We start from the raw sequence: 138200 nt of genomic DNA, 5'->3' as shown, positions 1-138200 counted from the left end.
GAAAAAAAACAGGCACATTCACACTCTAATTGAAAAGCAGCAGAATACCAGAGGTCAGTCACTTAGTCTTCAAGACAGGATTCCAAGGGTACACACACACCCACATAGACCGTAGATAAAGCACATACGTGCGTACAAACACGTATGCACATGTACAAACAGTTACACACGGGAGCACAAACGCACACACATTCACACCATACAAGGAGCACATGCACGCACACACACATGCACACACACACACAAACTATTCAGCTAGACTTTGTTTGCTGACAGTCTGACAATGTGTATGTGTGCGACCCTCAGTGACCCCTGGTTGTCTGTCCTTGGGGAGAGCTAACTTTATTTGGCTGTAATCAAATTACAGCCAAGATTTAGCCCTGCATATTCAGCAGACCCTCTTCCCACCTCCTCCTCTGCACCCGCTTCCCTTTCACCCCCCTCCCACCTCTTCCGTACCCCCCTGTCTCCCACCCCCCCTCTACACTCCCCTCCCTCTGATCTCCTCTCCCTTACCTCCCTCCCTCCCACTTCCTCCTCCACAACCTCCTCCTCCACACCATTACAAACTGGACCCAGGCGCAAAGGAAGGTTTTTACGAAAGTAAATGTATTTACAAAACATAAGAACTAAATGAACATAGCCCAAAGGATTAGCCGATGTCACTGAGTCTCAGCGTCTGTGCAGTGCATGGATGGATGTGCATGTGCAGCATGAGTGTTGCCAGGTGACAAACCAAAATGAAGGTTTCCCCCCCCCCCAAAGGACGGTCAGCTCAGGTGGCAAGAGACAGAGAGACTGCCTGAGCAGGTAACTTGAAGGCCTGGGACACACCGGGCCCAGGTGTGTCCATTCAGCCCTGACAAGCTCCCCAAGCCACGCCCACCAGTCCTGAAAGCAACCACAAGCCCAAACAGAGGGGAGGGCCGTCACAACACCCTCTTCTCTTCAACCTCCTTTGCTACACCCTCCTGCTTGCCACCTCCTCCTCCAGCCCTCCTCCACAACCTCCTCCCCTGCCACGTCCTCCAAACCCTCCTCCTCCCACGTTCACTGTCTTGAATAAAGACAGACAGGTTAGAAGTGTTTATTTCTCCAAACAGACAAATGAGGGTTCACACACACAAAAATGTGTGAGACAACCAGGTGACGGGGCACAGACAGCCTCCAGCTGTCAGAGAAGCTTCTCCTGTTCCACAGCTTCTCATCTCTTGCAATGTAACACAACCCTGTTAACACCAGGCTGGTCTGAGACAGGGGTGCCATGGAATACTGGGAGGGTGGAGGCTGGGTTAAGGACGCTGGGTTAGGGGCAGGGAGGAGGGTGGAGGCTGGGTTAAGGAGGCTAGGTTAGGGGGCTGGGAGGAAGGTGGAGGCTGGGTTAAGGAGGCTGGATTAGGGGGCTGGGAGGCGGGTGGAGGCTGGGTTAAGGAGGCTAGGTTAGGGGGCTGGGAGGCGGGTGGAGGCTGGGTTAGGGGGCTGGGGGGCCAGGTTAGGGTTTGAGTTTGGGGGCTGGGAGGCTGAATTAGGGTTTGGGTTATCGGGTTGGGAGGCTGGGTTGGATGTCTGTTCAGGATTGAGGGGCTGTGCTGGGTGTACTCTGGTGGGGATGGGCTGTGCTTTACTGAGAGGCAGAGATGTCCTGGGGGGTCTGGGAGTCTATCTGTCTGTTTAAGATGGAGGGCTCCGCTCCTGCTCTGCTGCACTGCTTCTTATGAAGTTTTATTGGATCTCACACACACCCTGAGGGAAAACGCTTTGAATGTCTCCGCAATTATACCTCTAATAACGCCTGTGTGTGTGTCTGTGTGTGTGTGTGTTGCTCCAAGGCCTGCTACTGACAGAGACTACAGGAAGTGAGAGTTACTCTGTCAGTCGTCAAGGCTATTAATCTCTGTCACCTGGGCTGGCAGGACAGAACAGAGAACAATGCAGTGTCCTGACCTCCAAACACACTCACGCACTCACACACACACACACACTCACTCACACACACACACACACACACAGACAAGCACTCACACGCACACACACTCACACACTCATGCTGATACACACCAGCCAGTCAGCAAGGGGACTGTTTTAGTCAACACGTCAGCATGCATCAGTGTAAATTCTGTCACGGTGACTCTGAGGTTTCTGCAACGTGTGTGTGTGTCTGTTTGTGTTTGTGTTTGTGAGTCTGTGTGTGTGTGTGTGTGTGTGTGAGAGAGAGAGAGAGAGAGAGAGAGAGAGAGAGAGAGAGAGAGAGAGAGAGAGAGAGAGAGAGAGAGAGAGAGAGACAGAGACAGAGACAGAGACAGAGACAGAGACAGAGACAGAGACAGAAACAGAGACAGAGACAGAGACAGAGACAGAGACAGAGACAGAGACAGAGACAGCTAGAGAGATCCCAGAGGGACTTTAGACTAATCAAACAATGAAAGTGGAGTTGATCTTCTGCTCTATCCTCCGCTCCTCTTTCTATCTCTCCACCTCTGCGCCCCAGTCCCCCCCTCCCCACCCAGTCCTCCATGTCTCCACCACCAGAAACAGAGGCCAGCCTCATGGCTGAGGGGGCACAATTGTGCCATGACAAGACTGTGGTTCTACCCAACCAACACTACAAAGTCATGAAAATGTCATACACAATGGATGAGATGAATCAACAGGAACAAACATTACCCTTAATCCCCTCTTTTTTCCCTTTCCCTTTCTCTCTCTCTCTCTCTCTCTCTCTGTCTCTCTCTCTCCTCTCTCTCGTTCTAGCCCTTCCCTCCCCCCTCTCTCTTTCTCTCTCTCTTTCCCGCCTCTATTGTTGCTTTAGTAAAAGGCAACTCATCCTCTTTTTTTTCTGGATAAAGTAATCATCGTGCCCTATCCTTCTGTCTCTCTTCCTTCGACCTTCTGCTTCCCCTCCTCCCATTCCCCCTCCATCCCTCTCTATGTTTGATGAAGGGAATAAGGCTGGAGATTGCCCCATGCTGGGATGCTTCTTTCAAATGTCTGGGTCACTCACACACCGGGAACTGGCTCCCGTATAGATGGTTCATGTGTGTCTGTGTGTGTGAGAAACACAGAGCTACAGGGAGCATGCGGCAGTGTGTGGGAGCGTGATGTGTGTGTGTGTGTCTGTGTGTGCGCGCGTGTGAATCGTCGAGCCGCAGGGAGTGGCAGGGATTGTGTCTTTGTTAGTGCATCCTTCCTCCCTGCTCCTCCACACAGCTGTTCAAGTGGTCTCAGCCCCTGCTGGCTCGAGACGCCCTAACCCTCCCTCCACAGCAGAGAAAAAGTCCGCCCACAACGTTCACAGCGCCTCCATGACACAACGGACGCAGGGCTCTGTTGGCGGAATGCCTCCTACAGGATCTGCGCGTCATTTCTTTTCCTTCAACAAGTGATATGAGGTGAAGTCACATTCAGAGTCCTGTGCGGCTCTGTACCTGTCACCCACTCCTCACGCTGAACCCAGGTCCAGTTGTGGATGGATCAGTGTTCACAAGCTCCAGTAGGGGTGAGAGGTTATGAGGTGAGTGAACACCGCTCAGCGCCCTTCTCCGTGACCTTGCTGTTGATAACATCATTTTGTTGTTTTAGCTATTTCATTATGAGACAAGTAAAACGAGAAGCAAGTGAAAAAGAGTACACCTCATACCATATATTTGAGACTTTGTATTGCACTGCATACATTGTTCATTATTTTACATTGCAACAAGGTGTGTGTATGTTTGTGCGTGTGTGTGTTTGTGGGCATTTGTGCATGAGGAAATGTATGTGTGAGCACTTTTGTGTGTGTGTGTGTGGGTGTGTGTGTGTGTGCGTGTGCGTGTGTGTGCGTGTGTGCGTGTGTGTGTGTGTGTGTGTGTGTGTGCGTGTGTGCGTGTGTGAGTGTGCGTGTGTGTGCGTGTGTGTGTGCGTGTGTGAGTGTGCGTGTGTCTGTGTGTGTGTGATGCTCAGCAGAGCTCCCGCAGGATGAGTTCCCCAGCAGTGGAAAGCAGCAGAGGATAGATCACCCAGCTCCACTGCTGATGACAACTTTGTAGCTGTGTCGTCCGCCCTGCTCCCCTCACCATCATCTTAGCAGTAAAACATAAGTATATGTGCGACACGCGTGTGTGTCTGTAAGTGTGTACGTACGTGTGTGCATGTGTGTGTGTGTGTGTAAGTCTTATCTCCAACACTGCTATTTGACTGCTGTGGTATAAACAGCATAAAGAATGTCTCACTAACTCCTCCATTTACTGTCCTATCACTCCCTCCTCTCCTCTTCCTTTTAACCCCCCCCCCCCTCCTCCCTCTCCTCTTATCCACCCCTTCTACCGCCACTCCTTCTCTCTTTTGTGGTTTGTTTTAACAACGCCTTCTCTTTATATCCTGCAAGAATGACTTCTCTTCCTATTCGTCCTCCTCATAAGCACCATTACCATCCTCTCTCTCTTTTTCTATCTCTCTTTTCTCTCTCTCTCTTGCTCTCTCGCTCTCTGCGGCTGTCTGTATCTTCTTTCTTTTCTCCTATCTATTTGTTTAACTGTATTCCCATCGACCATGACCTGTCTCGTCTTAATCTCTACATCCCCTACCTCCTGCCTCTATCTCCCTGTCTCCCTTTTTCAATTTCACTTCTATGTTCTTCCTCTTTCTATCTCCCTCATTTCCCTTCCCTCCTTCTGCACCCTCTGTTCTCTTCTTTTTTCTCTAGATTTTCTGCATCTCCTTTCTCCTATCGCTTTCCTTCTATCTCTGTCCTTTCTATCTTCCCTATATCCTTCCTTCTATTTCTCTCTATCTCTCTCCTTTCTATCTTCCCTATATCCTTCCTTCTATTTCTCTCTATCTCTCTCCTTCTGAGTACCGTCCACTGGGTGTACTTCATCACTCGTGGCAGCACATACTTAAAAAGACGAGAATTTATGCAAATATATGGCTGAAAAATGAGCATTCACCTCCTTGCAAGGTGCAGGGAAAAGTAGCAACTCATTACAATATTCTCCCTTTGTTTTGAATCTGTGGAATAATAATTAAGAATGATTTGTGATCTGAACAAAACGGTGTTTCTTCCACTTCTATTTAGCTCCTTCCCTCTCTCATTTTCACACTCTCTCTCTTTCTCTCTCCATATGTCTCTCTTTCTCTCCCTCCCTCCCTCCCTCCCTCCCTCCCTCCCTCCCTCCCTCTCTCTCTCTCTCTCTCTCTCTCTCTCTCTCTCTCTCTCTCTCTCTCTTTCTCTCCCTCCCTCTCCCTCCCTCCCTCCCTCCCTCTCTCTCTCTCTCTCTCTCTCTCTCTCTCTCTCTCTCTCTCTCTCTCCCTCCCTCCCTCCCTCCCTCCCTCCCTCTCTCTCTCTCTCTCTCTCTCTCTCTCTCTCTCTCTCTCTCTCTCTCTCTCTCTCTCCCTCCCTCCCTCCCTCCCTCTCTCTCTCTCTCTCTCTCTCTCTCCCTCCCTCTCTCTCTCTCTCTCTCTCTCTCTCTCTCTCTGTGTCTCTCGCTCCTTCATTTAGTCCGTAAATACCATAAAAATAACAGACAATGTAGAGGAATGGATGGTTGGATGAATGGATGAATAGACCAATGGATGGATGAATGGACAGATGAATAGATGGATGGATGGATGGATGGATAAATAGATAAATGGATGCATGGATGGAGGGATGAATGGGATGGATGGATGGATATAGATATATAGACGGATGGATTTTGGATGGATTACCCAATCCCTTTTTGTTCTCTTCTCTTCCCTCAGGACCCAGAGTCAAGCAGTCCTGACATCCATGACTGACACAGCATAGCCCTTAGGGGCTCGTAGGGGTCAAAGATCAGGATAGAGAGGTCAGTCAGAGTCTAGTCCCTTGACCAACATGCAGACACACACAGAAACACACATTCACACCCCAACACCCAACACATACGTAACAAAAACAACACATTTGGTTTGTTTGTTGGAGCTCCACCTCAGGCCAGAGAGAAGGTTGGGTGGGAAGAGAGAGACAGAAGGAACACCTAGAGTGAGACTTCAGGTCACATCAGGTGAGTCTCCTGTCAGACCGGCACCTTGAGAACATTGAGACTCTAAAGGCACTAACACCTACTGTTAACGTATCACCGCAGCTAATGAGCACACACACACAGACACACTCTCTGACACACACACACACACTGGCACACACACGCACAACTGTGATCAGCATCTCGGTCGCTCCATACGATCATTAATAGACCGACAGAGGGCGGGTAAGAAACAGGGAGAAAGACAGAACGTGCTGGAGCGGAGGGATAATAGCCAATTTAGTGCATGGTGGAGAGGATAGAGGGATGAGAGAGGAAGGATGGGGTGAGTATTTGGGGGTACCCTCCCTCCTCCACCTGCTGAGTCTGAAGAGGATAATGAGCAAAATGGAGAGAGTGTAACAGTCGCAAAAAGGAGAGAAAGAAGAATAAATAACATGAAATCATGGGGAAGAAGATGACGGGAAGGAAGGACTGCTTGTCCTCTCTTCTGTCTTCCTGTCTCATTCTCTCTTTCCTTTTGCCCTTCCTCTACTGTCAAACTTCATCAAACTCTCAACTTGTAGCTTTCTCCTATTTTACTATGCCTTGAATTAACCAGAACTAACCCCAACCCCCTTACCTGCACACACCAGCTCACTCGCACACACGTACAGACACACAAACACACAAACGCACACTCGCCTCTCTCAATACCACAGACGCAAGTCCACTACACTTATAATGACCAGTTCCATAATGAACGGTGCGTGTTACTGTGCATTCAAAGTATGTCGTTCGCAGTTCAGTGTGTATGTGTGTGGTGTGTGTGTGTGCACGTGATGTGTGCTGTGTATTGTGTGTGTGGGGTGCACGGGTGCATGCTTGCGTAGGTATGCGTTTCTGTGTGCATGTGTGGTGTGGCTCAGGTGACGAAGGGTTAGAGGGGATCACCAGGGTTTATTCTGGGCCTGGTGATTGGGTAGTCTCCTGCAGGAAGGGGAAGAGACGGGGAAAACAGTGTAATTATTCACTGTGTGTTTGGGAGCCACCTGGGGACCTGTATAGAGTGTGTTTGTGTGTGTGTGTGCGCGTGTGTGTTTGTGTGTGTGTGTGTATGTGTGTGTGTGTGCCAGCTGGGGACCTCTTCAGCAGCACCAGCTAATTTATGGCTGCTCGGTGTTTCTTGGGACGCCGTCACCCCCCCCCCCACTCCACCGCCCCTCCCATCCTCCCACCCCCCCTCCCACACACCCCATCCCAGCCATCCTAAGAGACAGTGGCGCAAAAGTAACGCGCTGAGACTCAAGACTCTTCTGAAAATGTGAGTTGACTGCTTAGCATTCATTCGCCTCCACCCCTCATCCTTCCTTTGTGTCCTCCTTGCTCCATCAGTCCCTCCCCGAATTTCCTGTCCTCCTCCCTCCATCTTCACAGCTCACCGCTAAATTGGTTGACATCAGACATTTACACCAAGGGTGGAAATATCACACCCAATAATAGCCTGACCTGTGGAGCCCTGCCTGGCCTCGGGCACCGTCGCTCCTCTGTTCATCTGACACACAGAACAATACGGAGGCAGAGATACAGGGAAGGGGACGATCACACGATGGAAGGAGCAGGTGTGGGATTTCTTTGACTGTTGTTTTCCTTGTCTGTGTCCCTCCCCTTCTCTCATCCTTCTCTCTCGCTCTCTCTCTCTCTCTCTCTCTCTCTCTCTCACTCTTTCCCCCTCTTTATCTGTCTCTCTCCCCTTCTCCCTCTGCTGGATAGCCTACCATTAACAGCTCATTTGTTTGGGTGTTAAATCTCTCCTCCCCCACCAGTCCCACCTACACTCAGGTCATTAACTCTTTAACAGCTCATTGGCAAACACAAACATAATGTCCCATTACACTCTGCTCACCTAGCAACAAAACGCACTGTACACACAAATCACAACACACAAATCACTTCTCTACACATTTCAACTGTACGCACACACCAATGCTTCTCACACAACGGTATGCCACATTCTACACACTACAAATCTACAAACACACACTCTGAGCATGGATCAGAGCTACAAAAACAACTTATTACATATTACAACCCCCACACTTCCTGTATCCTCTATTTCAGCAGTTCTGATACTAGGGCCAATGGGTGCTTGTGTGCTTGTGTGTGTGTGTGTATGGGGGGGGCTGCATGTGGGTGTGTGTGTGACTGTGTGTGTGTGTGTGTTTGCCTGTGTCCCCAGGGAGTGGGAGCTCGTGCACCAGAACCACACACTGGTCGATAACCAACCTGAACAACTCCGAAAAACCTCTTAACCACAACTTAACAACAGCGGTCTCTCCCTCTCTCCTTCTGACTCTCTCTCCCTGGCAGTATTGATCCTTGTCTTATCTATCAGAAGTGATTGGTTCAGCGTGATATGGACAGCCAGACCAACATTTTTTCACCAAGCCTCTGGCCATCTCCAGACTGGGGAGGCATGTCTAAACAAACTCCCTCAACCCAGTTCCTCATCCTTCTCCTCTTCCTTCTTCTGCCTCTCCTCTGCCTAATCTTCAACCTCCTCCATCTTCCCATCCTCATCCCCCTCCACTGTTCTCAAATGTTTGCGGACAAACCTTTGCTGACAGAAAATGTTGACCAGTCTGGTTTGAAGGAAAAGCAAGCCCAGTTGACAGTCTTTTGACCTGTATCTGTACTGTTTTTAAAATAGCGTGATACATAATCCATAAAACAATGGTCTGCCACCCCCTGGCACTGAAAAGCTACTGAACTGTGTGTGTGTGTGTGTGTGTGTGTGTGTGTGTGTGTGTGTGTGTGTGTGTGTGTGTGTGTGTGTGTGTGTGTGTGGTGTGTGTGACCACTCATTATGACCACAGACTAGCAATGATCCCCAAGTCCGTGGAGGGTTGATAAAAGAACACTGTACACATACTCTCACATCCACACAGTCTCACGTCCGCAGACTGTCAGATACACAAACACCCTCTCTCACAGACACAATCTCACATAGCAGAGAACGGCAAGTGCGTCCCATATGGTGACTGCGTTTCTCACACAAATGGTGTCTACCAAAACAAATAGTCCAAACACTCAAAAAGGAACTTTTTCCTGGTCGAGAGATTATTCAGTGATCAAACCAGTCCTCCCGCCAGGCTATATCTGTTGAGAGGTGGCAGAACAAGGTTATGCAAACGACACTTCAATTGTGCGAGAGTCTGCCTCTCCCTCGTCATGCCGTGCGCTCAAACATCGTTGTCTGGAGAGTCCCGCGCCTTTTGTCTCTGAGTGCTGACTGGTGAAAGGGTCAACTCGACGATACACCCCCCCCCACACCTGAAAGCTGGGGGGCACCAAACGCAGTAGGGTACGTAATGCTTGCGATTGGCCTTGACCGACGCCTCCTTGGCAAAAGGCTACAATACAGGGCAGGCTTCACTTTGGTCGCCTTCTTTTTCTCCTTCGGGGAGAGTGTGGGCAATGAGGTCAGAGGCAGCGCCGGCAATCTCAGGTTGGGGTTTTTCTTAGCTGATGAAGGGGACGAGAGGGTCTGGATCGCTCTCGAAGGGCCTCTCGAAAATGGGCACACTTGATGGGGAGAGGGATCAGTACCTCTGGATCCAGGCCTGTTCTCACGGTGAAGTTCCTCTTCAGGGTCTTTCCCTCAACGAGAAAGTTTTGGTGAGTTTTGGCGTTGCCGTGGACACAGGAAATCTAGATGATCTTCCATGGTCCTCCCTCCACAAGCTCGGGTCTGACCAAGGTGATGGTGCTTCCAGAGTCAAGGAATATGCAGGTGTCTTGGCCATCCAGCCACATGGTCAAATTTGGAGATAGATACTCTCACACACATACACACTCCCATGCACAAACACACAGAAAAAAGCCAAATGTAAGCTCAGTACTGTGTCGGAAGGATAACAGACGATGATGATTCACAGGTGAGAATCACACACACAGACACACAAACACACACACAAGCACACCCAGAGAGAGTTCACAGGTGAGAGTGTCCAGGTGTGGCTCTCCAATTATCTCTTCTAGTTTTCTGCGACCACTGGCTGCCGACTGACGCCTTCCTCTCCCCACCCCTTCATCTCTCTGTTTCTCTCAAGTACACAATTATCCTGCCTCTCTATGCCAGCACCTGGGCTCCAAAAGGGTGAGAGTGGGAGAGACAAGGAAAGAGGGAGGTAGCAAGAGAGAGAGAGAGAGAGAGAGAGAGAGAGAGAGAGAGAGAGAGAGAGAGAGAGAGAGAGTCTCTCTGTCTCTCTCTCTCTCTGTGTCTCTCGTTCCCTCTCTCTCTCACACACACACACACACACACACACACTCTCTTCCTATCTCCTCCCCCAGCTGATCTCCCCAGATGTATGTTCTCTAGTTTGTGGTGCTCATGTGTGTCATGACTGTGTAAAGCCACACTATTCAGTTAGGGAGCCTGCTTCAGTGGCCTGTTTAAGGAAGCTCTTGATCCTAACCACACCTCAATCCATGGGGGGTGGGGGGCGTCTACATGTTGCAATGGTTATGGCGTGTGCGTGTGTTTGTGTGTGTGTGCCCCCAGGTAACATGCAGGTAACATCATTAGCAGAGGAGGTGTCGAAGCAGGTAAGTATGGCGGTCCATCTCTGTCACTTTCAAATTTCACCTGCTACCCCCTGCAAGGCACACACATTCACATTCACATGTACACACACATACATACACACACACACACACACACATTGTTGTAGCTAAATGCTAACTTTCCAACATGTGCCACACAAACAGTATGAAGCCAGTCCAAAATACACACACACACATACAAACATGATATAGCCTAAAATTCTGCTACGGAAGAGGTTAGGGGTACGTTTTAATTAGCAATTTTGTCATTTGGCAGACGTTGTCATCCAGAGTGACTTACAATTAAGAAAGGTGAAACAATCACACATCTGAAGTATTTGTGTGTGTGTGTGTCCATCCATTAAGCTTCCAGCAGCTAAATATAATTGAGTGTATCATGACACACGAGAGTGTGTACTGCCTGTGACAATGAGGTGACATGTTTATTGGATCCAGATCTCTAGATTGTTGGCTAGATAGAGCATACATGCATTTGCCTTCATACAAACACACACACCCACAAACATCCATACCGTTCTCTTTGCATTATGCCCAAAGACAGTCATTCGAGACAGCTCTAGTGTTGATCCAGTCGGCACACAAGCAACAGCAGGCAGGCAAAGAAGCAGGCTGGCACTGAGGTAGGCTTGCCGCCAGCAAGCGACTGGGCAATCACGTAGGTAGACAAACAGCCAGAAAAGCAGTCAGCCGGATAGAAATGCAGGCTGGCAGAGTGGAGGAGTTAAATGTCATGAATTCTTAATGCTTAATGAGCCTATCAGCAGCGGAGGAAAGCAGCGCCGTAGCTCTTCAACTAATTAGCTTCTGTGGCTGGTCGCTCTCCCACTGAGGGAAAGGGTGAAAACAATGAGGAAAATAAGGCTATGGAGAATGAGAGAGAGATAGTGGGGGAGAGGAAGACAGGGGGAGAGAAGAGAGAAAGACAGGGACAGGGACAGAGAAGGTGGGGAAGGTGAGAGTGAGTAGAGATAGACATCGAGAGAGAGAGAGAGAGAGAGAGAGAGAGAGAGAGAGAGAGAGAGAGAGAGAGAGAGAGAGAGAGAGAGAGAGAGAGAGAGCTGTGATCCACGACCAGAAGGTAGTGATTCCTGTTATTTGTTCCTTACACACACAGAAATGTTGAAAGAGAAAGGGATAAAGACAGAGGGAGAGAGACTGAGGTAATAGACGTTTTCCAAGTTGTTTCAGAGCATAGAGGAGGGAATCCAATCAATGGAGTGATGTGCAAACAACATCAGCCAATGTATGAACAGTCCTCCCTTTTCTTGACCATCTGTGTTTAATCTGTGAACATTGCCAGTGTGTTGTGCATGCTGAGAGGAGAGGGAGAAAAACAGACCGAGGTCACACAGCATTGGCTTGATTGGCAAAATGGAGAAAACACAAATGACTGGATTTGCAATCCAATGTGACCCAGGTCTGCAGTACATTTTGTGCCTATTGGCAGTCCTTCCACCACCATCCTACCCCCCCACACACACACACACACATACACCACACCACACACACACACACACACATACACACACACACGAGCAAACAAACCACCCCTCATCTTCCACTAAACCCTCCCCTCAACGGGCATCGACTTGGATTGGACAAAATTCCCTGTCCCTTCCCTCGCTGCAATTGGTAAGAGAAGCACAGAGACACACGCCAGAATCCCCACCACTCTCTTGCTCCCTCTCTCTCTCTTGATCTCCTTCTCTCCATCTCTATCTGTTCCTCTCTCTGCACACTCCCGCCTCCCTCCTCCTGTGTTCTGTGTGCTTGTCCCTGCTCCATCACCAATTACCAGAGCAGTGCAGGAGCAGGGCCTAAATGTGAGTCCAGGCAGGAGAGGCATGTTTTCAGCTGTTGTCCTGTGGAGCCTGTCTTACCGCAGACCAAGCGCTCTGCAGGGGGTAAGAGGCAGGGGGCGTGGTCTGGGACAGGACAGAACCCTGGGGAACCTGGACGACACACTACCTTGTAAAGCGAATGTCCCGCCCCTGCCACAAATCTCTCTTCCTCTTTTTCCTCCTCCCTGTACCTGTCTGTATTTCTCTAGTTTTCTTTCTTTCCTCGGCTACCGTAGAGTCACGACACACCAACATAGAAGTGGGGTTGGGGTTGTAAGAGAGGTATATGTCCCACTGCGCACCAGCAGAATATATGCCATATTGGCCAGTTTACACACTTGTTGTAGGGATTGGTTGTTGTGTGTACAGAGAATCGTCAGGATGAGCTGTTTCTGTGTCTCATCCTTCCTTCAAGGCTGCAGCTCTTCTCTGCCTCAGAGCACAATGGCACACCGCTCTATCAGAGTGGCCTACACACAGCCCCAGCTGCCTTCCCACAATGCACCTGTACAAGAGCTGGTTTGGAACCACACTGTTGTGGTAAGATGGATGTAAGCAGGTCAAATCAAAGGCTCCTCCCTATCAAACCAGGAGGATGTCATAAAAACCCAACGTTAACACACACGCACAGGCGTTAACAAGTTTATCTGCAGACACACACACACACACTCAGCCCTTCCTAGCAGATCATGTTGAGTGGGGAATAAATATGAAACCAGATAAAAGAGCCGGATCATGAATAAAACACCAGCCATAACTTTCATAATCCGGTGTGTTGATTTATGAATGTACAGAGTGGGATGGCCCGACCACCAAGTAAATATTCATGTGACGTGCGCTAAGCTGTGTTTAATTGTGATAAATGATGATGGGAAGAGGACGAAGCCCATAACTGCCAGCCTTCATCACACACAACCAGCTGAATTAGGATTCCACTTCCTGTTAGAACACCCAGACAAAGTGGCCGTCTCCTATTGGACCACACATCACCTTAGGAAACATCGGTCTTGATTCTCGCCAGATGCAACATAATGTCACAGACAGAGATGATCCTTCAGCATCCTGACTCACTGATGCTAACAGCATATGAAACATGGACGATGTTAAACGCTAATACAAAACCCTGAACACCACACTGCGCGCGCACACACATACAATCACCTGAGGAAGTGACCCTTACAACTGTTTAGATTTGTATCTATTCACCCATTATTGTATCTTTTATCAGTATCAAAAAATTTTATTAGGATTTTGTCCATCTAAAATCCCTGGTGAACAAGCATACATTCACATACACGGTCTTGAAATAATGGTATTCTTCATAGTCGGTTCTCTTCTGTCTTGTTTAAGACATTTCTTCTTGCTGAGCTTTAATAAAGACTAAATTCCCCTGCTATGCGTGTCTGGACCTCAAATAATGAAAAATATTGATCTGAAACATTATTTAGTCAATAATACTCGTTGTCACAGGGAAATGGAGGAGGATGGATCTGAGGTCTTCCAGCCAGAGAGGGAAGAGTACCACCTAGTGGTACAAAATAAACACACGTGATGGGATGGGATCTCGTGCCAAAACGCACCCTACTGTCCAGGTGCAGCTGGATCAGAGGGAGCTGAGGTGGAAGGAGAGCTGGGAAAGAGGGGGGTGGATATGGATGCTGGGTGGATGGATGGGGGTAGCTGAGTAAAAGAAGGGGAGAGAGAGGGATAGCTGGGGGGGGGGGGGTGGCTGGGTGTGTGTTGAACTGTACTGTATAACAGCAGCCACCCACGTAGCTCCCTTTGGTCCTCTTCTTTCCAAGGCCTCATAACCGTAACAGTCTCTTGTTTTGCGCTCTCTCTCTCTCTTTTTACCCCAACATCCGATGACCACACTCACAATACTGTCCATCTTTCACATAGGCCTACACAACCTGTTGTGATAGATTAATTTCGATCAAGTATTCATTTTTGTTTACTTAGATGAATACATTAGAACAGAAAAAAGCGATACAATTCTATTTCGACCACCCATCTTAAATAATTGTAACCGAAACATCCTTCTCCGCAAACATTTGGGGTTGTAGCCTACTTCACCAGAAGGGGATGCAATTGCATTACTTTTTTTTGCACACTATTTTTATGTCTGGCAAAAATGAACACTTAATCAGCAGGAATTTCAGGCAACTTATACAGCTATGTAAAGGGTTCAGTTTTGCTGAATATATCGTGCTTAGCGACATATCTTGAAAATAAAGCAAATAGCCAAATTAGATCAACCTCATGGATACCAAGATAAATAAACACATTGTCGTATTTTGATGACATCATCACTGGGACTTTCCGGGTAGCGTTAGGTTGTCATAGCTCTTAGCTTGCATGCAAAAGTTATCGTGAAGTACAGTCCCTCATTGGCGTTTTTAACAGCATATGCTCGAGGAACACATGACAAGGGAACCATGAAGGATGGGAAAGATCCAAATGACACCAAATGGTTGATTTATTAAAAAGAGCTGAGACTAAGATATTCAAAAACAGAATGTCAACAACACGGCCCCTCCTCGGTATGAAGCGAATCACCGAGGTAACCTGTTCGGAACCGCGGGGAAATGGGCTGTCATCCTGCGCTAGCCACCAACAGCGAGAGACCGTGGACGAGTTTACGGTCCATGAAGACAAGCAACAAGAGCTTAAATGTGCCAAGGCCAGAGTAGAAAAGGTTTTTAAGGTAGCTTTCACTATTATCGGCCTCTTGGATCACACTGGAGCCCACGGTAGTAAAGCATCACGGCAGATCTGGCTTCAGCTAAAAGGAAAGAGTGACGATGTATCGAAAGCAAAGGTACTGTAACATTGGCTCCCTTTAGCTAAGCTACTCATTCAGAATTCTAACTTAGCTGACTGTCAATTAAGTTTGTGTTGAGGTTCAATAGTTTTTGTGTGTGTTTTTTACTCCATGTAGCCTATTAACTTGTAAAATCCGACCACCACCCAGTACGTGTTAGATAGCAAGTACAACTTTTGTGACAGGTGTGTGCAATTACACAATCACTACTACAGCATTGTAATAGCTATAGCAATTGTTGTTGTCGGGCCCTGGTGGAAAAAGTGTTTAACTTGCTTTTCGCTCAACGACACACATAACCCACGAATAATGAATCAGTTTCTCTTTTCTTGTTCCTGTTAGTTTTGGTCATGGAATTTAAGAGTATAGTTAGCTAGATGGTTTTACTCAGCCTAATTTTCAATGACGTTTTGGTGAAAACTAGCAAGTTGAATGAGAGTGGCAATGTTTTCATAGTTGTACCATGAATCCAAATGTTTATGGGACATAATGGTATCAGAAATCTCATCACCACTTTAAAACCCTGGTACTTTCCCGTTCATTCTAAAAAATGTCACACTTCTGTATGACGAGTTCCCCAATACATCATGGCTTATGATCTGAAATGTATGTCGAGTAAGAACCGGATTTGACAGTGGTATGTCACAAGGCGGAAACTATTAGCCTAGTAGTCGGTTCTAACTAGGTTACGCCTGTAAACCCGGGTATCCCCTCACTACATGGATACTTAATCAAATAACTTATACTCTTTGACTTAATGGATCGAAACACGTCATTGTTGAGCTGGTTACTTGGTATCTCCCCTCATGACGTCCTATAATCATGTGTTGCTGTGGGACAGACTAAAATGTTAGGAATGTGACTGTGCCATCTGGCTAATAGGTTGATATAACATCACACAATCTATCTAAAATATGTCTTATCATACCAACTAGCAGTTTAAGGGATTGTTTCAGTAGCCCATTAGACGTTCATTGAATTATGGGATTTATATCAATATAATATTGATTTATATCAGTTTTGTCAGAAAACTAGCTTACTTTAATGTTGCTGACTTTTGTTGACATGCTTTGTAGTTATTGTTGTTGTTGTTGTTGTTGCAGGAGTACCTGAAGGGACTGTGTGATCCTGAACTGCAGGAAGATGAGCGATACCCTGTAGACATGCATTGCATCTTTGCCGGCGCCCGCGGCCTATTCTTGGACCGCCTATTGAGAGACACCAGCGCAGAGGTTCTGGTTTTGGAGCCGGGCCTGCTGCGGCTGGTAGGCCGGGCCGAGCCTGTTGTCATGGCGCAGAGCCGCGTGCAGCAGTTTGTGGCCCTATTCCAGGAGAAGCGAAGTCTGCCCGGCGACAGGGAGCCTGCGGTGAAGAGAACCTTCAAGGCGTTTGTGGAGGAGAGAGACGACAAGTACACCATGGAGCTCCTGCTGCTGCCCAGTGCTCTGAAGGAGGAGCTGCTGGGACTGGCCAGCAGCCCCACGCAGACCCCTCCCCAGACGCACAGCCCCATCCCTGGGGGGGCCGACCCGGACCAGGACCGTTCGCAGAACAGCACGCCCGTCACGGAACTCTCGAACCGCATCCTGGACACCAGCTTTGACGAGAGCCCCCAGGCGGGGGCAGTGGCCACGGGGAGGGGTGGGACTGAGGCTGAGGGGAGGAGGGGCGCCAGGAGCGGGGCAGGCTCCGGCTCGGGGCTGGACACGGTCTTCTTGAATGGACGGCCCTCCCACAAGCGTCGCTCGTCCGAGAGCGAGCTGAGAGACACTAAGAGGCAGTACTCCCTGGAGAGGAGGGAGGAGTCCCTGGAGAGGGAGAGGCGGGCCGGGGGTCACGGCGGCCAGGACGGCCGGTCTAAGACGCCTGCCGCCCCTTCGTCCACCGGCAGGGCCAGCTGCAGCCCCCTGGGCCCCCCTATCATGCTGGACAGTGACGTGTCGGACGAGGGCGAGGCAGTGAGCCCCGAGACCAACCTGCGTTGTCTGGTCAACTTCTTCCGGACCATGGGCTACCAGCAGGAGGTGGTGGAGCGCGTGGTGCGGAGGACTGGCCAGACGGAGGACACCTTCCTGCTGCTGGAGCGCATCGTGGAGGAGAGCCGGAGGGCGGAGACCCAGGGTGGGGCGAGAGACAGGGCGGCGGACAGGGGAGGCGGGGGGGCCTCGCCGCGCATTACAGAGACATCCTTCGCGCCCTCCTCCACCCCTTTCTCCTCGACGCTCCCGAGCAGCAGGGAGAAGGAGCGGGGCCCATCCAGGAGCCTGGCAGATGCCCGTGCCAAGGAGAACATCAAGCCCCTGGGCGGCAGCTGCAGTAACGGCGTGGCCCAGCAGGGGCAGAGTTGCGCCGTGCGGAGCAGCAGTGCCCAGGGCCGAGCCAACGATGTCATCACCATCGACGACGATGATGCGGGCGACGAGGACATGCCCAAGATGGTGGACCACCTCAACAACCAATCCGGGTCCAGGATGGACTACCCGTCTAGGAGTGGAAGCCAGCTGGACTACCTATCGCGGGGCGGGTCGCAGACACTAGGGGCGGTCCGTGTGGAGAGTGTAACTGCTCTGCGTAGCGCTCCGCAGTGGTTGACCCAGACCACAGAACCCCGGCCAGGCTGCTCCTACCAGACCCTGGCCACCTCCAGACTGGAGCCCCCAGCCTCCCAGCCAGCTCCCCAGCCAGCTCCCCCTGTCACAGGGCTGACTCGCTTCCAGCAGTCCTTGAAGACTCCTTATACCCTGACCCTGGCCAACCAGCCAGGCAGGCCTGACCTCAGGCACATCGTTATAGACGGCAGCAACGTGGCCATGGCGTGAGTTCCCCACACACACACACACACACCATTACTCTCACCATCCCACGCTCATACACACTTACTGTATCCACCCCCTCAACAAAAGCCCAGTTACTGAATCTCCTCAGTAGGAGGATGTGAAATAAAGCAGAGCCCACATTCTCACTAAGAAACTTCTAGAAATGACAGAAGCACCACCTGTGTGTGTGAGTGTCTTACTGGGTTGATGTTTGTGGGAATAAACCATATGCAACTCCCCCAGCCTTGTCATGGGCTGACAGTAAAAGAGTTCCTTTCTGCCAGTAACTCTGTAAGAGTTGCACAATGTCATTCATAGAATAAGTCATTGATAACTTTCCAGTACAGTGCTCTTTCCCAAACTATCAACTTCTATTGTTCCCTCGTTTCTCTTTCTATGTCCCTCTTTTTCTCTATGGGCTTCCTTGTTTCTGTTAAGGCCTTAAAATGATACTGGGGCACTAGAGATAAACAATCACAGGTTTTTCATATTTGGGGGAAAGGAAAAAATCACTGGCATTGAACACACTTGATTTTATCAAATGTTGTATTTTTTTTGTTTTTTTTTTGCATCCGTTTTGTACTACCAGACTGGCACTGGAATTATTTTACTAGCCACATCATTGGTACTGGTTTTTCTTGCTTTTCCTGTATTGAATACTTTCTCTTCTAATGGGAACTTCCCTTTGGTTTTGCATAACACACAGTGGGTGTGTGTGTGTGTGTCACTCGATACGCAGGATTTCCTTTGGACCTTCAGTAGCTTCACCTGTCTGTCTCGTCTGTCTGCATGTCCCTGTCTGTCTCTCGTGGTAGCAATCCCATCACCGGGGTACTCACTTTGTGCATGAAACCCTCGACTGACCAGGGAACTTCCTTCTCTCAGCGATGTCTCGCCTGTTTTTGTTGACATTAGCGCCAGCAGACAGTATAAAAATGTCTGGTCTGGGGCTTTCTGATTGATTCTATCTAGGTCATAACGTAGTTACTGCGTATCTGCAGCCTGCAGTCTAGTCTCACCCTGCGCTGATGTCCTTGGGGAGCAGTCTCTGATACTGCTGCAGCAGCCACCTGCATCAGGCTGGGTGAAGCCGTGAGAAGAGAGACCATGAGAAGAGAGACCATGTGAGGGTTCCCAGTCAGCAGGGAGCAGCAGTTGAGCCAGGCTCCTCTGGTCCGGAGCAGTCCTAGTTTGAGCTCATGTTTATCATCAACAACAAGCCTCCCCTGAGCCACCCTTCCTGTCAGTCTCATGACAAAAGTTTCAATGAGAACGCTGGTCGTTGACTTCCTGCGTTGTCTACTTCCTGTTGTGCAGCCATGGCCTCCACCGGTTTTTCTCCTGCCGAGGCATCGCCATCGCCGTGGAGGCCTTCTGGAGGCGGGGCCACCGAGAGATCACGGTGTTTGTCCCCCAATGGCGGCAGAAGAAGGACCGCTGCACCACAGGTCAGCTGATCGCTCTGTGTGTGTGTGTGTGTGTGTGTGTGTGTGTGTGTGTGTGTGTGTGTGTGAGACGCTATGGTTGCTAACTCTAGTGCTGTCTTTCCTGCAGAGCAACACTTCCTAAACCAGTTGGAGGACCTCAGACTACTGTCATTCACCCCCTCCAGAGAGGTTTGTGGCCAGAGAATCTCCTCCCATGATGACAGGTACACACACACACACACTTTGTCTCTACTCCCTTAAAAGAAGTAGCCCACTCACATTTTATACTGCCACCTCATCCTCACTGACACAGAACTGGCAGATAGTTTCACCTGCTTACAGACTGTATACAGTATATCAACAAGTACATAAATAGACCTTACATGATGTAAATAAAAGCTATGGCTACGTACATAATACCTACGGGGAAAATGCTCTGTACAGGATATGTGTCAACACTTCCTCACTACCAACTAAGTCAGGAACAGTGGAAGTGTCTTGTCTGGTTTTGCTCTTGCGCTATACATATTCTTTCTTTCACTTATTCCTTGTATGTGAACAGCCTACTTGGTAATAAAGCTGATTCTGATTGGTGACCAACTCGTCTTGCTTCTCGGGCCTGCAGGTTCCTTCTGCACCTGGCAGAGAAGACGGGTGGGGTCATCGTAACCAATGACAACCTGCGGGACTTTGTCAACACCTCAGAGGCATGGAGGAGGATCATCCAGGCAAGGTGATTGGGTCAGCTTCCTCCAGGATACACGTCTGATAAACCAGTCCCGCCCACTATAGATAAATACCCTGGCTATTTGCCTTATTAGATGTTTGGGTACTTTAGTCCACTTTGTAGTGTGTTCGTACCAGTAGCTTTAATCATGCTGAAAGATAAGTATAACTCGACGGGTTCTTTAAACAAGCCTTTACCCTTTGAGTCCTGTCCTGGCCCTCGCCTGTGTCTCTAAATGCTGTGTCCCCTTCTCTGTGTCTCTGTCCCCTGTGTCTCTGTTCCTATGTCTTTGTCCCTGTGTCTCTGTTCCTATGTCTTTGTCCCTGTGTCCTCTCTCTCTATGACTTTGTACCTGTGTCTCTGACCCTATGTCTCTGTTCCCTGTGTCCTGTGCCAATACCTCTGTCCCAATATTTCTGTCCCTATGTGTCTGACCTGTGTCTGGTCTGTCTAGGCTGCTGCAGTTCACCTTTGTAGAAGACCTCTTCATGATCCCTGACGACCCCCTGGGCAAGCATGGACCTCACCTGGAGGTCTTCCTACGCAAGGACAACAGGTAGGGCAGGGCTTCCCCAATGGCAGGAAAGATGAACTGTAGATTTCATTTTTTATATATATATCTTGTGAGTAGGATATTCTGTTCACAAATGAGAAAATGCACAAAGCAACTTCGGCCACAATTTGTCTCGATTAGCAGTTAGCCGCTTGTTCTGGCTCTCTCTGAAATTCACTGGTCCTTCAGACAGCTGCCGCTGTTCTGCTGCTGCTTATTCAAGTGAATGCCTGGAAAAACCCGCCTGTATTATTGACACCAGTAATCAACCGTGCCTGCCTGTCTCCCCCCCCCCCCCCCCTCTCTCCTAATCCTTCTCTTCCACATGGTCTCAGGAGGAGTCCTGTGACACCCCCTCCTCATCGACCAGACTTCCGGCCCGTCCCCCCGGTCTACGTCCAAGCCGTCCAGTCGTCCCCTCGTCCCCCAGCGACCCCCCAGCCACAACCTCCCTCCCACCACTCGGTCTCCTATCCCCCGTCCACCCCCCAGCCTCGGGCCCACCCCCACTGGCCCCACTCCGGGCCCCCCGGCTGGCATCCTCCTCGCTCGTCGTCCTCCCCACCGCCCCAGCGGTCGCCGGGGGAGACCATGGAGCTCAAGAGGAAGCTGTACGACATCTTCCCTGACCAGAAGCAACGCATCGACAGGATCCTAACAGACAACCCTTACATGAGGGACTTGAACGCACTGTCGGGCCTGCTGCTGGGATGAAGTGACACACACACACACACGGATGGCTGTTAATCGGCAAAAGAGACAAAGGAGAGGACATTGCTTTAGAGTTTTCAATGTTTTTGATTAAAGACAAGATAAGAGGCATCAGTTCAATGACTTTGTTTAGAAGGAATCATTAACTCTCTCAGATCCTCCTTTATCCTGGTCCCTACAGATCAACACTAGTGTCAATTGAACATTATCAGCCACAAGCACAAACTGCACTTCTCACAGGTCTCACTTTATTTGGCATATTGACAAAAAATATATATTGCTTGACCTCGGAAGACCACAAGCTGTCCACAGGGCACATTTGATATGCACTTGTTTTTTGATGAAGAGAATCCTTTCCCCTCCAATTAGCTGTGCACAAAGTCTCTACATTTTCTGATTGAAATGGCTGTTGCTAATGGAAATTCCCTTGGCTTTTTTGTTGTATTATATTTACAGTTTTTATTCAATGGTTTGGTTTTTTGTAAATACTGTGAACGTTTTTGGCCATTGTTCAAATATGTTATTTTTGGTGAACAATCACATCAGTCTGTTTGTTGTGCATGATGGATATACATGACTTTGTTATTACCTGCCTGCCTTTTTATTCCAGTGTGTGAAATGTACACATTTACCAACAGTTACACAACATCCTCTACTAGCTATAGCACATACACACAGTATGTCAAGTACACTAAGACTTTAAAGTGGGATTATCTATTGATCAAGTTGGATTCCAAATTATTTTGTACACTGATTTGTCCATTTGTACATTACTATGGAGTCGACCTAATGTTCTGTGTCCTCTGCTGTCTGAAAGCCCTTGAGACTCCCCAGTGATTCAGAGTCCAATTTTAAAATGCCAACACCTAACTATCCATTGTTACTCAACTAGCTGCTGGAACAATTTGTACCGTCTCTTGTGCAATGCAATCTCTCTTTTATGCACATACGGCATAAACAGCCAACTCATGGTTGGGTAATCGAACCAGCATGGCCACTAGAGGGCAGTATAAACCAAGCTAACCTAACCCGACACAGCGTGATTGATTGGACCCCCTTTCGGCGTCAGAACTGCCTTCATTTAGGCTGGTTAATACGATTAAACTCCACTGAAAATCGCCGTTTAGGTATTTTTGTAAAAAATCTATATAATAGTTTTGTTGATAGGTTTCATGTATGCAATTTTATCCTTCACGAGGTATTTTGGTCTATTCTGCACCTGTTGATAATGCCCTTTATTTGGAAATGGAGAATTAGGCTAACTCAATGTCACACTCATTGCTTTTGCGAATTGGTCTGACGATCAGGCTTGGTCAAGATGATCTGCTGGAGTTCAAACCAACAATCAGAATCAGGAAGAAAGGTGATATAAATTACTTTGAACGTGGCTATTGGTGTTGGTGTGAAATGTTCTGGCTTGAATGTTTCAGAAACCGCTGATCTACTGTAGCCATCACCACCACCAGACCAATTTGTAAGATGTTTGCGTTAATGCGCAGTTGAACTAGTGTAGCTAAGGAAGTTGCCGGTGAGTGTATATGGGGGAGATTTCTTCATTGTTTTTGCTATGTATCACACAGAGACAAATAAACTGTCCAATTATCGCAGACATACAGATTTGTATATTGTTGTCTGGTGATGAGAAGTCACTGTGCTGTATCCTTGCTGTATAATTCATTCTCTTTTTGGAGATGTGTATCAGTCTGGTAAATGAGTGAGGTCACGTTTAAGTTTTGGGTGCATCTTAATAGTCTACAGTGGTTATCTTACCTCCCATTTCCTGTCGTTCTTTTGCACGTATATGTCTGTTTTCAAAACGTGAAAGTGGATGCCTAGCGGGTGTTCGCTGCACTAAAACCTCGTGTCGTGTGATATTTAATCCGTTTACATTCAGTATAAACAATGGGATGTGTGTGTGGGAACACTTTAAAGTATTTAGATCCTGCCCCTCTTTGTCACAAAAGTGTCTCTTTCCTCTTAATTTTATGATCAAATGGATGTGATGACTGTATGGTTTACATGGCTTTTCTTTCCAGGTTTCTCAGAGGTGGAGATTGAATGGTGTACAGTTGAATTGTGGGTATCTCACAGTGTGCTGACTGACTCACTGTCTGACTGACAGGGTGTAAATATTTCCGCTGGCTGGTTCACGTCAATAAAAACTGTGTTTGTCATAGACAAGACCCTTCCCTTTGTTTTTACTTTACATACAACTGACTTTGCTCCACTGTCACCACACACCAGAGATACAGCCTCAATAATGCCCATGCATTCAGAGGTATCAGTGAATGTTTGTAATGAGGAAGGGACACACTGTGGATGGACAGGAGATGAGGAAGGAAACAGATTGTATCTTCAGAAGTCATGGACAATTCTATTTGGTCAAGATGGTAATGAATGGTACTTCCTGTTTTGAGTGAATGGGGTATGTAGTGTCCTTCCAGACTTTTCCAAGGAAGCCCTGATCCCAAAGCCGCGGTACACCAGCAGACAGGAAGGTTTCAAAATGCACTCACCTCATCTGTTGATTGAAGGATACTCTGATTAACAGTCACTCCAAAGAGTCCATATTCATAAAGTTCCAAGTGTTGTGTTGTAGTGTACTGTACTGTGCTGTGTGTCGAATTGTGCCGTGATGCTGTGGTAGTTCAAAAATGGTCTGCCAATCCTGTTCCACCAAACATTTGCCATGCTCCCACTGTTTCAATGTTCCCTATGTTCTGCCTATCATTCTCCTAAAAGGAGCATATAGGGCATGCTTATTCTAATTCTCCATGAAAATATAAATAAAAGGACCAGGTAAATGGAATACTGTTTTGCAAAAATATCACTACTCGAATACCTCCGGAGAACCAATGAAATGGCTCAAACATACTATGTAATGTAAATTAGTTGCTTACCTGCAACCTGGGTCATTAAGCAAACATGTGTGCAGAGATGTCTCTTACCAACTGACCTGGAGCAACTAGAGACCAAAACAGACCTCTGGAAAAGGTCATATTAATTCTTACAATAGTGACTTGTGGATGGGGTGAACTTTCAGGATGAACACTGCAGGTCAATCCATACATCTACACCTAGTGCTGCAGATCTTTAGTGCCACATTGAAGACAGCATGATAGAACTGTAACCATTGCAGTGTTTCGCGGCTTCTGAAGACATAGTCTAAAGATTCCCTCAAACAACTGGGATCAGAATCTTATATTTAGCGCCCTCAGATTGCTTAACAATGAAAGGTGCACAATAAATAAAATGTATTATCACTTATTATTATTGTCAAACAACATTGTATTGAGAATATCCTTAAGGAGAGAGATCACGTTTCCCACTCTCTCTCCCCATTCTTTGCTTCTCCTTTTTGTTCCCGGCATGTTGTTCTGTACAGGGAGGAATGTTCAAATTCCATCAACATTCCGGAACAGCTCAACATTCTCTGGGGTTCTGCTCTCCCCACAATACCCCCTCCCCTGCCTCTCTTATTCCACAACAGACCCCCTCTCTTCTCTCGTTTTCTCTTTCTGTCTCTTTTTCCTCTTTTGCCTCTCTTTGTCATCCAATCGGCAAACTGTTTTTCACCAGCTTTATCATCTCCATCTCTTTTCTTCTCTTGCACTTATTTCCATTAACTTCCTTAGCCTTCTTGCCCTATCTCTCCCTCTTTCTCACCTTCCACCTTCTCCATTTCTTTGTCTTCCACCCTACTCTATTATTCTCTGTCCCACACTCTCCCTGTTTCTTTCTCTTTCCCTCCCTCTCTCTCGGGGTACTGGTGTACAATGTGCTTACATAACCAGTGCTATAATCCCCTGCTGCTTGGCTAGCCCCTCCCCCACCCTTCAGTGCACTTCTCCGCCAAACTATAATATCCAGCCCTGGGGAAAACCCCTGCTGGAAACCTGAAAAGTGCCACTAGAGAAAACGATACTATATGATAGCTTAATCCTACAATACACATTTGTAACAACATGCCTTTGTTTTATATTTAGTCATTTAGCAGACGCTCTTATCCAGAGCGACTCACAGTAGGTACAGGGACATTCCCCCCAAGGCAAGTGAAGTGCCTTGCCCAATGACACATCCGGGAATCGAACCTGCAACCTTGTGATTACTAGCCTGATTCCCTAACCACTCAGCCACCTGACTTCCCCCGTTTCAGTAGTTTTATGCACATTCAAAAATAAACGACAGTCATAATGTGGGACGAAAAGTTGGTATCTTCAGCTGACAGAATTGTGTCAGTCAATATTCTATTTTAAATAAATGTTCTGATCCTGCTGGTTTCTGAAAAGCCTACCTGTGACTATTCTTAGATCAGAGAATCTGAAAGCTTCTCTAGAAATCGAGTCTATTTTGCATCTACACTCAGCCTTGCAGCAACTTTCACACACACACACACACACACACACACACACACACACACACACACACACACACACACACACACATATACAGACATACAGACACACACGTGACTTTATGCAATGCAGTCTTTCTCATTGATGATCCCGGCTTGTAATAGTATCCAAGCAGAAACACATGGCAAGTAAAGGTATCACTGTTTCGTTAATCCTAGACAGGGTCCCTGAATAATAAATAATTCAATGGCCAAACTCTTAAATTGCAGACAGTGCAAAACTGCAAACGACAGTTAAAGATCTCAGCATCTCAGCACTTTACAACATCTATTACTTTTTCTAGTCCCATTGTTTTATGCGTTTCGGTAATCCCACAATTATTGCATTTGTGCAAAGCGCGCTCTTCCATCAACCTCAACAACTGTGCGCGGCACCGAGACCGGCGAGTGCTTAAAAACAGGCGTCTAGCTTTTGCTGTGCAGTACAGCAGCGCGAATGTGGAAACACCGAGCTAACGAGTGAAGGACGGTGAAGAGGGATCCCTTGTGGATTACTTCGTAAAAGCTACTTAGCTAGCTGCAATTATTTTAAAGGATATTTCCTATAAAGGTAAGGACTGGCTTGTGTGGATTTATTTGTTGTATTTCTTCGAAAAACAACAAGGACTACGGCACAGGCTAGCCTAACCTAGGTAGCTAGCCAGCCACCTACTGAGACTTACTGTGTAGCGCGATCTAGGGAAGGCCCTGTATACAGCCCTGTAGCTAGGCTACACCGGAGTTGCAATGTCGTTAGCTAGCTCTCTAGCTAAGCTAGCTATTCTATCTTTGCAAGCCATCTAGTCTAGCTGTAGGCCTTCTCTTGCCATACAAGGGAGGAAATATCCTAGCAAGCTACATGCATTTGTTCACAATTTCGTTTACGCTAGAGACGATTATCACCTGTATTTGAAGCGTTTTTGATTTCTTCTGTTGCTAGCTACTGTACAGTAGTCGCCGTAGATGCGAGCTTGTTGTATTAGTACAGTAGTATAAGCATAGCTAGCCTACACTACTTGCTAGTTTGCAACAAACGGCTTACAGCTATCTAGCTAAATGTTATCGATTGGACAGCCAGTTTTCCATTATATCTGTCAGCGGTGCCAGCGCTGTGTTGGCTAGCTAACTGATTATGTCAGCCTAACGTTTATTTAGCCTAGGTAGCTAACTACCGATTTGCTAAACGATGAATTGACATTAGTGAGCGGTCGTATCGCTCTCTCTCTCGCTACCGCGCTAGCAAAACCTTTTTTAAACGGGCTGGACCGTTCTACTGTACTCTACCTGCTCATCAGAACAGCTGCCGCAAGTCTAGACAGAGTTAGAGTAGAGGGCTACTGTACTTGTCTAGTCTAGCTAACATTTATAGCTATTTTGGACTTGCAGTTCAGTGTTTAGCGCAAGCAGTCCCCGACGAATAAGGTTACTCTAACCGAATAGGCTTTGAACTTGATATGTAGAGTAATGTTAACGCAACTGTTGTTAACTGCATGGGCGACAGGCAGTTGGCTTATGTTATTTATCTATTCATAAATGTCGAGTATATGGTTATTGGTGATTTTCTGACCCTGTGTAAAAGTACAGTATGTGGACCATCGGGCAGCATCAACACAGCACTTTGTCAAAGATGGTTCGATTGCTAAAAGCCTGTCTATGTAGGACCTATTATCACACTCTGGACCTTACGATGGTTTGTATGTTGGTGATGGATCTATAATAATGTTCTCTTGCAGATTTTATGTTGTTAAGATGGAATGGTGTTCGGAAACGTTGAACTCGGTGCGTCCGCAATCTGTAGTGTAGACAGTCTGGAACGAAACCCCAAGTTGTAATGTTGTCAAGATGGCGGGGAAGGTAAGCGAGATGGCTATCCCAAAACAGGGAAAGATTATCTAAACCCGGAGCTTTTCAGCCCTCCAAGTTCCGTGTAAGGCTGCAATATTTGCTCATTTTTGTGTCTCCATCTATCAACGTGAAAATGAAACGTTGTATGGGCGTTTTGTAAAACGGTCCTCGTTTTATCTGTGCTTTTTTGTTTATTAGCCTATTTCTAGTGTCAACTGTCTACTATCCTGAGACTTATACTACCATGTGTTATTGTTTTTGCATGTTGTATTTACACGATGCAAGATTGCCAGTGTATCATTTCAGCGCCCCGGCCTTGTCTGGTTGTTGCTGTAAACAATGCACCATAGATTACCCACTCCATGGGCTTATTTTGGCTTCGTTTTTATAAGTGAGAACTGTGACTGCTTCACCAGAGTAGCTAGCTGGCAGCTTGTCCTTTTGTCGCTCGCTGGCAGCTGCACATGCCCAATGAATAGAAGCCGGTCACCCCCAGAAAGTGACAGCTGTTTCTCTCTTAGCAGCAGGAGCTCCTGCAGGGTGACTCATTGGCCCTGTGGCAGTGAGGTAATGCTATCCTTCTTACCAGTGCTTGAGGGAGTCCCTGGCCTGCCGTTCACTTGCTCTTCTCTCATTAGGCCTGTTTGCCTTTTAGTCTGACAAGTGCTCCAGTGTATAGAAAAGAGAAATAACGTCAGTCACAATGAGCCACATGATATTACTAGGTGTGGTGTTCCACTCCTGTGTGTTTTTGAAGTGGTTAAGCAATAGGATGCTAATGTGGATATTTGCAAGTTGAGGTTCTAACAAGCTAACAAGCCCTGTTTCACCAGACAAGACATTCAGTAACTTTCTAGAAGGCTCTCCACCCTGTGCCCACGCAGAAAGCCTGCATATTGTGGTATTTTTAATGTTTTTATGGATATTTTAGTTGTTGCCTCCTTGCATGTGTATGTTGCATCATTTTCAGCCGACATGTTGACACCTACGAGCTTTGAGAAAGTCCACCAGCATCTGCTAATTTCACTATTACAGATAAATCTGAAGAGACATTTAGCTTCAAAACAACCCTTTAAACACCAAACTGGTTGTGACCGCTGGCGTCATTTCTTCCCCTTTACTGCTATTCTACTACTACTATTCTACTTCTTACTATCAAGAACTTGATTGTCGTCTCAATTTGCATCACCACAATCTTCGCATTAAGTCATGTTATGTGGTGGTGGGTGTAGAGGGGTAAGGATCTATATGTAATTCTTCCCACTGCATGATTATGATTCATTTTGTGTTTGTCTTTCTTTCCCCCTTCCTCCCATTTCAGAGGTCCCCATATTTCAAGAGAAGAAGAGAGCCTTATTGGGGAATCTTATGGACGAAGGTAAGCTCCGTCCATGTTGTTTGCTGCCTGTTTGAATGTCTGTTTGTCCGTGTAGTTGTCTGTTTCCCCTAACAAAGCAAGCAGGTCAGGAGAAAGGCATCCATAATGCATCCTTAACCATAGTGTTATCACTGAAAAATATACGTGCATAGTGGCTGTAGAATTTGATAGTGGTGGAAATTTCAATAAACAAATGGGCATCAGGACAATTTTTATATTGGTGTTCCCTGCGTTTAACTGGACAGATGTTTTGAAGAGAACATAAAAGATTGATGGGGGGTGGTATAGAGAAAAGGCTTTACACTCAGCGAGCCTAGTAATAACCCCATGTCCATCTGGAGGTCTTATAGCTAAGAGAGCCGAGCCTGCTCAAAACCTTCTGTGAACTCTCCTTGTCCCTGGGATGGGTTCTATACAAATCTGTATGCTGTGTGAGTTGGTAAGTGTTGGCTGCTGGGAGATTTGAGGAGGTTGCTGGACCAGCTCTGCACCCTGTTTCCTGATTGAAGCTGTGTCCAGTGCCAGAGTTTCCACTGACTGAGCCGAGCAGGACTTGCCTGCCTGCCTGTCCAGCCCCCAGAGCCTGTTCTGCTGCAGAGCCATGGTCTGTCTACACATGGGCCTGGCCATGTGTGTGTTCTCTCTGCTGAAACCCTTCCCTCCAACTCTCTCTCTCACACACACACACACACCTTGAAGTAGATAATGTTACTACCACCACTGCAGTATGTTTCTGCTTGCAGACAAAAGCCCAATCCCACTCTACAGCTGGAGTAGATTGCACCTTAGCCATGTCACCGGGCTGCCTTCTAATCTTCACGTTGTCCTGCTCTAGATTTAGCCCTGTTCGCTTTAGCCCTGCGTGCCGTGTGGGTGTTAGCCTTACTACTCATAGCCCCTCACGCCAGTAGCTCAAGCAATGTGTGTGTGTGTATAACAGGCAAGTTGTTTACTTAGCCATACAGCATGCTAGCACAAGCACTGATGCGTCAGGGCTCATTTTGATTGGTCACTGCAAGCCTACTGGTTTACAGTCGGCACACTGCTGGCTGGCTGCGGTGGTTGGATGACGAGAGCAGTTTGGGCAAGCCAGGTTGGCGGGTGGATGGTGTGGACAATCTGTGCTGGTTTGGCTGACTGACTGTGCTGGGCAGGCTGAAAATACTATAAATAGCCAGAGCTTTATCTCAGCAGATGATGGCCAGGGCTTTATCTCAGCACATGTGTTTACAGTCCATCTCCCTGACACCTACAATACAGTCCTGCTACTGCTTCTCTTTCACCTTCACACACACGCGTGCGGTGTGGTGCTTGTATCGAAACAGCATCTGTGCCAGCGGGGGTGGGGTCACAGACTGTAGACGGCACCGACCAGTTCCAGGGAGAGAACATCCATACATCCAGAGCCCTGCGGTCCTCCTCTGCTCCACGAGTGCTCCTGTGCCACCCCTCCCTCCCCTCAGCCCAGTTACCACAGCAACGCAGGGCAGGACGGGAAGCGACACACACACACACACATCTGAGTTTACTTTAGTGTCTGGGCAGTTCTTTCTACTGCCATGAAAATCTCTGCACTTCTGTTCTCCCCTTGGGCCAAAAATAGACTTTCCATCCAAGCTCTGTGTGTGTGTTTTTCTGCGTGTTAAGAATGTGTGTCTGTGCTGGACATCATTCTTCTACCAAACGGCCAGTCCGTATGCAGTAGACAGCCCTCGCTATCTGCCGTCCTGAGTAGGAGAGTCGAGGTCCAGCATTGTCAGTTGTCAACAGCGACACGTGTAACATGCACACGTCCTCCTCCACGAGGCGACATGCACCACTGTGCTGCGTCACATGGTCTGGGGGTCTAGACGGGCGGGGGATGGTGCTTGATGGCCACATCTATCTGGATCTGCCTTCCTCCTACCCACATGGTTGCTATACTGGGTATCCTCTAGCCCCCTGCCAGCTCGCATGCTCCCTAGCTGTAGTCAGCCAGTTATTCAACCATGGGGATGTGTATAGCTCAGTGGTATAGCATTTGCATGCAGATCAAAAGGTCCCAGTTTCCAATCTCAGCTTTGGATCAAAGGGTCTGATAAGTGAATGCATCAAATTCAAATGATGCTTGGACTAGATGCTAAATGCTGTATGTTCTGGTGTGTGTGTGTGGGGGGGGGGGGAGGGGGTGGGAGAAGAGAGAGGTGGTCCTTTTCTGTCCTACACACATCTTCCTACTTCTAAGTTTTCTCTCTCTCTGTCCCTCCATCAGAAATGAGTCGCCAGACCGCTACCGCCCTGCCCACAGGAACCTCCAAGTGCCCCCCCTCCCAGCGCGTGCCCACCCTGTCGGGCACCACGGCCTCCAACAGCGACCTGGCCAGCCTGTTTGAGTGCCCCGTCTGCTTCGACTATGTGCTGCCCCCCATCCTGCAGTGCCAGAGCGGCCACCTGGTCTGCAGCAACTGCCGGCCCAAGCTCACCTGCTGCCCCACCTGCCGAGGGCCGCTGGGCTCCATCCGCAACCTGGCCATGGAGAAGGTGGCCAACTCGGTCCTGTTCCCCTGCAAGTACGCCTCGTCCGGCTGCGAGGTCACACTGCCCCACACGGACAAGGCGGAGCACGAGGAGCTGTGCGAGTTCCGGCCCTACTCCTGCCCCTGCCCGGGCGCCTCCTGCAAGTGGCAGGGCTCCCTGGATGCTGTCATGCCCCACCTGATGCACCAGCACAAGTCCATCACCACCCTGCAGGGCGAGGACATCGTGTTCCTGGCCACGGACATCAACCTGCCGGGCGCCGTGGACTGGGTGATGATGCAGAGCTGCTTCGGCTTCCACTTCATGCTGGTGCTGGAGAAGCAGGAGAAGTACGACGGCCACCAGCAGTTCTTCGCCATCGTGCAGCTCATCGGCACGCGCAAGCAGGCCGAGAACTTCGCCTACCGCCTGGAGCTAAACGGCCACCGCCGCCGGCTCACCTGGGAGGCCACGCCCCGCTCCATTCACGAGGGCATCGCCACGGCGATCATGAACAGCGACTGTCTGGTGTTTGACACGTCCATCGCCCAGCTTTTTGCGGAAAACGGCAATCTGGGTATTAATGTCACCATATCAATGTGCTGAGGCACAGGCTACCAGGACTTGCATATTGACTAGGGGGGTGGGGTGGGGGGGGGGCATATAGCTGGCACACACACACCACACACTCCTTTTTATTTGGACATGTCTTTCGGAAAGACGCACTGTCTTTCTGTGTCCCTCTCTCTGTCTGACACGCACCAATCGAATAAACACCCCTTCATACTGTTCTCTCCCTCCCTCTCGAACGTGTACGTACATACACGCATCCATACTGACGTTTCAGACACTACAGGGGTCCTGGAGTTGTACTTTAGGGCAGGGTGGGTATCCCAGGGTGCTCTACCTCAGTGGGGGGAAGGTTGTGGAACCCTCTGACCAGGCGCAGTGTTCTGCTGTGGGAATCCTCTTGCAAGAATGCTCATTCTTTAGTGGAACTCCCTATCTAGAGAGCCATGTTCTGCAGTGGAACCTTCTGACCAGATATCATCTTCTGCAGTGGGAACCCTCTCTAGTGGAACTTGACCCACTCCTAACCCTGGGTTCTGTCTAAAGCTTTGGTCAACCGCCTGGTGTCTGTGACCTGAAGAGAGGACACTTCTGCAGGTGGGCTCAGCTGGCTACCTCCCCCTGGAGATCCTGCATATGAAGGGTGCCAGGCTTGGGAGGAGCAAGGTGGACCAGAGACCCGGATGAAGACTGGGACTGGCGGGGCGGGCTCAATTAGGGGAGAAGGGGTGATGGCAAACTATTTCTTATTTTAATTTTTTTGAGAGCGAGGGGGGGGGAGGGGAGAACCCGACATTTCAGTTGAGTCAGTGAAACAAACTTTTCTTTGAGTTATGTCATTGTTTTAAGTTGTTTTATTTGGTTTCATTTGATTTAGTTGTCCTTGTTAAGTGTCCTCCCTGGCAGGAAGAGGGGACATGAGAGGAGAACAGCTCCAGGGTGTGTGATTATGGACACATGGGCTGAGGCTGAGCCTGACCGAACGGTTACAGTTCACACCACTGAAATTCACACCTGGACACACCGAGAGGGGGGGGGGGGGGGGGACTATTTCTACGAGCTAAAATATTATTGTTATTATTAAATGGAGATTATCATAATTATACTGTTTTTGTAATTACCGTTAATGAATGAAAAAGGCTGTTGTACCCTTGTGGCTAATCTTCAGTGTTTGTAGATAACGAAAAGAAAAACCAAGAAAAAAAAACACAAAAAAAAAAGTTCTCAGAATTTTACGTTTGTTTCTTTTTGTATGTTTGGTTTTCTTGTTGTTTGTCTGTTCTGTTTGTTGTGAGGGGAGGGCGAAGCAAGGCCAAACACCTGTGTGGATCCATAGTACTGTTGCTGGTCCCCATCTCTTTCGTTTTATTTTGGTTCTGTTCTGTTTTATTTTGTCATTAAATAAAATCTATCTTTTTCATACCTTGTGCAATCTCTTAACCTGTATTTTCTCTGCTTGATGAGTAAATGCAACTGCATAAGATGTGTGTGTGTGTGTGTATGAGCTGTGTATTTGTTAGGTGGCAGGTTCCGAGGGAGTTACAGCGAGGCCTCTCGTTGACCCAGGCACAGCTGAGCACCCGCCCACCACGCTCATGCTAACACGCCTGGCAACATTACCCAGAAGCCCTAGGGCATCACTGGGAGTCTGGCATCATGCCCACATTGCTGGGAAACACACCAACATACTCACCTCAACATGCAACTCAGACGGGGGAACGGTGCGTCTCTGTGGAGAACAGACGCCTACCAGTCTCGAGCGACCAGACTAGTCTTTACCCACCTCATTAGTCCCCACCCAGTTTTGGTTTACAGCTTTGGGCTGGGTGGGGTTGCTAGGTGCAGACAAGCCTAATTCCTGAGGGACCCCGTTCCATGCCCCATGGACATGAAATGGTCGTCACTATGTCATCACTCCTTCTGTGGTGAGCCGTCCTGCTGTAGCCTCCTGAGGTCTGAATCCACTCAGGTAGGCCTTGTGGCAGCCAGATAGCATGATATTTCCTCTTTCAATACGCTATTCTTTCTCCCAGTTCGTCCCCTGTGCCCGCCCCTCCTCCTGCATACACACGTTTGACGGATGTAGAGGATCTATTATCAGACGAGGACACCACCATCAGTAATTGAGGAAACCATGTTTATTTTTTTGTGTTAGCAAAGCTTTCAGAAGCAACTGTATTACAGCTAGTTATGAGACAATATTGCGGCATCTTAACAATATGCTAAATGTGCAATCACGCTCATGTCATTATGCACACAGGCAGATTGGTTAAACAGATAAGTAATGTTAATTTGTCTTTTCGTCTAGTTGATCCAACTCCCAAGACCGCTGTGTAACAAATGTCACAAGGTGAACACAATCAACAACACTATCAAATACTTCAACCTCTTCATACTGCAGATTCTACTGGATCTGCCTCTTGTGGACATACTCCAGCACTGTCTCTGACCCTGTCTGTGCTACAGTCTGTAAACCTGGAGCTCTGCCAAGCCCGAGGTGGAAGATGGGCCCTGTGTTGCCACGGCAACCCTGTCCTGCGCACACTGGACGAGCTGAGACGGAGAGTTTACCCAGCATTCTATATGAACACTGCGTCTCGTCTCCCCTTCACCACCCCCAAACCAAGAGGCAAAACGTGTTTTAAATCTGAGAAAAGCTAACATTCATTGCTAATTGTGATGAGAACATTTCCAATGAGTTGTTGGACTGTAATCAGTTGGACAGTGGACAAAAAGTTTGGAAAATACTCCAAAGCAAAGACAGCTTAAAGAGGCCATGAACTGAACTCTGACAGATAGACGGGTGGAGGAGCCTATCAATCACAGCTTGCTGACCAGATGGATGGGTGGAGGAGCCTATCACAGCTTGCTGACCATGTGTGGTTGTGTCAGGGAGGCTACAGGGAACCCCCCATCGAAAGCAGCGTTCAGGACATCATCAAGATTGGCTGCAGTCACAAATTCAAGCTCCGCCCTGATGTGGGCAGGGATCTCCTCCAGGTCCTTGTCGTTGCGCTTGGGGATGATGAGACGTTTCAACCCTGCCCTATGGGCTGCCAGGACCTTGTCCTTGATCCCGCCCACCTGTTGAGTAAAAAAGAACAGATCCTCTGTGAGCTCACACTGTTGTAGGTAGAGCGTGTGTGTGTGTGTGTGTGTGTGTACACCTTACCGGAAGCACCAGTCCTCTTAGTGTGATCTCTCCCGTCATGGCAACATCTGACCTGACCAAACGGCCGCTGAACAGAGACGCTAGGCACGTTACCATGGTGACGCCGGCGGAGGGGCCGTCCTTAGTGACGGCGCCCGCTGGGAAATGCAGGTGGATGTCTGTCCCCTCCAGAGGATCCGAACCCCCCACCACTGCAGAACACACACACGCATCACAAGGTTTTCTGGATGTAATTGTGTCCCGTGTGTGTGCGTGTGTGTGTTTGTAAGCGTTCGCACTGTTGGTGAGCTGGTAGGTCTTGGCGTTGCTGCGTAGCCAGCTGATGGCGAGCTGGGCCGACTCCTTCATGACGTCCCCCAGCTGGCCGGTGAGCGTTAGCTGGCCCTCCCCCTCCGTGCGGCTGGCCTCCACAAACAGGATCTCCCCGCCCAGCGGAGTCCAAGCCAGACCCATGGCCACTCCCGGCAGGGTCAGGCGTTCAGACACCTGCCATGACACGGAACACGACGTCAGCATGACGCACGTGGACGAGGACAAACATGACCACAGTACAGCCCCCCCGCCCCCACCTGCCCTTCCAACTGAGAAAGACCAGGAACACCTCTCTCCTCTCCACCTTCCCCCTCCTAACCCACCCACCCACTCCCCACCTTCCGTGACCGTACTCGCGTTGCGATAATAGCAACCATCAATGTAGCTGAGTGGCACACCCACTATTCAGGCTGCGTACGGGAAGCCATGTGTGAGGCGGGAGCAGCTCACCTCCATGTCAAAGAGGGGAGGTCCCAGAATGTCCTTCAGAGCGATGTGGTCGATCACTATGGGCATCTCCGGGGGCACTGCCATGTCTGAGCACACAGAAACAACAACTGAGCGAATGCCACGTTTAAGAAGATTGTTGTTTAAGAGATGTCATGGATGTGCATCCAGATGTTTGAGTGCGTGTGTGGAGGACAGAAGGAAACGGAGAAGGAGAGGCACAGAGTGGGAAATACTGTTGCACGCCAGACCTCCTATGCACATGCCAAAGACCGCCCACTAATCATGTGATGTGACTACTAATGACCCCTGTGTTCTATTCAACACTGGCCATTGACAGCACACAAACACATACACATAAAAGCACACACACACACACACAGAGAGGAAGGGAGGACAGAGCAGGAGAGACAGACAGATGCGCTCCGCCAAACTAGTCATTTGGCATTTGTTACCAACTGGGAGTTCTAGGGCATCTGTTCATAATACACACGCACACAAACAGAAACGCTTGTCTTCACACATAAACAACACCACTGACACACGCCTCTTTTCAATATGTACCACCATGTCTGACGACAACGTAGCGGTTACCTGGCAACAAAAAGCCACGCACAAAAGACCAGAGGAGTTAAAAGACTTCTCGTTCTGCCCCTGCATCGTCTCTCCTTTCATCCTCATCTGCTCTTCTATTCATTCACGCTCTTCATCATCTCCCTTTCTCTGCTCAGCTGGTTCATCTGCTCCCGCCTGGGCAGGTTGACTACAGACTGGAGAGGACGTGACAGGAGTGTGTGCGTGTGTGCGTGTGTGTGTGCGTGTGTGTGTGTGTGTGTGCGTGTGTGTGTGTGTGCATGCATGTTGCCTTGGGGCCAGGGGGCGTCTTTTCCTATTTCAAAAGGGCAACTGCTGCAGGGCCATAAAACCCCTCTGTTCTGTTCTCTTCCCTCCCTCCTCCTCCTCTACCCCCCCCCCCCCCCCCCCCCCCAAGACTGGCTGTGTTAACTGGCCGGGTCATTTCTCCTGTTACACAAGAGCAGCTGCACAGACACCCAGGGAGGGAGGAGGAGGGTGTGAGTGTGTGTGTGTGGGGGGGGGGGGGGGGCAGGCAGGGGGCTTAGCCCCTGAGAAGGCCTCTTATTCAGAAGGCGGATGCGGTGCGTGTTTTCGCATTTGTGTGTCCGTCCAAGCGTGCCTGTATGTTTGTGAGCGAGCACTCTGCAGAGGTCAGCAGTCTTCTGCCGCCGTCGCCTCACAGCTTATGGAGTGTACATGATGTGCATGTCTGTGATGAGCGGGGGTGTGTGTGTGTGTGTGGGTGTGGATCCTATTCACAAGGTTGGGGTGTGTTTAGGGGCAGTTCAGCAGTCCGGCGGCGTAGTCCGATTCGGGAGCGAGTGTGGATGGGAGTGGGTTTGGTGGTCAGTGTGTGTCCTACTCCTGAGGTGGTCTCATTGAGGTCCTCCTACCTCCATCCTGCACTCCCTGAGATGCTCCCTCAGCCAGCGAGGCTTCTGACCTCATGACCTTGTCACCCTCGGCGACCTTCACGGCCACGGCTCGACAGATCGCCCCGATCTTCCTCTCCAGGGAGCGCACGCCCGCCTCACGGGTGTACCTAAACACACACATCATTTATCGAGGAATTCGTTTCACGGTGTATCAAATCTATTTGTGTAGCCCTTTGCAAGCAATGTCACAAATGCACACCGTAACTAACTTAAACCCCTCACGGAACCCAAGGACCGTGTAATGTACATGCCATACCAGTCAGTCTTATGGTCTGTCTATCTGGTTTGTATCCGTGTCTGTCAATGGGCATTTCCGTGTCTGTTAGGATGTATTTGTCTGTGTTTTGGGCATGTCAACATGTACATGTGTGTGTTTGTCTATGTGTGTGTTTGTCTGTGTGTGTGAGGGTTAACTGAGTGAACCTGTCTCGTCTCAGAGTAATCCTAACCCCCGTCCCCTCTCAAGCCCCTGGCTAACCCCAGCCAGCCTTTAGAATCCTCAGCTAATCAGAAGCCTTCCGTCTGTCTGGTCGTACCGGCTGGTCATCTCCAGCGTGGTCTCCTGGGGGATCTGGAGCTGCTGGGGGGTGAGGCCATGCTGCTCCAGCTGGTGAGGGATCAGGTGACGGTGGGCAATCTCCACCTTCTCCTCCTGGGTGTAGCCTAGGATTGCGTACCACATGGGGGGGGGGGGGGGGGGATCAATACACCCACGTAAATACAGTAGGTACATCCACACACACAATCTACATAGAGTTTCTTTTGTGGCCTCTGTCTCAGCGAGCACATGTCCTATTCATGTGGTAATAAGCGAGTCTGCATCCAATTAAACGTCATCAATATCACAGACATCCTCAGTTCCCCGTCTGCTGCCCCGCCTGACCCCTGCCCTCTGACCTGGCACCTGCAGCACCTCCATCCTGTCCAGCAGAGCCGGGGGGATGGTGGTGGTGGTGTTTGCCGTGGCAATGAACAGAACCTGGGAGAGGTCGAAGGGTACGTTCAGGTAGTGGTCGGTGAAGCTGTGGTTCTGTTCTGGATCCAGAACCTAGACACACAGACACTGGGTTTATAGATCAGAACATAGTCACGGGTATCATAGATCAGTACCTAGACACATAGACACAGGGTTTAAAGTAGGGGGAAAAATCGATTCACATATGAATCGCGATTCAGTCTTCTAGCGATTCACAAATTTCAAACATCGATTTTCAATTATTTATTTTATTCATTTTTTTATGCAGCTGTACATTTCTGTTTAATATTTAACCGTGTTGCAGAAATTAATAAGTCTATTTAACAAAAGTCTACTTATCGTCACTGTATTTCGTGAACGAGTTCCTAGAAATCCTTCAGCAAACTTTCACTTGTTTTGTAAGTATGATTAGAAGGCAGAGTATTCTGTTTTATAACTTGGTATTAGCAAAAACAAAATGTACGTGGTCCTTTGGCAATTAGTAGTGCCATAAGGGCAAATATACTGTCTTGTAGAAAGTACCTTTGCAGGAACCCTCTGTGGCTCAGTGGGTAAGCATGTGTACCATCGAGTCTACTGCCAAATACGGTACCCCTGGTTCAAATTTCACTCATATCAATTGATAATTCATTTAACTGATATCAGTTAAGTAATATATATGTTAAACAATCTCCACTCAACATTTAAACTGGGGCAGTACCGCAACAGCCTGGATTCAAATCCAGCCTTCACCCTTTTCTCTATGTCTTCCTGCCTCTCAATTCTTTTCCTGTCACACTTCAATTAACTGTCCAATACAGCATGTCAAACACAATCCACAACTCAATAAACTGAGGGAAATAACCACACAACAACTTGAGTCTTTTAACAGTTTTTTTTGTCCGTTTTGTGAATTTTAGTTTGTTGTTTGTTTTTATAAAAAAATATATTTGTGAATCGATTTTTAATCGAATCGTGAGGTACCAAAAGATTCCCACCCCTAGTTTATAGATCAGAACAAAGAAACAAAGTCTGGATTATAGACTGTGGTTATTATCCAGGTCCACAACTCCTGGTTAATGACCATAGTGGATACGGGGGGTCTCTGCATAAGAGCGTCTGCTAAAATTGACTATGTCTCACCTCCAGCAGAGCGGCTGCAGGGTCTCCCTGCAGACTCTTGCCCAGCTTGTCCACCTCGTCCAATAGGAACACAGGATTGTTGACCCCCACTGTCTTCAGGCCGTTGATGATACGTCCGGGCATGCTGCCCACGTAGGTGCGCCTAAGAGAGAGAGGGAAGGAGGGATAGGAAGGGGGGGAGGGAAGGAGGGAGGAAGCATGGGAGGGGGCAGGGAGGGAAAGAGAGGGGGAGGTAGAGAGAGGGGAACATGAGAATAAGAAAGAGGGAGGAATGAAAAGGGAGGGACACGAGAAAGAAGAAAGCTGTGTGTGTGTGTGGCAGTGGTGGCTGGTAAGGTTTGAACAGGAGACCCACATGGGACCTGCTTGAGCTTGATGGTGATGATGTCATTCCCCCTCATCTCCATAGTGACAGCAGATCAAAATAGTGACATCATGTTCTAACTCCCAGAGCTCCTCTCATGTTGATCTATGTCAGTAAAAAACCCAGAGAGAAGGGTGTGTGTTTGTGTAAGTGTATGTTAGTGTCAGACACACCTGATCTTCCTGAAATGACAGTTGACCTTGATTTGATTTGGATCAACGAAGCCTTAACGGTTTACATAAGGAGAAGCATTTGTAGTGACTCACAGCTAAGGTATCTTTTCAAGGGGTTTATAGCTTACCTGTGGCCGCGGATGTCAGACTGGTCACAGACCCCCCCCAGGGAGATGCGGTGGAACTCCCTCCCCAGGGTCCGGGCCACTGAGCGGCCCACGCTGGTCTTGCCCACCCCCGGCGGCCCCACGAAGCACAGGATGGGGCCCTTGAGGTTACTCTTCAGCTGCCGCACAGCCAGGTACTCCAGGACGCGCCTCTTCAATTTCTCCATGGCGTAATGGTCGTTGTCCAATAGGACACGAGCAGCATGGATGTCCAGGCAGTCTGGAGGAGGAGGGGAAGGGATGGGGAGGTGAGCAGAGAGAGTACATTTATGAATGGCTGTCCATAGTTATGGAGGCGCTAACATCCCACAGAATCCCACAGTCAAATTCCCCAAACACTCCCTAGACGGGGGCTAAGCCCAGTACAGTGAACTGCTCCCTCTGGTGGCAGAGAGGGTAGACAGAGAACAGTGTCAGACAGCGCCCTCAAGTGTCAGAGGTCAGTAGTGTCACGCTGCAGGAAGGTGGACTTGAACAGGGGGACAGAACTCCCTGTTGTGTCAGTAGTACCTGTGGTCTGCTTACTCCAGGGCAGCTCCACCATCAGGTCCAGGTAGTTGCGGGTGAGGGCGGACTCTGGCATCGACTGGGGCATCTTGTTCAGTCTGGGGAGGCCAGCACACAGGAAGTATTAGTGTGGGAATGATCACACAGCATAGGATGCCACTGTGGGTCTATAATACATACACACAGGCACACACAGGCACGCACACACCTACCTCTTGAGTTCTTTAAGACAGACTTTGAGGGCGGGTTCTGGCATGTTGGCTCCTTTCACCTTCCTCTCTAGGGAAGCTGTGTCATCAGCATCCTCTTCCTCCCCTTCCTCTTCCAGAGAGAACTGTCGCCCTGGAAACATTCCTCCCTTCCGCACTGCCAACACCTGGGGTAGAGAGGCATGGAAGCAGTGAAAGAAAGGTTTAAATAGTTTTCATTTAGCAGACGCTTGAATCCACAGCAAATATTACAATGCAAAAAGTACAACATAAATACATGATAAAATTGAGTTATTATAAATAAACAATTAATATAAAAAATATATATATGTGATTTTTTTTTACTAAAGTTATGCAGACTAGATGTCTGTTTGAATAGAGGGTCAGATCCTTCTAGTAAACGTCTCTGTTAGTCTCCACAGAGGCCAAAGGTGACACCCGAGGTCAAGGTTGGGGTCACAATGGCAGGATGTCCTACCCTCTTGTTGTCTTCGGGTCGTGCTTTCCTGGTTTTGTGCAGCAGTTTCAGCCCTTCGATCTGCCTGGTCAGCATGGGCAGGGTCTTCTTAAAGCGCTCCTCCAGATCCACCGCATCCAGGACCTGAGTGTGTGTGTGTGTTTGTGTGTGTAGAGGGACCCAATATTTTTTTTTAAAGATTACTGTGAGGTGAGGCTATTTCCAAACACACAACAATGTTAAAGTAATCCAATATATAGGACTCTCTGTCTCTCTCTCTACCAGTCTCCCATACACCCACACACAGCTTCACCTGCAGTTTCTCCTTGTTGCTGGTGCGTATCATGGAGGCCAGGATGTCAGGAAGGGTCTCTCTCGGAAGACTGTCCAGGAGTCGCCTCAGTTTGGCCACCACAGGTACAGACATGTCCAACATCCCCACCAGCTGAAACACACACAGGAGAGTTGATTCCTTTTCCTCTTGATGGGAAAAAGTCTGTACACCTTTTAAACTGAAAATGCACAACAACATTTATACTCTAGCTGCATGTCCATGTCCAGAAGCTATACTATGTGCTTACATACATGTTTGAGGATATGTACGCATGCACACCAGCACAAGGACCAAAGGTTTATGAACTTCAACACTTCAGAGAGCTGGGTTGAATAGCTAACCAATGAAAAGGAAGTTAGGAACAAAGACATGTGAAAGAGAGTGGCCATGAACACAGCACCGTTGATAGGAGGCAGACAGACAGTAATGCTGGGTATATGTAAACATGACCTAATACACAGAGACAGGGGACAAAGGGTAGAAAAGGGTCTCATGTGGGCATGAGCAACACTTTACTACTAGGATCATAGACTGACAGATGACTTTTAAGTGTATTTGTGTTGCAAGTTTGTTGGGTTGACTGTTAACACTTACATAACACTTACATAAGAGTAAATTAAGCACTCTAAATCCTAAATCAAGTTCCAGGAGTATTCATGGGGATGCTAGGTCAAGCACACCTAAGCACTGAGAATGACCAAATATCCTTCCTGACTTATGACATCCTTCTCCAGCACACCCGCCCACCTGCACTGCAGCCTGGTAGAACATCTGAGACAGGTCTCTCAGCTCGCCGTCCTCCCCGATGGCCCCTGCTGCCCCGCCCGTCCCGGCAGCCCCTCCAGGGGTGGTGTACTGCTCCAGCAGCTCCAGCTGCTCCACCTCTGCCACTGGGAAGGGATGCTCCTTCAGGAGCCCCACCAGGCGGAAGCGACACACACCAGTAATCAGGAGGGTGTAGTGAGGCTTTGGCCAATTACTGCCCACCACCTGCACCGCCATGCCCGCTACCCCGATACTGGGGAGAGAGATTAGAGATCAACAGAGAGAGAGGATGAGGGGAGGGGTTGGCTAATCAGGATATCTTGGACAAGAACAACAGAACCTCTTCTGAATCTAGGAATCAGCTAAGTGAGGACTGGATTGATTTCGATGAAGCAGGTGAATTCTATCATTATCATTCTCTAATTCTACAAAAGCACGGAGAGCAGATTCATAACGTTGCCAGTTGGTAATCATAGTGAATTGTTGACCATATGAATTCTGGATTCAGGGTTAAAGTCCATATGTGGACTTGCCATTCTGTCAACTTTTCTAGAATAACTGACAATTGGCAGTTTCGACGACTGTAGAAAGGTCTATACTGTAGCTTACGTAAATGTAATATAAAAAAACTATAAATATTAATTTGACACTTTAGATGTCACAAACCATTTTTGCACATTTGCAAATTGTGTAAGATTAATTGCAATGTTTATTATTCAGTTTTTGTGTTTATTAGCTAGGTAAAACACGTTGACAATAATAACATTGTTTGACATTTTTAAGTTAAAATGATCTTACCAGATACCTAGCTGAGGATAGTTAGTTAGTTAACTTACTGTTAAGCTAGCTACTGTACTGTAACGTTAGCATGCTAGCGTTACATCACACTATACTGCCTTGTCAAAAACTAACGGGTATGGGGAAAGACTCCATGTATCATAATAACCTGTGTAGAGATGGTAGATTCTCGGTGTCGTTTTCGGGGTCTCTTGTGTTGGGGATTACCCCTATGATGGTGCTTTTCAATGAGGTCCCCTTCAACAACCTGCTCTTTACGAGTTGCATGTTTCCTGGGGTGTCCACGCTTATTCGCATCGTAGAGCCCGGTAAAAGCACGCCTTCATGGGTCAACAGCAACGGTAAGCGGGTGGGGATCTGAATTCCGTTGTTAGAAGACATTGTTGGAAGTTGTAGCTCTGATCTAATTCAGTGTTACGTGTGTTCCATCGGCGAACAAAATGTACTTTACGGTGTCAAACGTCAGAGTACAGAAGGACGAATGAAAACATTGTGATCTACGGAACGCAACCTGGGACAAGTGGTAAAGATATACGCCTCCCTGACAATCACCTGTGCACAAACGTCACTTGTTTTGCAGTATGTAACCGTCTTCAGAAGTCTGCATATGTGGTCTGAGAATGCCGGTGCTGCCCAGCTATGAATAGCATACCTCGTAGAAACTGTCTGAAGTAATGGTAATCTCAAATTTGGCCTGAATTGGTATAAATGAACAGATGAATGTCAACTTGACTACATAATACATTACAACTTGACTCCATTATACACCTGTACCTTTGATAATGAAACCATTATTATCAAATGTGTAATACCAAGCAACACTTCAGGAAGATGTGATGTATCACACGATATTGCTTATTTATGCATCAGCCTAGCGTTGAGCAATGCTTTTTATTAATTGACAAACACACCAATGTGTAATATTCATGCTCATAGGATCATGGTTAAGATGTTCAATAATGTCAGACAGTAACTGTAAGCATGAACACAATTGGTGAGCAGTAACACGCTTTTTAGAAGGTTGTCATATACAATAAGCATAATACATAATAAGCCTAAATAAATAACGTCAATATTATAACAATCTAAATCTCACGTATAAAAACATATTCCATTTTATGTTAAGCAACAATCCAACTCTACTACTACTGGCAAGGTGTAGTATCTCTCAGATCCTCGACCTTTAGGGGTGATGGAGCTCAAGCTAAACTCTCTCCTATCCCTGTGTCATAGTGCAAGGGTTATATAATGAAAAGAAGGAATCGGTTTTGGCATTCATTCACTAACTTATCCAGCAAGTCAGTGCAACATATGTATGTAAGCTCTAAAAACAAAGAGTCAAAACACATGATCACATTGCTGCTTCATCAAAATATGTACACATTTAAAACAGAAACAAGCTTACTTCTATAAAGTTTGCATTGCTTTGATCAAGATTAGCGATGAAAAACAATTGTTCCCTGAATAGCAAACACTATTGGTTGACCCCAAAAAAAAGGACTGCAAGTAATAATGAATTGTCTCTTGTTAACCATATAGCCAACTGCAGTAAATAGCTGATAAAAAAATTCACCTTGAAAATACACTACAATACGCTTTGTCTCTGGAGAGGTGCGGGGAACATCAACACGAGGAATAATGGTGAGGAGGACAAAGATGATGGTGAACATGATGCTGCGTACTGGTTGATTGTGAAGTGGAGGTAACGGTTATGAGCCTTTTACGCGATCACCAGAGGGAACCATAGGCACTGGAGACGAGGAACAGTGTAACAGCACCCCCCTTAGGTCTGGTGCTCGCTCTTGTGCCTTAGCAAATGAGAAACATTACAATCTGAAAGATGGAAACAACAGTGGATAATGTGTCAGTGTTTGTCTGTCTTCACAGTTCAGTATATATATCTCCCGATACACCACGTGTGTTATGGTTCATGGAGAATGGGGAACACTCACTCAGATGACATTCAGGTCAGTGGATTGATGAGTTTGGATGGTAAACGCTCTACCCTAACCTAGACTCACAAGCATGTGTCGGACAAGAGTGCTGTTTCTGGACTGTATCACATGTTGGGGTTGAAATGGAGCACCTTGGGATGACAGCCCAGAGGAAGGTGAGATGTGAGAGACCAAGCTAAACTGTTAAGCAGCATATTGGCTCTTAGTGTCCTGAAATAGCCCAGGCTCCTCTCTGTCCGATTGACATCGCAAACCCTAACCAACCTCAGTCATCTACCCAGAGCACAGCGGATCACAGCTGTAGGATTATAGGTAAACAGTAACCCTGATGGACAGCCCAGCAGCGACGTCCTGAGGAACACTGCACCCAAGTTAATTTAATAATACACTTGGTTCCACCACACATGAAAGATTACAACAGTGTGTGCCTGATTGAGACATTTACATTGAGTTATTTAGCAGACGCTCTTATCCAGAGCGACTTACAGTAAGTACAGGGACATTCTCCCCGAGGCAAGTAGGGTGAAGTGCCTTGCCCAAGGACACAAAGTCATTTGGCACGGCCAGGAATCAAACTAACAACCTTCTGATTAATAGCCCGACTCCCTAACCGCTCAGCCATCTGACCCCGAGACAGCTAAACCAGTCCAGTGAGTTTGTCATACAAGACAAATTCACAGTGTCTCGCTGCATCCTCCTTTCACTTGTGGCATGTAATTACAAACTGGTTTTCAAGTTGCAGTAGACCTTATTACAGTATCAACTGGAGAAGTACTGGATCATAGGAAGACTAGGTATACACATGGTTGGAATTTCAGCTATGTATGTTGTATATTATGTTTTCCCATACACTTTCTATAAACAAACAGGTCGTTTTTTCTTTTAAGATAAGGTCTACATGTATAGAAGTACTGTATAGTGTATAAGTGCTAGGCTGTATATATTGTGTGTGTTGTTTTCTCACAGTTCGGTTCCTCAGGGTACTGGATGGAGAAGCAGTCGGAGAACAGGCAGCGCATGGTGCGGTAAAAGTTGTCCAGCAGAGACTTAGGTGTGACGAATGTCCAGCCAGGATAGTCAGGGTCCTTTACCCTGTCACATATCTCCTGGATACGTTCCGGTGGCTCCCACTATCACAAATAAAACAAAATTCAACTTGGTTTGTACAGTCCTTTAAAAATATATATATTTTTTTACAAGCAATGTTACTAAAGGCTCCACATGAAGCCCACACAAATTCACAAAATTGCACAAGTGCAGGTGTGTTCTCGATATGTATTGGCTGAGAAATGGTTCAAATATGTGTGGGATGACAGAATGCTTGGATGATCACAGGTAGAAAGACAGGTGAGAAGAAGATATTTTAATTCCAGAGTGCTGCAGCACATGGTTTTGCTGGGTTTGATATGTCACACATTGCTCTTAGTGAAGATGAGAGTGTGGCAAGATATGAAAAGGTAGCAAGGTGCACTGGGGGTCTGTCCTGAGTAGCCTACCTCATCAGGGGAGGGCAACACCTGCTGCACCTTCAGGAAAAGGTCTTGCAGGCTAAACGTGTAGCGATACGACGGGTGACGCTCAGGGAGGACACGGAGAATGTGCTTGAGAACTTCCTTGTTCACCAACAGCCACACCTCCTGGAGGTCTTGGGCCTCTAACCCTTCTACTTGGGACTTCTGAGAGGAGAGGAACATTGAAAAGATTGAATATACTACTATACAAATATCCAAAAGGTGACTTGGATGTAAGCACCATCTTGTGATCACTCACCAGTCGAGTGATATTGCGAGGTTTGAAGACCTCCTCATAATGAACCCGGATAGTATAATTGATTGGAAAATTATGTTTCTGTTAGAAAGAAAGGGAATATATTTCCATGTCAAACACCAAGATGTGCTGTATTATGTGGAAGTTCACTGAGTTTTCCAAAGTCTTGCTCCTACCATGTAGCGCCGCCGTTGTGTGAGGTTGGTATTCAGAGTCCTCAGTGAGGTGCACAGCGTTGGTGACGACGGGGCAATCAGGACTGGCAGTACCCACACACACCCTACAGGGGGCGCAACAAAGCCTGTTGGTTATCATAACTAAAACACTGAGTTAGAATAGGCTATATGCATGCCCACTTCCGCATTTCAACAGAGCCTGCTTGTTTACTTCCAGAGACAGTTACCTGATAGCATATTTGGTATGCCATTGAGGGGCGTTTTGGAGACAAATAATGCGTGATGACACAGACACAGTCATCCCTGATGTATGGGCAGATAGGCAGTTAGGAACAGATGCCAAACAGAGACAACATTATGGTATGGGTTGAGGATTATCCCACAGAGATGTTTCTCCTCTGAGTGTGTGCATGTGTGTGCGTGTGTGTGCGTGTGTGTGTGCAGCCTGCAGTTACCATCAGACTCATCTTTCTAAGTATCAAACTCATCTAGCAGAGAGGCTTGGCTCAGACAGATTATGACACACACCTTCATCTATGTACATTCAAAATCTCAGTCCAATTTCCATAATAACCTAAGAGACTCCATCAGAGTAATCTGTATTTGATTTAGGTTGGCCAGCAGCTAAGCCATTCCTCAGTGGGCCAGGTGAGGTCCGGAGGGCATTCATGCTCTTCTGCTGGGTAGGGAGCATTGTCATTGGGTCCTACGGTTGGGCCCCAGATCGACACAAGACATGAGCAGCCAAGTAGCTAAGCTGTGACTGTACTGTACACGGCCTTAAGGCTTTGGTGGTGGTGCCTATCCACAGCTGTCTATCTGCCTACGTGCCCGTCAGTAGTAGATGTCAGGCTGGTTGGAAGCAGTGTTTGGAGGCTGTGGTTAGAGGCTGTGGTTCAGGCCTGGTCCCCAGAGGGCTGCATTAAGCATCAGCGTTCTCCGACCTCCTCCACTCACGATCGAACCCACTTCAGACTGAGGAATGCCGCACTCAGCAGAGACAGGGGTCAACAGACAATATCTATATAGCCCTCCAGATGTGTTTCCACGTTTTAAAAGTTATTCTTCTTTTATTGCCATGACGAACATACTTTTACTCTATTGGTCTTTTCTTCTTAGTCGTTCTCTCTTTCTCAGGTCCTTATTGATGCCCCGATGCTATTATCTAGCTATACTTCTGTCACTGTTTCTAAACGGATGTGGTTAAGTACACACTCAAAAACAGCTACATCTCGCTTTCATTTCAACAGAAACATGACATAGGCAGAATATCACAATATACCCCACAGATACAGTTGTATCTCTATGTCTTTCTCTAAAAGGAATTCAGATCGGACTAATGAGCTTTAGTGCAATTTGCCTTTGTTCTAAGAGCACTTTAAACTACAGAACATTGTGACCATCCATCACGCTAACTCCAGAGACTGGATCCATTGATATTAATCTGTTACTGTGGTGGATATTTTAACAGTACACAGTCCCTCTATTGGCTGTTATAGAATCACATGACACATTCTTGACACAATCTGTCCATCCTTAGGAAACTTCTGTGGCCCAGTGACTGAACGTGTTCTATTGGAATCCCATAGCTGTCCACACACAGCTGTTACTCCTCAGCTGAAGGAACCTCTTAGATCAGGGATGGTGAGTGGGTGAGCGGGCGGGCGGGCGGAGTGGGTACGGCGTCTTTGTCTACCCCAGCCTGCTGCCAAACACCCAGAGCTTCTGACTCACTCGCCTGGGAGCCAGGGAGGGAACTCCAGGAGAAATGCAGATCGAGGAACACAATCCTTTACAGCGGCCCCACAGCCTTCTGCCGGCTGGGGTAGAGAGCCTTTCTCTTTCCAGACCAGCCTGAGACGACCCTGCCTCATCATTGGACCCTGACCCGTATTTTTTAGGCGCCCCTCTTTCCAATCTTCCCCCAAGGCCTGCTCTTACCTAACAGCCCCCAGAAGAGGAGGGCACAGGGGGACGTCTGTACCATCATCGTGTGCTCTGGCCTCTGGTTGATCACAGGAACTGTCACTTGATATGAGAACACACAGGCTGCTAGCAGGAAGTAGGTCTCTCTCTTTGACCTGTGTCTCCCTGCAGGAAAATACAGACAAACAGACAGACAGAAATGTAGAGAGACAGAAAGGTAGAGACAGTCATGCTCATGTCCATGTCCAGGTGCTCGGTGAGGCAACAATCCAAAGACACTGTACAGTACAGCATATCATTTCATAGTCAGAAAGACATCTGATTGATGCTTGCATTACTAGCCAAATGATTTTTTATCAAAACCGTTTGACACGGAGTTTCTTCCCACATGAACAATCATTTACCCAACTCGTGAGTGACTCACCAGATAAATATTCCTCTTATCCTCTTCAATTTACACCTTTCTTCTAATCCTTTATTATTCTGGATAGGATTACTACGGAGCAAATAAGAATTGAGTTAAAAACTGAAGTCACGTAACAAAAATGCCCACTGATGTTCAACTGCAAAAATGAATTTAGAAAATTTAGCCGATGCCTAATGAATAACTTCAATTAGGCTACTCTAACAAATACATTTCTAATCCTGGCATAACCCGGCCAGGTCCAGACGTTTTATAAACATTTCAAAGTAAAACTTTCCACCATCCAAATCACCCCATCCTGGGTCTGTTCAGGTAACGGCTAAATGATGGTTGACTGCTTCTCATTCTAAAAGCTTAATTGTAGGCAATACAAATCTCTTTACAGTCGGTTTTTGAGACAGTTGTGTAGCCTGTAGGCCTATTTAAATGATCCTAAATAGAGAGAAAAAAAAGGCTTTTAAATCAAACTGCGCGTGCATCTTCTGTTACTTAACACTCCTATAACATCCCTGTATGCCCCATAATCAGTGGTTTTATATTAAAAATAGGCCAAACGGTAGCTACACAAAATCAACAATCTACTGTTGAGTCCTTAGATTGCAAATACGCAGTGGCAGCATAACCATATTAAAATTCAGATTATAAACCAGAGTTAAGATTTGAGTCTCACATATTCTAACATAATTTGGAGATCCACACACACCTGTAGCTCCATCGAGGGTCGTAATGTCCGTAGAGCTGTTTGATGACTGGCCGGAAAGTGTCTCCTTTCTCCTAGCATGGTAGCGCAAAACACATGGCCATTGCGCACACACCCACAGACATAGCCTAAAGTTTCAGTTAGGCACAGTCTATGTCCCACGCGACCTGTATCCTGTATAAATAATCCGGTACGGCAACACACAATTAAATCGCACTATCAATAAGAGAAATCCACGTGACAATGCACAATTAATGCAAGCTGGCAAGACCGACGCAAAGCTGATGTTTCTCTATCGAAGAACTGATCTTTTGTAATCTTGTAGCCTATACTTGCCTGTCCTCGAATGCGGGACTGTAGTAGAAGGGTGCGCAGAAGGCAGTGATGTCACGGATATGGTTTCAAAGCCCTATTTTACTTTCACTTTAGACGTAGCCTTACTCCTAAAATGCCATGGTGCAAAATTGGTGGCCTATAGCCTACCACGGGGCCTCCTCGTCAATAGTTCATGGGTCTGCAACTCGTATATAAATATGTAATTCGACTACTTGCACAAAACTCCAGACAGGCCACGACTGTAAACCAAATGAGAAAATGTTAGGGCTTATGTTCCCCACAACGTTCAGCAACCCCACAGGTGCGCTACACATCGCACTAGTGCTTTGCCAGCGCGCTCAGTAGGCTAGAGGAGAGGGGCACTGACGGTATACCAAAATGTAATTTTTGAACTTGAAGCCGGATGGCGAATAAATATTTCGGATGTGATATAATCGGCTGCCCGTTGCAGTGTTGCAATTGAGTTGGTTATGTGACACAACCCACCTGTCGCCTCATACGATTATGGTTTGATCAATAATCAACACATCAACATAATATATTAATTTTGCGTTCATGACATTGTCTTCACCCAAAGCGACGTAGGCTACATTAGAGTATTTGAACCTGGGACACTGCGCTGATACCTTATACAGTTTATCACAATTACTGGGCCATGTAGAATACTTCACCTGTGGTGACACATTAATGACAATCATTCTTATGGGGTTACGGAGGGGAATTCCTAAATCCAAAACCACGTTACAACACCATGGCTGGGGATGACATCCGATGGGAAATCCCGGAGGGGACGTTGGCCTCTATGAGGGGCCAGGGGTTAAAGCTGGCTGCCCAAAGAATACTTGCCTTTCATCCCACTTTGAACATAGATCAAATAATACTTTAACCACTACCTATAACATGCATATTTAGATGGTCATCTCCTATGCACACCACAGCGGTCAAGGACTTCCTGTTCACTGCCAATGGGAGCCAGTGTGGTTGGCATTAAGGATGCCAATGCTTGTGGTCATATACCACTGTTCCTAAGGAAACCAATGTAATAACTACAAACCACTGGCATGGTACACTGGTCACACAGATACAAATAAACAACCTCAGGACATGACTTTAAAAACATCTCGTCAATGCCTACCTAGGTCTGAATATGATGACTGTCAGTAAACACCCTTAACTGTCCTGTCTTGCATAGTTGTCACTCCACGAAGAGATGGCTCATGTTCTGCTGGCAACAGTTGGAGCATTCTGTGTATCTGACTGTCACAGGGTCAGAGTAGGTCAGAAGAATGACCTACTCCCACAACAATCACTCATCCCTGCTCTGCTGTCGTGATGTGCATGAGGACATCAACAGATGAATCATGTCCTTGAAGACAGCAGGGCCTAGGTAGTTACTGTGAACCTTCTGGAAGCATGGAAGAATAAGAAGCCAATTAACAGTCTATCAGACATATCCCTGGACCTTGGTTCAGCCTGGCACAAGCAGCAACTTTCTGTTTGGTCCTGGATGCTCATTAAGAAACAGGATGGAACTGTTCTGAAGAGCAGTGTTAGATCACAAACGGTCACATCCTTAATGTTTCCCAAGGGGAAAAGGAAAACATGAGTCACTTGTTGCTAACTAACCAGCTATCCTTCCCGACATGTATTGTGAAGCTAAGGATTATTTTATTTTTTTAAACAAACTTACAGCAGGCTTCATCTATATGGATCAACCTGTTGAGTTCCACTCAGGTTCCAACATGAGTCGCAAAGCCATACAAGGTAAAAAAGAAAAACTTTATTTACAAAACAGCTCTTTTCCCATGACACGGGTGGAATGCGGCTGGTCTGTCCTGTGATCGTGGCTGAGGTTGGGACTTTACAGGATTGAGGAGGGTCAGACAGCACAGAGCCACAAGGTCGAAAACACCCCACCCTCTGCTGATACACACCACAGTTCACACACTACAGACCGAGCACTGCTTAGGCTATTGCATATGGTTAGACAGCCTGTCCAACTCACATTTACCTAAAGCTTGTAGCAGGTGTTAGAAGACCAGGCTAGAAAATCACCACATCGATTCATACCAAATGACAATAGATAGCTATTTCCATTTTACACGTGGCACAGAGTACAAAATACTCACAAGGAAGGAAATAAAAACAATGGATGCAAATAGGCAATGCAAGGAAAGTACTGGGCTATCCCCATCCATAGCTAACCTTATCAGTCACCTCACACATTTTAAAATGTCACTTGCTCTAGACAGAGGCCGTTGAAACACATTTGCTTTCCATGGAACATCATTAAACCCACAGAAAATGTCACAAGCTTAAGCATCAACTTATCCGTTTACCGAAAGTCACAGGGACTGAGGTGTGGTGAGCATACTGGGTGCCATTAGGGCTCTACCGGTCCAGAGACGCTGAGAAAATCAGAGACAGGAAGCTGCGGAGAAGGATGTCGTCGGTTCTTTCACACCATCACCATTTCACTTTAAACTGGGAGAGGAGGTGTGAAAGTTCTCACAGCAAAGTTGATGTATGTTTTCCGAAAAACTTGTGTGTGCGTGTGTATGTTTTGAGGTGTCCGTCCCAGAGTGCTCTAGAAGGCGTATCGAGTGCGGATGTCCTCCAGCTTCTTGGAGACCTCGGGCGGGGTTCTGTCGAGCTCTTCGGCCACACTCTTCTGCTTGTGAGGGTCCATGGAGTTAAACTGCTCACACAGGTCTCCATCGATCACATTCTGCACACACACAGACAAACACAAATTATAGTATAGTATTTATGGTATTGATAGAACATAGACAGTTCTTAACCTGCATATGTGCAGCCTTTGAACGGGCTGTTCTAAGGCTCCGCACACTGGGTTCACCATCGAATACAGGCACATGCCCAAAGCCTCTGAGTCCCTATGGAGCTTTAAAGAACACTTAAAAAGTAACCCGTAGTCTTAGAACAGGTTCTTTTACGGCAGCACGTTGGGATGTGTCAGTTTTTCTGTGTTTCTATTGGTTGGCTGAACCCACCTTGACGGGGAAGTAGTAGGAGCGGAAGCTGAGGTGGTCTCGGCCGCACAGCGGGGGGAACTCGGAGCGCATGTGCATCTCCAGGTGCTGGAAGAAGTCATGGTCCTGGAGACGGAACACACGAGGGTCACACTTCAGTCCATACACTGTACGGTGGACGTCTCAGAACCACAGAGGGGAAGTGTGTGTGCGCATGTCAAAATGAGAGATTGTGTGTGTGTTACCTCGTGTGAGGTGAAGGGCACCAAGATGCCTATGCCCCCAGACAGGGTGGTGTAGACAAGGGACTCGGAGCCCCCAGGGATCAGGGTGGTCTTCTGCAGGGACAGGACGGTCTCACCTATGTGGTAGTTCATGATCACCTCCGCCTGACGACAAGGAAGGAGGAAAAGAGACGCGGAGAGAGAAGAGGGTGAAATGGAGGCAAGGTGGAATTTGGAAACTCTTACCTCAGACAAACAAGTCAGACACCCACCCACACAAACATAAAAACACAGCAGAACATTCTAACTCCACACAAAAAAACTGAAATTGCTTACATGCACTCTTTTTCACACAAAAGTAATTAGACAGGAGGAAAGTACACATGGGGACTTTCCGTGTTGCGTCTACCTCAACGTTTAGAAGCTGGTAACCCAGACCCTAGGCTAAGCTGGTAGCATGCTATGCAGGGAGGATTAGGAAACTTTAAAGACGGGACAAAGAAAACCTCCCCCATCGCAAACACACATGCCCACAAATAAAAACAGTCCGGAACGTTCACTCCAAACCACACATGCATACAAACACGAGTGCGGACAGCCATTTCAGTTTCCCCCGGCTTGTATTTCTTCAGTACACTCTAATTTAACAGGACAAAATACAGGAGAGAAAAAGAGAAGGAGAGAGAAAGAGGGACAGCCAAGCATGGAACCAGGACATAAATAGTACCTTCTGGGAGGCTCCATTCAGAAGACCTCTATCCCACAAAGCCTTGTTCCCAGTGGGGTCCTCATCCACATCGTCACTGGTGTTGGGGGGCAGACGCACCTAGGAGAGGGGAAGTCATATCAATCATTAACTTATATCAATTTATGTTTATTTTTGTGTTCAGAAGGCAGCATATTCTTGTGTATTCCAAGGGGGGAGTTCATTGCCCTGGTGGCATTTGACCGCCCAGCACACATGCACACTTATCAACTTACAATGCTGATGTTGCCAAACTTGTCGGCCGAGGCCATGGTGTCGTAGTCCAGCAGGCAGGCGGCGGTCACCCAGCGAGGGTGCGTGTCGTCAGCGAAGATGATCAGCTGGTTCTCGTTGCGTTTGTAGCGGACCCAGAAGAGGCTCTCTTGGACATCGGTCACGATGACGCGCTGCCCGATGGTGTGGATGCCAGTCACTAGGTTGGGCACGTGCTGTGGAAAGAAGACAGGGCAGGGGGGGGGGTGGTCAAATATATCGCCCAGGACTGTAGGCATGCAGGCACGTACACACGCGGTCGTCTTCTTAATCTGGATGCTTGAGTCTGGAAACCAGCCCGAGGCAGTGCGAGCCTGTACATGCAACAGGTCTCCGTAGTAAAGCAGACCTTTTGTATGTCTGAAGTTAGAGTTAGAAGTGTACCTGGGGTGCCTCCTTCCCAATCCCTCACTGCCCAGGTCTCAGAGGGCCCCAGCACAACCCCAGGAGCTGGAAGCTAAAGGCTACGGAGTAAACCAGCTACACTGGTTCTTCATACTGCATGTCTACCTCACTCATTCTACATCTGCTGCAGCATCTGATGTTTACCCTGCAGTCACCAGACAGCCCTAATCTCCATCACAGCTCTCTCTAATCTGTCTGACCTCTGCCCATTGACGGAATAGACCAGACTATCTACCACGCTGGTGCAGATATGGGGTTTTTGAATGAACAATACTAGTCTTTTCAGGTGAAAGCCTTGAAAACCCTTAAGAAACCAATTAGTTTTAAAACCTCATGAATGGCAACTATGTTGCTCTAACTCTGTTTCCCAACCCTGGTCCTCAGGACCCCTGACCCTGCATGTTTGAGATGTTTCCATCGTCCAACACACCTGACTGAAATGAATGGGCGCTGATCAGGCTCCTGCTGGGCTTCATAGCGACCCATTCATTAGAATCAGGTGTGTTGGAGCAGGGAAACACTGCTCTAACCACCAAGCTTTCCACCTCGCTTGTGTTTCCCCAGAACGGTTATGACCCAAGACCTGACATTTACTATGGTCATTCTACAAATATTGACATTTTAGAACCCCACAATAATGGCTTTTGAATGTACTTATCCCCTGGAGAAAGAGATAGGCCATTAATTGGCAGAAATGCCTGATAGGGAAAGAACCCAGGCCAGCCTATCAGGCCCAGACTAGTCTCTGATTTGGTACGTTCCAAACCCTCCTGAGTTCTTGCTTCATAGAACGTCTCAGTGTTTCCAGTGTTCCAGGCTTTCCCAGCCACGCTCAAGAAGCCCCCCAACATACCTTATTTTCACACTTGCGTAGCAGCTTTCTCTTTCCCAGGTCGTAGATTCGCAGCAGTTTTCCTACCCCCACCAACACCCGCCCCTGGAAGGGAGCGATTGCCAGAGGGACATCCTCCACGGGAGTCTGCCAATCAAAACACCACAGTGAGTCAGTTTTGACCAATTGAAACATCCATTGTCTCTCAGCCAATCCAAACAATACATTTCTGATCCGTGTACCAATAACCTGATCTGTATGAGGTTTTACTGTCTACCTGCATTAGCATTTGTTGTAGGTAATTTAGTCAGATATGCCAGACGGTGTCTATATGCTTCTAGCAATATCACACCTTCTGCCACAGGCTATGTGTGGGCGTGAGAAGACAAGGATCCTTTTGATAAGGGCTGGGGTTCCAGAAAACACTGTTGGTGTCATGATGATGTTTGGGCATTCTGCAGAGCCCGCTGGGTCAAAGGACAAACATGCTACTGAAAGGGTAACTCTTACCAAATATTCCCCAGGACTATAACTGTTTGTGTGTGTGTGTGAGAGAAAGAGGAGGGGGGGGGGGGGGGAGGGGGGGGAGAGACAGTAATCCCCTAGGTCAGTGATGAACAGTTCTAAAATAAGTCACGGAAATTCCCAAAAGCTCAGTCATGGTCCGACCACAACCAAAAACCTAAATTAGTCACTTCCTTTGTCAATCACACTCACCTTGGGTAAGAACTCCATATTCTGTGTTTTACCCCCCCCGCTCAAAACCCCCTTTTTAAAAGCCACCCATCTCTACCAACAGTCTATGCTGAGATCAGAGGTGTTGTAGATCTCTCCAGTGATCATCAGTCAGAGAAGAGACATGAGAAACTCATCACTTCAACAGCATCTAAGCACTCACCCTCACTTCCTCTGTCAATCGCACTCACCTTGTGCATGAACTCCAGCTTTTCCCCGCCCCCTGTCAGCCTATAGGTGTAGATGAAACCACCAGCCACAGAGCGGGGATTGAGGATCATGTCTCTGGCCACGCCCACCAGAACGTACCAATCATCACCTCCACTGGCAAAACGACACACGGTGACGCTGCAGAGGGAGAGAGCAGGATGTGAGTAATGGACTTACAACCTGGAGTACACCAAGCACCTTCAGTATCCATACCAAACTAGGACTGGGCAATACAGCTACAAATGTTTTTCATTTCAGTTCATATTGATAATTATTGATGAAATACCTATTTTTGATTAAGAAAAGGATCATAATACATTGTTACCCACTTTACTTTGAATTTCACCATTGTATTTATCAAAGGGACACAGTTAAGTTTCAAATTCAAACAGCAGTGACCACGGACGGGAGCAATTTAATGCATTTAAGTGAAAATATCAAACATTGTATCGAGCCATTTTCTTATGGCTAGTGCTACATTTTCCGATTGTTTTATTGCCCTGGCATATACCGAATAATGATACACTCGCTTGGTGTATGTGGTCCCTGTGTGCCTGTCTATGCTGAGATCAGAGGTGTTGTAGTTCTCTCCATACATTCAGTCAGAGAAGAGACATGAGAAACTCATCATTTCAACAGCATCTGACGAGTCTTCCTCCATAACCCCTTCTCCTCCTCCATAACCCCTCTTCCTCCTCCTCACATCAGCCTGTTTTCTGCACCCCTCATCCCTCTCCCTGTGCCTCCAGCCGTCCCGTCCCACTCCAGACCCATTGTCCCCAGGTCCTCTGCTCCCTAAATCTTGCCCTGCTGGGGCAGAACTTTCCGCCTCTCCAACCACCACTTGCTTCTCCACTCTTCACCCACCCCTCCTCCTCCTCTTGCTGCCCCCCCCCCCCCCCCTCCCCCCTCACCTGAAGGCAGCTTCGTTCTGTTCCAGCTGGACCAGGTCGAGGGTGGTTCCCTGGATGGGGTTGACCAGCCGCACCAGAGAGGCCCACTGCCCAGACCCAGCCTTCGGGGCTCCAAATATGGCCTCTGGCAGGTTCTCGTTCAGGAAGGCGGCCGCCATCTCTGCCGCCAGCTCTCTCTCATCCTCCCCGGCAGCCTCCACCATCTCCTGCAAGGGGCACCACGTAGAGACAAGGGAATCAGCTGAGCATCACACTGCACACAGCTGCCTGACCTGACCTGTGTGTTTCTGTGCGCCCACGCTGAGATCAGAGGTGTTGTAGTTCTCTCCATTCGTATTCAGTCAGAGAAGAGACATGAGAAACTCATCACTTCAACAGCATCTAAACACCCACCCCTCTCCACTTGTACCTCTCCCACACAATGCTGCGGAGGGGTGAAAAAGCTTCACGTGCCAGCCCCCCACAGCCCCAGCCCCCCACAGCGCCCCCTGCTGTTGTGGAGGCCCTACCTCGGCCATCTGCTGCTTGCGCTGGGCCTTGGTGGCTTCGGTGTAGGCGTTGTGGTCCGTCTCGATCAGGATCAGGTTGTTGGTCTCTGGGTGGATCACAAACTTCCTGGGCGTGTACTGGAGGGGGAACGCCACCTGGTTGAAGACGGCACCCAGCTTCTCCAACGCCAGGATCCTGGGTGGAGACGGAGGGTAGAACAATCCAAATATGTTTTTCTTAGGAAATCATTTAGTTTCAGTAGGCTCAATGCTGAATACATCAAGCTTTGGGGGGATGGAATGTGAGGATGCGGTTAAAAAGGGAATATAATGACTGGGGAGCTGATGTGGGGAGATACACCCGCCTTTGTTTGAAGCTACCCATCTCTACCAACTGTCTATGCTGAGATCAGAGGTGTTGTAGTTCTCTCCATTGATTTTCAGTCAGAGAAGAGACATGAGAAACTCATCACTTCAACAGCATCGAAGCACTTCACCTCCCTAACCCACTCATTCTTCTGTCAGCATGTTTAGGTCTCCCGCCCTTCCTCTGACCCGATCCCTCTCCCTGTAAGCTGCACCCTGGCTGGACTGTTTGCCTACTCCCCTGCCCACCACTGTGCTCACCCCGCTAAGCCCAGCGCCTCCTTGTTTACTTGCTACTCCACCCTCGACTCACTATGCAGCTTTGCTCAGATAAGTGTATGATGTAGAAAAGACATCAGGACCCCATCCCTTCATCACCGTGCGCTCAGTGTGTGTATGTGTGTGTTTGCGTGTGTGTCCACACCTAAGTGTGTTGGTGGAGATGGCCACGATGCCCTCGGGGCACTGTTCCGAGGCGAAGCCGGAAGCGTACTCCAGGGTCTCGTAGGACAGGGGCGTGAGGTGGAACCGAGACTGGTAGGAGTAGCTGAGCCAGGAGCGGCTCGACATGGCCAGCACCTGCAAGGGGCCACACAGAGGTCAGAGCTCATGTCACGGTCAGCCCACTTTGAGGCTGAACTGTAGAAATCACAGAGAGGACTAGACAGGTTTAAGTAACAGGAGGGAAAGGCCAATCGGCACTGTGCCGACACACATCCGACTCGTTCCGATCTCTGTAAGAGCACCGATCTGACCAAGACCACTTACAGCTTCCTGTCCCTGCATCCTGACCCGGAAGAGCTTGACGGGTCGTGACCCCAGGTAGCGGGTGCGGGTGTCGGACAGATCTCCTGTGACCGGGTCCAGGACGGTTCTGAGCAGCACGCCGTTCTGAGGGCAGAAGGGAGAAGCTTGAACACACGGCAGGATCCAGTCATCATTACGACAGGTCAGGATCTAGTATCGACACCGCCTACTGATGGAGACCTGCCTAGTCCAACAATCCTCGGCCTTGTCCTTCACTTCAGATCTGAAGAGAAGGCGTACAGGCGTAAAGGATTGAGACCCAGCAGTCGGTGTGTGTACCTGGAGTCCTATGTTGAGGTAGAGGAAGCCGATGGTTCCCTTCTCCCCCAGCTCGTCCTGCTTCTCCACCCCGCCCATCTCCACGATGCACAGAGACTCCGGCTGGGCGGGCAGGGCCTGCATGCTGAGGGGCTGCAGACAGTCCTGCAAAACACACACACACATACACACACTGTTAGGATACATCACACACACGCTGCACTCGTACCCGACATGCAATTGGGCGTTTTACGTGGCCTAGAAGTTCCATCTGGATTAGGTTCTGGTAGTCTCATGACAGGCACACCAGGGAGCCAGGTCGAGCCAAATAAACTCTGGGCTTCATCATCATGATCTGCTCCAAGAACACATAGTACTGGTAGCTCTTAACTCTCCACAGACAACTATAGCTCTGTGTGTTTCTTTCTATGCTGAGATCAGAGGTGTGGTAGATCTCTCCATTAGTATTTAGTCAGAGAAGAGACATGAGAAACTCATCACTTCAACAGCAGGACACCACACCCACATCCTTCCACATGGTGAGTTTGTGTGTGTGACATCTGTATAACGTGTGTGTGTGTGTGTGTGAGCATTCGTACCGAGGGGTCGAGGGAGATGATGCGGACGGTGTTGTCGACCAGCCCGACGGCGAGGAAGCGCGATCGCTGCTCCCCAGGAGGGACGTTGGCCAGACTCATACACACCACGTCAGCAGACATCTCCTTCCTCTCTGTGTACTCATTCAACTGTCCTGACTGGGGGCATGGCGACAGGGAGAGAGGGAGGGAGGCATGACGACAGGGAGAGAGGGAGGGACGATAGGGAGAGAGGGAGGGAGGCATGGACGACAAGGAGAGGGGGAGAGGCTCAGGTTAGAAGGCTACCGGTGATTAGGAACTTTGAACAGGAGAGCTTCCTCTCCCAAGCTCAGGTGCCACCAGTCTCATGTCACTAAAATACAGAGTACAGTTCACATCAGTGACAATGTATGTGGTTGAAACAGCCTCCAGCGTGACAAAAGACTAGATTTAGGGTCAAACTCGGATCGATGGACTTTTAGTGGCGTCACATGACAGTGGAACCCTCCCAGGTGGGAGCAGGTACTGACCGGGTCCATCTCAAAGTACACCAGCTCGCCCCCGGTGAGGGCGATGACCACCTGCCTCTGGTTGACGGCACAGCGGACGATCGTCTTCTTCCCAGGGGTCTTCCACTCGTTGACACGCTTGTCTGCTCGGATATGGCGGATACCGTCAGGGTACACCTGGAGAGGAGGAAGAGAGGGGGAGGAGAGAAGTTAGAAGGAGTAAAGAGGAGCAGATGGAGAGAAATTAAGTTTGCTATGGGGAAGTGGGGGGATGGACAACAGTGTGACAACTGTAGAAGGAGATCACTATGAGAGTGAGGTTGGGGGGGAGAGAGACCAATGTAAGGGTGAGGTTAGGGTGAGGCTGACCTGGACGAGGGCGTCCTCCCCCAGCAGAGAGCAGGAGAGGGTGGGCGTGGTCCCCAGGAAGCCAGAATCTGTCACTTCCTCTACTGTCTCTCCGATGGACAACACCAGCGTGGCGTTGACGAAAGACACGATGATGTAGGCGTCAAACTCATCTGTCAAACACACAAGACAGTCAGGTAAAGATCCTGTCTACAGGACAAGCAGCAGGCATCCGTCCAGTCTAATAAACACAGCTGGACTACTGATGTAGGAAGAACATAGCCAGCCTAGCCAGGGAGTCAGGTTGGTTTAAGAAGTTAAACAGTGATGATGGTGCAGTGTCGGTTTCTGGTCATGTGACTGCATTGTGTTTCTTTCTCTGGGTTTTGGAAGTGTGCTCTATCCACACAAGAAAAGAACAAATAGTAAGAGTGAAATATTCTGACACCCACACCCAAGCTAGCTTGTCTCAACCAGCTGCAGTGGAACTCAGCCACTGAACGGTTCACATGACTTCTGGGAAACTGCTGGCAGGGGACACAATTCACAGTAAGTGCAGCATGCTCCCAAAAGCAGACGAACATTCCGCAGTTGGATCGTGAAGGTTATGTCAAGTCAGAAAAGTGAATGGAACTGAAACCAACATCACTGTGACCAACATGTTAGAACTGCAATCTGGCAGTGAAGGTGGACAAAACAGTGCAGTAGTGTGTAAAGGGTTGTATGTGAACTTGTGTGTGCGAGTGAGAGGGTCAGTCATTGAGAGTGAGTCATGGTGAGTGAATGGGACAGGGAGTGAAAGAGAAAGTGAGTAGCCAACGAGTGAAAGGGAGTGCGAGAGAGATACCTTCGATGTGTCTGCGCACAGTCCAGACAGCGTTGGGGTTACCAGGCAGCTCAGACACAGCCATCTCTGACACCTGCGGAAAAGAAGAGACAATGTTTAGCGTTTCCCCACACATGGACTACTTCGTGGCGGTGTGCCACAGAATCAACACTGGCCGCCACATATTGCATTTTGTTATTATTTTTTTCGCAACTATTTAGGTTAAAACACGCAGCGTATTCGTTCAGCTGCATTTCCTTTCCCTGCTCTCCCTCTGTCACTCACGCGTCTTTCTCATATACGCACACAGTCACAACGTCAGCACACATTAGCAACGATGCATACCTACGCCGTTCTAGTAAGACCGACAGCTATATCAGCGAGCCTTCAGCATTAGTGCCGTAGCTAAAGGTCTAGGAAGGTTGAGGCTACTTTTCGCTAGGTACCTATGAACATGTCTTAATCTAAGGTTCCCTTTCGTTCTTTTGGTGAGAAGTCTCAGGAGCTAGCTACTTACCCGGCATCATGAAGCCGACCAGTTAAATAGTTATTTAGCACTAGCTTTGCTACCTGCATTATGCAGAAATTATTTGTTTGTTGTTGTTGATTTTGTGAAGGTGTGAATCATTTGGATCTCACACACACACTAACATGAACCTCATTACCTCTCCAGTCTGAGTCCCATTAGAGATCCTAAGCTTGACAACAGACACACTTCCCTCGGTGCTGCATACAGTCCAAGTGTGTTGTGTGTATGGCATCTGCAGGTATGTGGATGGTGTATGTACTGGAGGCCGACCCTGTTTCCAAACCTACCTCCAGTCCGTGTCGGAGCACTCTGAGGGTGGACTTGGGGCCCCGCCCACAGGCCACATACAGCTGTGGTGTGTCCTCATTGGCCAGATCAGCTATCTGTCACATACATAACGAGAGGGGGCAGGAAATCAGGATGATAGGCAGATCTCCAAGCAATGGTCAAGTTGTCACTGCCTAGACATGCACGGTGGAAAAGTGTGAGTGTCTATGCTGAGATCAGAGGGTTGAAAGTTCTCTCCATTGGTTTTCCAGTCAGAGAAGAGACATGAGAAACTCATCACTTCAACAGCAGATCTGGTGGCACACACACTCTCCCTCAACACACACACACCTGGCAGGACATGATAGGCGACAGGTTCTCCTGCTCATCCACCAGAACCAGGTTCTTAAGTGGGCGGGGCTGGAAGAAGAAGGTATCCCCCTCCTCCAATGGCATAGCAGACGAGAACTCTGGCTCTTCATCATCATCCCCCAGATGGGCTATCTGGTACAGGTAACTACGGACGAGAGAGAGAGAGAGAGAGAGAGAGAGAGAGAGAGAGAGAGAGAGAGAGAGAGAGAGAGAGAGGGGGCGATCAGAACACCAAATGAGGATGGAGACACAAAGTAGCAATGTTTGTGAGTGCGAGGAAAGAATAAGGCTTACTGATTGCCGAACTCGGAGGCGACAAAGAGGAAGCCAGTTTTCAGCACACACATGGCTGTTGCCACAGGAATGGTGTCAAAATACTTCATTCGGATCTCTGTTACCTAAAATACAAAACATGAAGGCATGAACATCCAATAGCCAGCCCTCCTCAGGTAAGGTTTGAAATCAGATAAGTGGGCCGAGAACCAGTCCATCCCTTCCTTTCTTGACCACTTCTCTTCTTACCATCTCCTCGTCTGTCTCCAGGGTGACCTTGAAGATGTCTCCTTGCTCGGTTTGAGCCAGGAAGAAGAACATGGACTTGGTCTTGTGAGTGGCTGAGCACACGAAGATCATCCCTCGTTCTGGGTCGTCCAGGTCATTCTGAAATACAGCAGAGCGTGTTTGCATCAGCACTGACCCTTACCCCTCCACATGCAGACTGCATTTCACTCAAAGGCCTTCGGCCTTCATAGAAAAGCGTGAAGGTAGAAGACAAAAGCCTATTTGGTGCTAGAGATCAGTCACAAAGTCCCTGGTTTAATATTTTTATTATTAAAAAAAAAGTTCTACTAACATTTCTCCAGTCATATCAACGCTGTTCAATAGTGAACGGCATTCAAATAAGTGTTTAGATATTAAACTATATATATTGAAGGCCATCTTGGAGAAGAATGTTCTTACCCTGCGTCTGGGGATGGGGCAGCGGATGTCAGGCTGGTCTCCAAAGTTCTTATAGGTGATGTAGTTTTCTGAGCAGATCAGAACCCCACTAGGCCCATCAGAACCTCCAGGAACTGAAAAAGAAAGGAGAGTGTTTAAATTGAGCTTTTATTTATTTTATTTTTTAACTTTGAATGTGTATGAATGGGTGACAGTTACCTGTAATGAGGAAGTTTCCATGCTCCTCCAGAGCCTCGCTGTACTTGCGGACCACATGGTTAAGACCCAGGTCCAGCTCGTAGAAGGTCAGGGTCTGCTGGGTGTTGGCAGCCGCTTCACCTGTTGGATCGTTGTCAGCTTCCTGTGGAGGTCAGAGGTTGGGAAACTTTAGTTCCGTTTTTATTGCAGGAAAGCCACGTCCCCACCACCACAGGGGCCACAGATTAGAGTGCTGGCTTTTACCTCATAGTCCATCTCCAGGCAGGCAAACATGGGGTTCTCAAAACCCACGTCGACTCCGACGAGGTGGTAGACCAGGGTGTTGGCCTTGTGGGCCTCCAGGGGAGAGGAGATAGTGAGGCGGGCGGCTGCATCTCTATTGAGGATGTACACCAGCTTCTGCTTCTCAATGGCACCTGGACATACAACACCACACCCAACTAGAATTAAAGTACTGTAAATGTATGGGTCACATACCTCTAAAGCCACATACAGAAGTCTTATAAGAAAGCATGACATCAAGGACTCAATACAGTCCAACTGCATCTGAGTCTTGCTGTGATCAGAGGTGTTGTAGTTCTCTCCAGTGATTATCAGTCAGAGAAGAGACATGAGAAACTCATCACTTCAAGAGCATTAATAACAATCTATGTCAAAGCCTTTGCCCGTGTGTGTGTGTATCTCATAGTCCCCGTACCTATCATGACAGCCCTGCCCTTGGGGTCGACCGCCAGGAACTGCCCAGGAACAATGCGCCTGCAGCCACTCTTCCCAAAGGTCTCCTGGTGGATCTTCTCAAACATGTTCTTTGAGGAGTGATACTCCAGGATCACGATACGCCCCGAGTCACTGCCCACGACAATGTAGTCTGGAGGAAGAGGAGAGATTGGTCGGGTCTCAGTTAATGTCAAACTCATAGACACACAATAGAACTGTGTTCAAACCTTCTAGACTGGCTTTAACTTGTTTTCTCTCCAACACGGGGGCGCATGCACACACACACACACCTTTAGTTCCTCCCGTGAGCCTGAAGGCCATGAGAGAGCGGATGATGCCAAACACCTCCATGGTGAGGAGCGTGTGGACCTTCCCCGTGTTGGCATCCGGACGCAGCAGCTCCAGAGTCTTTCCCCGGGAGACAACAATCTCCTGCATCTTGGTGCCTGTCCACAGACATCATGTTGCAGAGTTAAGTCAGTTCATCCACCATAGTTAATCGTAATGTACGTGTGTGCCTTAATGCTGAATTGATCAGAGGTTTTTAAGGTATCTCCACTCAATTTATTGTCAGAGAAGAGACATGATAGACTCATCACTTCATAAGCAAATAACCTAGAATAGTCAAGATGGGAGACCATGACATCCAAACATCCCTTACCTGAGAAATTGCCATGGATGGCGTGCGTGATGCCAGTCGCTCGTTGCAGGGTGAGGTTGTAGAGAAACATGGCTGTTTGTCTCTAGGACCTTGAGGTGCAGGTCAGAGGGCCCACAGAGGCACCTGGATCTGAAGGTAACACCGCGTTAGATAACTAACTCTCCCAGGAAAGTTTCGAAGCAGCTAACTATTGATTTAGCTTGAAGCACTGGTTGCACGCTAACAGCTGACTTTAGCGCCTATTAATCCATCTCTACGACATACAACCAGCTAACCCACAACGTGCAGAGTGCAGTGTCCCGGACTTAAATGTAGACTGTCGGGCATTGTTGGTGAGACAAACACATTGGAGTCGCAGCTTGACTACAATGACTAGCAAGCTCGCTACGTAGCACTCGCTTCAGTGTTAGCTAGCTAGCATTAAAAGTGGTCAATATTGAGAACAAGTCCAGTATAGCTACAGTTTCAAACACATCTAGCCGGGCACTCAATATTACCCTTACACATTACACAATAAAAGACATGTATTTATAAATAGGAAGCCATTATTCATTAGCAGCGTGGTAGTTACTACACTAGCTAGCTTTGCAGTTGTAATCTCATTCATACAAAGGTCGGCAAACTGCCACCCTAATCATTAGTTATGTATCCAAATGCACAGGGATATTGCAATTATTGGGTTTGTGTTTGAATGCAGATGCTAAATAAAAATGTTTTACCGGTGTGACGATCAAGATGGTAAGGATATCGTTTGGATACAGAAGGTATTTCAAACGATAAATTTTTTAAAACTTCGTACACAGCACGTATGACTGCAGGGTCGCGGTTTTGCCAACCTCCTGACGTCACATCCTTTTCCTGGTTGCCAAGTAGTTTACAACAACCCTAACAATCCCCCACTACGGTCGTCAACACAAAGATGGCTTCCAAAACGTAATAAGTACATTGGATGTGTACATTATTACATAAAAATATCTAATACATGTATGTGAACGGGTTGAATTCACCCAAACAGTTGTTTTTGCTACACTGTGATTTTTGTGGGTCAGTTTGTTTTATACGATTGTTTCACAAATCTGGCATCCCCAAAGCGCAGTAGAGACTGTGATGTTTACGTTTTGTTACCGTAGGGGGTGACAAAGCACATGAATAGTGATCGGCTATCTAACTTGACAAAAAAGTTGTTCGCCTGACTGTGTGGTATTATAAATGTCCTGAAAAACAAGCAAGCAAGCAACATGCTAGAAAAGAAGCTTGATGCCATTTTCTTTCTTCTGCATCTGTCGCTGTGGTAACCGTAGCGTCAGGGCGTCTGTTAGATGCGTCGTGTTCAGACCTTCTGATTGGACGAGGCAGAGCGTAATGTATCATGGGAAACGAAAGTTGTTTGCAAGCACAACTGCAACAGCAAAGGATTTTTTTCTAGAAGACACTTGCGACATAATAATACTTACGATATTACAAAATCGAGTATTGGTCAAAGTAGAGCATAGCCTGACGTGTTTTATGTAATCCTCGCAAAGGATAAAATTGCAAGGTCAGTTAACCAGAATCTGAAGTAAATGCTCTGCGAGATTGGCTAATTAACAACTTTGTTGTCGGCTAGTAAAATCTGCAAAGAGCTAAACCATTATCGAATTGCTTGTTGATGACATGAGATGCTGCCCATTCATCAATTAACCAAATGTATTTGTAATTCAGGTGAAAAGATGACAACGTTCCCCACATCTGCCTCGAAGAGTTTCAGCTCGACCCCATTGAAGAAGCAAAGCAGTGGCACAGATTTACACAGATCTAAAAGTGTGGACGCCGACTCACCACACGGCTCCACGTACTCCCTTCTCTCTCCCATCTATCACGACAGCTTTGAAAGTGATGAGGAGGGCCTGAGTCCTGCAGCAGGTCGTCTCATAGACACCTCAGCAACACAGAGCGAAGATGCCAGGTCTGACTGGTGATCAATTCTAGCACGGCGAGGGTGTAATCTGTGCTTCATGACGTTCATATGTTATTTTAAATATTTGGATAGCATTTTATTATCAGGGACTTGTCAAAATCAAAACTATTTTCAGGCAAAGATGAAGTCTAACCTGGACTAGACAGAATAGGATTATTGTCTGTGTTAGTCTAGTGGGATTAGGATTACACTAAGTAACAGCCATTTAATTAGGGGAAAACAAGGTTTGTTTCAATGGAAACACGTCTGACTATTACACTACCAAGTGTGAAGATGTCATCCTACACAATGAAAATACTTACATTTAAAGCTGAAAGTTTTAGGTTTGTATGTGATTGTGTTTGTGTTTCTCTTTGTGTCACATTTGTGAGTATTAATACACGTGTGTTTTATGTGTTTCAGAGTGGAACTGCCTCGGAAGCCTCCTCATAGCACCGGGGCTGAAGGCGATGACCCTACAGCGTCTCTCAATGCCTGGGAGCGATGGCTGGTGTGCAAAGCCAAAGATGAGAGAATCCGAATGGAGAGGAAAGCAGAGGAGGTGCACAGCCGTTTACGACTATACTCGTCTATTTGGGGGTTTAAAAGATTGGAGTAGTTGTTGACATTGCTGTTTGTTTGTTTTTGTCGTTTTTTTTGTTTGTTTTTGTCGTTTTTTTTGTATGTTCTACTCTCACTGAAATGTATATATATATATATATACACACATGGGATCAAGTGTCAGGATTTGGGATTAGTAATCACGTTTTCTTGGATAACTGAGAATGGATGAAAGGCTGACAGGCTTTTGCGTTATAATCTAGGAGCGCATAGAGAAAGAGAAACAAGAGAAGCAGGAGATACAGCAACATAGAAAGAAGATGGTTGTGGAGGAAAAGATCCAAGAGTGGCTGAAGATGAAAAGAGAGCAGGTACCGAATTTTCTGTTTGTCATGAAATTACCCTAAAGGCTTTACACATTGCATATTCTTAGCCTAGGGCTAACACTGGGGCTAAGAAGGTTCTAAAAATGCTTTTAGCTCTAGGCTAAGTGCAGTGTGAAAAGCCGACTAGAGTCCCTGAGGAGATTCCTTTTCTAAAACCTAACCTAGCTGTCGTGAATGTATGGTTCCCACCGACAAAGCCAAGGGAAGGCACCCTGCCTGATTCGAGAATCAAATATGTGAATGCACTGATATCAATGGCAGCTTTGGGGGTGTTTTTCCTGCAGTTCTGTGAGACCTGGTTTCTGTTCCCCAGGAGAAGCAGGAGAAACAGCAGAAGCAGAGCCGACAGCAGGAGGAGATGCAGAAGCAGCAACAGAAGCAGAGGGAGGTGGAACAGAAAGCCGAGCAGAAGTACAGAGAGTGGCTTCGGAGGAAGAACCAGGAGAAAATGGAGAAGGAGATGAGAGAGAAGGTGGGTTTACTCCTACACCGAGTAATCTATACTCGCACACTAACAATTCTGACAATACACCAAACACTCTTTACAATAATGGTCATGTTTTTTCATAGAAACCATTCTTAGGCAGTGATATTAACTGTGTCTTTTGTTTTTCAGGAGGAGGTAGAAAAGAAAGAGGCTCAAGAGAAGGAGAGGAGACAGAGAGCAGAGGAGAAGTTTAAGGAATGGCTAGCCAGTGCTCATGACAAGAGCCAACCATGTCCCAAGACAGCAGGTTGCTCCAGAGGTAAGAAGACATTATTATTTAAAATTGAAAAGACCTTTTGTCATACAACAATCAAATTGCATACAAATAAAACAAAGTTATGCGACACGATCACACCTACTGACATACTGTTTTTCTGATGCTGCTCCCCATAGGTGTCTATGACACTACATCTTACCCGTCTCCCAGCTTCTACAATCCAATCCCATGGAAACCCACCCACGTGCCACCACCAGAGAAACCACCAAAGAAGAAAACAACCCATAGAAAAGTGCAAAGTCAGCCTAAATACCAGCATAGTCCCAGGATGGCCTTCAGACTGAGAGACACAGTGAGCTCAGCTCATCTGCAGACTAGGAGATGACACGGGATGAGTTGTGACAATTTTACTAATACTGTGGGAACACTGGAAACAACTGCACATTAAGTCCTAAAGTTGCTGGTAGCTTTACAGCAGGTATACGTGTTTTACAAATGAGTGGCCAGATAGTGGCTTATAACATAATTTCAGTATTTGTATATTATACTTTTTATAAATATGTTCTGGGTTTCGTAAATGTTACCACTTGAGTCATTGACACCTATACATTAAAACCATCACTGATACTTGATACCTTTCTTAATTTTGACCTAACAGGATCCCCAGACAGCCTGCCTAAATGTTATGTTACAAAAAAACATTCATTTAACAAATCCTTTAGTTCTAGCTCTTGATGTGGAAACATCATGTGACTTTACACACACAGACACAAACTTATCCCACTCTTTATCCCACTCAACTTATCACACTCTCTACTTCTCTCTCTCTCTTGCTCTCTGAGCAGAGAGAGATGGTGGCTGTGGGGCCAAAGATAGGCCAAGCATGGTGTGCCCATCACACTCACACATTGTTCTTTGTCCAGCTGGGGCTTGTGCTTTGGTGGGCTGAGATGACGACAGACAGCCTGTGTGGGAGGAGAGAGGGAGCGGGGTGAGGGGTAGAGAGTGAGGGTCTCACACGACAGAGCAGTCGAGACCTCATCACACCACTTAACATCTTACTGAGAGGTCAACGTATGAAGCCTGAGGTAAAGCTGTTTTTCTTACAAGTGTAAATTAACTTAATTATTATCCCCCAAGAATACCTGTAGTTTTATTTTATCGAGTGTTGTCCCGTTTTTCTTGAATGTAAATGTCTTGTTCTATACTTAGTCCTTGTCACGTGTTATCGACAGCCATGGAATGTGTCAGTTGAATGCAGTTGTGAGGCTACAGATAATGGGAAACGATCAACCCAAGGCTCTATTTACATGTGTGTTATTGTAGTCTTTATGACAGCTCTCCAGGGTCCAAAGGACACCTGTTTAGGCAAAAGAAACAAGTGTATTGTTTACATTTACACTACAGGCAGCCAACTTAATAGGGAGTGTCTCATTCTGTTTGTCAAAGGATGTGTACGCAGCAAGCACAGCACCGAGGAAGAAGTCTTGCTGATAATGAATAGCTCCAGCAACAACCACACCTCTGACTCCCTTGTGATATAAATCTAGAGGAAAAGTTGTGAGACAATAGGACAGGAATTTCAGTTAAGCAATGTGGAATTTAATGTGGGTTTCGACAATTTATGCTCTATTCTTAATACACGTAATTACACTGAGTTCAAAGTGAAAGGGCTTTAGGTTTGTGTCTTGTCAGGGTATAACCTTGTACTTTATAATACATATCTGAGTGATGGATGCTACCGCTTTCTTAATAATATCAGAAAGACTGTACTGTACCAAGAAACTACACCTCCCAAGATGCAGTGGAGCAAGTGGGCCGGCAGCTGGAAATCACACCTACCAAGACAGGTAGGGGGAGCTTTAGTTGTCCTATAGCAAGTGAAGGTGGGGAAAGGTTGACTGAAAAAGAGAGGACGTGCAGTGTAAAGGGCATAAGTACACTGGCTGGGCTAGAGTTATTTGCCGAAACAACATTTGAAGTGAGATGATTCTGTGGCTGGGGAGCGGAGAGATGGAATCCAGGGGAGCTGGGAGATAGATCCTCTGGAGTAAACACACCTGCTACACCCTTGGCATGGAGGAAGGAATCCTTGGTTATTTCCTTCAACATTATCCACGCAGGATAAGGAAACCGTTTCGCTTCTTTTGCTGGGTTACTGGCATCTAATGAGCACATGTTGGCAGGATGAAGTTCTCTTGTGCTTTGTTTAGAGAAACAAGCTTTTGATGGCAATAGTGGGCTAAACGATGGTGAGATCTATTTTGAGCTATAGCTAGCTCCATTGGTGTCATTTTGGACAAGTGGATTCTTGTTTTTTTATTTATAATTTTTTTACTAACCCTGATGGAATGTCTGTATTTTGTGACAAGGCTGTGATCATCTCTGTCATCAGTCCCAATCATTACTGACATCGCTCAGGCAAAACGCAAAAAACAGTTTTAGTCTTTAAGGTAAAGGAGTTGGAGTGTTGCTTCAGTCTGGTCTACTCCTGTGTGGCCACTCACCATGCAGCCCTCGGGACCCGGGCAGGATGACTCCTTTGACTTCCTGTTCAAGATCATCCTAGTTGGTGACTCAGACGTGGGAAAGACCTGCGTGGTCCAGAGCTTCAAGTCTGGGATGTTTTCAGAAAAACAGCAGAACACCATTGGGGTGGACTTTACTGTTCGCACCATGAATATTGATGGCAAGAAAGTGAAGGTACGTAACACCCTAATTCTCATTCCCTATGGTGGCAGGGTTCTGTTGAATTTTGTTATTGCTTTTATAGCACCATGCATTTTGAAAATGGCTTGTATATTTACAGGAAAGCTAGGAAATTGCTGAGAAGAGTGTTTCAACCTGAATTGGATGACTATTTGGCATTAGATGAGGGACCTACTTGAGAACTATGCCAGCACACAGTATACATGAAGTTATACCTTGTAGAACAAGTTGTGCAGAATGATATCTTAAATGTTACATTATGGGACCATGTCAACCTTGTTCAGTAAACCCTCTGACCAGCCTAAGCAAATACTTTTAGGCTTGTTCACTGCTGTTAGCCTTCCTTTACAAACAAACAAGAGTGTGCCTCAGATCGTGTGTGTGCCCCCTGGCTATGTGACTTGTTTTTAGAAGGAACACCTATTATTGTCTTGTGCCTTTCAAAGTACAGCTACAATAGTGCCAACTGCCATCTGAACCACATTCAGTATGTCTTCTTGTGTGTCTGTGTGTGTGTGGGTGGTGTACAGTTGCAGGTGTGGGACACAGCAGGGCAGGAACGATTTCGCACCATCACCCAGAGTTACTACCGCAGCGCTCATGGAGCCCTGGTGGCCTATGACATCACACGCCGCACCACCTTTGACTCTGTGACCAACTGGATCAATGAAGTGCAGCAGTACGGGGCAGCCAGCGTGGTGCTCATCCTCATTGGTGGGTCGGAGAGAACTCAGAGGCCCTGACTGTCCTTAGAACCCAGCTGCAGAACTCCATGATGTGATCACTCTCATTGGAGATCCTCATTGGAGATCTCATTGGTGATTAATTTCCTCTTTCCACTCTCTCTCTTACACAGGTAACAAGTCCGACCTGGAGTCAGTCCGTAGACAGGTGCTTTTTGAGGATGCATGCACCCTGGCGGAGGAGAGGGGAGCGCTGGCCGCCCTCGAGACCTCAGCCAAGCAGGCTCAGAATGTCGAAGCCGCCTTCAGTTTGATGGCCCGGGAGCTGGTAGCACGCAATGGCATGACCGTTACTGACGAACCTTCCCAGGCCCTGCCGCACTTCCTGCTCGGCACCAACTCTCATCCAATCCACGGCCCTGTTTCATCAGATAAGAAGTCATGTGATTGTAAAGGAGCCTAAGGAGGAGATGAAAGGAATGAGAAGGATGGTTGGTGAGACTGATGGATGGCTGACCAGTCAATCTTAACGTGTAGTTCCCGAGAGCAGGGGAAGAGGAGGGAAACTGTGGTACAGAAACTGTATGTGTGAGGCTGTATGTTGGGATTAAGACCAATACAATGTAGTAAAACATTTCTCTGTTGAAAGTGACTATCAGTGTTAGTTAGTTACATGATATGCAGTAGCACTTTTCTCAATACTCACGGCCAGTAAGACTCATAACATTTTATCAAAGTTAAATGAATGAGTAAAAGTGGTATTTTATTTGAAATACGCTTGAAGTGACTTTCCCTTCATGTTTTATTGCTCATGATTATTCCATTCAATATATTTGGTCAACTTTACAGTTTCACACATGCAGTCAGAAGCATTGGCAGATTTACATTCTGTAAAACATTTTCTAGTAAAAACAATTTGTCAATTAAATAAAACGTTATTGCTGTAATTTCTTCTCCCAGTCTGGAAAAACAGGATGTGTCTCAAACAATTATCCACAAATAAGACTTCTAAAGATACACCACCAATTTGAACAGTATAGTAAATCAGTTATGAATAGGATATTTTGCAATAGAGACAAAGATAAACAAATACACTTTCAAAAGCTACAAACAACTATACCTTAATCATTTTGAATGCATCAGTCCACTTTGGTTTGATAATATTGACCAATAATCTTAATAAAACAGTTCACAAAAACCACATACTGTAACTTTCTTAAAAAATCAAGACACTTTACAGTAATGAAAGTGACAAATCTCAATGGCAGCTTGACAAAAGTCTGTTGTTCAGTTGTTCTTCTTTGCTAAGTGATCTGTGGAACAAGGACATGTCAGAGTGGACAGAAATGTTTCAGTTCAGTGCATAGGCTGAGGGAGAGAGTTAAGGAAGTCTCAACCCATTGATCAGTCTCAAATAAGTAGTCATCATGACATGAACTGTTTGTTGGGTGAAGCTTTTTGTTCCGAGTAGTAGCTAAATCACAGTCTGTTCACAGTTCCTCCCACAACCCAACAACCAGAGAGAATATATGAGGTCCCAATGATGCAGTTTAATTACATTTAAAAAAAACAAAAAATACTTACTATTAGTGTAGTGTACTTCATTTGGGTATCACATCATTGCACTATGAAATACAGATTTAGCAGATTTCAAGCGGACGTCTAGCAGTCTCTAGGCACTTATTACAGATATGTACGGCAGGATAGGAGTTAAAAGTATGGTTAAACGGTGCTAGCTTTCTTGTTGAGAGGCAAACATATGGTTTGTTGTAAGTAAATCAGACCAGTGAGAATAAGAAGGTGACTCAGCAGGAGGGAGATTGAGGTGTTTGGAGGGGGGGGTCAGACAGGTTCTACTCCAGCGGACAGCCCTCCTTCTGGAACACCAGCTCCACAGCCTCCCTGACATCCTGCACCAAGAAGGACGGATGGGTCAGGCTGGGGTCGAAACGGAAGTCCCTGTGGCCGTGAAAGATGCGGTGCTCTGTGACGGTGTGGTGGGGGTCTGGGGGCAGCTCCTCCTGGTCCCGACTGTACACGCCCGTACAAACCAAGATTGAGAAACAAGCCTCGGGCTGGTTCTCTTTCACCCCATACACACCAGAACCCCCGCCCAGCTCTGTGGAGGTCATGCCGGGGCCGTCCTCCGGTGCCTCCCCCTGGGACTCTCCTCCCCCGCCCCCCTGGCGGGCATGCAGCTGTGCCCTGGCCTGCCTCGTGGCCTGGAGGTAGGAGTTATAGAGGTTGGCACCATAGATGTCTGACATGGGGTTGTCACTGAGAGGAAGACATGGTTAAAAAAAAGACAGGATTAGTGGAGACTATTCCTGTCGATGATTCCTTTTTATAAACATGTTTTTTAAGGGATCAACACAGTGATACAGCACCAGGGGAGGTTACAAGTCTACACCTAGACATCGACATCACTTCCTTCTCAGAAACAACAGCCCTCATCATTTGACAGGCCTTCTCCATTCTTGGTTTTGATGCAATACTAGGTACTTCAGTGTGTAGTGTCATTTCAAATCCTCCAAGTGAGAGTGACCTACCCAATGGCGTAGAGCCGCTTTACAGGCTGGGTCCAGCCCAGGCTGTCAGCCTGCTGTTTCACAAGCAGCTCTGCGTAATTGTACGTCACCATGCTGGGCTTCCCTATCAAAGCCTCATACTTCAGCTCACAGCCTGTGATCTTCTTATACAGACTTTCCAGGCACACTAGAAACATGCCATGGCCAAATCTACAAAACACAAAACGTTTAGTTAGTCCTGAATCAGATGTCGATCTAACTTGTTCTGAGTTATATGTGACGATAATCTGACCATGAGCATATAGACTGATTGAGAGTAGAGAACGTGGTGTGTGTATAGGTATACTTCTGTGTGTGTGTGTGTTTTAGTATGTGCAGACCGAGGATTTTTCGCCTCTGCCATCCACAAGAGGTCCATATTACAGGCCAGCACTGGGATGTGAGGGTATTTCAGCGATGTCACGGTACTCCCTGGTTGCCCATTGGTTAGGAGGACGTCCATAATCAGCTGGAGGTTAGTCTCCCATCTGACTGGCTCGCCAAACAGAATGATTGCTGTGAAATGTTACAATAGCAGAGCATGTTAACATATGTACATCTCTTTTGGCTGTCGGTCCAGTCCAGTTGGTTTAGAAACTTACCATCTATAGGTGGTAGATATTTAGTCGATGGAACCTGTAAAATATATCACCTAGTTTCACATTTATTTTCTGACCAAAAAAAGGCCTTTGTTTTACATGATGACTTACGACTTTTTGAAGTGTTCCTGGACACTTACATTGTATTTCGGTCTCCTATTATGATCCACCACATCAAGCAAAGGATACGCCTCTCTCAGCATATCAACGGTCACAACGTTCTGGAACCCTAGCCTGGAGTCAGACTGGTTAAGGTCAACAAAATGATGATCCTATCACGTCTGCTCTGTTGTGGCATAGTCTGGCATTTCGAGTACAGCCTGTGTTTGAGGCCCATGCTCTGTTATTACAGGATGACTATGAGGGTAATAAGGATACTTGTGAGCCACCTCTACGACTTGGCCCTGTCCCGACACCAGCACACACATGTTGTGGAACTGGCTGAACATACGCAGAGGACTGTGGGACAGCATCACCTGGTCTGGAGACACCTGAGAAGAAAAAGAAAATTCAAGTCAAGTTCAAAAGCATACATTACCAAACTGGTTAGTATTTGACCTGTACACCAGTCAATCACAGATTGGCTTGAAGCTCACCTCCACTTCCAGCAGGTGTGATAGCTGCTCAGCCTTGGCCTGCCTCATAGAGTTTCCTGCATTGGTCACAAACACCACAGGAATCTTGTACTTTCCATTCTGGTCTACCAGGTTCCTGAAGCACTGTTTGGCAGCAGGGATAGGTGTCCTACCCCTCACCAGCACCCCATCAATGTCAAACAAAAGTCCAAAAGACTTGTAGACCTGCGGGAACCGGGTTGAGGGTGATTTAAAATGTCATGTTTACAAACTAGAATAAGCAATACAGAGCCTGCAAATTGTAACATGTTGTATAGATGTGGGTGATCTGTAGAGGGTCTAGAAGGGACACCAGACGAAAAACAGCAGTAGTTTTATTGAGGCAGACGTTGTTGTGATAGGCTACAGCTCATGGTTTCATCAGGTAAAATATAAGACTATATAAAGATAGAGGCAACGGCTCAGACAAGCGCGGCTCAGAAGACGCGTCTTCCACATACTAAAGTAAACTTCCTATAGCGAAGTTTGACTTCACTTTATAGACACCCAAGCAGCGATGTGTCTTCATTTTTTCATATGTATCTCTGATTCAGTGAACAGTTGCTGAAGAACTGCTCGTGGGGCAAGGGGCTGTCCTGGTAACAAAACTGGTCATGCAGCTCAGACCCCAAGCAGACCATGGTGGACGGAGCTAGGCAGCTGGGCAGTCTGTGTCATGTAGGCCTAAGCAACAACCTACAGCTTTTATTTTTAGGTCACACACTCGACACTTAAAACAGTAACTTTACTCACTAGAACTCTTACACAGACGACGAGGAAGATGAGAAAAATTACTGTCCATTGAATTGACATAGGCCTAGAACTAATACGCTATAGCCTTCCCATAAGGCATTTTACGGCACTTAAAGTGATATTAATGACAGAGTAACTAGTTTTAAGCTAAAACACAGTAGCATCCAGTGGTAGCAAACTGAATATTGTCTGCAAACATTACTTACATTGCTGTACTTCCGTGATGTTGGAAGCGAATCAAGTTTTCCAAGTAGTCGCCAACCACTTTTTAAAATACTGAATCTTTGCAAAAATTCTGCCATTTTCCAAGTAAAAAATAATCACAGTAGACACAAGCAGCAGTAAGATAGCATTAATCAACTTGCTGTCGCTGGACTACACATATGCTCAAATAGAAACGCAGTGCGTCTTTCATTAGTTGTCGTTATCAATAACTACCATGCATCGTCGGGTCAACACATGTAGGCTACAGTAGGCCTACAATAAGCTAAAATGATCCCGCCTGTTTTTTTTCTATGGTTTCGATTTATTAGAAGTTGGATAGTCATAACTGTACTGTAAAAAAGATCCCGCCCCTTCCTCTTGCTTTTCTGTACCATAAGTTACGTAACAGAGTAGAGTCGATCTGATTTGTCATCGTCTAAATTAAGATTTCCTGCGAGCGACACAACGAAAAAAATCCTGTAGAGATCTAAATCAACAATAAGGTCTGTTTAACACAAGCTTAAAATATGCAACGTGGCCGAGCGAGGTGAAGTTAGTTTCATATTCGACATTCGACATTCGTCTCACATTCGGAAGACGCTACTTTGCAGCTCCGAGTTAGGGACCGGGTGAAAATTACCCATACAATTTTGAAAAATGATGACATTTATAATATTTGTATGACTATAAAACCTCAAACAAACAGCAGAGCATTCCAACAATGTCTGGCCTACTTCCAAACCCTTTACTTTTTCAATAAAACATTTTAAAAAATGATAGAAAATCGCTAATCTCTGAAAATAGCATGAAATCATTGATAATCTCAATAACTTTTTCAAACTTGTTTCAAAAAATCTCGAATGTACACCATATTATTCTAATAGTGTCTGGCCTACTTCCACACCCTTTACTTTTTCAATAATGTTTTTAAAAAAATGATAGAAAATTGCTTATCTCTGAAAATAGCATGAAATCCTTGCTAATCTCAATATCTTTTCCAAACTTGGGTCAAAAAATCTCAAATACACACCAGATTATTCTAATAGTGTCTGGCCTACTTCCACACCCTTTACTTTTTCAATAAAACATTTAAAAAATGATATAAAATCGCTAATCTCTGAAAATAGCATGAAATCCTTGCTAATCTCAATATCTTTTCCAAATTTGGGTCAAAAAATCTCAAATACACACCAGATTATTCTAATAGTGTCTGGCCTACTTCCACACCCTTTACTTTTTCAATAAAACATTAAAAAAAATGATAGAAAATCGCTAATCTCTGAAAATAGCATGAAATCATTGATAATCTCAATAACTTTTTCAAACTTGGGTCAAAAAATCTCGAATATACACCAGATTATTCTAATAGTGTCTGGCCTACTTCCACACCCTTTACTTTTTCAATAAAACATTAAAAAAATGATAGAAAATCGCTAATCTCTGAAAATAGCATGAAATCATTGATAATCTCAATAACTTTTTCAAACTTGGGTCAAAAAATCTCGAATATACACCATATTATTCTAATAGTGTCTGGCCTACTTCCACACCCTTTACTTTTTCAATAATGTTTTAAAAAAATGATAGAAAATCGCTAATCTCTGAAAATAGCATGAAATCCTTGCTAATCTCAATATCTTTTCCAAACTTGGGTCAATAAATCTCAAATACACACCAGATTATTCTAATAGTGTCTGGCCTACTTCCACACCCTTTACTTTTTCAATAAAACATTTAAAAAAATGATAGAAAATCGCTAATCTCTGAAAATAGCATGAAATCCTTGCTAATCTCAATATATTTTCCAAACTTGGGTCAAAAAATCTCAAATACACACCAGATTATTCTAATAGTGTCTGGCCTACTTCCACACCCTTTACTTTTTCAATAAAACATTTAAAAAAATGATAGAAAATCGCTAATCTCTGAAAATAGCATGAAATCATTGATAATCTCAATAACTTTTTCAAACTTGGGTCAAAAAATCTCGAATATGAGAGAGAGAGAGAGAGAGAGAGAGAGACAGACAGACAGACAGACAGACAGACAGAGAGCACGAATTAGAGAGAGAGGTATGTGTAAGATTACTCTGATGTAACCCCTTGACACACCCCATCACTTTGAGTGTCTGCCTGTCAGAAAAATTGAAGATGTATCTTTTTTTATTCTGTATAAAATGATACTGTATTCAGCATTCCTTGTGTGGAAAGAGAGGCCTACTCCCAAACCTGGAATAGATGGAGACGCAAACTCTGGTGACCATTTGCTTGACACCTATATGGTCAACTAGGGTTGATGACGCAAACACTCACACACATGCGCGCAAGGTCTATGCAAGGAAGCCAATGAAAGAAGAGTTATGAAGAAATTGGGATTTCCTATGTGCTTACATTATTCACTTATCAATAGAACTAGTCATTGGATACTAGTTAGTAAGTTCTCATGTAAACTTGCTATTAATAAGAGTAGATTGTGTCTATGTGTCAGGATTATTAGATGTTCGGGGTCAGGAGAAAGTACTGGCTAAACGTTCCTTGTCATGACTACAATTAGAGCTCCATATGAACTCTCTAGTCTGAGAGTTGTCATGGTGTTGGGAGCAGTGAATCTCTTTCTCTGAGACTGTCGTAACATCAATACTGTCTGACTGTCACAATCTATGTTTACATTCTTGTGCCCTATAAAAGATGGTCCTCCGGCTTTCAGAGCTGAGAGAGACATGATTGAGACCTAAGCCTGGTGTTGTGTTGTCATTTATTGTCAGAGATCTGGTTCTTTGTTTGGCAAAACTCATTGTCACAACTTGTGCCACTGTGTTTAAATGCACGCTTAAGATAAAAAAGAAACAGGCAATGAAAATAAGCAAAGGCTGTAATCATAATACATATGGGGTTCCATAAAAGTTATTGATTGAGATTAGTAGAAAGATTAGAAAGATTTCATGCTATTTTCAGAGATTAGCGATTTATTTTCTATCATTTTTTAAAATGTTTTATTGAAAAAGTAAAGGGTGTGGAAGTAGGCCAGACACTATTAGAATAATATGGTGTATATTCGAGATTTTTTGACCCAAGTTTGAAAAAATTATTGAGATTATCAATGATTTCATGCTATTTTCAGAGATTAGCGATTTTCTATCATTTTTTTAAATGTTTTATTGAAAAAGTAAAGGGTGTGGAAGTAAGCCAGACACTATTATAATAATCAGGTGTATATTAGAGATTTTTTGACCCAAGTCTGGAAAAGATATTGAGATTATCAACGATTTCATGCTATTTTCAGAGATTAGCGATTTTTTATCATTTTTTAAAATGTTTTATTGAAAAAGTAAAGGGTGTGGAAGTAGGCCAGACACTATTAGAATAATCTGGTGTGTATTTGAGATTTTTTGACCCAAGTTTGGAAAAGATATTAAGATTAGCAAGGATTTCATGCTATTTTCAGAGATAAGCGATTTTCTATCATTTTTTTAAAAACATTATTGAAAAAGTAAAGGGTGTGGACGTAGGCCAGACACTATTATAATAATATGGTGTAAATTTGAGATTTTTTGACCCAGGTCTGGAAAAGATATTGAGATTAGCAAGGATTTCATGCTATTTTCAGAGATTTGCGATTTACTATCATTTTTTTAAAAACATTATTGAAAAAGTAAAGGGTGTGGAAGTAGGCAAGACACTATTATAATAATCAGGTGTATATTTGAGATTTTTTGAAACAAGTTTGAAAAAGTTATTAATATTATCAATGATTTCATGCTATTTTCAGAGATTAGCGATTTTCTATCATTTTTTAAAAGGTTTTATTAAAAAAGTAAAGGGTGTGGAAGTAGGACAGACACTATTAGAATAATCAGGTGTATATTTGAGATTTTTTGACCCAAGTCTGGAAACGATATTGAGATTAGCAAGGATTTCATGCTATTTTCAGAGATAAGCGATTTTCTATCATTTTTTTTAAAACATTATTGAAAAAGTAAAGAGTGTGGAAGTAGGCCAGACACTATTATAATAATCAGGTGTATATTCGAGATTTTTTGACCCAAGTCTGGAAAAGATATTGAGATTATCAACGATTTCATGCTATTTTCAGAGATTAGCGATTTTCTATCATTTTTTAAAATGTTTTATTGAAAAAGTAAAGGGTGTGGAAGTAGGCCAGACACTATTAGAATAATCTGGTGTGTATTTGAGATTTTTTGACCCAAGTTTGGAAAAGATTTTGAGATTAGCAAGGATTTCATGCTATTTTCAGAGATTAGCGATTTTCTATCATTTTTTTAAAAACATTATTGAAAAAGTAAAGGGTTTGGAAGTAGTCCAGACACTATTAGAATAATATGGTGTATATTCGAGATTTTCTGAAACAAGTTTGAAAAAGTTATTGAGATTATCAATGATTTCATGCTATTTTCAGAGATTAGCGATTTTCTATCATTTTTTAAAATGTTTTATTAAAAAAGTAAAGGGTTTGGAAGTAGGCCAGACATTGTTGGAATGCTCTGCTGTTTGTTTGAGGTTTTATAGTCATACAAATATTATAAATGTCATCATTTTTCAAAATTGTATGGGTAATTTTCACCCGGTCCCTAACTCGGCGCTGCAAAGAAGCGTCTTCCGAATGTGAGACGAATGTCGAATGTCGAATATGAAACTAACTTCACCTCGGTACAAGGCCGTGTGTGTGGTAGTGGTGGGTGGAACATTCCTTGTGAAGCTTTGAGTTTTCTTCCGGTTTGTGACTGATCTGACAGCTGCACCTCAACACCGGTGCCATAGAAACTCGCTGGCACTGGACTACACATACAATGTAGGCTACTCAAATATAAACACAGTAAGCCTTTCATTAGTTAGCCTTATCAATAACTATTACTGTACAATTGTATGGCTCTGCTCTTCATCAAGAGCTGTAAGAAGGCATGCTGCATCACAGCCCAGCTACCACTCCCAGCCGTTATCACTTTGACCTGCTACCCTCAGGCAAACCATACAGGAGTTTCCGGAGGACCTGAACCAACAGGATTTAGCTGTCAAAACACCCGCAAACTTTCCTCTGTTTCTCAGCCAGTCACTCAGCCCGTTTACAGTTATTTTAAATGTAGGCTATACAATAAAACCCTAATCGCACCACTCACCTTTTGTACTAATGTTTTTTCAATTTTATGTGCCAAAGGCATTCTCATATGAGTCTATATTTCATCAATACAGTACACTGATTACATTAAGATTGCAGTTGTATTTAAATCTACTATTCTGACTGCACAAAAAGGTAAGCCATTAAGTCAAACATCCATATCCGAGTTCTTACGACAGACTTAAACTGCATTTTATTTTATTAACCAACATTTCAAATCAAGAGAAATGAGTCTCACAGTTTCTACAGACGTGAGACAGTGAGTGGGGCTTAACATCCAAAAGCTGATGTTTATATTTCTGCAATGAGTAATGATTGAGGAATCACAGAATGTTCTTTCATGACAAATACAGAAAACAATCTGAAAGTCATTCCATATACTGTGGTATGCATCCGTCCAGTTCAATCATCTCTGGCCAGCCGTCATATTTGTTTGTTCCTGGTTTGTTTTTAATGAGCTGGAAAACAAATGATATCCAAGTCAGTTTCAGGAATAAGGTACATTAAAACTCAAAACTAAAACAAAAGGGCATATCTGGGAAAATATATGTATAATCCTGTCATTAATCACTTAAATTGTTTGGTGAATTGCATTAAAACATGCACATCTTAAATAATTGTTGTGAAATCTGGATGGAAAGTACTTGCATTACCATTAATAACTATTTAAGGAGTAAGGGGACCAGTAGAATACTTGAATTCCTTGTTACACCTGATTCCTATAGACACATATGAATGTGAAACCAGAGATCAACGTTTCAGCTTTTATTTCCAGGTATTTACATCAGGATCTGATGCACAAATTAGAAAATATCACCTTTTTGTTCGAACCCACCCATTTGTCACGTGAGCAAAAGTATTGGAACATATGACTGACAGGTGTGTTTTGTTGCCCAGGGTGTGTCCTATCACATACATTATTCAATCAATAAATACCACTGAATGTCTACACTCAGGTTCAGATTGGGTAAGATAGGTTTTGTCTATGCAGACTGTATTCAGAGGTGAAAACAACATGAAAACCGGAGCGCTGTCTTTGGGTGAAAAACAAGCAATTGTGAGTCTTAGAGAAGATGGAAAATCAATCAGAGCCATTGCAGAAACATTGGCCATAGCCAGTACAACCATTTGGAATGTCCTGAAGAAGAAGAAAACTACTGGTGTACTAAGTAACAGACGTCAAACAGGTAGACCAAGGAAAACATCAGCAGTTGATGACAGAAACATTGTGAGAGCTGTAAAGAAAGACCCTAAAACAACTGTTAGTGAGATCAGCAACAACCTCCAGATGGCAGGAGTGAAGGTATCACTATCTACTGTTCGCAGAAGACTTCATGAACAAAAGTACAAGGGCTACACCAGAAGATGCAAACCACTCATTAGCAAGAAGAATAGGAAGGCCAGGCTGGAATTTGCCAAAAAGTACAGAGATGAACCTCAAAAATTCTGGGACAAAGTTTTATGGACTGATGAGACAAAGATTAACTTTTACCAAAGTGATGGAAAGGCTAAAGTTTGGAGAAAGAAAGGAACTGCTCATGATCCCAAACACACAAGCTCATCTGTGAAACACGGTGGAGGTAATGTCATGGCTTGGGCTTGCATGGCTTCTTCTAGGACGGGCTCATTAATCTTCATTGAGGATGTAACACATGATGGCAGCAGCAAAATGAACTCGGAAGTCTACAGAAACATTTTGTCTGCCAATTTAAGGAAAGATGCAACCAAACTGATTGGCAGAGCCTTCATCATGCAGCAAGATAACGACCCAAAACACACTGCCAAAACAACAAAGGAGTTCATCAGGGGCAAGAAATGGAAGGTATTAGACTGGCCAAGTCAATCTCCAGACTTAAACCCTATAGAGCATGCATTTTACCTGCTTAAGAGGAGACTGAAGGGAGGAACCCCACAAAACAAACAACAACTGAAAGAGGCTGCAGTGAAAGCCTGGGAAAGCATCAAAAAGGAAGAATGCAAAAGTTTGGTGACGTCAATGGGTCACAGACTTGCTGCAGTTATTGAAAGCAAAGGATTTGCAACTAAATATTAAGTCTTATTCACTTAAATATGTTTTAAGTATATCTGTTCCAATACTTTTGATCACATGACAAATGGGTGGATTCAAACAAAATGTGATATTTTCTTAGTTGTGCATCAGATCCTGATGTAAATACCTGGAAATAAAAGCTGAAACGTTGATCTCTGGTCTCACGTTCATTATTTGATGTCTCTGGTTATACCATTAAGAGGCTCTGTACATTATGAATATGTGCAGTCTTTTACTACCTTCTCCATGTGGCTGCTTGTTATTCCTTTTCCTCCTACAAAGATCCAGTTGTCTCTGAAGCCAATTGAATTGATGGCAGAGCTGCCAAGATCTGCAATCAACTTTCGGGCCTCACTGTTAAGTCTGTGAATCAATTCAGCTGGTCAGTATTCTTTACACAGGCTTATGTCCCCACCACTGTCCTATCATTAACATGGATAGGGAGAATTATAAGCAGGACTGTCACGGTGAGGTACAGAAGGTGGACCCAAACGCAGAAACACAGGCAGGATCATACAAACCCAAACTATTCTACAAAAAGAATCACGAGGAACACAAGGAACTACTCACACGTACAATGACAAGGAGATGACAAAGAGTAACTAGGGAAGGAACCCTAATTACACACAAGGACTAAACCAGACCCAGGTGAAACCAACAACAACAAACTGAAAACCTAACACTTAACAAGACACAAGCAAGTAATCGCGCAGACACGGAGAATACTGGGAAAACAGACAAATTATGCTATAAAAACTGGTAAAACTTTGTATTACTTGGTTGCTGGTTCATCAAATGATGCAATCAACACCACAGATCCTTTCTCAATGGTCTTTAAAAACTTGATCAAAGGCTCAATTTCTGCAAAAGAAGAAAAACAGTTAACCTTTTCAAGCGATCAGCTCCTTGCTGCATAATTTTTTTATAATAAACATTTTCAATAAGGTGTTCATGTTTCCAGAATGAAAACATGACCTTTTGATATTGTTTGTTAAAAGATATACCACTGTCTTTAATAGTATATGTATTGACAGGCCTATAGTAGGCTACAACTAAAAAAGCATCCCAAGTTAAACTTATATCATGTTGGTCAAAATTAGTTTGATCAGGTCACTTCATCCAACAAAGTTGTCTAGGGGCTTGAATATCCTTACCGCCACCATACATGTCAAAGTTTCCAGTGTCTTGTACTTTTCCTGTTTTTCCTGTTTGAGGGACAGGGTTCATAAAAAAATATGGAGACACTTTAACATAATATCTAAAACCCGATTACAAAAAAAAATGCAGCCTGGCAGAAATAGCTGATTGCTAATGTTTTCTACAGTATGTCAGACTAACAGGTTTTGTGCACTTTCACTTGACTTTTACTAAATACACCAGTGCAGAATAAATGTGGACGTTTACCATGATGTGTGAAATGAATGTTTAATTGAGTTGTAATACTTTACCGTTTACTACAGCAATGTTAATTCCTACACCGGAATTTTTGTTAGGATTTCCAAGAATCCTGTAGTACATAAATACTTTTGATCATGTTCATGAACATAGTATTTCCTGACTTTTTATGGTCATTAAAGACAACCTCCTACTTTGATGTACACCAATACATATGTCAATGTGCTACTCACAGTTGGTTCTGTAGGCAGATTTTGGGTTGAACCACACTGGCTGCTCCACTGGAGATGGAAAAACTAAATTGCTCATCAGGGCACAACTTCAGCTTGCCACATGGATCAACTGTGAGATTTTAGACATGTTAATCAACACACACACACGTATGTATGTATGTATGTATGTATGTATGTATGTATGTATGTATGTATGTATGTATGTATGTATGTATGTATGTATGTATATGTATATATATATATACGCTTATTAGTACTTACTTTTCACTTTTGTCACTGTGTTTAACTGTGGAACACGCAACTCCCTAGGAAAGAATATGCCTGTACACATAAAATATAATCAGTTATACTGTTAGCCTGCGTTACACACTAAATCAAGAACCATTTTTGACAATACATAATTGACAACTTAAGCATTTAATTTATTTTCATTCACATAGGCGTGATTCAGATTCAGGAAAGTCTGGCACAAACATTACCTTTCACGTTGAAGTCAGACGCGTTCAGTACAAATGCAGCGATGACAAAGACAGCAAACCATATAATGCATAGACCCCCTGTAATATAATAAAAATAACCCGTGTAGTTAATATTGGTGTTTGTTGGAGTTTGGAGCAATTTCTCGTGTCTGCTCTAAGCTAACAAAATAAAAATGAATTACAAAAAAAAAAAAAGATGCAAGTTGAAACTCAGGGAATCCATTAGGAACAAACAAGTTTGTGAAGCAACTTACGTATAACTGCAGAACTTGTTTGCATTCGACCTTTAAGAAAATACGTTATAGTTAGGCCTAAGTATCACTTTGAGTTCATATTGAGAAATAGAGAAATATAGGCTAAACTTACCCATGTTGATGCTTGACACGTCTTAACTTTCTCCACCTGTTCGAAGGAAGTTCTCGGCTACTGCTTGATTCACCTTTAAGTGACATTCAGTGGTTCCTACCTGGCTTACTTCAATACCCTTCAACAAAGGTTTGATATGTAGTCAGCAGGGCCGTAACTACCATTGAGGACACCGAGGTCGTGTCCTCGGTATTTTTTTCGTATTTCAGTTTTTTTGTGTGCTTAAATCGTGGTATATAAACTCAAAATAAAGTACACGTGAAACTGACTGCAGGACGATGATCTTGGTCTCCCACAAACCGTAACGTGATTTTATACTTGAAGAGCCGAGTAGCTCAAGAGTTTGGACATACGTGCTGCGCGTCATCAACAAAACGTACTGTCGTTATGGTAACCACCAAACACAAGTCGGACGCTGATGTTACCGCCATAGACCAGAGCCATAGAAAAAGAATTTGCAGAATCTTTTTCTATGGCTCTGCCATAGACATACCGCTACTGTTAGTGAATAGCCTATGTTAGTTACAGTCACTGGAAGAGGAGCGCAGCAAACTAAACATGTAGGTTAAGAGAAGTTTAAGTGGCAGATGACTGTGAGAAGAAAGATTCATTTTCATGTGGAAATATTTGTATTGCAGCAACGTACTACTCGGATAAGGAAACATCAAATCAAAGTTTGGTTAACTCCGTCAGTACCGGTTGTCAATCAATTTCCACCGGTTGAATCAACATTCATTTTGCGATTGATATGTCATTGATGTGATTGATTGAAAATGAAATTCAGTGGCAATTGGGAAATATCAAACTGACTCGCTATCGCTCGGTCGATACGTTCCAGCCTCAGTTTGATATTTCCCGGCATGACCGAACGGTCGAGGTTAGTAAGTAGTTTATTATATGGCAATTTTAGATTCTTTTCATTTTGTAAACGAAAATAAATGGTACCTTTAGGCTAATTGTAGCTAGCTCTCAAGTCTTCTCACGGTGTGTTTCATGTGTTGCCAAGCAACTCATTACTTTTTATAGAAAGCTGACAACATGGTTCTGCTAAAATGGCTTTAATTTCATCACAAAATAACGACACAAGTGATTCAAAGAGTCTGGTCTTCATCCTCACTTTCGATGACAAAGCTTTTCAGCATCATCTGGATAGTAAAACTCAGCAGCTGACTTGTCCATATCGCTCATTTTGAAGCTGACGTCAGAGGGCAATACGGATCCGTATTGACCGGCGAGGAGGGCAATACGCGGCTGGGGTGACTACTCATTATCCAATCAGAACGCTCGTACCGTCGTTGCCATATAATAATAATTAAAAAAAAATTGTGGTAACTTGCCCTTACTTCATGAGTCCCATAAAGGTCCTTCAAAAAGCCTCAGAATGCCCCATGTTTACCTCAAAATTTCAAAAGCTCCACACCGCCCCATATTCAAAAGTCATAATGATGATGTTTTTGCTCCTTAAGACTCAATAAGAGAAAATGGCCATATTTAAATAATGTAATTTAAAAAAATTCCGGGGGAGCATGCCCCCGAACCCGCCTAGAAGTTCTGACTCATGACCTCAGTATTTTTTGGGCCCTGCGTACGGCCCTGGTAGTCAGTTGAAGGGATGAAAGCCAATTTTTGCCACATAAGAAACAATAAAATTATTTGCGAAATGTTTTGCAAGGCAGGAAGCAAAAGTAACGACACAATGCCACCTGCTCCACCTCCTCCAGTTTCAGTGAGGAATAGGCGGAGATCAATCGTTGGCCACACAGTATTCCTCATAGAATTATGCCGGGGAGTGGTTCGAAAAGAAACAATGAAAAATGCCAAAGGTTGAAAATGTTGAAAGGCTATTTCAACAGTGTTATAGTAAAATACCACTGGCATTCCTTAATATATTTTGTTACATTAATTAAAAAGTATATAACAGAGTTAGTAAACTATTAAACTAATAAGAGTCCACCATACATAATAAATGTCTGACATGTTTATCCACTGTTTAGAAGAACAGCATTTTTTAGAAACAATGAACAGATAATGGTCCATTTATTGTAGACTGCACACATTTGTTGATGAGTGTCTTTTCTTGAAAAAATATTCTATCACAATTCACACAAGCATGAGCTTTGGTCATATCTTGACTTGATGTTTCAAAAAGGTACTTTTTGAGCAGCAAGTACATATAGATACAAAGGAGATAACCATGAATTCCACAGTTTACACATTTCTAACCAATGACTGCTGTGCTACGAAATTGATGTGATATATGAGAATGCAGAATGCCTGAAATTCCATAGCCTAGTAAATGCACAGTAGTCTGGAACCTCTCAGTTTATCATTGCCAAGGGACTTTATCAACGGCCCTAACCAAAACCAGTGCAACCAAACCACGATTACGAAAATGCATGAACAGCGCTCCTCTGTTCAGTCGCCGTGTTAATTCCGCCCCATATCAGATACAGGCCCAGCACTTTTTAACGAGACACTGACCACAGCCATCTGCAACAGCAAATACACCATGACCTTGCAGATCGGTCTGGTCCCCAGGCTAAGAATACAGTAAAATGATAAAAGATACAAACTACTTTTTTTAAGGCTTTAAGATGTTTGCAAGAAAACAACTTGACGGGCAATTCCCGTGTCTTTGAAAACAAGTTCACAATATATAAACTACAGATTAAAATGTGTTAACGAATGTGTGATCGATTGGGATAGACAATATGGTTTTGAACGCATTGTTCATCAATACAACAGCATCAGCACTTTCTAACTCAACTGGGAAACTGGTATGATTAAGTGAAAACATGCTGTATAAAGTTTTTGTATATAGGGTACTTTCACACCTAGCCTGTTTGGTCAGTTTCAATCGGTGTTTTCTCTGTAAGTCCGGTTCGTTTAAAGGTGAGAACACGCATTCGAATTCTGGTGCGGATAAAACCATGGTCCCCCTAAAAAGACAGGACCGGTCCGGATCGAAGTGAACCAGGGTTCGGTTCGCTTTAGGTGTGAACGTAGTCGGACTTTAGACATAATATAATTTCCTATTATAGGAAGCAAACCAAAATGTAGTACATTGTGGGTTGAAGAAGGATGTTGACACTTGGCAAACAGCCGCGCCGCTCATAAGCAGCAAGATGACTCGAGGGAAAATGTGGGGGAATTATGAAATGAAGGCTCTTCTGCAAATATGGGCTGATAATCATTTTGCAAAGATGCTTGTGAAAACACATACGAATAACGAAGTATTAAAATTCTTCAGTGATACACTGAAAGAATGGGTAGCCTACTTGAGCGCACAGTGGACCAATGTCGATTGAAAGTTTAAAAACTTAGGCAGTTATACATATAAGTGCGTGATATTCTACGGCAGGGGTTCCCAATCCTGGTCCTGGGGCCTCCCTGCCCTGTATGTTTTAGATGTTTCCCTGCTCCAACACACCTGATTCAAATGAATGGTCGTCATCTACGGAAATGTGGTAGCTCGGGGACGAACAAAAATAATTTCCATGGTTTGATATGGATATGATCCTGAGTACAAGACCAACCCCATTTGGTCGTGCAATACCAAATCATAACAATTCAAGATAGTAGGGGCCTATCACAATCGCAATACGCTGCTGTTGCTCCATTGTTCATGACAATGTGATTGACACAAAGTGATTTTCCCCTCACAGATTTTCTGTCCAATAGATGAACGACCTGTACGACAGCGTGTCATTGTTTGTTTTACAAACGTTTGTTGCTAATTCACAGGACCATGTGAACACTAACCAGACCTAATGAAAAACGCAACAAAGTAGCAACTCATGACTGATTCGGACCAAGGAAACGGACTATAGGTGTGAAAGCACCCGTCTCCATACTTTTTTTTATATTTCCACAATACTGTACATTAGCATATTCCATTGATTGACAACAACCCATCCTCTTTCTTCAGGTTGCCTGCTTGAGCAATCTGATGCTTCAATTCACAGTTTTATTCCCCCCCCCGAAACAGGAAAGATGCATCTACATTCCCATCGCAGAGTTGATGTGTCCTGCATGTACCACTGTGACCGTGTTCATCATCATCGCCCTCTCACTTTCAAAAGCCTCTCTCTCTCTGCCTAGTGCCACTCTGTCGTGTTCGAACGCCAGTCTGTCTCTCTGGAGCGCCGCTCGCTCCCTCTCCAGCCACAGCCTCTCCGCCTGCACCACCGCCCTCTCCCGCTCCACGGCCGCCCTCTCCCGCTCCAGAATCTCCCACTCCCTCTCCAGAGCCGGCCCTTTGTTCACGGGCCCCGCGGGGCCCCTCCCTAACCGCTCCTCCCTGAGGGCTCTCTCGCATTCGGCAGAAGCTCTCTGGCATTCGTCGGCAGTGTGCTCGGCGTACATCTCCTGCTCAAAGTCGGAGGCACTGGCTCGATTCTCCTGTTGGGGTGGTGCAGGTGGTGCAGGTGGCCGTGGCCTGGACACGCGGGGCGAGGGCGAGGGGTGCTGGTCATCCTCCTGTGTGATGGGGGTGAGGACAGGGGCGCAGGAGGACAAGCGGCCCTCCATGGCTTCGTTCATGAGGTGAAACCAGGGCCAGGAGGCAGCATTGTCTGCCATGCTCTCCATGCCTACCGGAGGGTACTTCAAGTCCTGGTTTCGGGGGGCAAGAAAGCATAATGCAGTTACGCCCCGTCCCACAATTCCCAGAAATTGAGGTAAGCTAATAACAAATGTGCATGCTACGTGCATACACATACTTGAATTTGATTTGTTCCTCAAAGTAGGAAACATGGAAACCAGTACCTTATATCTTCTCTTTAAATTGTCCCACTTTTTGGACACCTGGTAAGTGGATACCTTACCAAGGAGACCCAACTCCTTTAAAATGGCCCTGAAAAAAAAGTTATCCATATCTAAAGTCTTGTGGATAGTAATATCAATCTTTTCCTCGAAAAACAGGATATATCAAGACTGTAAAGACAAGGAGATGCTGACTCACTTCCATGCGGCCTTGGCTGCATTTCGCCTCCCGGTGAACAGAACCTCATTTGCAGCGCGCAGCTTGATCAGCTTCCTTGTGTCCTGTTCCGTCACTGTAAACAAAACCACAAGAAAGTTAAGGAAAATAGTCAAGTTTGTGACTGCTTCAACAGCACCATCAATTCACAAATAGTATCAACCATGCCAAAACAATTTCACGGCTCAACGATAACATTCACCCTGGAACTTTCTCGGGATGTGAGCAGTTTGATCACATTTTCTTTCCAACACGTTCACGGCATTCAGATTGCTGTCCCACAATAAAAAGAAAAATCCTCATGTCGAGGATAGCTACCCACTCTTGTAGGAGAAATCCGTGGGAGTTGTACACTCTTCACCGCTGGCGTCAATGTAAGTCACCGTTCCCTCCCCCTCTGTGTCTGCTGCCGCCATGCTTTCCTCCAACTCTGAAACTCCGCCCCTCTCTGCAGGGGGTGGAGAGGACGCGTACATGTTGTCTTCCTCGCTCACCCACAACGGCGTTAGTTTTGGTGCCTTCCCCACCAGACGTCCCTCTAAGGCGTCGTTCATCAGTTGGAACCAAGGCCAGGAGGCAGCGTTGGTCTGGTTCTCCATGCCCTGCGGTGGGTACTTCAAGTCCTGAAGGATGGCGAGATGCATAAATACAGAGTGGGACACGTTTTCTGGATCTCCCTCACCACATCAGATGTAGGGAGTCAGGTGGCTGAGCGGTTAGGGAATCGGGCTGGTGATCAGGCGGTTGCCGGTTCGATTCCCGGCTGTGCTAAATGACATTGTGTCCTTGGGCAAGGCACTTCACCCTACTTGCCTCGGGGAGAATGTCCCTGTACTGTACTTACTGGATGTCGCTCTGGATAAGAGCGTAACTTGACTAAATGTAAATGTAGATGCGCACACATACATACAGTCATTATAAAGACTATGTTACCTTGAATTTAGTCTTCAAGTTGTCCCATTTTTTGCCAACCTGGTCTGGGGTCAACTTTCCTGCAAGGCCCATCTCTTTAACAATGGCTCTACAGAAACAGTAGGGATTTTACATGACCGGTTATAGAGAGTGGACCGCAGCACTAGAGCAGACTGGACCAAAACTTTAACAAGATGACAGAACTCACCTCCAGGCAGGCTTGGCTGTGTTTCTCCGCCCAGTGAACAGAGCCTCGTTTGCAGCGCGTAGTTCTATCAACCTCCTTGTGTCTTCCTCTGTCACTGTCAAACAAGACAGGATCATAAGCAGATGAATAGGCATAGCTATTCTTAACTAGCTAGTGACATGATCTGGGGGTTTTGTATGAACAGAAGTGTAGAGCAAATCATGATCTGATTCAAAAGTGGGCAATAGTCTTCCAGCCTGTCTGTTGTAATTGTAAAGGTACCATACAACAACAAAAAATATGTCGGACGGAATATTTAGCAGCAACAAACAAGCAGAGAGCCGCTTACACTTATAGGAGAATTCCGTCATTTTGTGAAACTCCAAGGACGCTCCGTTCCTGTCCTCTGTTTCCACCAGCAGATCCATCTCCGACTCAGTCAGGAACTCTGACATTCCTCCCCTTCCCGGTGTTCGGCGAGCCCGCTTCCTGGCCGGGGGTGGTGAAGGCTCGCACTCGTCGTCTCCCTCCTCCACCATGGGCGCGAGGACGGGGGCGGAGCCAGCAAAGCGGCCCTCCATGGCGTCGTTCATGCGGTAGAACCAGGGCCAGGAGTTTGGGTTGCTCTCGATGCCTCGAGCTGGAAATTTAAGCTCCTGGACAAAGAAAAAACGTATCAGTCGGCGTTTACTGTAGATGCTTTGACAGTATATCTCAACACTGTTTTCCCTCCATTACAACTGTTGAATATAACCCTGTTTATGTAACCCTACCTTATATCTCCTCTTCAGGTTGTCCCACTTTTTAGCAAGCTGGTCTGTAGTCACCTTTCCTTGAAGTCCCAACTCATACAAAATTGCTCTAAAAGCGGTAAAAGATTGTAATAGACAGATATTATACTACATTTGGGCCTAATATATTTGTCACTAAAGAAACAGCATGCTATTGCATCATATCAGTAGCCCTAACAATATATGAACAGAGGTTTATGTTTGGAAAAATCCTATGTGCATAACATAGAGTGGTGTTTAACAGGTAGGTGCAAATACAAACAGATATATAAACTTGAATTCCTGTCCATTACTAATCACTTGTAGTGCTGTAATATGGCCAATAGTCACTACTGACCTCCACGCAGGTTTGGCAGTATGCTTCCTGCCAGTGAAGAGAGCCTCGTTGACAGCACGCAACTTGATCATTCTTTCAGTCTCAGGCTCAGTCACTGTGTTATACACAATATCAGATAAATTACGAAATGGAACTGGAGGCAAAAAAATCTGAGGTCAAACACTGGAGATTCAGAGATGGGGGATATAATCGGCCATTAAAAGGTTTTATTCTACAATACAGCAAAAAAAAAGAAGCATACTTTTGTAGGTGCATTCTGACATCCTTCGCCACCCTATAGGGATGCCTTCAGTGGGAGTTCCAGCTGTCCGGCCTGTTCCACCACCCTCCACATTCTCAGTCCCACCGCTGTCTTCCATCTCTGTTTTTATCAGAAACTCCAAAATATCTGTATTTTCTTGGTTCTCGTTGTCCCTCCCTGACTCGTTGGGTAACGGGGAGGAAACTCCTGGGGTGTCGACACCGACTGACTCGGGCACCAGAGTCAAGTTGGCATTGAAAAGACGTCCCTGCATTGCTTCGTTCATAAGGTGGAACCACGGCCACGAGTCCATTCCCCCTGGCTCCTGGCCATTATGAGGGTGTTTCAAATCCTGAAATAGAAACAAAACATCACTTTCCCAACAACAACACATGCATATTCACACAGCTAGGTATGTTTAACACAAACTATTGTGCTTACACAAGGGCCCTCCAGTGGAAGATCACCTAATGTTTTTGCAGATGAAGCAGATTCCAACCAAACGAGACAAAGATTTTACCTTGTACTTTGTTCGAAGGTTGTCCCATTTTTTAGCAATCTGGTCAGCAGTGAGTTTACCTTGAAGACCCAATCCTCTCAAAATAGTACTGTAAAAACAGAAAAAGATGGTTGTAAAATAAACACACACAATGTTAGTCATGTACTTTGATGGACAAAAACGTTCTGATGACATACTTCCAGGCAATCTTTGCAGAATTCCTCTTTCCTGTAAACAGAGCATCATTGGAAGCCCGAAATTCGATCAACCTTTTGACGTCCTCCTCAGTCACTGTAATAAGCAAACATGTTTATTTTTACGTTAAAGCTGCAAGAGGTAACATTTTTAAATACATTCCAATATGAGAAACAGTGCCCCCAATTCTTGTCTTAACTTTGGCGCTTCCCTCCAGCTCGAGCGTGATTGACAGTGGTTTCATAAAGTTATCCCTTATTGCTCACCATGAGAAATATAACGTGTTGTGTGAGAGCGTTAGAAATGGTTGAGACTTCTGAGCCCTATACGTTGACACAGCAAACAAGCAAAGTTAAGTACACCCACCAACACGCCCACAAGCGGCAAGCCATAGTTTTGAACTTTCAGTGGATCCCAGACATAGTGCAGTGGCCGTTGGCGGAGAACACGTGAATATTAATTTATCGCGAGATCCATGGCTCCATAACTTGCAGAACTCAAGCATTGAAAAACTAATCTATATATTTATGTTAATTCGTTGCGAACCGCTTATCAAGACAACGTCACACACGACACAGCACGTCCTTGGGTCCTGAGCAATATACCTGGCAAATATCGGCTTCATCAAGTGTCCGATTCGCGAGATAATAGAACCACAGACACTCACACAGATATATACAGATTCCTGCCTTTAAAGCTACATTTAAAACAGGCCCCAATACCCGAGGCAGTGTCACATTTACTACGTTGGGATCAGTGTTTTTGCTTACAATGTTGGTACTAACTACCTTTGGTTGACAAGCTAGAAAAACAACAGCTCTGCTGACTGCAAGCTAGCTGCTGGTAGCTCCTACTAGCTAGCTACCAGATAGCCATTAACGCGAACCAGCAAATCAATCCTCTGTTTTACATACATGTTATACTGGCATTGTAACGCAATAAGAACTAGTTAACTTAGTAACGAACTGCACATTGTAATCGAATAACGAACGAGTACCGTTACTCACTTTTATATGAGCCTTCCATTGCATTAGGCGTTGTGTCCATGGCTGACTCCATTTCGAACATGAATTCCGCAGGAGATGGACTTGTCCACTTCAGGAAGGAAGCGTGCTCGTGCACAACAGGATTTTCAGGCCGACAGTTGTATCCTGTATCCGCTAATGTTGTCAGTTTGTTATAACTTTACTTCTGTTCAACAGGAAGTGTGTATTTGTTCATTTCCCTAAAGCGAGGGCAGATTTCTGGATACTCCCTAGCTTTCAAGTAGCTATGTAGCTTGCTAGCAACCCCCATTATTTGTTTTCGGTGAAGTATGATTGGTGTTCACCATCCGGGGTATGAAGAGTGATGACACATGGACAAGATCCAAGGAATACGATTGGTTCATCGTTGCATATATAAATACAGTAAAAACCTTACTTCGCATTTATTTCCGCAATACAGTCAGATGTGGTTTGTACGAATTATATCCAACATTTGATGTAACTTTTGGTTTAAAATATATTTTACTTGTGGCTACTAGCTTCTCTTATCCTTTTCTACGAAACCACATAACTGTCCTGTACAGTGACATCTCCGGCAATACGTCTGGATTTTTTTGTTTTAACTTGTGCAGATACCACAGTTTGCTCAAGCCTAGCGTTGCTAGGAATGTGTTTAAGTGCAATGGATTTTTGCAAAACGGATGAAGAATTGAACTCCTCCTGTCGTCAGATTATAGCTAAAAGACGTAGACAGAGAAAACGAAAGATTCTGACGGTGTACGAAAAACTTCAAATACAGAAACGTCTGGCCACGAGAGCAATTTCAAGAAAATACAGACCGAGAAGTGGACATCGACGAAGAATGTCAGAGCGATGTGTTGCTGTTCGTAGTGGGGGAGTGGGCGTGCATTACGTGCCAACCTCGCCTCTTGGAGCAATGGCCCCGGGAAACACAACACAATACTTAATGAACTTGGTGTACCAGGATTTTTGCACTTCTGAAAGATTGACTGCAGTTCAACCAGCAGGTTACTCGCCAATGGACATGCAGACGTCATTGGACAATGATGCATATGACTTGTCTTTGGACTTTCAACAAAGGGACTTTGAATCAATGCTTTGTCTCATAAGTGGATGTTTTGCTTGCTGACCCATCTCCCATAGCCCAATAATGTGGACGTAAGCTGGCTTCACACAAAACCTCGAGGCCGTTTGCTTGAAAGTTGTGAGGAAATTGTGTTGTGTGAATTGCATGAACTTAAAGCTTTCCATGCAAACACCTATGCTCATTCCAATCGTATCTAGTTTCAAAAGAGACCATGTTTCGTGTTCTTTAAATACGCATTCTCTTCAGAGGAGTTTGAATCATCTTGGTGATTTCTCCTGTCTCACAGTGGTGCTGCCACAGCCCAGCCGCTTGCCTCGCTGCCCGGCCCTAACTTCCACGTCACTACCTGTTGCTTCCAGGTAAACGTGTCACATCACGCCAGTAACAGGTATCTTGGTGGCATTTCTTATTATTCCGGTGTTTTCTACTAAAGAGGGTATCAAATGTTTAGACAAGAAGCACTGGTGTGATGTGACCTTGTCCTCTAAATTGTCTCAAGTATCTCTCAGGCACTGCTGCCCACAACCAACAAGAAGCACAGCAACCAGCTGTTATCTCATGTCAGTCATTGCCTAACAGACTCTTAAAAGGTCATTGGTGTTGAGTCGACATGTCCCAATGTAGAGTTTTAGTGACCTGTTTGCTTGTGCAGGTTTTTTCAGAGCCCTGGACTGGACATGAGCCTGGCCAATAAACCTGTAAGTGGTGTCATCAACTCCACAATGTGCTTTGGTTTGCAGGTAACTGATTAAAGTTTCCTTTTTGACTTCTGATTGAAAGTGCTGTGTTTTAATATGGATCATGTTTACTATGAGAACATAAAGGACTACATAAACAAATTGCAGATGGGAAACTGTTTGGCGTAAATAAATTGACTAGTATGTGCTTGTTTCATTTTGTCATTTAAAACCCAACTACTTTGTACAATAGCCATGAAGAAAACTGACATGAAAAAGAAGGTACTTCTTCAATCTGGGGGAAGGACCTGACAAACAAGCTGGGAAGCACCTAAAGTGACACAGGACATTGGTATCTATGAAATGAAACTCAAAAGGTGGGGTTTAATACCAGAAAGGAATAACTAGTTGACACAACCAGTCATACAATATTTGACATATCCTGAATCTTAGGACTATAGGAAACATTCTCATCATTGTGTCTACATTGTCAAAAAGGATTATCTAATTAAACATTTGTGTTTTTTTACTTTTTATACCAAAAGCGTATAATCGGATATACAACTGGAGGATAAATGCTGTATGGAATCCTGTAGTTGTTTATTATGTCAAGGTCTGTATGGAACCTTTATTCAGATGGTTCTTCTTTAGTAACGTTAGGAGTAAAATAATGAAACGTATCTAAGGAGCAGTGGAAGAGTGCATAACATTACAGAAATAGCTAGACAACTATTTAATAACAATACTGCACAGATATAGCACAACAAGGCATTGCCCAAAGCACCAGCAATTGAGACACATTCTAGACAGGAAAATTGAATGTCAAAGCAAAGTTTTCTTTGATATAGAGATGCACATAGCAGTTGGAATAAATATTTGAAACGGAATTGTTGAAAGGTTCAAGGGAGTCTTTTATCCTTTTGTGGCATAAAAAATATTTTTTTCATGATATATGGTCACCTACAGTTACATTGTCGTCTTTTGTGTTTTTTGAGTCATAACTCAAAGCTTGTCAATAAGTTTCTCAAATAACAAAAACATTCTTTCTCTTCTCTCAAACCTGGAGTCCATCTCGCATTCAGTGGAGTCGTTGCTGTGAGCGATCCTGCTTTGCATGAAGGACTCCCGTTCTCTCACCAGTTCTGCCCTTTCCCTCTCGATTAAAGCCTTATCCCTGTCCAGGACAGCTCGGTCTCTGTCCAGCACTGCCCGCTCCCGGTCTATGGACGCCCTGTCGTTCTCCAACGTCGCTCTGCCACGCTCGAGAGTCTCCCTCTCACTGCGCAACACCTCCCTCTCTCTCTCCATCAACAGCCTGTCCCGGTCAAAGTCTGCCTGCTCCCTTTCCAGAACCTCCCTCTCTTTCTCCAACTCGGCTATCTGTCGGTCCAATTCGACCATCTCCCTGTCAATGTTTCTGCTGGCGTTGACCATGACAGGCCGTTCATTGTTAGTCACCTCGTGTTTGCGTTCAATGCTCTCCACTGCTACCTCACTGTCAGACACACTAATAGCATACTCGGTTTCCTCAGTTTCAGTCTCAACGGCCTTATCTGTTGACACTACTCTTTGCAAGGCCATTTCACACTCGGCGGAGGCCCTTCGAATCTCAGTAGCCTCATTGTTGTAAGAAGTGCTTCTGTCCCCTTTCGTGTTCTCTGCCTCACAACCCACCCCAAGTTGAGCCTTGGCCCAAAATTCGAAAATGTTGACTCCTTCTTCTGGCTTCAGACATATTCTTTTGATGGGTACAGGTGGAGATCCAGTCTCCTCCTCCATGTCGAACAGTGAAGGGTTCAGTATTTGGGCCGTCCCAGCTAACTGGCCCGTCATGGCTTGATCCATGAGATGAAACCAGCGCCAGGAGTTTGGGTTGACCTTGGTGTCCATACCAATGGGAGGGTTTTTGAAATCCTAAATAAACAGAACAGTTGGCAATGCAGATAGATTACTATGCAAGTTTATTTTTTACACTGAAAATCACATACCTTATTGCAGTTCCTTATTTTTTTAAGACTTGGAAAATGTATGTGATTACACACCGAATTGATTTGATTATCTGAATAGTCGTTCAGAAAGTCCACGAGTAATTTTCCATAGTTAAAACCAAGGTAAAAGAAGCCAGAGGCTACTGTCTCCCATATTAAACTACCTTATATTTCATCTTCATATTTTCCCATTTCTTCTTCAACTGCAGAGCTGTGATTCTTCCTTGGAGGCCCAACTCCTTCAACATGGCTCTGAATGAAAACAAAGTAAAGTCTATGTGTTTTCTTTTAACCGTCTATATGCATGTATTTATTAATTTGTATGTAGAAATGGCATTTTGTCATCAGACAAAAGGTAAAACGATTATTGTGGTTGCAAAGATAAAACTCGAAAACTGAGGGGATGATTAACAAACATTAAAGAACTTCCCGTGAGTAGCCTACAATGTTCCCACAAAAGCAGCATCATAAATGAAATCTAACCTCCAAGCAGGCATCGCAGAATTTCTTTTACCCGTGAAAATTGCATCATTTGTTGCACGCAACTTTATTAATCCCGTAATGTCATTCTCCGTCACTAAAAGGAATAAATACAATTATACAGAATCATTAGAAAACTACAGCAATAAACTATCGATATATTCTAATGCCACAACAGTTTTTCCACATTTTATTTTATAATGATAAATGACGACTATATCGGCAGCAATATTCTAAGTGAGAACTTACTTTTGTAATTGCATTCAATACCAATCGGTCTTGGATCCATAGGTTCCATCCTTCACATGAACATACAAACAAGGGTACTAAAATGAAGGGTGCTAGCAGTACACACTAGCTAGATGTCCATACCACGGTGAGAGCAAATATGGCGGCGGCGACAGCACCCTCTTCTTCCCCTCATGCAAACTACATAACTACCCAAAACTCGTTCACCACATTCAATGGAGACGATTCTGATTTATCGAATTGTCACTACGTATGAAAAACAACAGTGGTTAATGTCATTAAACCGCGAGGCACTTTTCCTGCTTTGAAACAGAACAAGTATCGTACTAGGTAGTAGTTAGGGCACGTGTGAAATTATGGTGTTCTCGTGAAGGCTGAGTGTATCGAAGGCAGCGTCAGGGAATGGGCGTATTTGATTGGAGTGTTTTTTGTACAATTTTTATGTAGGCTACTTCGCCAAATAATGCACCAGGTCTACCTGTTGAAGGTTAGCTCCAGAGGCATTGCTGTATTGGTAGGTTGAGGCATCTCATGGGGACTTAGGTTACACAGATAAATTGATTACAGCTGTGGAATTGTCTTTTGGAAGCATGTCGAGGACAAAGAGAAAACATTATTAAAACACATTATTTTAAGTTGAATTGGAAGGGCATATATCTAAATGTTTACAGTACACAGTTTTATCACTACAGTGTATTATTTTATTGTGTGTGACTCTTAAGAGTCTATTATGTGGCATGAAGGAGGTTGCAATTGGAAACGTTGTTGGAACAATAAAGGACAGGGGAAAATGGCAGAGTCCTGATAACTCGACTTGATTAGATGCACCTGGCTAAGGCAAAGGTGATTCTGTGTACACTCACAGAATGTCCAAATTGGAAAAGTTGCTTTTTAAACGTTGTGCTGTGTCATGACCACTAGATAGAAGCGCAGTCTGAGTTTTGAACCAAACTGCAGACTGCACATGCACACAATAAAGGATAAACTATTAACATCATTTCTAGATTTACTGTGCAATAATAGTGGATTTCCCCAAATAACTACTTTCCCAAGTTGAATAAAAAAAACTATTTCAGATGTGTGGAAAGAGTTGATGCGAAGCATGCGCACGCGCAGATTGGTAAAAAGTCTGACCACTAACTGCGACTGCGCAGTGCATAACAACATGAGTGCGAACACGCAAGCAATCATTATATTTCTATGATTTTTAGAAGCAGGTAGATAAACCACTTATTTTACAAACAACAACTTGAATAGTAAAAATGTAAATGGCGATGCAGTGGTATGCGTTTGGTTTCAATGGATTTAATCAAATAATGTACAAAGAGGAGTGTGCTGGAGAAAGGAGCGACAACGTTAAAGTTATAGCCCCTACAAAAATCCGATGCTGCAAGTCCCAAGGGAAACCTGTCACAAACAACGCACAGAGCTATGTTGGGACAAATACAAGACGAATCAGAGCGAGTTGGAGTCGACGAGCGACACTACATGATGCTGAGGGTAAGATAATCCAATAGTCGCCACTTTTCACAGTCTTAACTCCGAAATGTAACAGAATTGAATAGCTGAATGCTTCCACAATGTTTGCAGGGGAAGATGGACGTGTATGCTTGTCAGGTTTTGGGGAAGGGCCCCTTCACCAGGCTTGCTGTGGCAGTTGCCTGCAGGACAGCCGCGGGTGCAGAGATGCAGACATCAGTGAAGGTTTTTTGACCTTGGCTTTCTCAGACAGAGTGAAGTGCTGGGATTTGAACCACAATGACACAAAACCAGTTTGGAGCATGGAGATAAAGACTTCAGATGAAGCAGGTATTGCCTCGAATAATGGTGTTGTAATTGGGACTGTGTGAGTACAGTCTGTGCGCTATCAGAACTAGAAACAGGTTCAAGGTGCTCAAAAGACTTCATTACAAAGGCATGGGCAATGGGTCTTCAAGTTCAAGACACAACAACACAAGATCAGAGTGGACATTGATAGTCATTCAGTCCTGTGGTCAGAGGCATTATCACATACAATTTCCCATCTATCTCTTACCCTTCTTTTACTATGTCATTTATCTATGTGTAGGACAACAACTTGCCTTTCCGTTAGTTCCAGGAGGATACATATCCTCTAAACCTCCATTCTACCATTCCCTCTCACCACAACTGCGGGCCCGGAGCCTTGTTGTGGGGACAGAGCATGTCATACTATTAACTGCCTCAGGAGCTGTCTACACCTGGGGCTATGGCAGGTAAAGTTTGGTCTTGACTGCCCTAGACTCTCTCCATCTCAATCAGATAGCACCAGGCGCAGCCCAAACTAGGCTAATTCCAACATAATTATATGGTTTAGATGTATGTGAAGTTGACTTGACAGTTAAGACTGCTGTGTGGTTAATGCCATGGTGTGTTATTTCGTTGGCAGCCACGGTCAGCTGGGTCATGGAGAGTTGAGTGCTGAGGAGGAACCCAGAGCAGTGGAGGCATTATGGGGGCTGCCTATGAGCAGCGTAGCTGCTGGGGGTTGGCACTCTGCCTGCATCAGTGGTAAGGTTAAGGAACAGGTCTGAATATGTCTCCTGGAGGCTATGCCTAGGCTAAGCAGCCCTTCCTATGCTTTAACAACAGAAAATATCAGCAAATAGCATGCACAGTGATGTCTGGCCTTGTCCACAACAGTTGGGGGTGATCTGTATGTGTGGGGCTGGAATGAGAGCGGCCAGTTGGGTCTGCCAGCACAGGCACTGAGAGGAAAGAAGCAGAGGACCAGCCAATACACAGGTGAGACGAAACCGTGTTTATTTACCCTGATTCATTTACATTTGTGATAGTACACAAGTACCCAACAGTTGGTGGAAAGTTAACTTTGACTTTGCATAATAGAAGCTCAGTGGCAAGTCTAAGAATCATAAGTAGGCATATACAGTGTGTATTCATAATTCACATTGAGTTGATGTGTAGGTGCTAGCACGTCCACATGTGTGGAGACTGAAGAAGGAGAGAAGAGTGTGGAGGTGTTCATATCTATCCAGGCTTTCCCTGGCCTGCTTGACATCACAGAGTCATGTGACATCAGCATGGTTAGCTGTGGGTCACGCCACACAGCAGCTGTTACAAGTAAGAACCAAGCTACTAAAACAAACCAATGTAATGGCTTTTCTTTCATGTAAGTCAAACACAAGGCAACTGTGAATTTGTTTTGTTTCAGGCACAGGTGATCTCTACACTTGGGGCTGGGGTAAGAGTCCAATTACTATCTACATTTTTGAGGGTACGGGTTGGGAATTTAAATACTTTTTGCCATGCCTTGATCTACAAATGGTGAATCACTATATTGGCCAAACTGATTGAAAAAGTGTCACTTGGCTGTAAGCATTATAACCATATTCATAGATATACTTGTGACACTTTCAGGTGAATATGGCCAGCTTGGAGATGGGACTTTAAGGAGTTCAGACGAGCCAGGAAGGCTGGACTTCTTCAAAGACAAGGGTTTACATGTGGTGGACATAGTGTGTGGACCATGGAATACTTTTGTGGGTGTTAAAGAGGAAAGGACTCCCTCCTTAACATCAATATAACTGGCTTTGAAACGGAGGACTCCAATGACTTACTAAATCGAAATGGTTTATCTTGAGGTACTGTATTTGTAAAATATATAAACAGTATTTTTTTCTAATTGATTATATAAAAGGTCTACATTCTAAAAATACAGTTTTACTTTATTTGACTTATTTATACAATATATGTTAAGTAAAAAGTATTATTGCACAGACAATCTGTAAAAGACAATAGCTCATTCACACAGAATTGGAAAAGCTACCAAATGGAGAATGTATAAATTAAGGCAATTTAAATGTATTCGTCAAGAAGAAAAAATTGCTGAAATCTGACGTTTGCAGAGGAGTTTTCATGTCCCGGTGTAGACCTTACAACACAATCTTGAAAGAGCTGGAGAAAAACATAGAAACACATCATTAGATACCATCACAGTGACCCTCGTGGATAGGCTAGGGAAAGATCTACTCACCTGACAAAATCAGGTGATCTTGAGATGACATGCTGGAACTCTGAGAGATTCACGGTTCCATCTTTGTCAATGTCAGATTCTTCAAGAATCTGTAATTTTCAAAATGACTTGAACATATTCTATTCATCAGCACCTTTTAAGCATCGCCAGGCAAATTTCACTCTCACTTTATTTAGTTGATCATGAGACGGTAAACTCACATTGTTGATGAGTTGTCTCATCTCCTCAGGAGTAAGCCGTGTGTCATCTGTTTCACCTGTCAGGCAGTTCACCAGCTTTTCAAGGTCTCCACCATCCAGTGTGCCATCGTCATCAAAGTCTTAAAACACAAATAGTTTAGAGAAGGATTTTTACATACCCATTGGATTGTAATCAAATGTATTGACAATCAAACACTGTCCCGCATCAAGTTGTCAATCAGTAATTCTATTACCAAAAATCCGGAACGCATAGTGGGACTTGATTTCCAGGGTAGCTGAATCACTGAAGGCACTTAGGAGATCGAGAAAGTCCTCAAAGGTCAGACTTCCATCTTTGACATCAGACGTGGAGAAAACTTGACAAATCCTCTTCCTAAATGGGTTTGACTATGAGGAGTTGGTAAGAGGAGATGTACATAATATTGTTATAACAGTTTAACTAGGGCAATTATCAAGTTCCTACAATTAATAACATTCAGAGTTTCAGTAATTTTCACCTTGAGCTCTGGTAAGGTTAGGATTTTGTCCATGGGTACTCTGGAATTGGAATGGTTTCTCTCTTCTTTTAAGAGCAGTTCACCGAATCTCTTGTGAGCACTGAGACACATTTACAAAGCAGCCATGAAATCAATAGCCATTGTGCCACACGCAGGCTCATGCTTCAAGGAGTTAAAGTTCACTTTACAAGGAAGTTTGAGTTAATTACCCACTGCAGTGTAAAAATAAACAACAAATATTAGACAGAACAAACATAAATACAATAAATGTATAATGTCAGCTAAATACTTACAGTAGAATTTCTTGTTTTGTTAAAAATGTCAGCTCCTGCATGAGAAAACACTTGTTACATTTTGAACTTCCACAACCCCATCTATTACAGTAAGTATACAAATACAACAAAGGGAGGACGAAGAAGTTGTCTAAAGGGATACATTTGCTATTCTTGTCAGGTTTTTAGGTTTGATTTGATTCAATTTGAGTACTGTATCTTGTTATCTTAGCTAACCTAGGCTAACATTAGCTAGCCAAAATAACTTAAAACACCTGGAGATCTTACCTGGTATTCGGAGAGTACATCCTTACGTAGTTGACTTGCGGTTGTTCCCATGTTGTTACTTTTAGAGGTTGTATTAGTTTACACTGTATTCAACAACACCTGTTGTTTTTGCCGTCAACTGGGAAGAGAAATGTTGTTCTGCTTCGATAACTTTTCTAACTACTTCCCTTTCCTGTCTTGTTTTGTGTTCCCCTAGTAACTCACGAGTATGGAGATACACTCCCAACAGCAGGTGGCGTACACCCAGTAATGTAACCAAAAAACATGAAACCGATGAAAATACCGTTAGCGTGTGTGTGCTATCCGAATGGGATTTTTTGATAGCTAGCAGTTTACATGAAGCCTGTGCTTCTCTCTTAGTCTATGAGAGTTTACGGGGGATGCGAGTCGATGCTCATGTCAAGATTAATTTACTCATTAAAACTCTATCGCTGGAATTGCGCCAACAAGCCTCTTGCCTCAGCTACTGTAGCCAGCCAACAATCAATCTTCACCCGAAGCATGGAAGTCAGTGAGTCCTCTGCCATACGTTTGGTATACAGCAACCAGGATTTTGTGGATGATGTTTGTCGGCCGAATATACTTGATGACAAAAAGGCCATCCCGTCGACTTTTGACACAAAGTTGAAAGCTGTCTGGACCGACAGAATGCAAAAAGGGGTTTTTCGTTATCAGTTAGGTGACTTGCAGACACGGATTCTACCTGGCCCGTCTAGGTATGTCTCCCAACTGAATGTTAAACGAGGAATAGAGAGAAGAAAGCCCGAGGAAATATTGAATATTAAGCAAAACTATAACCCTAAGCAGTTCAACTTCAACAAAATAAAACCAGAAGAAGTAATATTTGAGATGACAAAAAAAGAATCGCATCACGACCACTTCAATGAGAGTGAATTGGGTAGAATAATGGTTATCGTGAATGTTAGCCCCTTGGATTTTGGACATTGCTTATTAATTCCTGAGCCCAGGAGCTGCTTTCCACAGGTTTTGACGCCTTTAGCCATTCGGACTGGGATTGAGGCCGTGCTTCTGAGCTCTGACCCCGGTTTTCGGGTCGGATTCAACAGTCTCGGTGCATTTGCTTCTGTCAACCATCTACACCTCCACGGTTATTACTTGGACCACGAGCTTCAAGTCGAATGTGCCTCACTCCGGCCTTTAATTCCTGAAAAGGGATTATATTGTTTAGCACATTTTCCAGTTGGATTTTTATTTTACACGGAAATAGATCACCTGGATAATGTTGTACGTGCTATTAGTCGGGTCACTGACTACTTGTTGGAGGGGAACCAGGCTCACAATTTGTTCTTCACCCGAGGATGCCCACCGGGTGACACCCACGTGGGTTCAAGGCGCGGCGTGCGCATTGTTGTGTGGCCCAGGATATCCTGCTTTGGTGCTAAAGAAGAATCCGCCTTCAACGTGGCTCTTTGTGAGCTAGCAGGACATTTGTCATTTAAAAACCAACACGATTATGACAGTAGCACAGAAGACGACGTAAAGTCTATCATTCAGAAGTATCTCCTTCCTCAAGAAGAATTTCTTCAGTTGGAAAAACAACTAATCGCCCATTTGCGGATGGACTTATGCCCTTGATTTATGCAGTGTCTTGTAACAATGTAAAGTCTGTAGAAGCCTAATTTTATCTAGGCCTATATCTACACAGATGTGCCACTGTATAGATTAACTTTACACGGATTGAAACGTATTGATTTGTGGATAACTTAACTTTACAAATAAATATGTTATTTCATATTTAATCACAGTACATATAGGTTATTCAAAATTGCCATCCAATATAATGCCAATCCAGTACCATTTATTTCGTATACAGAATGCAAGAAAAGAACGTCCTAGGGATGTGTCACCAAGGTAACGATTGTTTAGTGGTAGCATCTTCAAGATGTCACACGGGCTGCATATCTGCAAGAGGGAGGCCAAACAAATAACATGCCAATTGTGTTAGGGTAGGAACTGCGCGATGAAAATGAGTCTGTAATGCACAACATTTAAATTTCATGTAGGAAGTCCACAGAAATTCAAATGACTACGACTGAGAAAGACAGTGCCAAAGAGGTGAGCAAAAGTGGATGTAAACAGTACGCCAATGACGGTGCAAAAAGTAACGTATTAGAGAGTGAAGAGCCCCCCCTATCGGACTTCAAAAGGAAAAGGAGGTCAAGGTATTATTAGTACACTCCAGATGTATTCTCTATATTTCATCGATCAGAAAATTGGGTCTATCTGTTTCCTAATTGTGGTTGTTATATTATCAGGCCACCTGGAATAAATCTCATAAACTGCAAATATGAGTGTGGTAAGATTTTGCTTTAGGCTACTGTCACAGTTTGTGTTATTTGTCATTGGGTATATTAGAACAACAGTTGATTTTAGTGCATTATCATTAATACACATTCACAACACAATGAGCAGGCGTGTCACTTGTGATGTGTGTGTGACCAGTTAGGCGAGCAGCCCTGGAGGTTGGTCTACGAGAGGTTGGGGACATGGAGGACTGGGTCATCTACTGGATTGACTGTTCTGTCTCTTTGGACCGTATTATGGACATTAAGCGGTACCAGGTGGGGGCAGTCTTGACAATGTTTTTTTTCCTCTTTTTTTTAACCCATTAAAGGGATTGGTGTTTGTCACATATGACAATGCACATTACGTCAATGAAATGGGGTGTCATGGTTTTACAACTTCGTCACCACGCCCCTCCCAAACCAAAGAATCATGACTGGTTCCCAGGAGAGAGAGAGGATATATTAGAAATCCTATGCCTATAATGACCCCCTCAAGCCTATCTTACTTTATTACTTTTGTCGAATGACTTCAGAAATATAAGCAATAAAAAGAAAGTGATTACAACCTTGTGTGTATTTGCTGTCATGGCGTATATAGAAAATCAACCACTTTCCTGGGATGAATGAGATCTGTCGGAAGGATCTCCTGGCCAGGAACATGAACAAGATGCTCCGCCTCTTTCCGAAAGAGTACCACATCTTCCCTAAGACCTGGTGCTTGCCTGCAGAGTAGGAGCTCAAACTCTTGACTGGCAACATCAACACATAAAAATACATTTAAAAATACTTGGATGAGGAATGGATGTTCATAGAGACATCACCCGCATCTGTTTCAGTTATGTTGACTTCCAAGGTTACTGTCGGATGTGGAAACACAAAACGTTCATCTGCAAACCTGACAACAGTTGCCAGGGTAAAGGGATCTACATCACCCGCCAGCCCCGTGACATTGACCCGGAGGAGCACATCATCTGCCAGAGCTACATCTCCAAGGTAACCACACCAGGGCAACTATCGCAGAGCAAACATTGCCTGCCTGTTCACCCATGACCTGGACCCCTGCAGGGTTGCCACTCAGTGGAGTAAAGGAAATGACACAAAGTTGTGAAAGTGTCTCATGTTTGATCTGTACTCATTGTTAATGATTGATTTTGATTCTTCATTGTTATCTACCTGTCACAGCCATTCGTTATCGATGGCTTTAAGTTTGACCTTAGACTTTATGTGCTGGTGACATCATGTGACCCCCTGAGGATATTCCTTTACAATGAGGGTCTGATGCGCTTTGCTACATCCAAATACAAGCCCCCGCACAGCAACAACCTGGTAAAAAGCAGTCTTATCATGCACATCATCCAGCGACCTTTAATAAACGTTCAGCTTCACAATGCAGAAATGTTACGCTTGGTTTTCCGGTATGTCCTTCTGTCTATAGGAAGACATCTGCATGCATCTCACGAACTATGCCATCAACAAGCACAACAACAATTTTGACCGTGACGTTGAATCTGGCAGTAAAAGGTAGTCAAATATCAGATATATAACAGTACACTCACCGTCTGATTCACTGATATTGGCCCCCTTAAAAATTGTCTTTTATATACCTTCTTTCTAATAGGTCAAACATTTGGTGCTCTAAACACCTGTTAATCAATCTACTCTGCCTCTCAGGAAGCTGTCATCCTTCAGGTCATGGTTGTCCCAACACACATACGACCCCATGGTGGTGTGGAGCGACATGGAGGAAGTGATCATCAAGACCCTAATCACAGCCCAGCCCACCTTGAAGCAGAACTACCGCATAGGTTTCTCCAGCCAGGTGGGCCCCAGCTCCTGCTTTGAGATCCTGGGCTTCGACATCTTACTGGACTTCAAGCTCAAGCCCTGGCTTCTGGAGGTAGGTGAAATAGAAGTCAGAGGACACACCAGACAAATAGCTCTGATGTAGGATTATCTTTTTTCTGTTTGCTGAGGTAAGTCACACCTGCAGAGGTTATACCTCTGGGCTCTCTGCAGGTAAACCACTCTCCCAGCTTTGCCACAGACTCCTCCCTGGACTGGGAGGTGAAAGAAGGCCTGCTGACTGATGCCCTGACCCTGCTGAACCTGGGGGCTATTGACCGCAGGAGAGTCCTTGAGGAGGACAAGCGCATGGTCAAGGAACGCCTCTTGCAGAAACACCAGCCTTGCCCCAAAACACGGTCAGCAATCACATTGGATGTCTTTGTATCATTAGACTGTTGCTACATCTTTTTGCTGGCCGACTTGTACCCTCTTTTTTGGTCACGTATTAGTTTTTGCCCAAAGAAGGCAGACTTTTACCATGTATTCAGCTGGATCTGGATCTGCAGTAGTCTTAAACCTTGTTGAATGAGTCTTTCAGGGTGCACTTCCCCATCCTGACCACAGGAGGGAGCAGCTGCTGAGTAGCCAGGCGTCCTGGATGGCTGAACTGGAGAAGTATGAGCAGGACCACTGCGGGGGCTTTCTCCGGATCTACCCCAGAGACGACTCCCCGAAATACGACAGGTTCCTCCAACAGTCCGGCCTTCTCTACCAGGAGAACGTGGCTTCCAAAGCCAGGGAGGAGTGCTCCAGGTAAGGGAACGGGCTCCATTGCAACACCCTGATAATGGGGCCTGCGGGTTCTGTGGTAAGGACAGAAGGCTGGAGGGTGTCATCTCTCCCTCACGCCTGTCCCTCTCAGAAAGATGCTTAGGGAGATGCAAATGAAGGAGGAGCTGGCGGGTCGCACCCGGTTGCCAGGGAAACGCTGGAGTCGGGGCGAGGCCCGAGGTCTACAAGGGGAGTCGCAGGGGGATAGGAGCAGCAGCCAGATAGCAGAGAAGACCGATGTGGCCCTCAAAGACCCTGCAGGTGTAAGGAAAACATGTGGTTTTGTCCAGCTCAATCCCAGTCCCGTTTGGGTATGACGATTTTGATTGGAGACTTGACCTGTGCGATATTCTGTGGTGTGTGTATGAAGAGTGAGATGGAGGAATCGAGGCTTCCGGGTCAGATCGTGGAGGAGGAGGAAGTAGAGCGTCTGAAGAGTTTGGAGCTGAGGGAGATCTTGCTGAGGAAGCTGGGAGTGGTGGACTTCATTTACAGCCTCCTCATTCCCCCCCCTGGACCCAAGAAGGTCTTCTTTCCACCCTGCCATCGACTGGTAGGCACCAGCCACAGCACTGCAGACTCTCAAGGCTGTCTGTCCTTCGACATTTTCCATGAGGGTTTTCTGCAGTGTAATTATAGAGTTGTGTATTGAATTGCTCTGCGAGGCTTTGGTTCAGTTGCTCAGTCTAAAGAGTCCTCTCCTGTTTCCTCCTCAGGAGTATCGGTCGAGGAAGCAATTTCACCCAGTCCTACGAGTCATGGGCAAGCCTTCCGCAGCAAAAGCAGGCCACCTTCAGCCCCTATTAAGGTCCCCTTGCTGGAGCAAAGACCACAAGTCCAGGCAGCTGTCAATGAGGGTCATCAAACTGGGCCTCCCAGCTCAGATTGAGCAGGGCTTCTGCAAACGACTCTGTAAGACTGATCACATTTAGTATATAATTGGTATAAGGTATAAATTGACTGAAGTTATTGTGTTCTAATGTATTTATTAGTATAAGTAGTTACCATTCAGATATATGGAGCCATTTGGATGATTTATACTTTTTTGCTACAAGAACAAAAAGGGTAGATGTACAATAATGTGTGGTAAACATGCGTTGTTTTAACAATAGAATGTGGGAACAAACTTTGCTTCACTGCTGTTTTCTCCTTCCAGCGGGCTTTACTGAAAACTGGCGGGACCCAGGATTCCTGACTGGGGAGAGGGGGGAGCACAGTGACTCCACTGAGGACAAGCAGGGCAACTGCCTTACCACCTCCCGCCCAGCGGCCCCCCTGTGGAGGGTAGGTCAGTTGTCCACTCGCTCCACCCCTAGCATTGAGGAGACCAGCTTACCGCCTCTCACCCCTGGCCAAGCAAAGTGGGTGAGGGGACTTCGGAAGTAACATTTCTACTACCTATCACTGGACTGTATTCTTGTTTTGAATTGGCTTGAAATGCTTGATGAATTACTCATGATATTTTCAACAGAAGATCAATTTGGGCCAAAAAGTTTATACTTGATACTGTTTTGTTTTCTTCTAAGTTCCTGGAATTACAATGTAAACTCTATTTCTAAAAGTGCTTGGTTTTCATACTTTCTATTACTCACATACAGGCAACATGATAGTGACATTACTTTAAAGCAAAAAATCCTATACAGATATGGGAATGTTTACTTACTGTTTATTTGGTGAAATCATCAAACTTAGCAACAACACATTTACTTAACCAAACTTAACCAACATATTTATGATGAAATAGACATAAAAGATCGATTGACTGGAGATATTGTATCTTCACCCAATAATGACTGTGATTCACATAGTGTCTCTTATACTCACACTTACATCCCCACAACAACATTGTTACTTAATGTCAGAGAAGGCCAGACACTGCTTACAGATATATGTATTGCATCCCTGTCGCAACTACGGGGTGTGTGCTTGTGACCATGCCTGGATTCTGTAATCTACCTCCATGATGGTTGACAGAGTAAAACCTGTCATGCATCTTTCTGATTCCTCCAGAGGCCTGTCAGCAGGGCCATGCATTGTTAACTCTTAATGCTCGACAGGATAAACAGACTGAGTAATGGGCAGCACTAAGCACAGACTGAGTGACGACCAGACCTGTTCTATATTATATAACAACATTATATATCGTAAATATATAGTTTGTGTTTGCCTGTAAAGGCACACAAACACATTTTACTCTGAGAGTTTTCTTTTGCCAAATGATTACGTCAAACATATGATTTGGGAACAGCATAATGTTTACATTCTACATGTTATGCCCATGTGATGAGAATTGTGTTCCTCAGGTTAAAGTGCTGTGTAAACACATGTAGAACATATTGGTGTGTGTACACTAAGAACAGGACATGAAACTACAAACTCTAAGCAAAGGTTGTAGAGATTTGAAATGTATACTAATATACCAAGAACAGTGAAGGAATAACACACGTTACAGTAACATTTAAAACGATTAAGTCCAACAGGAGAGTAACGTTCAAGTTCATGCTAGCCTGCATGGAAATATGAGTAGAGAACAGTCAGGAGGAGGGTCAGGGCTGTACCTAGTAAACACATCTTCACACACACCTCCACACACACCTCCACCCGCACCCAAGATGCTGAGACCCGTTAAATCTCCTGTCATCCCATCTTCCACAGCAGTTTAGTACTGACACGGAACCAGAGAAAGCAGCTTTTTCACTCCACATCTTTCACAATGGGCTGTATCCAAAGCTTCAGACAGTGCTGTGACCGGCAGAAAAATACCAACGTTCGGATCAGTCTTCCAGCAGTGTGTTTTGTGTGGCAAATCTCGATGATCATCTTGTTTGGAGTGTTCGTACGTTACAACGCGGAATCAGACACACACTGGGTGGAAGAGAAAAAATTAAAAAACGTTACTGATGCTGAAAATGATTTCTATTTCAGATATCCAAGTAAGTATCCTCCTTTAGTTCTTCTCTGTATAACAGGATGTCATCTTTACTTAATTACACATTAATTCATTTAAATGTATTATCATACTTACAAAGGCTGTTAGGAAGTTGATAAAGAAATGGAAACAAATATTTGTTATCTTATTTTGCTCATAGAATAAGCGTAAGTACTTTCATACTTTGAATGCCTGTTATATATCTATCTATATGTATATACTGTGCATTCAGACCAGTCATTTGTGGACAGGAACATTTTCTGCTATGAAACTAGATTATAAAACTTAAGATATTTTATGACCTTTCAATGAAAACTCCCTGGTTACAATATTGGGCAGTGTTTGTGGTAGTTGTATTATGAGCAGACATGATGAGTTCAGGTTCCAGACTAGGCATGCTTTTGGGGGCCGGTCCTGGCTCAGATCACGAGCTCTCCCACGAGTATTCTCATTTGATGACAAGGCTCAGAGACAGACACAGTGCGTGTCCCAGAGGCTTCATGTTCCCTCCAGTTTCCTTCACTACCACCTTTCTACGTCAGAAGAGCAGATGTCCACTAAATGTGGTCATCTATTTAAAGAATTTCTTTGTCAATTATCTCCATAGCTGTTTTGTGAAGCCGTTAATGACAGACTGTATATAGGAGTGCACATGCGTGTGTTCATGTCTCTGGAGACTTTATATTGTTTTAAAAACAATATGATTGTAAACCTGGCACTGTTCCAAGCCATATTGAGTGTCCGTGTCTGTGGGTGTGGTTGTGGTTGTGTTCGGCCTCATTGCACACATCGGGTGTCTTTGACAAGACTATCACCAGGCCATCGCTAGAAAGGTTTTGAATGTCAAGTGATGAATCTATTTTTTTGACAGTCTGTTCTCAAGAAACAGATCAAGCTTCCAACGTATAGTGTTCCTCCTAACCTTGGAATGTGTCCCTCTACAAAGAGCACCATGTGACCTGTATGCCAGCACGAGGGGAGCTGAACTGGCAATAGGGCCTCGTTGTGTGCAAAGACTGGTTCAAAACCATAGCCTGCAGTGACATGCTTATACAATACTTTAGGTTGTCTTTCTACTGTAGGTATATCTCATATTTCACTGTGCGTTAGAAGGGGCCTTTGTTAAGTGGAATTTCCCTGACTGCTGTGGCTACTGTACATGATAATAGTGGCTAGCTGCGGGTCTTCATTCATTTACGGTGGCATGTTCTGTGTGGGACCGATATACTCCAAGATGAACCCTTATGGAGGCTGGGGGAATGAAAATGACGTGTCATCCTTACGGGGAAGTGTTGATCTAATCCTCTAGACGTGTCCTCAAGAAAGTCCTACGTGACCCTCATTTTCGGAGTTTGTGTTGTGAAATCAATCAGTGAGTGCCATGACCTTCCCTGACAAGTGGTTCTCAGTCCTTGAGTTCCAGGGTCTGTACGTGACTGGCTACAAGCAGCTGTCAGTGTAAACAGCAGATCACGCTGAGAGGCCTGTGGGGCCCACAGTTGTGTTTGACAATAATATTTGACTAACATTGTACAGGTTCAGGGGCTACAACCAAGCTGTCATCAGACAGATTAGCTGGAGTCTCACACCTGCAGAGTTAACATGGATGAACGGATGAATGTTTGATGCTAATCTCTATGATGAACCCTCATCATGATTTTCTTCAAATTCAAGAATTTTCACATTTCTCTACATGTGAATTCTTAATTATATGTAAATTGCTGTGGGGTGTATAGAGACAGGGAGGACTACACAACCCACAACATAAAAAAAAAGTATTTTATTTGAATATATAAATATCCTACATTTGGTGATATAACATCTCCTCCTCCTCTGATCTACATCTTCATCTTACCTCATTCTCTTTTCCCTATCCACCATCCCGTCCTCCCCTGTCTTCCCTTCATCCCCACCATTCTTGCCACCCCATCCTCTTCCCCCATCTCTCCTCCCTCCTCTCCCTCCAGGTTTCCAGGATGTCCACGTGATGATCTTTGTGGGTTTCGGTTTCCTCATGACCTTCCTGAAGCGCTACAGCTTTGGCGCTGTGGGCTTCAACTTCCTCGTTGCTGCCTTCGGCATCCAGTGGGCCCTGCTCATGCAGGGTTGGTTCCACTCTCTGGGCGAGGATGGCAAGATCAGAATTGGCATTGAGAGGTACATTTTGGTTCTATTTTCATATTTCGTTGTATTTCATACAAGATAGAGCATGAATCTAACAGGTCACTAGAGTGAACAGTGTTGATTGACCCTCTCAACATTTGCACATGAAAAGAGAGAACAGAGGACTTAAACTATTACAGCTGGCACAGTCACATGCTAACCTTTTAACCTTCAAATTAGTCAGTGTAACGCGTATTACAGAAATCCATTTTACATATGGATTCAATGAATGTTGGATATACAATGTTCTCAGGAAGGAAATTCTGTAAGGAGGCTGGTGGATAAACCTGTCTTTGTGATAATACATCTGCTTCTGCTGATGCTCATCTGCTCATCTGTGGACACAGTAATCTGAGGAGAAACATAAACACATTAGTGCAAATCACGCACTATCATACTGCTGCGGGTCAGCTATATTACTGTACAGTAAGTGTGCACGCGTGCACGAAAAATGAATGGTTTCAAACCAGTTCCGTACCCAGGGAGTCCAGGAAGTGAAGTGATGCATCAGAATCATGGAGACAAGATAAGAGAGAGACTAGTCGACAGTGTGTCAATTAAGCAATCTTCCACTATCGGATACACCAAATGTCCAGTCTCGGATGCAGTCACCAATACTGCTGCTCTCCCTCAACCAAAACAGTTTGCTTTAGGAATGCTGTTTTTCCATTTTTGTATCAAACATCTTTATTCTTCCCCTTTCTCCATTCTTTTTGTCTTTTCCATTCTATTCCCTCCCTCAGTCTGATCAATGCAGACTTCTGTGTGGCCGGGTGCCTGATTGCATACGGTGCAGTTCTGGGGAAAGTGAGCCCAGTCCAGCTGATGGTTATGACCCTGTTTGGTATCACCCTGTTTGCTGTGGAGGAGTACATTATCCTCAATCTCATCCATGTGAGTCAATGGCTGATATCCCTCTCCTGGGCCCTCAGGGATTGGTCCTCATGTGTTTGCCATTTTGTGTATTTTTGCTAACATGTAGGACCATAATAATAAAAAGGCACACACATGTTTCATATACTTTTCTTACTTCTAGGCCAGAGATGCTGGAGGCTCCATGGTGATCCACACATTTGGGGCTTATTATGGTCTGTCCATCTCGTGGATGCTCTATCGCCCAAACCTGCACCAGAGCCAGACTCTCCAGGGGTCTGTCTACCACTCTGATGTCTTCGCCATGATTGGTGGGTCATCTCAAACACAATGGCAGCATACAGGATGTCATTTGCTACATCATTTGCTACATGTCTTAGTCTGGTGCCCAACCCTTCTCCTGTAGGAACCCTGTTCTTGTGGATGTTCTGGCCCAGCTTCAACTCAGCCATCACGGACCATGGGGATGGTCAGCACCGGGCCGCCATCAACACCTACCTGGCCCTGACCTCCACCGTGCTCACCACTATTGCCATCTCCAGCCTCTACAACAAGCATGGCAAGCTGGACATGGTAAAGGACTCTAGTCTAAGTTGAGTGTTGTATTGTTGAAGTAGAAGTTGAGCAGAACACGCTTGTGAGAGGCGTTTTTTGTTGGCTTTTGTCTGGGTTTGTGTTAGGGTGAGGAAAACCCAAGTGAAGTTAATGGTTGTGGTGCTTATTTTTGTGTCTTTTGATGGTTGTAACCATCCTTAACTTATTTTTTTTATAAAAACGTTCAGGTTATTGTGGTTTCTGACCCAATGCACCTGCCTGTTGTATTCATGTCGCTTTCTGCTGCTCCCGCTCTCAAGGTCCACATTCAGAACTCCACACTGGCTGGGGGCGTTGCTGTGGGAACGGCCGCAGAGTTCATGCTTATGCCGTACGGGTCTTTGATCGTGGGGTTCTGCTGCGGAGTGATCTCCACCTTGGGATACATCTACCTCTCGGTAACCGTGGCAGCAGGGTCACATGGCCTCCTGGCTGGCTCACACTGACTGATCTAAACTCTCAATGGTTCTATCTATCAGCTTTTGATGTTAAGCATGTGGTTACGGTCAGGTTCAGACTCATGGATGAAGGTTGGTTTGGTCTGCTTTGTTCCTTTTGGGTAGGTTAGGTTGAGTAGGGTTGGATAGGTCATTGTGTGCTTCACAGCCCCCAACAGTTAGCTTTACTGACTGTCCAAAAGAAGTCTCTCAAAGCAACGTGTAACTGCACGTATCTGTGTTATTAGCCAGAAACTGATGACATCCTTTGTTATTTGTAAGAGGTGGAGATCATTTGTTCCGCTTACTCTTCTTTAGAAAGTGCTTTTATCATTCATCTACCATGTTTGCTGTGCCTCAGACCAGTGTGTTGACATCAAATAACTCAACGGCTTACTGTATTTGTGTTCAGGGTTCAGTGTTTCATTGTCCCCAAAGAAATCAATAGACTGTTCCCAAAATGCTTTTTCATTTTTCCCGAGCCGCACCTGTCTGACTCTCCAGACACAAGCAACTGGGGAGGTGTTTGAGAAGATGGTAAATATGGTTTTGAAGCACTAGCCTGTGTCTTTCTTTCCCTCCAGCCCTTCCTGGAGAAGACACTGAAGATCCAGGACACCTGTGGCGTCCACAACCTCCACGCCATGCCTGGGGTCATAGGGGGCATTGTGGGAGCCATTACTGCTGCTACCGCCTCTGAGTCTGTCTATGGAAGGGAGGGGTGAGTTGACATGACCAATAGAGGGGCCAGCACCAGTAGCTGACATGGATGCTGCACGAATACAGAGAAAATGGTGTCAGAAAGTAAAGAAGTAAAAAAAAAAAAAAACATCCCTCACAGAAAATGTCTCGTAACATATAATGTATAAAACCTGTGGTTTGAATTGAGGTTAACGTCGTCACGAGAAGCTGATGCGCCTTCCACTGTTCACACATTGAATCTGTGTCTTTGTTTTGAAGGTTGATCAACACATTTGACTTTGTTGGTGACTGGAGCACCATGACGCCCTCGCGCCAAGGTGGACACCAGGCAGCTGGGCTCTGTGTGGCTCTCTGTTTTGGAATCGGGGGAGGAATCCTTGTTGGTGAGAACATGCTCATGAATACTTAATGGAAAAACACTGTCACAGTGTTATCATTGTGGCATCGTCACATTGTGGCATCGTCACATTGTAGCGTTGCAAAACTGTTTTGCATTGTAACTTAGTGGCATTGTTTCTATAACATTGTAGCATAGCAACATTGCACTGTGCTCTACCATTGGCATTTTGATTGCTGTGTAAACATGGTGGTAGGGTTTTGACGCAAGGTTTGTTGGTTTGCCTTTTGGCAAGTTTGCATGTGAAACACTGTACTTTCACTTTACATAAATGATAATGGATTGCAGGGCTGCTGTTGTAGGATATGCTTGTATAATACCTTGTGTGTGTGTTTAGGACTGAGTGTTCAGTGATCTCGTTTGTCCACTGTTTCCAGGCACCGTCCTCAGATTGCCTATCTGGGGCGATCCCTCGGATGACAACTGCTTTGACGACGAGGCCTACTGGGAAGTGAGTGACACACGACAGCTCTCTAAAGCTGTGTCCAGTCATGACCAAAACACATGTAACACTTGATTGAAAAAAGATGATGTCATGAAACAGCCAACTATCTACAACACGATGTTGTTGGACATGGAAAGTAATCTAAGACTCTTGGTGAGCGGTGGTGTATGATGTATATTGAAGGTTGGTTCCCCCTCTTAGGTACCTGAGGAGGAGGAGAGCGTTCCGCCTGTCATGGCATACAACAACCACATGCGAAACAAGGATGTGTAAGTCTCTGTTTTACCTCATCAGTAGAATGGCATAAGGGTGTAAGCTACCTCACCCCCCCTTCCCCTCATACCTCTTGGTACAGTCCAAACAGAACCAGAGTCCTTTGTTCTTGTGAGATAGGGTACAGTTTTATCCACTAGATGGCAGTAAGACTCTATATTATAATGAAGGATGCATTACATCCACTGGTTCCTTCTTGTTCAGCCCAATACAATGATGGGATAATGATCTGTCCATGCATGTTGATGGTGCAGACAGTAAGGCGTCATTTCAGTGTCCTTTCCCATCCCACTCTGTTTATAGTGATAGTTTCAGTTGGAAAGGCTGCCTTGCACCATCTCTTGTCTGTTGATGCAGGAGTCTGTCAGCTCTGCATGCCCGCTGGCTGAAAGTCACCTTGATGTTACACTGCGGCTACTGTATTGGTGTGAAAAGAATATGCTTCTGTATCAAAGATAGGAAAATGTCCCTGACTGGGTTGGATGGATTTGTTATTTATTTTTTAAGTAACAACCACTTTGTCATTTAAAAGAAAATATATCACTTGCGTCAACTTAATTTGGGACATTGTCACTTACAGGGGAATCTCCAACTTCACTGTGGAACAGAACTGAAGCTAGATCAAAAGTTTTTCCATCTCATCTGCGTCTGACAACCCCACCTAACTCCTGCTGGGAAAACACATCAACTTTCCACTGCCATCCTATTAATCATTCTAAAATAGTACATTAAAGTACTACAGAGGTCTTACAGGGTATTAAAAAATACTAGATAATTACTGTAAAAATTGTCCTTTCACTGTCCTACACAGCACTGAACAGTACTACACAGTCCTAGCTAGTCTTGCATAGTCATACGCAGTTTAGGCAGAATACCAGACTACATCTCATTACTGCTTACTTTGCGTCGTAACACACATTTCCTGGATAGCAGTGGCTAACGTTGGAAAGAGAACTTAGCTTACCAAAACTGAATGAACATGAGTTCATTATGTGTGCCATTGTAACTGGTAAACCTATTATGTCAAACCTAATATTTGGAAAGAGATTGTTTTGTTTTTGCAAATGAAAATGTTTATGTATATTTCATATTAAGATTATAAATATTCTGCAAGGAATCATGTTTTAAATATGTAATGCAAGTACACTTAGATTTGTCTGTGGAAGCCACAGCCATATTTCAATTAAGTTTGGTTTGTATCACCAAAGAATTCACTTGCACTAGAAATAGATCAATTATAGTTGCTTGAAATGTGTGAGTGTAATCATCTTACTGAGTGGGGCTCTGCATACCAGTGTGGAGAAACTTTACTGTCAATTCAACTTTTCACTACATTTCAATGTTGACCATTCTGTGTATTGTAAAGTTTATTGAAAATGTTTTGTTCATTTTTATTATAGATAATATTGACATTACAAATGTAGAGGGTAATTTATTACACACTCACTGTTATCAAATCAACTTATTTTATCAAAATAAATACTTAATAAGTACTTACATACTTACATACTTCTTACATACTACGTTATTCTTTATTATTAGTATCATTTCTCAATGAAGATTGTAATAAATGCTATGTTTTTTGCACATGATTGTTATGCACAATCATGTGTCACACACAACACAATTCACCCTCTGACTTGTTGTGGGATTATATATTTAGGTGGTCAGAAATGTTTTACATGTCTAATGTTGATTTACCACAAACTAAACAATGAACGTGGCTCAGACATAATGAACACAACGTGTGCCAGCTCCACATAAGTGTCTAGCTCGTCCAAATGTAAGCACTCAGACCACTGCTTGCTCTGACCCTAACCTCCCTCAGACCACTGCTTGCTTTGACCCCAACCTCCCTCAGACCGCTCTCCAGAAAGATCAGACAAGGGTGAGGGATGAGAGGTCAAACCCTGTTGCTCTCATGGGAGACCAGGGTGACTGCAGGAGATGACACACACATTAGGACCGTTCTTCATGACCGTGACCTCAGGTCAAAGGTTAAACAATATGGAAGCTGAACGAGGTTCATAGCTCGGCAGGTAGAATTGACAAACTGAAACCAATCTCTTGATGCTGCATTGAGAAAAAGAAGGGATGGGAAAAAGATTTCACTAGAGAAAATAAACAAACAGATGTGTTTTTTGTTTGTTCAACAGGATACTTTCAAGCTATTTATATTTAGGGAATAGTATTGCCTCATAGCAAGCTGTACAGAATCCATAATAAATAATATGTGAATAGTACATGCCTACATTATATCAATGTCATTCAGCTCATCAACCATTTCCCCCCAAAAATGTGTACATGAAAAGAAAAAAACAGGGATTCTTAAAAAATCCTGTTCTTAATTAATTTTTTTATAAATGCGACCCTTGGTCCTGGTTGTGGTATTATCCTGGTCTGGGAGTGAGGCTTCCTATAAGGGTATGGTATGGTTGATTCCCACAGCAGCATTACACAGGAATCTGTTCTCTAGTCTCCCCCTGAACAAAAGCCGGCTTAGGGCTGTTTTCTTTTGTCATCTGTAACGCGTCGAAGTAAAGGAGGTAATGGTGCCACAAGTGCTCCAATTAAACGAGATGCAGCCCTGCTGTGTATAAGGGAACACCACTCCCCCTTCAGATGTCACCCCTTTCCCCCTCTACACACACAGACACACAGACACACAGCCCCCAGTTCTTTACCCTAAACTTTGCTCATGTATATTCATCAGCCACTTAGAGGGCGGATACGGCGGCCTGTTAAAACTAAATCAGAGACCTTCTTTATGGTCCTGTTCCTCCCCTCCGCGGTCAGGGAGGCCTTTGGTGAGGGGGCCTGGACCCTGGGAGAGAGAAGCAGCAGCTCTGGGGCCCAGGACCACCACTCTGTCTCTACTGAGACGCTGACCTGAGGGATGGCCCTGCTGACTGGGAGAGGGGAAGGCTGGGGAATGTAGAGGAGGAGAGGGAGGGTCATTCATCTGAAAGAGAGAGAGAGAGCGGCAGCAGGAGGAGAGGTACTGTGTACAGTACAGAGGACTCGGTGAGTGTTGAGAGGGTGCGCTTGGAGAGACATGGGGCCATGAGGAGAGGGAGGGGCAGGGAGAAGTGTGAGGCCTCGCTTTTTAGAAACATGACTGACTGCCTGCCTCCCGAGGTCAATCAGCACCTCTGATTGACAGGCCTGGGGAAGAAGAGGGTGGGAAAGAGTACCCAGGATGGAAGCTTAGAATGGAGGCCACACAAAGCATGCTCATAAAGGGAGGCCAGAGAGACCCTCATTCATGATAAAGGACAAACCTACAGCTGTAGGTTTCGTCTCCACATAGTGGCTGTGAACTTTTATTGGTTTGTAATGTGCAATACCATAACACAAAAAGCTTTTGATGTCCAGTACCTGTGTTTCACATTGGGTTATTGGCTTTGGCGATTTAAGGCTGCTCACGTGTAGTACATCCCTTCATACAATAACTAGGTGACAGTGTGTGGCCGGAGGGATGGTACGTCGTGGTTATGCTGTCATATTTCAGGGTTTCCTGATCACTTTCTAAATGCCATCACCAGCCTCTGATCCAGGGTGTTAACTTTACAGTCTTCAGGAGATGTCTGGGGATGTGTTTAGTGTAATGGGGCGTGCAGGCCTGGGTGTTCATTTACTCCTAAAGACCCTTGTAAAAACAGACTGTGAAAGCATCCACAAGTCCATGAAAGTGTTCATAAAGTTCCCCTTGTTCCGCCTTCTCTGTTCACATCTCCTCTTCCGTCCCCCTGTGCGGAACGCCAGTTCTTCAAGTTTGCTGCTGCTGTGGGCTTTCCAAACATGTCGCGTCAAGTGAAGTGACGGAAACTTTCTTTATTTCTCTGATTTCACCTCTCTGAACCCTGCTCTCCGCTCCACCCTTCACCAACTCTTTCTGCTCTGCCACATCCCATGGACCCCCAGCACTCCCAAGGACCTGTCCAGCTGTGTCTGCTCCGCTCTGCTGTGATTGCCTCCCCAGTCCTCCCCGGCCGTGGCCAGCTCTACCTTGCTCTGCTTTGCCTAGTTGTGCCCACCCCTCCCTGGCATGACCCATCTGTCACCAAACCCCATCCTACCCCGGCCCCTGCTCCGTGCCTCCCAAACCCCGGCCCCACCCCACCCCTTCTCCGTGCCTCCCAAACCCCAGGCCACCACAGTCCTCTAACTGCCCACAGAGGCTGCTTAAGTGTCCCTATCGGACCACAGCAGAGAGGAACAGCAGATTAGCCATGATCCTATCCGCTCACGGCCGGCCCCTTCATACGCTCCGTTACACCAGCGTTTAATAGGAGGAGGGAACACCATTCAGTCCCATCCTATGAATCCCAGACGCAGGGACAAGAACAGGCCTTTCACCCAGCCTACAGAAAAGGCCCTTTCTGGCACCCTCTGGTTGCTATGGACTCCAGGGTTCAATGGCGGACTCCCGTTGTGAGGGGACAAAGCCTCTTAGTCACCCGACGATCGTTGCTAGGGGAGGCAGAATGTATGGGGAGGGACGGCGCGCCGTTGTCCCAGACGAAATGTCTCTCTTAAAGCGGGCGGGATTTGATGATTGACAGGTGGCTACACGCTCCACTGCAGATCACCAGGGAGGTCTGGATGTCAGTGTGTGTGCGTGTATGTGAATGTGCGTTCACGTATGTGTGTGTGCATGTGTGTCTGCATCTGTGTCCGTGTGTGTATGTGTGTGTGCGCATCAGGGAACACGAGGGGAGTACATTGTCTGTCAACGGTTGGCAGAATGGGTAAGGACTCGGGACTATCTCTGCTTGCCTAAGAACAATGTGAAGGCCTTGCAACCTGTAGGGGGCACTATGACCTGGTTCAGACTCTACTGATGCCCACTGGGCTCCCTTTTCTTCTCATGGGGAGTGCAAGTCTGCCAGCACCTCACCAGGGTTATCCATTACTCCTCTTTGTCCCTCGAACCTGCAGCCCTTTGAGACCAGCCCCCTCCCTCCCACCCTCCACACCTCAGCACATGACCAGACTCCATGTTGTAGATTCTCACTTATGTTCAGGTTAGAAGTTGTTCCTGTTCATGGTGGGGGAATAGAAGAAAAGAGTATGATCTGTGTTTGTTATACATAATGTATATATCGCAACATGGCAAAATTGAGGAGAGCTGTGCCAGTAGGAGAGGAGGATGGACAGCATCATGCTTTTCAATAAACCATGATGTGTGTGAATAGTGTTCTATCCTGCGATGATGTGAGTCTTTGTGTCTTTGTGTCTACGTACATAGTCTCTTTATACATCCTGTCTGGGAATCAGAGCTCAGACCCAGACATCAGCACCCCCCCCCGTTCATCCAGGGGTGATGGGGGTGGAGCAGACAGTGGGTGTGGTTCTACGGGGTACATGGTATCCCCTCAAACAGACATTTGGGACTGTCTGAGCCCTCTACTCCCAGACACGGTGTGTGTCACACCCCCAGATGCAGCCTGGGCCCACATCCCTTCCCCTTGACCTTGACCCTCTGTCCCAGAGGCCCTCCAGATAGTCTGGGGTCAGAGGGTAGCACAGCAGACAAAGATCACGTCACAGACAGGTCCTAATGTCACTGATGATGTGTTCAGAACCAGCCTGTAGGAATGTCCCTTTGCATTCCTGTGGATGTGAGTCCGAAGACCCCTGAGAGGCTTGTAGTGGAGGTTTCTGAATGGAGATTGTTCATTGCCCTTAATACTGGTGTGAGGTCATATTTAGAAAATACAGAATAATCCAAGGAGAGATTCAGTGGAATAATCTGTCTATGATAATTAGACTTAATAACATTTGAACCATGTCACATCACATGGTAGTAGCCTATGTGGTAATATTAGACATGTGCTTTTGAGTTATTAGTACTCATAATACATATTAAAATATGACTGAATTTGTCATAAATCTAATTAATTTGAGTGACAGTTTCAGTTTCAGGTTTTTGAAAGGAAAACTTTGTTTCCATTTTGTCTTTGTGCAGCTGCCATTCTTCAGAGTGCTATTCTCAGCACAGCTAACACACTCAACCTTCTACGTTTGATTCTTGTGATTCATACTGATTTCAGCCAATCGCTACAGAGCTGCGTCCTTGCCAAGACTGATCTGGGACTGACTGGGTTGGCTTCATCCTCATCTCTCACCAATAAATGGTCTCATTCATACTGTGCTAGCTCTGATGGGCTCTCCTTCTGAGTGCAAGCATGCGCATATGGGTAATTGTGGCTCAGTGTATATCCTGTGCCTCTTTCTCTCTCTCTCTTCCTCCGTCAGACTAGAAACTGGGCATTCTTAGCTCTGAACAACAAAGACATGAGGTATAAAACATACACATTTGGTTGTTATTCCTTAGCGGGAGGCATTTATTTAATTGAAAAAAGCGTTTCACATTTCACCCCAACAAAGACTCTTTGTTACATGGGAGGTCCTGGATTCATTCTCAACAAGATTCCATAACGGTCCATCACAGATTCTCCGGAGTTTGGGGTTTTGAGAGGGCTCAACTCTGCACCCCTCTGAGCAGAGGGTTCTTACTGTCACTATCCACCTCCAGCCGTCTGCTTGTCATGACACGATCTACCCATTCATACACTTGCACACACCACACACACACACACACACACACACACACACACACTCACTCACTCACTCAGACAGAAATCTACACAGCTATGGATCTCTCTACATGAAATACAAAAATCCTCCCAGACTCATGTATTGTCTTTCCATCACACAGATGAAAGTGAGACAGCATGCAGCACTGCAGTCAAGCTCTGGCTAGACTACTAAACACACACGTGTTCGTCAGCCTGTTCGGAGCAGCATGGTGCTCCTGTCTACCAGATGCCAAGCTAGCTCGTGCCAACAGCACACTCTCCTTACGTTCTTGGCAGCCATCGCATTGGTTAAAACGTGCTAAACCTATATTGTACGTTACCATGACTGCTGAATTAATAAGTGGTGGCCTTAGTTTTGTTAATTTTCCCCATGGTTGAAATTACAGCTTTCTGTTCATACATGGCCAGATTTGATTTTATGTATGATTGAGGTATGAGTGTGACCATTCGATACTGAATCAGGGATTTTGAGAGTATTGTCTCATGTGATACTTTGACAGATCTTCAAGGATCCAATAGGCTACACGTATTTCTTGCGTTCGTTGTAATTGACTTGAATGGACAAAAACATAAGCCTTTTTAAACGTTGACATTTCATCATATTTTAGGAACCCCAATTTCTGTAATTTCGTTATTTAAGTACACATATTAGGCCTTCTCTACATTTGAAGTGTAGCGAATGATAGGCCTATGGAATTTGTTGAAGATAACACATGATACATCAAATTAGTCTATATTTAATACTTTGCCTACAATATAATCAGCTATTAGCCTAGTCTACACTTAAACGAATTTCGCATTGTTTTACAAAACAAACAAATGCAGTTTTAGTAGCCTATATCTTAACCCGTCAATTGTTTGACATCTTTGAATGATTGATTGACCACATATGGGACACTGATAGAATTATAAATAATGACAAACTAAATAACAATATATAAATAGGCTTTAAAATGCAAATTTAAAGATCAAACTTCGCCACATAATTTATATTTATATTCTGAAGTTAGCATAGGCTATGCACCTGTAATTTATTTATATATATATATATATATATTTAACAGGTTAGCTATATATAAACTACGTTTGTTTCACAGATTTCCCAGTGTTTAGTCTGTATGCTACACTTTCACATGGAATTATTAAATACATTTGCATTGATTATCCCGGAAATAAGATTTACAACGAAAGGGGTACTGCCAAACACTTGACCGATAAACACTTGTCAGACTTATGAGGAAAGGGAAGAATGTTTAGGCCTAACATCGACCTACATATAATTCACAGCAGGTTGTGAATACCCGTTCCGGGAAGACAGCCAGGCGTACAAGGGCAGCACTCCCGATATCCTAATACACCAGGATAAGTTAGTAATAATCGTTTAACAGGCGGTAAAGTGTAGGGCTTGAAGTGAGACTTCTAATCTGAAAACTTTGATGGGGGACATCTTTAGATATTTTCTGCCTGTAACATGTTTGATAATGGCATGTTTGGCATTCCATTATCGAAATGAGTGACCACTGCTAGCCTACTGACAATAAGTGTAATGTAAACAATGGCATAGTCATAGGCACAAGAGGAGGTCATTTTACCAAACGCGTGTATATTTTTTTATTTTCGTGACAGCTCCTCCCCAAAAATTCACACTCAAACATACATGTCCTTGGGTCTTGAGCAATACAACTGCCGAATTTCATCTTTATACAGGGCCCGGTTCTCGATATACATGAGCCACAGACAGAGGACACAATACAGGCCTCATAGTTAGATATAGACAAACGAAATGAATGCAGGAAAATGTGTATGTTTTTTTTTTTCGCTGTAGGCCCACTGCGATCCTGAACATACAGCAAGAGAGGTGGCGCTGTCCTTTCAGCACTTCACCCTCACAGCGTCATCTTTTTTTGTCGTTGCTAAATCTTTAGTGTTTACTTTTTAACCATCTGTTTATTTTGAAAGCATTTTAATGAACCATATCTTAAACTATGAACTGTGCAATATGAAGATAAATTACCCACTAATGTTTTGTTCATAATACATTTAAAATAGATCAAATATAAATATGTGAATAAATATGTAAATAATAAATAATAAATATGTGTTGATTGAGCCCGGCAAATTAGGATATGTGAAGTAAATACTTCGGTTATTCATGTTTGTTCATTACGTTTGATTTCAGACATGCAGCTAGAAACGTGAAGTAATTTGTCATTTGACTTTCTCTTTCCCTCGATCTCCCAGAATCTGTACAAATCTGAATTTGACAAGAAAGCATGAGTGATTTGAGTCTGATACATTTACAATTATAATTGGACTTTGTGATCTACAGCTCGGTGGAGGGGGAACTAATTGATGATAAGGAGGCCCAAGGTCTGAAGGAAGAGGAAGGGGAAGGGGCCCCTGTTGTCTCATACCAGCTCCCCCGACTTCCTCAAGTGTCTGGGGCCCATGGGTGGAGGTGGTGAGTGGAGGAGGTGGGGGCTGGGGGCCTTAAACAAACTGCTGTATAGGCTCACTGTGAAGCAGTGGAGGGAGGCGCTGCCAAGGTGAGAGAGGGGGAGGGTGTTGTAGGATGCATAAAACCCGCCTGATTAGGAGTTTAGGCATGGCCCAGGTCTGATGTGGAGACTGGGCAGCCCTCAAGTGATTCCATTCAGAGCCCGGGAGAAAGGTTGATGGGTCAGAGACGTTCACAGGCCCCCATCCCCTTTCTTATGCTAAAAGATCATATACATAGCCCCTGGCTGGGAAGACGTCAACAATTCCTACTCTGGTCTTTCCCCCCAAAAGTAGAATAGCTCCAACATTGACTGCTAAATTGGTAGGCACTGAGATTTCTGCTGTTGCTCTCTCTTTCTTTCTTTCTCTCTCTCTCTCTCTCTCTCTCTCTCTCTCTCTCTCTCTCTCTCTCTCTCTCTCTCTCGCTCTCTCTCTCTCTCTCTCTCTCTTTCTCTCTGGTCTCTAAGCACTGAGTGCTTTTGACTGTTTGACTGAAATTAGATACTTTTGATTAGAAATGCTGATGTGATATTCAGCTGGGAAGTAATAGTAATGGGACTGCTAATTTACATTACTGTGAGATATTTTACTGGATATAATTTGATGCAGTTTGAATCTATCAGTGCTCTTCTACATGAAATTGAAACTTCAAAACGTTTTCTGTGAAAAAAAGAAATGATACACCCAGCATTTTCTTTTCTTTTTCTTTTTCCTTATTAGCTTGCTCATTGTTTCTCTCTTTGGAGCACTATATCTGGTGTCCACTACCATTGGTCCCAGACATTAACTGGTTGTTGGTTTAGATCCATTGTTTCGTCCATTGTTAGTTTTTGTTAACCTGGCATAGTGACAGACCTCGCATCATGTCTCTACTTATCCATCTCAGCCCAGCTGTCACTTGGGAATAGCAGGAAACCACTTAATCAGTGGTCCTTGACCTATAGCTTTGACCCCTCACACTGCTATCTCTCAGGTCCTGTTTATTGGCCTCAAGGGGACTGTCCAGACCCTGATCTCTGACCCCAGCCCACACCAGGGCATTACCAACAGGTCCCTGACCCTCGACCACACTTCTGCCCTCATCAAGAAGCACTTTGTAACTGACTAACTGACTCACAAAATGTTTGCAAATGATGGGTATTGAAACAAAATCCTTATTTGATGACAAATTTATCACAAGCTTGAACGCAAACAAAGGTACAAAAAGCACACAAAACTGACACAGAATTAAAGATTAACACGGCAGTTAAATACTGTACACGTTTCTGATAATAGGCCTACATTACATAAAAAGCACTGGGTAAAAAAACACTTTTTACCCTAATAAAAATAATTGACTACCAAAGGTAATTATCGCCACAGTAAATCAGAATGACTAAAATTAAACGTACATTATCGGTCATTATGAATGATAATAATAGCCTACATATAGTTGAACTAATATAGGACACAATAAAAAAACATGGGTTATTATTATTTGGAGGTTTTATTTTTTAGCCATATGGAATTAACGTAACGTTTTGGCAGACGTTAAACCGTTCTGCTAAAATGAACGGAAATAATCCCTTTTTGACCTTACTCGTGTCCATCTGTTGTTGATTCCAGCCATCAGGACGGACAGTGATTGAGGTCAAGGGTGGGAGATGTGTTGCCTAGTTTAGAGTTCATCAACTCGGCCTATAAATTACATGCTAAATAGGTGTTAAAATCGCTGTCTCCAAATCTTCAATTCGAAGAATATATATTTTTTCTCCAATAGGCTACATTATATATATTTTTCAATCTGGCAGAATATATCTTTTCCTCTAAATAAACCTTTTGCCGTAGGCCTTTATAAAATAGTACATTTGTGTTATAAAGCCCATACTGATTTAGACTATGGAATTATACCCAACATGGTCTCGGTAAGTCTGCGAATTAATTTATGGAGCACACAAACGTAAAGCCTAATTGAATAAAGTAGTCTAATTATTTATTTTTCATGGGCGGGGTTTCCTCTGGAAAGCGTGTGCCTGATAAACTTTCCCACACAAGAAACGGCGGGGCGGGATTCAAAGCACGTCCAGAAGTCAGGGCCTCACGTCGCTGCCATTCACCAGCTAATTAAAACTTAATGGCAGCTGGCGCTGGGGTCACCGATAGTCTCTTTCTCGCATGTTTCTCACACATATCCGTGTGAATCTGTCAAATCCCTAGACAACCCCTGGCACAACTAACGCTTCGTCTGGTCCACCCGTTTCCAATGTTCTCCGCTGTTTTGGGGGGTATCTGCGCTAGTGCTTGACGCATGTGTCTAATATAGCCTATTATCTGCTTGAAAATTACACAATGTAACTTTTAGAGAGCTCTTTCGAATTATTTCGTTTATTTCGTTGATAAAAGAAGAGGATTTTATGTAGGTTTATCATCTAGTTTATTAGAAAATAACTATTAAACATTATTCCAGACACAATTATTTAGCAAACAATATCACTTTATTTAGGAAACCTATTACATTTTAGAATACAATTTACAAGCAAATCTAAATGCAACACATTCACTTAATTTCATGGCACAACAATTTAGTATCATAAAATCTCCTAATGTTTTCTTTAATAATCAGTCCCAGATCAGCGAAGCATGTGCACAGCCAAGTAAAAGACAGTCAGACATTTTAGTCAGATGGTAGACAGACATAGTTCCAAACTGATAGGTCTTCTGAGGAAGGAGGCCAGGTTTTGTAGAGCATGTATCCTAAACTTCGTTTAGATGTTTTCAGTAGTTTGTTCTGTAGCTCATCATACTGTATGAAAGTGATAGTCGTTAAACTTCTTTTTCTTTTTTGTTGGTCTGATGGTGTAGTGCAGTGTTTCTGTTCAAATTCATCCCATGGCAGGACGGTTGACCACAAAGTTAACATCATGAGCCTCACAGATCACACCACAGTCAGACCTGGGAGTAAGGAAAGAGAAGAAAGATCAGATTCAGTAGTCATAAAATATAAAACCTCCCCAACCTCCACCATGTGTCAGCATGAATCAAACATTTCTCCAACACATCTCCATGGTAGCCATAGTGACAGGCACCTCACAGACTGCAACAGCTAATAAACACAACTCATCTTTATCTGAGACTTGTTTGAGACGCTAACAGGAATACAAACAGCCTTTCATTCCCTTCTGCAAACAGGCCCCCGCGCCCTGCATGCTGTCCTCCTGCTTCATTTACAGCCTGTATGCATGAAGGGATCGCTAGGCTTTAATCTCCACAGGGAACTAGCGCAAACTCTTTCTCTGTCAATTTTCACCCACTCCCCAATTCAGACAGCCCCTTTCTCCCACCAGTCCCACAATGCAGGATTTGTCCTCCATCTCTTTGTCTAGTGCTGATATCTTTTTTGACTGCTCCCTCTCTGCAGACAGCATGCAGCGTATGCAAATACAGACTCCTTTATTCCATAAGACCCCTTTCCTGAAAGAGTGTGACCTCAGATGAGACCACACTCACACACGACTCGCACAAAGGTTTCGAAACATGAACAAACATGCAGGACTCGTGAAAACACGCACTTTAAGGACACACAACGCGACACGCTTAGCTGTAGTAGCTGACACATGCTATGAGCATTTTTCTACAAGTCGTTAGACTAGGTTTCATCCCATAAGTCTGGCGTTCTCTTCTTGTTCTACTTCAACAATCGTGTGAGGTTTAATCAGCAATCCTCTCCCCTCAGCTTCCCACAACAGCATGCTGTTACACACAGAAGTAGAAACATAATACTTCTTTAGCACCGAGACATGAATGGTTTTGGATGGCATGAGAGGTGGGCAAAGCTGCCAGTAGCAGGGACTGGGTGGAGGGCAGAGGGACAGGCAGGGGAGTGGGGGCTAAGATCTCTGGAGGCGTTGTAGACTTGGGCTGAGGAGCAGTCCAGACAGAGCGTAAGGGCTGGGGAAGGAGGGTTACAATGAGGGATGTGAACCCAGACCTGTATGGGGTTCTGGGAGACGGGTAGAAGGCTCGGTGTGTGTGTGTGGTTCTAGGACTTTGCCAGACCAGAATGGTGTTATAGGGGGTGGACTGATTGACTGGAGTTATGGTAAAGAGTCTGAATTAAAGCACACCCTTGGAGTTGACATTCCCTAGCTCTGGGCCTGTGCCATCTGGGTGTCTGCATTTGTGTGTGTGAGAGAGTGTGTGTGAGACAGACTGTGTGTGTGTGGAGGGGCAGGGGGGTTGATGTCTCTTGGACAACTCTGACAGTTCGGCCTTTTCACTGGTACATTGCTGAGTTGGCTGGCCTCCTTCCCCTAGCAACCCCCTCAGAGGTCAGAGGGGATGGGGCAGCACCCCCCCCCCCCCCCCCCTTCAGACTCAAAACCAGGGTGGCCAGACAGACCCACCACTCCAGACTGGCCACAGATCTGGCGTCTGCAGCCTTGAGCTTGAACTTGTTCTACTATGTGCAAAAGAGTCTAGATTTAAAAAACATGTCCGTGTGTGTGTGTTTGGTGGGGGGGGGGTCTAAAAGGTTTTGTTAGTATATCATTTGAAAGATAAGTTAGTAATAGTTTGCACTTCTCCTTGCCAATCCCTGATACTTTCCCTTCAATACACTCATACTGTAAGAGCAAAGCTTTAACAGCGCTCAGTCCCCCTTGACACTACTTTGCTGGTTTTATCATTGCCTACAGTATCTTAGCAGGAAGCATAGGGGCTGAAACAATCATTACTTTCCAGGCCTGGTAGAGCTACCATATACATCGAGCAGAAGATTAGGATAACGCAAAGAAAAATATGGGTCACACTCAAGGCCCCCCCACCCCCAAAACCTCATCTTCTCCTGTGTGATTATATGTGACTGCAGTATTAACAGCTCAGTCTCTTAATTCTCTTCTACTCTCATCGGCACTCAGAGGACCCCTGGTCTGGGGTGCTCATGCAGACAGACGTAATCTCATGGATGTAGGATGTAGAAACTTCTCCCTGTCTTCCTCTAAGATACTTAGGGACAGGCTTTGTGCTAGATTAGTCTCGGCGAAAGTTGTAATAAGGAGGCCTGATGAGGATGTCCTGACCTACATTGGCCGTCCTCCAAAGCTACGGCGGGCCGGTGAGCGGGGCTCTATATCACTGAGGAGAAGTTAAAACATTAATAGTGTCCACACAGCCAGGCAGGAATCCACTGAGGTAACCAAGGAGCTTTTTCGAGTCTACTGGGCCTCTCCAACAGACCTGTAATAGCTACCTTTCACCAAGTTTCATCTGAGTTCACTTAGACTAGATTAGTTTAATAGATTTGACAGCATACTTCATTTCAAAATGAAAAATACCCATCAACTGAATGACATTTTCCTGAGAAAACAAAGAATGCACACACAGCAACAGTATGTGTGTGTAATCCCCTTAAAGCCACTAATAGCTAAATAATAGCCAACAGTCTACTGGTGGATATTAGAGATTTCACCCTGTTGTAGGCGTAGGTGTCCATAACCCATTAGGAAGCCAAAGCCTCCAGACTTGGTGTCTTAAATATGGCCACTGACCTCTCGTTGAGGTCAGACTCTTCACTTAAAGATCTGCTCTTTGTTGAAGATCCGATTAATACCCGCCCCTGAACTTATTGTGTCAAACACCAAAATAGGTTTCTTAAAATAATCTGTTTCTCTAAAAAAAAATAAGTTCTGCAAAATCTCAGCTCAAATTCATGTTATTTTGAATGTTGCAGCAGAGGCAGGCTCGGATCATGATACATGTATTTTAAAAGACAAACCTACAGGGTACCAGCTGGGACCACAGGAGCTACTCCAAGTTGGACTGAACAACTAACGACTGCTTGACAAACATGCCTCCTTCTCTGACTTTCTATTGGATACTGTGCCTGTTGTCAACAGCATCTGTCACATGCAGCTCCAGACCCCCCCCCCCCCCCCCCCCCCCCCCCCCCCATCTTACCCCCCTCCTCCGTACACCCACACTCACCAAACACTCGCACGCCGTCCCAGTACAGCCACCCTCAACCCTACAATAGTCAATTATGCACCTGCGCATACTCCTCACTCATTTGCATATATACCCAGACACTCCTGTCATTTCCGTGGGTCTGAATTCTGTGCGGGCGTGCGTGTGTGTGGATGTGTGTGTGTGTGTGACTCAGAGAGTCGCCAGCAGCTATGGCTCCCTCTGTGAAGGCAAGGTAAGGCTGTGAGCTCAAACATGGCCGCCTGACTGCTTACTACAGTCACGTGTCTCTCCTCCCTCTGAGCATCTCGGTTTCTGCCTCCCTCCCGCTCTCAGGCTTTTCTCTCAGCTCCACCAATAGGGCTTCTACCCTTTAACCATGTATCACCTCCTTTATTTTGATTTTAGGGTCGTCACTTGTATAAAGAAGCTCGATAAGGACATACTTTATTTCTACTGCATGCTACTTTAAACATCTACATGGTATTTATGTAGTATATTTAATTAATTTGGAATATATTTTGGAAGTTGTTGCTACCTCTGTTGTTGTTGCTACCTCTGTTGATGTATCCCCATAGATCAATAATGTGCTACTCTCCTCTGCTCTACAGCAGAAAAGGAGCTGGTTACTTTAACAACCTCGTTGTGATATCTCCGCTGGACAGAGCAGTCACAATCACACAGATCAGCAGCTGTTTCTAACAGTCTCTTAGGATCAACTGTTCTTGGCTTACACCTGACATTGAGGTTAAAAGTTTGATCAAAAAAGCATTCATTTAAGAAAGAGTAACTAGGATTTAAATGCTTCATGAAACCACTGAAAACACATACTGCAACTGCAGAATGGGGCATCTCGGTGCTTCCCCCATACAATGTCACCATTTAAACGTTCAACGAATCCAAGAAAAGCACCTTCACATCCAGTATTCAGCTGGGGTGGGTGGGGGGGGGGAGGAGGTAAAGGATTTGAGCATGATCACGCATGCACAGCTAACATACGTGCATATGCAATGTGACTAAACCCCCCTTATTTAGCAGAGAAAGGGCCAGCAGCACACACATCCTTCTCAGACATGCAGACATGGCCGAATAGACTAATGAACATGGTCAGGTGGCCCTCCAGTGTCTGAATGAGAGCCCCTCCCCTTCCTAACACACATATCAAACACACACACAGGCTCGCAGGACCCTCCTGATCTTCTCGACAGTCTAACGTCTCAGGCATCTGCTCATGTCTAGTCTAGAGGCCCGTTCCCACCCTGCCCCCCAGTCGCACCCTGCCCCCCAGTCCCCCCAGTCCCCCCTGCCCAGCCCAGGACTGCAGCAGTACCAGCCCTGACAATGGTGGGAAAGCAGGACTTTTGGAGGGTGGGGGTTGGAGGCTGAACTGCCATTGAGGGGGAGACAGAGAGTGGGGCTGAATGATAATGTGCAACGCAGGGTTCTGTTCATTAACACGCCCGGGCTGCAGCTGCACATGTTGGCCCTGAACATAGACACGTGTCTCCCTCTCTCTCTTTTAGATCTCCCTCTCTCTCTCTGTGTCTCTCTCTCTCTCTTCCTGGTTCAGGTTGCTGCTGGATCCGCCAGGGGCACAGGGCGGCATTTAAACCTCACACTCAAGTCTCCTGCTCTCTGTGTGTGTGTGTGTGTGTGTTTGCACACATGGGTCTGTCTCTGTGTGGCTCTGTCTGTGTGTGTTTGTATTTGATAGTGTGAGAGTATGTGTGTGTGTGTGAGTGTGTGTGTTTCATAAGTCTAACAATGTCTTTGTGAGGCTTTGCACTTATATTTAGAAGTGTAACAGAGGCACAGTCATAGAAATCCGTGAGGACCATACATTTAAGGTGATGGTGTTGGAAAACAAACAATAATGAATGCACATTCTACATTCTATGACATATGAATATTAATATGGTCTACAATCTACACATCTTCATACAGTAATACAGTACCTCAAAAAACTAATGATATATAGAAAAAAAACTAGCTGTGATTAAATCACAGACCGCCCCCCCCCCCAAACACACACACCAAACTTAATACATTTTGCATTATGTTTGTTTTGATCAAATATCAATATACAAATTTATAAATGTACCAAATCAGAAAACATTTTACTATTTTATTATTTTCAATGCCACCCTATCAGCCTGCACTTAAAGCAACATTAACCAAAAATCTTCTAAATAAAACACAGGCAAATCCAGACTAAAACGCCATCTACAGAATAATTTTCCGTAGCAGACCTATTAACGAAGATTACCATTTGTGTGAACAATTCCATTACATAAGGATTACAGGATCCCCTTAAGTAACGCAATGTTCTGTATGTCAGCAGAGGAAAATGCAAATGTCACTGACTCCATTGCTGCTATAGGAGGCAGTTAGGAGGAAATTCAGGCAGGAGAAGAGCCATGACCACAGAAAAAGGCAGGATTTCCTCCAATCGTGCCAGCTCATTAAATTTGTTTGCCACCCAGCCCCCTCTCCGCCCCAACCCTTCACTGGTAATTAGCAGTCCCTGATAGGCTGGAGAAGAAGGGGGGAGGAACTGTGTGTGACTGAGGAGGAAATGAGAACCCCCCCCCCATTCTCCTACCCCTCCTCACCCCTTCATATACACTCCAACCCCTCCCCCTCCACCACCCTCATCGCTGGTACCCAACAGAGAACCATGATGCAACTCACCTCGTGTGCCAATCCAGCCATTTTAGGTGCCGCGGCAACAACTCCCAAGATGGCTTCTCTGAAAGCGCCCGTACTCCAGGGATCCGGAAGGGTCTTTGTCCGCCTCTTGGCATGGGCATGGTGCCACTGCTCTCCCGTTGGTGGTGCAGATGGCATTAGAGGATTGTTGGTGAGGGGTGAAGGGTTGGAGGGCGGGAGGAGGGTGGCAGCTTGAGATCGCTTTTTTTCTTCCTCATTTTCTTTTTGTAATGATTCTGACCTTGTTTTAGTTCTCCTTGATCGTGCCGTGTTGTTTATTGGCAGCCTGGGAGCAGAGCAGGTGGATGAGATAAAAAGCATTAGGATTTAACACTGAAGACGGCTCTTTCGGAAATTTCATTAATTATACAATTAAATGTTTCTTTAAATGGGATCAATGTGTATATACTGTACGTTGTCTTTGTTTTCCATCAGTTAACACTGGCTACTGACCACTGACTACAAA

The 138200-nt window shown here is 45.2% G+C and overlaps 15 protein-coding genes and 1 long non-coding RNA gene across 19 annotated transcripts in view; 8 read left to right on the top strand and 8 right to left on the bottom strand.

The window, feature by feature from the left end:
- Positions 1 to 14742: 14742 nt before the first annotated feature.
- n4bp1 (nedd4 binding protein 1) lies at positions 14743 to 22070 on the top strand. Its single transcript, XM_047051483.1, has 7 exons — positions 14743 to 15245; positions 16352 to 18063; positions 19382 to 19512; positions 19619 to 19715; positions 20117 to 20224; positions 20673 to 20774; positions 21107 to 22070. Exons 1-7 carry the CDS (start codon positions 14895 to 14897, stop codon positions 21483 to 21485), a joined length of 2880 nt encoding a protein of 959 aa, XP_046907439.1. The 5' UTR covers positions 14743 to 14894; the 3' UTR covers positions 21486 to 22070.
- Positions 22071 to 26293: 4223 nt separating this feature from the next.
- On the top strand, positions 26294 to 33591 carry siah1 (siah E3 ubiquitin protein ligase 1). Its single transcript, XM_047051488.1, has 3 exons — positions 26294 to 26446; positions 29042 to 29098; positions 31350 to 33591. The coding sequence occupies exons 2-3, from the start codon at positions 29089 to 29091 to the stop codon at positions 32198 to 32200; spliced, it is 861 nt and encodes a 286-aa protein (XP_046907444.1). The 5' UTR covers positions 26294 to 26446; positions 29042 to 29088; the 3' UTR covers positions 32201 to 33591.
- Positions 33425 to 43961, bottom strand: lonp2 (lon peptidase 2, peroxisomal). 2 transcript variants are annotated; one of them, XM_047051487.1, is made up of 15 exons: positions 43627 to 43961; positions 42663 to 42933; positions 41895 to 42026; positions 41603 to 41725; positions 41128 to 41291; positions 40919 to 41013; positions 40370 to 40628; positions 39705 to 39846; positions 38504 to 38654; positions 38143 to 38269; positions 37565 to 37713; positions 36099 to 36184; positions 35615 to 35822; positions 35337 to 35527; positions 33425 to 35248 (listed from the first exon to the last, which is right to left on the bottom strand). In XM_047051487.1, the coding sequence occupies exons 1-15, from the start codon at positions 43857 to 43859 to the stop codon at positions 35024 to 35026; spliced, it is 2556 nt and encodes an 851-aa protein (XP_046907443.1). In that variant the 5' UTR covers positions 43860 to 43961; the 3' UTR covers positions 33425 to 35023. The 2 variants fall into 2 exon arrangements, with proteins under 2 accessions (XP_046907443.1, XP_046907442.1); XM_047051486.1 differs by having other exon boundaries at positions 35337 to 35822.
- sf3b3 (splicing factor 3b, subunit 3) lies at positions 36184 to 66810 on the bottom strand. 2 transcript variants are annotated; one of them, XM_047051484.1, is made up of 29 exons: positions 66694 to 66810; positions 65975 to 66103; positions 65604 to 65759; positions 65294 to 65464; positions 64840 to 65012; positions 64597 to 64738; positions 64399 to 64511; positions 63961 to 64098; positions 63733 to 63836; positions 63418 to 63583; positions 63087 to 63182; positions 62292 to 62364; positions 61466 to 61617; positions 61118 to 61273; positions 60609 to 60764; positions 60031 to 60174; positions 59713 to 59835; positions 59369 to 59523; positions 58600 to 58774; positions 58091 to 58296; positions 57158 to 57314; positions 56253 to 56378; positions 54958 to 55170; positions 54704 to 54802; positions 53998 to 54141; positions 53774 to 53878; positions 53317 to 53490; positions 45297 to 45303; positions 36184 to 36943 (listed from the first exon to the last, which is right to left on the bottom strand). In XM_047051484.1, exons 2-27 carry the CDS (start codon positions 66042 to 66044, stop codon positions 53350 to 53352), a joined length of 3654 nt encoding a protein of 1217 aa, XP_046907440.1. In that variant the 5' UTR covers positions 66045 to 66103; positions 66694 to 66810; the 3' UTR covers positions 36184 to 36943; positions 45297 to 45303; positions 53317 to 53349. The 2 variants fall into 2 exon arrangements, with proteins under 2 accessions (XP_046907440.1, XP_046907441.1); XM_047051485.1 differs by lacking the exons at positions 36184 to 36943; positions 45297 to 45303 and having other exon boundaries at positions 52523 to 53490.
- Positions 44402 to 52242, bottom strand: il34 (interleukin 34). The gene is made up of 8 exons (XM_047051490.1): positions 50430 to 52242; positions 49727 to 49798; positions 49318 to 49467; positions 47377 to 47480; positions 47204 to 47281; positions 46930 to 47109; positions 46398 to 46563; positions 44402 to 45311 (listed from the first exon to the last, which is right to left on the bottom strand). The coding sequence occupies exons 3-8, from the start codon at positions 49364 to 49366 to the stop codon at positions 45262 to 45264; spliced, it is 627 nt and encodes a 208-aa protein (XP_046907446.1). The 5' UTR covers positions 49367 to 49467; positions 49727 to 49798; positions 50430 to 52242; the 3' UTR covers positions 44402 to 45261.
- Positions 66811 to 67283: 473 nt separating the features above from the next.
- Positions 67284 to 70212, top strand: ccdc34 (coiled-coil domain containing 34). The gene is made up of 7 exons (XM_047051473.1): positions 67284 to 67511; positions 67676 to 67919; positions 68334 to 68472; positions 68735 to 68842; positions 69171 to 69329; positions 69474 to 69603; positions 69738 to 70212. The coding sequence occupies exons 2-7, from the start codon at positions 67684 to 67686 to the stop codon at positions 69944 to 69946; spliced, it is 981 nt and encodes a 326-aa protein (XP_046907429.1). The 5' UTR covers positions 67284 to 67511; positions 67676 to 67683; the 3' UTR covers positions 69947 to 70212.
- A 319-nt stretch (positions 70213 to 70531) lies between these two features.
- On the top strand, positions 70532 to 73641 carry LOC124488927 (ras-related protein Rab-19-like). Of its 2 annotated transcripts, XM_047051474.1 has the most exons (5): positions 70532 to 70649; positions 71324 to 71411; positions 72076 to 72264; positions 72801 to 72984; positions 73127 to 73641. In XM_047051474.1, exons 2-5 carry the CDS (start codon positions 71361 to 71363, stop codon positions 73414 to 73416), a joined length of 714 nt encoding a protein of 237 aa, XP_046907430.1. In that variant the 5' UTR covers positions 70532 to 70649; positions 71324 to 71360; the 3' UTR covers positions 73417 to 73641. The 2 variants fall into 2 exon arrangements, with proteins under 2 accessions (XP_046907430.1, XP_046907431.1); XM_047051475.1 differs by lacking the exon at positions 70532 to 70649 and having other exon boundaries at positions 70993 to 71411.
- Positions 73642 to 73695: 54 nt separating this feature from the next.
- hdhd5 (haloacid dehalogenase like hydrolase domain containing 5) lies at positions 73696 to 78264 on the bottom strand. The gene is made up of 8 exons (XM_047051472.1): positions 77693 to 78264; positions 76716 to 76919; positions 76498 to 76610; positions 76260 to 76353; positions 76123 to 76156; positions 75862 to 76036; positions 75503 to 75691; positions 73696 to 75230 (listed from the first exon to the last, which is right to left on the bottom strand). Exons 1-8 carry the CDS (start codon positions 77786 to 77788, stop codon positions 74807 to 74809), a joined length of 1329 nt encoding a protein of 442 aa, XP_046907428.1. The 5' UTR covers positions 77789 to 78264; the 3' UTR covers positions 73696 to 74806.
- Positions 78265 to 82990: 4726 nt separating this feature from the next.
- LOC124488941 (protein FAM3C-like) lies at positions 82991 to 87520 on the bottom strand. The gene is made up of 10 exons (XM_047051494.1): positions 87347 to 87520; positions 87235 to 87264; positions 86981 to 87058; positions 86763 to 86822; positions 86502 to 86610; positions 86322 to 86380; positions 86028 to 86078; positions 85650 to 85734; positions 85113 to 85236; positions 82991 to 83281 (listed from the first exon to the last, which is right to left on the bottom strand). The coding sequence occupies exons 1-10, from the start codon at positions 87348 to 87350 to the stop codon at positions 83192 to 83194; spliced, it is 690 nt and encodes a 229-aa protein (XP_046907450.1). The 5' UTR covers positions 87351 to 87520; the 3' UTR covers positions 82991 to 83191.
- A 1427-nt stretch (positions 87521 to 88947) lies between these two features.
- LOC124488921 lies at positions 88948 to 101979 on the bottom strand. The gene is made up of 17 exons (XM_047051469.1): positions 100978 to 101979; positions 100732 to 100825; positions 100413 to 100500; positions 99270 to 100174; positions 98531 to 98568; positions 95492 to 95585; positions 95316 to 95403; positions 94796 to 95147; positions 94555 to 94648; positions 94200 to 94287; positions 93776 to 94082; positions 93448 to 93541; positions 93261 to 93348; positions 92650 to 92950; positions 92310 to 92403; positions 92114 to 92201; positions 88948 to 91960 (listed from the first exon to the last, which is right to left on the bottom strand). Exons 1-17 carry the CDS (start codon positions 101024 to 101026, stop codon positions 91346 to 91348), a joined length of 3477 nt encoding a protein of 1158 aa, XP_046907425.1. The 5' UTR covers positions 101027 to 101979; the 3' UTR covers positions 88948 to 91345.
- A 106-nt stretch (positions 101980 to 102085) lies between these two features.
- LOC124488940 (RCC1 domain-containing protein 1-like) lies at positions 102086 to 104540 on the top strand. Its single transcript, XM_047051493.1, has 8 exons — positions 102086 to 102477; positions 102568 to 102786; positions 103046 to 103211; positions 103385 to 103506; positions 103639 to 103740; positions 103921 to 104076; positions 104168 to 104197; positions 104374 to 104540. Exons 1-8 carry the CDS (start codon positions 102246 to 102248, stop codon positions 104538 to 104540), a joined length of 1194 nt encoding a protein of 397 aa, XP_046907449.1. The 5' UTR covers positions 102086 to 102245.
- On the bottom strand, positions 103736 to 106444 carry LOC124488942 (calcium and integrin-binding protein 1-like). Its single transcript, XM_047051495.1, has 7 exons — positions 106247 to 106444; positions 105980 to 106014; positions 105687 to 105786; positions 105423 to 105576; positions 105190 to 105308; positions 104990 to 105078; positions 103736 to 104910 (listed from the first exon to the last, which is right to left on the bottom strand). Exons 1-7 carry the CDS (start codon positions 106295 to 106297, stop codon positions 104889 to 104891), a joined length of 570 nt encoding a protein of 189 aa, XP_046907451.1. The 5' UTR covers positions 106298 to 106444; the 3' UTR covers positions 103736 to 104888.
- Positions 106445 to 106456: 12 nt separating this feature from the next.
- Positions 106457 to 109111, top strand: gdpgp1 (GDP-D-glucose phosphorylase 1). Its single transcript, XM_047051492.1, has one exon. It carries the CDS (start codon positions 106610 to 106612, stop codon positions 107840 to 107842), a length of 1233 nt encoding a protein of 410 aa, XP_046907448.1. The 5' UTR covers positions 106457 to 106609; the 3' UTR covers positions 107843 to 109111.
- On the top strand, positions 108733 to 112692 carry LOC124488938 (tubulin polyglutamylase ttll6-like). Its single transcript, XM_047051491.1, has 12 exons — positions 108733 to 108828; positions 109151 to 109281; positions 109389 to 109545; positions 109735 to 109878; positions 109988 to 110073; positions 110224 to 110449; positions 110569 to 110753; positions 110962 to 111150; positions 111260 to 111431; positions 111539 to 111721; positions 111885 to 112080; positions 112325 to 112692. Exons 1-12 carry the CDS (start codon positions 108754 to 108756, stop codon positions 112552 to 112554), a joined length of 1974 nt encoding a protein of 657 aa, XP_046907447.1. The 5' UTR covers positions 108733 to 108753; the 3' UTR covers positions 112555 to 112692.
- A 1070-nt stretch (positions 112693 to 113762) lies between these two features.
- On the top strand, positions 113763 to 121486 carry rhcgb (Rh family, C glycoprotein b). Its single transcript, XM_047051476.1, has 11 exons — positions 113763 to 114101; positions 116065 to 116254; positions 117004 to 117154; positions 117297 to 117444; positions 117540 to 117706; positions 117988 to 118125; positions 118749 to 118885; positions 119125 to 119249; positions 119641 to 119714; positions 119910 to 119977; positions 120562 to 121486. Exons 1-11 carry the CDS (start codon positions 113882 to 113884, stop codon positions 120593 to 120595), a joined length of 1452 nt encoding a protein of 483 aa, XP_046907432.1. The 5' UTR covers positions 113763 to 113881; the 3' UTR covers positions 120596 to 121486.
- A 10059-nt stretch (positions 121487 to 131545) lies between these two features.
- LOC124488945 overlaps positions 131546 to 138200 on the bottom strand; it is a 9968-nt gene continuing 3313 nt past the window's right edge. The window contains exons 3-4 of the long non-coding RNA XR_006958743.1: positions 137717 to 138020; positions 131546 to 132016 (exon numbers count right to left, since the gene is read on the bottom strand). This is a non-coding gene — a long non-coding RNA (uncharacterized LOC124488945). The remainder of the gene's footprint in view (positions 132017 to 137716; positions 138021 to 138200) is intronic.

This window comes from Hypomesus transpacificus, unplaced genomic scaffold (genome assembly GCF_021917145.1).
Source record: "Hypomesus transpacificus isolate Combined female unplaced genomic scaffold, fHypTra1 scaffold_156, whole genome shotgun sequence".
Taxonomy (NCBI): Eukaryota; Metazoa; Chordata; class Actinopteri; order Osmeriformes; family Osmeridae; genus Hypomesus; species Hypomesus transpacificus.
The sequence above is the reverse complement of the archived record's forward strand: the minus strand, read 5'-3'. Positions and strand labels throughout refer to the sequence as shown.

Bases quoted from the DNA above. Each gene is read 5' to 3' on its own strand.
- n4bp1 (XM_047051483.1), top strand. From the start codon at position 14,895: ATGGTTGATTTATTAAAAAGAGCTGAGACTAAGATATTCAAAAACAGA. The intron at 18,064-19,381 runs GTGAGTTCCCCA...CCTGTTGTGCAG, and splicing joins GGCAGCAACGTGGCCATGGC to CCATGGCCTCCACCGGTTTT. The intron at 20,775-21,106 runs GTAGGGCAGGGC...ACATGGTCTCAG, and splicing joins TTCCTACGCAAGGACAACAG to GAGGAGTCCTGTGACACCCC.
- lonp2 (XM_047051486.1), bottom strand. From the start codon at position 43,859: ATGTCTTCTAACAACGGAATTCAGATCCCCACCCGCTTACCGTTGCTG. The intron at 40,629-40,918 runs GTACTACTGACA...CTCCTCCTCCAG, and splicing joins CTGGAGTAAGCAGACCACAG to ACTGCCTGGACATCCATGCT. The intron at 37,714-38,142 runs GTACGACCAGAC...GTGTGTGTTTAG, and splicing joins ACGCTGGAGATGACCAGCCG to GTACACCCGTGAGGCGGGCG.
- il34 (XM_047051490.1), bottom strand. From the start codon at position 49,366: ATGATGGTACAGACGTCCCCCTGTGCCCTCCTCTTCTGGGGGCTGTTA. The intron at 47,481-49,317 runs GTAAGAGCAGGC...CGCCCCCTGTAG, and splicing joins CCTCTTCTGGGGGCTGTTAG to GGTGTGTGTGGGTACTGCCA. The intron at 47,110-47,203 runs GTGAGTGATCAC...CTCTCCTCTCAG, and splicing joins CTCGCAATATCACTCGACTG to AAGTCCCAAGTAGAAGGGTT.
- sf3b3 (XM_047051484.1), bottom strand. From the start codon at position 66,044: ATGTTTCTCTACAACCTCACCCTGCAACGAGCGACTGGCATCACGCAC. The intron at 63,183-63,417 runs GTGTGTGTGTGT...TGTATGTGACAG, and splicing joins CGCCTATCATGTCCTGCCAG to ATAGCTGATCTGGCCAATGA. The intron at 53,879-53,997 runs GTAACACACACA...TTCCGTCTCCAG, and splicing joins TGCCCTTCACCTCACACGAG to GACCATGACTTCTTCCAGCA.
- ccdc34 (XM_047051473.1), top strand. From the start codon at position 67,684: ATGACAACGTTCCCCACATCTGCCTCGAAGAGTTTCAGCTCGACCCCA. The intron at 67,920-68,333 runs GTCTGACTGGTG...TATGTGTTTCAG, and splicing joins ACACAGAGCGAAGATGCCAG to AGTGGAACTGCCTCGGAAGC. The intron at 69,604-69,737 runs GTAAGAAGACAT...TGCTCCCCATAG, and splicing joins GACAGCAGGTTGCTCCAGAG to GTGTCTATGACACTACATCT.
- LOC124488927 (XM_047051474.1), top strand. From the start codon at position 71,361: ATGCAGTGGAGCAAGTGGGCCGGCAGCTGGAAATCACACCTACCAAGA. The intron at 72,265-72,800 runs GTACGTAACACC...GGTGGTGTACAG, and splicing joins TTGATGGCAAGAAAGTGAAG to TTGCAGGTGTGGGACACAGC. The intron at 72,985-73,126 runs GTGGGTCGGAGA...TCTCTTACACAG, and splicing joins CGTGGTGCTCATCCTCATTG to GTAACAAGTCCGACCTGGAG.
- hdhd5 (XM_047051472.1), bottom strand. From the start codon at position 77,788: ATGGCAGAATTTTTGCAAAGATTCAGTATTTTAAAAAGTGGTTGGCGA. The intron at 76,920-77,692 runs GTAAGTAATGTT...CGGTTCCCGCAG, and splicing joins CATCACGGAAGTACAGCAAT to GTCTACAAGTCTTTTGGACT. The intron at 76,157-76,259 runs GTAAGTGTCCAG...TATATTTTACAG, and splicing joins ATAGGAGACCGAAATACAAT to GTTCCATCGACTAAATATCT.
- LOC124488941 (XM_047051494.1), bottom strand. The intron at 86,079-86,321 runs GTAAAGTATTAC...TCCCTCAAACAG, and splicing joins TAACATTGCTGTAGTAAACG to GAAAAACAGGAAAAGTACAA. The intron at 85,237-85,649 runs GTAATACAAAGT...ATTGATTCACAG, and splicing joins TTTGATGAACCAGCAACCAA to ACTTAACAGTGAGGCCCGAA.
- LOC124488921 (XM_047051469.1), bottom strand. From the start codon at position 101,026: ATGGAACCTATGGATCCAAGACCGATTGGTATTGAATGCAATTACAAA. The intron at 95,586-98,530 runs GTCAGTTTTCTT...TGCTTATTACAG, and splicing joins AGAAGTACCTTCTTTTTCAT to TGACTGAGGAGGACGTCAAA. The intron at 95,148-95,315 runs GTAAAATCTTTG...TTTCTATTTCAG, and splicing joins ACCTTCGAACAAAGTACAAG to GATTTGAAACACCCTCATAA.
- LOC124488940 (XM_047051493.1), top strand. From the start codon at position 102,246: ATGGCGATGCAGTGGTATGCGTTTGGTTTCAATGGATTTAATCAAATA. The intron at 103,741-103,920 runs GTGAGACGAAAC...GTTGATGTGTAG, and splicing joins GAGGACCAGCCAATACACAG to GTGCTAGCACGTCCACATGT. The intron at 104,077-104,167 runs GTAAGAACCAAG...GTTTTGTTTCAG, and splicing joins CCACACAGCAGCTGTTACAA to GCACAGGTGATCTCTACACT.
- LOC124488942 (XM_047051495.1), bottom strand. From the start codon at position 106,297: ATGGGAACAACCGCAAGTCAACTACGTAAGGATGTACTCTCCGAATAC. The intron at 105,787-105,979 runs GTAAGTATTTAG...AATGTGTCTCAG, and splicing joins ACAAAACAAGAAATTCTACT to TGCTCACAAGAGATTCGGTG. The intron at 105,577-105,686 runs GTGAAAATTACT...AACTCCTCATAG, and splicing joins TAACCTTACCAGAGCTCAAG to TCAAACCCATTTAGGAAGAG.
- gdpgp1 (XM_047051492.1), top strand. From the start codon at position 106,610: ATGAGAGTTTACGGGGGATGCGAGTCGATGCTCATGTCAAGATTAATT.
- LOC124488938 (XM_047051491.1), top strand. From the start codon at position 108,754: ATGGAGGACTGGGTCATCTACTGGATTGACTGTTCTGTCTCTTTGGAC. The intron at 109,546-109,734 runs GTAACCACACCA...TACCTGTCACAG, and splicing joins GCCAGAGCTACATCTCCAAG to CCATTCGTTATCGATGGCTT. The intron at 111,432-111,538 runs GTAAGGAAAACA...GTGTGTATGAAG, and splicing joins CCCTCAAAGACCCTGCAGGT to AGTGAGATGGAGGAATCGAG.
- rhcgb (XM_047051476.1), top strand. From the start codon at position 113,882: ATGGGCTGTATCCAAAGCTTCAGACAGTGCTGTGACCGGCAGAAAAAT. The intron at 114,102-116,064 runs GTAAGTATCCTC...CTCTCCCTCCAG, and splicing joins TTTCTATTTCAGATATCCAA to GTTTCCAGGATGTCCACGTG. The intron at 119,715-119,909 runs GTGAGTGACACA...TCCCCCTCTTAG, and splicing joins ACGACGAGGCCTACTGGGAA to GTACCTGAGGAGGAGGAGAG.